Source organism: Punica granatum, chromosome 5 (genome assembly GCF_007655135.1).
Source record: "Punica granatum isolate Tunisia-2019 chromosome 5, ASM765513v2, whole genome shotgun sequence".
Taxonomy (NCBI): domain Eukaryota; kingdom Viridiplantae; phylum Streptophyta; class Magnoliopsida; order Myrtales; family Lythraceae; genus Punica; species Punica granatum.
In genome coordinates, this window is record NC_045131.1 from 30,437,479 (window position 1) to 30,577,625 (window position 140,147).

Below are 140,147 nucleotides of genomic sequence, written 5' to 3' on the forward strand. Positions count from 1 at the left end.
GGGTTAATAACATAAAAAAAAATCATCATATTTTATCAAATTCTTATTCCTAGACCTTTCATAAGTGCATGATATTTCGTTTTAGTTTCAAATCTAGCACAATATTAAATTTTTCGAACGATAATAGCTAACTTGGACTAACAGTGCCACGTGACGTAATATGATTAGATGAGTGAACTCACATATTTTTATGTAATAAAAAATTATTCTTAAAATAAAAAAGGGAGAAAGGGCCAACTAAGGAGAAAGGAGGAGGGGCCAGCGGTGGTTGCCTTGATTGCCGCCACCATCCTCCCAATCGAGGTTGGCGGCGATGATAGAGGTCAGTGGCTACCCCGATTAGGGGCGTGGTGGCTACAATTGGAACCGCACCTTCGGCCTCCTCCCCCTTTCTCCTCAGCTGACCCCCTCCCTTCCTTTTTTTATAAAAATTTTAGAATAATTTTTTATTAAATAAATTATGTGGAGTCCACTCATCCAATCATAGTGCGTTACGTTGCACCGTGAAATCCAAATCAGTCGTTACTGTTAAAATAAATGAAAAATTTAACGTTGTGCTAGATTTGAAACTAAAACAAAAGGCAATACATTTTTTGTGCTATTTTTGGAAAGTCGTATTAGAAAAAAGAATTTGACAAAAGATCATCATTTTTTACGACATTAACCCTTTATTTATTTGCTTTTCTCCTTCAATATATATGTTTTTTTTTTCTTATTGAGAAAGATTCATAAGCTAATAGATGGATAGAGTAATCATCAAAAAATAAATAAATGGATGGAGAAATGAAAATAGCGGTCAAGTTCTAATAACGAGAACCAAACCAAATAGGATGTGTTCTTATACTATACTATGCGCAAGTCCCGCGCCTAGCTGCAAGGCGAAATGACTCATCCAATCAATAATTAGTTGAAAATATTAACTTAATTTTATAATATTTGGTCTAATCCCAAAAAATTAATTGTTTGCGAATTGCACGTAATTGTCCAAGAAATAGATCATATACTATAGCATGATTGATCTCAACAATATATAAATAATCTATAACTAAAATTTTGGTATCTATTGCACGTAAATTGTGATGAACAGTAATACGTAAGCAAAGAAAGATCCTTTGGTTAAATCAAATTAGATTTCTAACTTAATTGATGTTATCATCGTTTCAAAATTTCATGTGCCTTTGCTTTAAAAATTTAAATAGTTTCATTATAATTAAAAATTACAACCGTTAATATGTATTATAAAATTTTTATTATCTTTATGATTAGTCAACTTACCACTAATTTTATTTATCTTATGTCATACTTCATATGATATGTTACATTCATATTAGTTAAGGTTCAATCAATAAATAAATAAAAATAATCATAAAATATGTTTTGATATAAATGAAAATTTTGAAATTTTTTGCCAGAAGTGTGGATCTTCCGCCTAGTAGTAAATACCCTACCGAATAGAAGTATGGTCATTCGTAATATTAAGGTTTTCTTTTTAGAATGCGAAAGAAAATTGAAGGTTGAAGGGGTTAATTTAGATAATTATTAAAGATAGACATATCATTTATAACATATAAAAATAGAAAAAAAAAGGATGATGCAGGTAACTTTTGCATGTCAACATTATAAAAGTAATTTTCTTTGGTTATTAAACAAAATTAACAAATATATTGTATTGGACATTACATCATCGTTTATATTTAGTAGATAATATATGAGTGTAGGTGGTATTTATCTAAAATTTAATCTATTTTAATTTTATATAAGTATGTAAAATATCATGCATTAAGAAAATGAAGACTGAACTGATTAAACAATGATATATCAAGCCTCTTTTTTTTTTTCGAAAGATTTGTATTTTCCTAAGAAACCTAGAGTTGACGGTATTTAATCTCTTGATACGTCATAAACTTCAATTTATGCAAGACTATCACCCAACCAGGGTCATTTCCAAGTATATGACCAACCATGACAGATGTTTGGCCTGTTTGGTTTCCCAATATTATTTTAGAATCACAATTCTAACTTAACTCTACCCACTACAAAATAAAATAACTCATACAAAGTCAAAGAGTGAGCCCCATTTATATCACTCTTTTCCACAACAAAACAACATAACTCATACAAAGTCAAAGGGTGGGTCACATTTATACCACTCAAAATCAAAATCAAAATCTAATTTTAAAATCATACTATGAAACCAAACGCAACCGTTGTCTCCATCATTTGTTGGCGACAGTGATATATTCAAGCTCGCCAATTTGAAGCCAGATTTAGCTTGGATTCGAGCCATCTAATTAAGCCAATGTCAGACAAGTATTCATTTTACGCAATTCATCTTGCATGGACTTGTACCGCCCAGGCGATGGATTAACCCCTTTATACCGCTCGGATCAATCTCAATTATACTCGAACAACAAAAGCATGATCTGGCTAGGTTGACCCGATCAGATGGATCATTTGGGAATCAAGTAGCCAAGATTTATTATATTCTTTGTTTGATGGCAAATGCGAGCGAAAAATTTGCTTCCCTTCTCTTCACCTCCTTCCCCTCTCAATCCAGATATCCTGTAATAGTAAGCAGTAACAATTTCTGTTATAGAAGGGCCAGTTGTAGAAATAAAATGAAATCGATTCTCACACTAAGTTTTTTTTTTTAAAGATTGAAATTATCATATGATCAAATTTTCAAGCAAAAAAATCCCTGAGTTGTTATTATTATAATAATTATTATTGTATGTGTATATATATATGTGGGGACAAATATCTGTTTTGCACATTTCGTTTTTGTGAACTGCTGTTGGATTGATAGACAGCTCATCATGTTGCAATTTAAAACAACGTAAATGTCCAAAGTGAATCACAGCATAACCTTATTTGTTTATTATTTATATGATGAGCAAGATATAAATCTAGATCATTATTATTGATTAATGGTAGTGGTGTCCTAAGAATCCATAATTATAGAAAATTAATGATTGTTCACTTTTGTCTGTTCGTGAGATTGCATCATATAACTCAATTTAATAATTAGATTAATTGATAAATTGCCTCTCATGAAGGACGGCTATTTGTTGAGATTTGTTGCGAAAATCACAAATAAATTAATACGTTGAGGCAATTTTAGATGAACGAGGCCACCTAATTACAACTACTAAAGCAAATGTAGACAAGACAAAACAAAAGTTAAAAGCAAGATTATTAAAACCCCGTTTACTTTTGCAATTAAATTTTTAAAATTTTAATTCAAACTTTAACTCTACTCACTACATAACAAAAATTACCATTACAATTATTACTTTTTTCTTCTTCTTTTTTCAATTTTTTTAATCATTCAATTCAATTTTTAATATTAAATTCTCTCAACTATCAATTACTTTTTCCACAATTCAACAATATAATCATTACTTTTTCTCAACTATTCATTACTTTTTCACAATTTTCTCATAATTCAATAATACAATCATTATAACCCAATTAAAATCAAAACTAAATTCTACTTAATTCTAACACCAAACACACAAAATAATATTGAAATCTATCTATCCATCCATCTATACATTAGGCTAAAGTAGAGTTTCAAAATGAAATTTCTCGAGAAGAGTATAAATTATTCTTTACTCTCACAAGTACTAGTAAAAGCACCATCGCATTGCTGCAGTTTATTATATAAAGAAATTTAAATTTCTAGTTCATAATTATGTTTTAATAATTTTCAAAATCATTATAATCATTATGTACCTTTTATTTCTTATTATATTGCAGTGAAACCTTCATTAATTTTTTTATTTATCATTATTCAGTATATGTATTAAACCATATTATTATAATAAAAAATATTATCTTAATAAATTTTAAAATTGAAAATTCAGTTAAATATAGTATTTAATAAATATAAAACTAAAAAAATAACAGGGAAATAGGGAAATGTTAAATAAATAGGGGACTTCCGGAGCCCTCATCCTTTATTAGATAAAAGTATTTCTTTTTTTTATAAATTTTATTATTATTTTTACTGAAGTGACGTGATAATGTTCGTCATATAAGCACTATTTTCTGCCTCATCAGCAAAATGATTGGAAAATGAGGCAGATATCTTATGTAATAAGGAAATCAAAATTTATGTTTTTTTTTTTACTAAAAAAATTAAATTTTGTGTATTAGTCCGAGAAAATTACGTACGGAAAACAGTCAACGACACGGTACGGGACACCCATGTGTGGGTGGGTATGAATCCCGCAACTTGCTGATATTGCCTCTTGCTTCGACTGCTTTCTCCCGTCTGATTTCAAATCGAAGGCATAGATTCCAAGTGATCATGGGGCCGACCATGACAAGATCTTAGATGAGCTGACCCAACAGTGACTCCTACCCTCCTGTAAATAGGAAAAAGCATTATTCATCTATTATAGGAGGGATTTTATATGATTCCGTATAATGTAACACGACAATAACCATTCACTCCGTGTGTGGATTTGGCGTACTACTCACAGACCCGATGGTTGTACGATCCTATGTTACTTGACATGGGATCATATAAGAATTTTCCTTATTTTTTATTTTAGTTTACAAAAGTACTCTCTTGGCATAGTAGAGTAGATAGATGTAGCAGTGTGTGTCGGTGATTAAAATGGTATATTACAGTCATGAAAAATTGAAAATTGAACTATTTCTTGATTCTTAATTTTATTTCGACAAAGAATGTTACGTCGCGTTTGGATTCAGAGTTAATTGATTTTAATTTTAACTTTAACTTTAACTCAACACACTACACAACAAAAATACACATTTCTCAATTCAAAAATTTTAAATTTAACTTTAACTCAACACACCACACAACAAAAACACACGTTTTCCAAGTCAAATTTATAATCACATCTCATTTATCTTTTTCCACAATCAAAATTAAAATCAAAATCAAAATAACTTTACTCTCAATTCAAACGATCCTTTAATATACAAAAATCAATAATTCATAAAATATATATTTTCTGTAAGATTACGAGATATTGTTCGTTTATTTTCCTGCACAATTCATTGCCACTTGCACTTCTGTAGTTACATAGGAATTGACCATGGAATCTAATAGGATTAGGTCAGGCATTAGTTTTTTTATTTTCCCTTTCTCTTATTAATTGTTTACAAGGTGATCCATAAACATAGTAAGAATAGTAGAGGTGGAGACCATGAGGTCCCCCATTCTATTGATTGAGACCCTCTCGAGCATTAGGTGATTCTGAACGCGATGTGATTCCAATGAATTTTGAAAATCTACACGACTCCGAATAATAATTGATTGAGACCCTTTCGAGCATTGGTTGAAATTGAGTACGAGATGATTCGGGGGAGTTTTGAAAATCTGCAGGACACACAATAGATAAAGTCTACCGAGCATCACACATTATTTGTAAAAATATATATTTTTAATTTAATAAATATTGCACCAAAACAACAGCTGTTTGCCTGTGACAGATAAATCAGCCACAGCTCGGTGATTTTATCGTAAAGCTCAGGCCAATCGATGCATTTCCTTCATCATCTTCTTCAGTACATCATCGTCATCATCATTAACAATCCTTCTCACTCTATCTCCACTTCTTCTTCTTCTGGTTCTTCTTCCTCGCTCTCTCCGCCATGAATTGAACCTCCATTGGAAACAGCTCGGAACTTCGATAACGCCGCTATCACATCTTCAACGCCTCCCTTCGATTTTCTCGCTTCGCAATGGTTTTTGTCGAGGATTCCCACTCCAGCTCGGCTCGCTTCCCTATGCCGCGGGGCTGCTCCTCCTCCGCCGGGAATGTCCACCGCAACGTCGGCCGGTCAATGCGGACAATCCGGTCAAACCTCTATAAGGACGAGAACAGGTCCGAGTTCGTCTCCGAGAACTTGACGGACTCCGTGGTGGACATGCGGCTTGGCGAGCTCGCGGCCCGGTACAACAAGCTCAGTGCCTCGGCCAAGTCCACCTCGTCGGAGGAGGAGTTCCTGGAGCTCTCGCAGGCATTCAGCGACTTCTCTGCATGCAGCAGCGACATCTCTGGCGAGCTGGAGCGGCTCGCGAGCCTGCCGTCGCCGGAGAACGTGCAGGATCGAGAGAACCAGGCCCACAATCCCGAGCCTGAGCCATGCGTGGGGTTTCTGCAGAGGGAGAGCTTCTCGACGGAGATTATTGAGAGCATCTCGCCAGAGGATCTTCTGCCGACGGTCAAGATCTGCATCGATGGACTGCAGTCCCCGTCCATCAACGTGAAGCGATCTGCTGCAGCCAAGATAAGGCTGCTTGCCAAGAACCGCGCCGATAATCGAGCTCTAATCGGAGGGTCCGGTGCAGTACCTGCTCTGATACCTCTTCTACGATGCAGCGATCCTTGGACACAGGTACTGGATAATATATTTTGCAAATTACCATTAACATGTACAAGCTAAGCCTTTAGCTTTGTTGTATGACCAAATATGGTCAGATTGCTAATTACAAGCTATGTATGTGCCAAAGATAGTCCTTTAAACGTGTGCTTGTGAAGAAGAAGAAGAAACGGAAAGATTATGTGATATATTGTTGAAAGATGAAGTTTTTCTATACAATTCATCTTCTGGTTGCATTGTACTGATTGTTGCATGACTGGAACTTGGACCCAAATGACAGGAACATGCTGTGACTGCACTGTTGAATCTCTCTCTGCATGAGGAAAACCGGTTCCTAATCACTAATGCAGGAGCTATAAAATCCCTTGTGTATGTGCTAAAGACTGGAACAGAGACCTCGAAGCAAAACGCGGCCTGTGCCTTATTAAGCCTTGCGCTGGTCGAAGAGAACAAGAGCTCGATCGGAGCTTGTGGTGCTATCCCGCCCCTTGTGTCTCTACTTCTCAATGGATCGAATCGCGGGAAGAAGGATGCCATAACTACCCTCTACAAGTTGTGCACGATACGCCCGAACAAGGAGAGGGTGGTGAGTGCTGGAGCCGTGAAGCCACTGGTGGACATGGTTGCTGAGCAGGGGACTGGGATGGCGGAGAAGGCCATGGTGGTGTTGAGTAGCCTGGCGGCGATCGAGGAAGGTAAGGTGGCAATTGTAGAGGAAGGCGGGATTCCTGCACTTGTTGAAGCGATCGAGGATGGATCGGTAAAAGGGAAGGAATTTGCTGTGATGACTCTGTTACAACTTTGTGCTGATAGTGTCAGAAATCGTGGATTGCTCGTGAGAGAAGGTGGGATTCCTCCGCTTGTTGCTCTTTCACAGAGTGGTAGCATCAAAGCAAAGCATAAGGTGCTGGCTCCCTTCTTTAGTCCATTTACCTTCATACAATCTGATATAAGATGTAGATGATTGCATTTTCCCTTAATAAACGACTGGAAGCAGCTGACTTGTGAACACGGGTTGAATGTGTAGTACTTGACGCTAAGGGATCCTTAAATTTACGAACTTAAGCATTCGGTGGCCTCTAACTGTTTTTGCTGTGTTGATTCGATATTAAGATTGGGAAACTTGGTTCTGGTTTTAGAAGTGAAGTCGTAGCAGTTACAGTAGTGCTCGAGTGATTCACTTTTCAGCTCGCTCTATTTCTCTTCTTGCTATTTGTTTAGTATTTTTCTGTATCTTTTGCAGGCTGAAACACTTTTGGGTTACTTGAGGGAGCCAAGGCAAGAGGCTTCCTCTTCGAGCCCTTGAGAAGGTAGTCTTTCTGCAACTACTTACAGAGTTAACAATACAGAGTTTCGTCATGTCCTTGGTTGTATATAAGGAGAGCGCTGATGGTTTGTTTGTATAGTGTGGTTGAGGATTTCGGGTGAGTGAATTGTAGAAGGAAGAGGGGAAGTTTAGATTAGTGATTGAAAAGAAAAGCAACTGACTGTTAGGTGAATTGTCTCGACGGCGGTCTTTTGGGGTTTTTGATTTCTCCGGTCTCTTTTGAGTTGTATGATGCTGGAGGTGGTTCACATGTTTCTCTTGTTGATTTTGGGTTTATGAGAGTCGGGTTTTACCGATTATCTTAAGAAATAAAGAGTTTGGGTTCTCATTTCTCTGTACACTTTGCCTGTTCCAAGTGAATGTCGTTAAGAAGAATGTTTATGCTGACGAAACTACCATATCTCCCGTCTTTCTGATCTTTTGTTCAGCCGATATTATTGTTTAGCAGCACTAATAATGCCTATCAGAGCAGAGATATGTTGACAGCAGAGAGAACCGGTGCTGCTATTTTGGATCTGACGGACCCGAGTGAAAAAGGTGGAAGGTACTATCGGAAAACAATTCCTCTAACTAAGCTCATATCATAAAATCCAGAGCGACAATTACTCTACAGTCAGGGCAATCCGTGGCCGACAGTAACTGCTTGATGCAGCAATGCATTCCACAGGTCAGAGAGGAGTGCACTAACTGTACCAACCCTAGTCAGGTTAACCGTGCGAACTCTTTGCCTGTTTCATGAAGATCTTTCGGACTCGTAGGAGCCCACTTTGGTTATCGATGTGCCTTAATTGTGAATAGTGCCTTAATTGTGAATAATTCGATGACAACGCGGCAACCAGTGGTGGTGGTTGGGAGGTTGAGTTCAGAATTATGAGATAGGTGCTAGATAGATGCATAGATATTTAAATCCAAATCCAATTGGTTCTTTGAACCCTTTGTTGCTAAGCAAGCAAGCAAATGGGGCATTCAGTCAGTCAGTCCAATGTTCATTCACACTACCAAATACCAAAACTGTGTCAATAATGCAAAAGAAAAGATAAAAAGAAAAATTTATATGTTGGAATCCCGACATCAAGTGGTCGGTGGGTCCGTCCACCCCCACCAATAGCTATTTCCTTTTTCTGTTCAATTAACTCTCTCTCTCTCTCTCTCTCTCTATATATATATATGTAAATGTAGATGTATAGATCTCCTGTGCTTCTAATTGTGGGATGGGTTTTTGGGGTGTTTCTTGTCGTTATTGTTGTTTTTGGGACATGCAGTGGCAATGGAACCTTAGCTGGCAGAGCAGGTGAATCGCTTCTGTTTTGTTCTTTGTCCCGCTGCGGGTGGGCCCGGAGGGGGCGGCAGGTAAATTCTTTCTTTCCAGTTTGCACTCATAGTTTTCTTTTTTTCCTGGGAAATTATGATTTTGCACCCTAGAGTTTGCTATGAGATGCGGGACGGTCTTGCACCCCGGCGTTTTCGTTGCTTTGATATGCAACCTGAATTTTCTTGGCTCTTTGGCGCTGGCCAACAGCCGAGCGTCATCTCAAAAAGCAGTTTATGCAAAATACGAGATGAATGACAATGAGCAGATATGTCGTGGTCTTTGCTGATGTTTTCAGTAAGAGGCAAGACAAGGGTCATGGTCGTGGTACGAAGTTAGGCAAAAGCCAGAGGTTGGGCGGCATGCAGCACTGATAACACATCAGCCTTGAAGGTGCATATTGGGGCAGGGTGCGAAAATAGTCCGATTCCCAAACTTTAGGATGCATATTGGAAAGACAGAAACTTCAGGGTGCAAAAAAAAATTGCCCTTGAAGTTATTTGGCTCACTAGGAAAATAGATAGTAGGTGATCGTGGCTGGTGCCTTATTTTAAGGCTCTTTACCATCCAACTGACATGAGCGATGTGGTCTAAAAAGATTGAAAACGGGCTATATGGCACGCGGGACTTGTGTCGTGTCCGATGGTTCGATATTGATTCAAATGTTGATTCATAGGAAAGAAACAGTCTGGAGCATAATCAACGTATGAAAATTGCCGTTAAACTATAATAGACATGCCTAAACATCCCTCCTAACATTTGAAAACAAGATGGGCTGGGTCGAAGTTGATTTCAATGGTCGAACTGAATTTGACGAGCCAACTTACCTTCTCAAACCTGGCCTATTTACGGGCATGGCCATTTAGACCCCATCCATAGATCTCATCTCAGTTTGTCTAAAGTTTACGGGATCGGAACGTGGGGGGAGCGAGACTCAAAATGAGGCTACAGATGATCGAACTTGAGATATTTTGTTAAATCTGAATCCCCTCTACCGATCAGTTACCCTATCGACGAGGCTTTCTCTTTGCGTATATGATGTTCCGGTTTTCAAACCGTGCTTTAATTGCAGGTTAAATTGTTATTGTAGCCAGCCCAAGTAGGGCATTGTCCCGAGCCGCTGCACATCCCTAAAAGATACTTTTTCACAACATTTGATCTTCTTTCAAGGTCCAAGTTGTTGCGTTAAGAAAGAGAAATAATTGGGTGATCCTATCTTATCGAGAAAACGATGATGAGGGTCGGCACATTTAAAAAGAAAAAGGAAAAAAAAACCGCTGACATTCTGAAAGTGGAGTTAATGCAGCAAAGCAATGGTCCCTCTCCATCTGTTTGACAATCAGAAACTCCCGCCACCCACTTGCTCCTGTTGCTGCTGCTGCCGCCTGTTCTTCTTCTTCGAAGTTATTGCTTATGGTCCCTTTTATATCATCGCGATCGATCCGATGCGAAGCACCGATTATCGATCTCTGCACAGTAATTTACTATTACATCGCGCATCAAAACAATTAGGCTATCAAATCAGAGTACGCCGGTCCTTCATTGCACATATCTGCTCTGTACGCAATGGACGTAAGAATTAATGTCGAGAAACATAAAATTCAACAGGAAAGAGAGATATGCCATGAGGTCAACCTGTTAGTTATCGAAATTTCGTTTGAGTCACTAAAAAATCATAACGGACGAAATGTAGCTATTCAGTGACCTGTACCGTTTGTATGGCCGAACTTTATCTCGTGAACTTGCAGGATGTTCAGCTAGTGGGACGATCCGAATAGGAGTTGTTATTAGGAAGGAAAACTTAGGGGGGCAGGGAATCGTCCGTACGAGCCCACGGGGCAATGCAAAGAACCCAATTATGTTCAGATTAACAGAGAGGCCGATCAGAAACAGATCTAAATCAGTTGAGAGAGAGCCCAAAAGATTCATTTCTTTCTCTCTTTGCCGTTTCAGCCCTTCTCTCTCTCTCTCTCTCTCTCCCTCTCTCTCTCTCTCTCTCTCTCTCTCTCTCTGTTTCTCTCTCTTCCTTCTCTCTCTCTCTCTCTCTCTCTCTCTCTCTCTCTGCGAGTGCGCTTTCGATCCTTCTCTCTCCCCTCGAAACGGAAATGCGAGCCCTAACTTCCCAGAGGAACCGTCGAATCACATGAATTCTCCTGCCCCGCAATCCATACTTTTGTCGGTGAATTGTTGAGTTGATTGCGCGGCATTGTCTTCTCTCTGCACAGCACAGGCCGGCGGTTCCGATCACAATCTGGGAAGGAAGGGGCTAGGAGGAGCTCAATCGGCACGCATCGGTATGTCATCGCTACAATTTCCTGGTAAGTCTCTGGATTACGTTCTGGTTGCTTCTTGGTTTTTGCCTGCGATTGGTTTGAGTCTGTTCAACGCAACGCCATTGGCGATTATCATCGGTTTTCTGAATTTCCGTTGCATTCGTTGCTGTATTGGGACATCAGTTGCCTCCGCGAGCGGCATCCGCTAGAAACCTTCGCGAATGCTAGAAATGAGGTCAATTGATTTTTGTATTCGGCTGTCATTGTGAATTCGCGTTGGGCATTATTTTCTGATCGATGGATCTGTCTTAGATAGTCAGAAGTCAGATAGATTGAACTGTCTTGAGTCTCTCGACCTCTTGACCTAGGCAGTAGGCTCCCCCCTTATTGAATTGCCGACTGCCAAGAGCAAGGCTTTCCAGGGATGGATGGTTTATGCTGGATATACCTTCCAAGACTGCAAATGTACTGGTGCTTTGAGGCGTATGTATGCCTTCGACTCTCAACAAGTCACTTTTTTTTATGCCCATTTTGGAGAATTTCACAGCTTTCGCTCTTTTAACTACTTCTGTCCCGAAATATTTTCGTGGAAATAAATACCTTACCAGTCAACAAATAGGGGCAAGGGCCGACTGATTGATCACTCATCAGGGTGTATCAGGCCATGCCCTGACTGCTCTTTTAGTGGTGAAAGTTTTCCAAACTTATGGAGCAGGCAGTGTGTACGTTTAAGATAAACATCTTGAATCGGCTTAAGGAATGCAAATGTTAGAACATAGTAGATGCATCGGCATTTCATTGTGACAGTCCTTAGCCGTTAGTTTCGCTATAGCTGACACCGTTTGTGGTGCTCTCTTAGTGCATAGCTGTCCCTTGGACTTATTTTCTGTCATTCCATTGATCATGCAGGGATACTGATCTTTAAAGGCTTGCTCGAGTCCAATAGCATAGCTTCTCATAGATTTGCATAATTTCAAGAAGCTTAGAGTGGGTAAGAAGTTGCAGCCCAGCATTTCTCAGGGATCAGTATTCCGTCAAATTTGTGTATGGTGCATTCAGTAATTACAGAGGTTACATTACTCATAATTGTGCCCTGGCTTCCGAGTTTCCATCTCTAGCCCACCTAAATCCGCCTGCTCTGATGTAAGTACAAATTCATCATTTTATCTTGCTTGTCCAAACTTAAATACTTTCTTTCATGAATGGTCAGACTCATAGAGGCCTTCTTGACTTTTGGTTTGTCCACTATTTTTCGCAGATTGCCGATACCTTGGTGGTACTGGTGGGAGGATGGCTATACGTTCCGAAGAGGAGCAAACTGAGGATTACCTCTTCAAGATAGTTTTGATTGGGGATTCAGCTGTTGGGAAATCGAATTTGCTCGCCAGATTCGCGCGAAATGAATTCTATCCAAATTCCAAATCTACTATCGGGGTAGAATTTCAAACTCAAAAGATGGATATTAATGGGAAGGAAATAAAGGCACAGATTTGGGACACGGCTGGTCAGGAAAGATTCAGGGCTGTCACATCTGCATATTACCGAGGAGCAGTTGGAGCGCTTTTGGTGTATGATATTAGTAGACGCCAAACTTTTGAGAGTGTTGGTAGATGGCTTAACGAACTTCATAGTAAGTCCACGAATATCTCCTTTTGGTCAATTTGATATATTACCTGTCCGTGTTTAATGCTAGTTTTCTCACAATTCTTGTATAGATACTCTTACGAGTTGAAAGTGCTGGTGCCTCTTCCCTTTTATTGTGTTGTGCAAATCTAAAGCTACATTTCTCTCTCTCTCTCTTTCTCACTGTGCGTGTAAATTATTACGAAATTGCTGTTTATCGATGTTATCTAACCCTTTACTGAAGTCGATGGTCATTTTTCTCAACGTTTCTCATCTTAGACTTCAAATGAACAATTTCGAATGTTTTCCTCTGACCATCTCATATAGAGTCATGTCTGGATCTTCCATTGCCATTGAATGGCAATGCAAAATATTACTTTCAACAGTGTGTTGCACATGTTGATGAGGGGTATCCTTTTTATTGAACAGCTCATTCTGACATGAATGTGGTAACGATTCTTGTCGGGAACAAGTCAGATCTTAAGGATGCGAGGGAGGTGACCACTGCTGAAGGAAAATCGCTGGCTGAGGCCCAGGGTCTCTTCTTCATGGAAACCTCAGCTCTCGATTCCTCAAATGTCTCTGCTGCCTTCCGAACAGTGGTTGAAGAGATCTACCACATACTGAGCCGGAAAGTTATGGCTTCTCATGAACTGAAGAAGCAGGATCCTGCATCACTGAGTAACGGAAGGACCGTTGTCATACAGGGAGAAGGAAGCAATGAAGCGGATCAGGCACAGAAGAAAGGTGGGTGTTGCTCATCCTAGTCTCCTCAAAATGCAAAGAAACTTCAACGATTATGAGTTCCTTCTGCTTGCTCTCCTATGGCGCTTCATCTGCTTGCCAGCCGCTCAAGCTTTCATTCATTTCTTCTTCGTCTTCTCCGAGTGCCCTGTATCTCAGTCGTGTTGAATTATAACGACTAAAAGCGACACTTTGTTTTATGAGATGTTGATGGGTCAAAGAGGTGGGGAGAGGGGGATACTGAAGAAGGTGGAAGGATTGTGTATCTTGTGTGGGAGGATTGAACAAAGTTTGGTATATGACAAAAAGTATTGGCAATTTCTGGTGATCTGCTCTGTTTTTTGTTTTAAGGATCCTTTGCTTGTACAGAAGTTTGTTTTGTGTCCTGAAAGTTTTGCCTGCCGACCACTTTGCACAGTGAAGTTTGCCTCTCGGTACCGATTGGCACCCTCTTCTATCGCGTTTTAACCTCATTCCAACGCTCTGCTCTGCCCTCTGAACTTATTATGACCATTCGCACCCTGAAAATATATACCGGTTTATGATTCTTTCCGGTAGTGTTTATTAGGAAAATCTTCACATTGTCTATAAATTGATCATCTTCTTGGAATAAGACAGAAAAAAGTTAATTAGTTTTGTAGGTTGGCAGCATGTGAATCACGTGCACTATCTAGATTGCAAGCAGTCGATAAAAAAATAAAATGAGTGAACAAGGAGAAAATATGTCAACCACTTATAATGCATATATAAATGGAAAAAAATATAATTAAAAAAAGGACGAATAAAAAAAGAAGAATAATAGTAGTGTCGTGATCAAATCTTCAACTGAGGCGTTTTAGTTTGATTCTTACTCATAAATTGTAATACTTTTTGTGTTCCTTAATTTATTTATAAAATTTTTATATAAGTCAACTTATACTCGTTCTATTTTCCCAATGGTGGTAGCAAATTCTTTGCAATCAATTAATTTTTTAATAATTTTATGTGTAACATTATTTTATATATATTTACTTTGACTATAATTTCATCATTCTTATTGCAATTTTCATTTATATTCAAATGAATCTTTCTTCAGTTACATATTCAAATAAATCTTAATAATCCAATTAAATATATATCTAACTTATTATACATGCGTGTAGCGCACATGGTGCATCTTGTTTTTTTATATACGTCTCTCTATTTTTACTTAGACCCACTCATAAGAGTATTGTAAAAAGTAAAAACAAACCCGCTCCTTTTTTTTTTATAAGTAAAGAAGAAAAAAGAAATTTTGGAAAAAACTAAAAAAAACTTAGGGAAAAAGGAAAGAAAAAAGGGGGACAAACAAACAATTTCGAAGACGTCAAGAAGGTTCTCAGACGGTTTGTTTTGTTGCCACGTGTCCAAAACCCATTGCACCATCGCCATTGATGTCGAGTCCAAAGAGAGAGCTCTGGTCTGGAAACCCAACTCGAAGAAGAAACGTCTTTCAATCCTCCTCGTACCCGAAGTCGATGGTCGATCCCAAAAGTCTCCACTGATTCTCCGATTCTCTCCGAGAAAAGCTCCTCCCGTTTCTGGCGATCGATCAATCGGTTTGGCTTTGCTTCACATTGGTGGGACCTTGGACCGCCGATCCCGAGCTGACCGGACGGGCGGAGCCGAAATTGGGGATTTAGGGTTGGGAGCTGCCTGGAGAAATGGGGAGACTGTACATACAGAATCTGATCGGGGAGAAGATCTTCAAATGCAAGTACTGCCGGGTTGACTCAGCTTCTCACGACGACATCATCTCCAAGGACTTCCGCGGCCGCTTCGGCCGGGCTTACCTTTTCAAAAATGCGTGAGCCCCCCACTCCCCCTCCAAATCCCCTTTTAATTAAACAGCTAATTGAATAATTTATACGATTTTCACTTGTCACTTGTTACGTTGAATTGTTATTATTTCGATTTTCTGGTGAATTTCTTCTTCTATGCTTTTCCGCCTTTTCCAATCCAATGGTATCAATGTTATGGAAAAATTGAGCCGAACCAACCGAACAGATTCTGTAAAAGGTTGTGAGATTGTTTGCAAACAAAATAAGCAATTAATCGCAGCTAATGGCAGTCCAAGTTCGGTTTTCTTGGGTTGGGAATGATGGTGTAGTCGGATGTCTCCTTAGGACTATTTCTTTAATGTGTTTTCTCCAATTCGTGTTAAAGGTTGCATTTCCTGTCTTTATCTATGTTTTCCTCTGTTATCTTCCCAATTGGAGCGTTGCTTAAGACTTAAGACACTTAGCTTGTCGTCCAAGAAAGGGGCAGAGTATGATATGATGCATCATTGCTAAGAGTGGAATCTTTTAGGGTGAACATCTCTCTTGGGCCCAGTGAAAATCGCAATCTTACAACCGGGCTCCACATCGTGAACGACATCTATTGCAGCTCTTGCCAACAGATTCTGGGCTGGAGATATGTAAGTTTCAGCTGAACCTTCACACCGTGTCTAGTGCAAAATCACTATCATTTATCGTGAACGACGGGGTTGTTATGAATCCCCAACCGCAGATGTACCTGGATAATTGTAGACTATCAAATCTCTAAATTTATGGGCTTCAGCTCGAATTTTAAAAGACTGGTGCATCCCTTTTGTCTTTCTTGTTTGGAAACACTCTTCCTTTTGCTTGATTCCAGGAAAAGAGAGATTGTTTACACTGGAAGATTGGGATTTTGCCTCTATTACATGTATATTAACCCGACAAAAAAGTCGTTGTTTAGATGAAATACCATTTCTTATGTTAAGTCATTATCACTTTTACATGTCCTTTGGGTTTTTCTGCTGGATTGTTGCAATTTCCAGGAGAAAGCCTACGAAGAAAGCGAGAAGTACAAAGAAGGGCTTTACATCCTCGAGAAGGAAAGAATGCTGAAGGATGGATGGTGACCCTGCAGGTAGATATCTCGATTGTCAGAAGTAGACTTTTTTTCCCAGCCAACAAAACCATCCTTCATAAGTTTCGATGAGGTTTGTTGGCTGTCAGGTAGAGAAGGCTATTTCCTTGGCAACTTACTACTTCAGTAAGACTAGAAAGACTTTTTGAGTATATGATTCTAAGCTTGTAACTCAAACATTTCTCATCGATTAGCTTTCGAGACACGAAACATCTTAATCGGGAGTTATTCCTTTGAACCTATGCACTTCTGTAGGTTGGTCGAATTCCAGTCTCTGTGAACTGTTAAGAAGCTGAACAAATTGGTTCGCTGTCTATTCTGAAACTTTTGATTGGGATGGCTCGTGTCGGAGTTAATGTATCATTTAGTGATGATAACCAAGCTCGACTCTCTTCTCGATTACTCCCAGTCGATCCTCTGAGGGTCCGTTTTGCAGTTGATGAGGAAGGGGACCGCTCTTGCCTGAATAGAAAGCTACTCCTATAAGTGGCAAATGGGAAGGAGACTGGTAGCCCATATGAAAGTGATATCTGGTGATGGAATTTTGGATGAGAGACTCAAATATGGCCAGAAAAAACACTTTCAAGGATGATTTGTTATTTGATCATTTACTAGTGGCTGCTATTCATGGCCAGAATCGGCTCGAATTTGAGGCACGTGGCTCAGGTCCACTTCCTTTTTGGTGCGATAAGCTAGGCCCTTGTGATTTGATTTAATCACAGTTGTAGATTTTCATGATTAATTAGTGACGAATATTCACCGGTATATACACCGTGTGGAATGACATTTTCATTTTTGTTCGATTTAATAAGGAATCGAAATTCTACTCCGTTTGCTTCTATTTGGTTCATTGTCTACGGAATTGGACTCAAATTTCAATATACAATAATTATTTGCAATACTTCAAGTGAAAAATTAACAAATATCCATGTGATTCAATATTAGTGTGATTTTAAAATAACATTTTAATTTAATTCTATCCACAACAAAACAAAATATTTCATACAAAGTCAAAGAGTAGATCCCATATATAATCATTTATATCATTCTTTTTCAAAATCAAAATTTAATTTTAAAATCATACTTTGAAACCAAACGCAGCACTAATCTTTCTATCAATTTATTGTTAAGTGACCATTTACAGGATTTTCTTTTTATTTTTTAATCAATTTTTAGTCCAAAATTAGATTAAAAAATAAAATAAATTAATTTTGACTCCCCTTCCTCATTCCCTATCCCAAGGAATGGGTGATTCCCCAATGTGAGGGAATTGATTCTCCTGTATAAGGGAATCGATTTCCTAAACCAAACACCTACAATCGGAATATTCCGTTCCAATTATTCCGATTACCCCTTATTTTTTCATGAACCAAACGGATAATCTTGGATTACATAATTCACTGCACCGATGATTGAGTCGGTCCTGCAGTGACAACGACAGGATACCATCAAATTTGACAGCAAGTCCAATTCTTCGCAAGAAAGTTCAGAACTCAGCATCTGAAGCTGAAGAAATCGCACCATTGTCTAAATCATCATCGTTAGAGCATCATAATATGAAATTTAGCGGTCATTTACATAATAAAACACATCCCGTTACCGATACATAAATCTTGTACTAAGCTGCAGTGACACAATGAGACGATTAAAATCATAAGCAGCGACATATTACAATTTACACCAATCTCATTTATCACACATAAATCAATCAGATCCTTAATGATGTTGAAATGGTACAATTTCCGTGTAAATAAAAGCGCGGTAAAGAGTGTATACACCTAGTGAGAAAACATCAGTTTTAAGAAATTTTACAGCGAAACAGAAAAGAGAAGAAACCGGAACAGGAGAATTCAAGGAATGGTCTGTGTTTTTCCTATGTATCGCCTGTATCATCGAAAGAAAAGCATGATACAATTCCATTCGCCCGGGAATCTGATTTTACATCGAAGAAGAAAACCTAATTAAGAGGTAGTTTAAAGAAAAGCTCCTATAACCCCTCGGGCTTCAATGCTGTGATTAATTAGTCCTCCAAAATAAGCGAACAAACCAATCGGCTCTATAACACCCTCACCAGACAAGAATGACGATCCTCTGCACGATTTACTGAATTCAACTCTCCTATGATTGATTACATAGACTGTCGATATCTGCATAACATTCTAGGCAGCAATCCCTGGGAAACACAAAAATAATGACCAAAGAGCGCATAAGCTTCGGCTTTTTAAAAAAAAAAAAAAAAAAAACTAATCAAGTCTTTGAGAGCAGATCACAATAAAATTTTCTTGATTCAAGTAGTAAAATAGCCGATTTTCATTTGCACATATAGAGCATGGGATAATGCTAGCAAATAAGGTAATATTCAAAGAAGCCATGGGAAAGGAAGTAAAGAAAATCGAGCATAAAGGAATTGGGTGAAGAGAACCAAACTTACCTCTACTTGACTGTTTATTAACAACGCCATAACCACCAACGTACCCAGCAGAGTTCACGTTCCTCACATCCGAAGCTGCAGTGCTGAGTCCAAAACTGAATGGACTGGAACCCACGAGATCAGAAGGTGGTGATGATTTCCATGTCGAATCGCCAAAAACTGAACTATTCTCATACAAGTCTTTGTAAGGTCCATCGTAGCTGTTTCTCTCAGGAGAGAAACCTGTAGATTTGTTTCTTCTGAAAATCCCTGCTCCTGGAGCAAAACTGTTATCAGCACTACTGAATCTAATATTATCAATGTTCGGCACAGAAATAGCTCCTCCACCTTGATTAGAGCTGGACCATATTGAACTGCCATTTCCGAAACAACCGAATCCTGGCGAACTCCCTGTCCCAGTTTCTCTAATTGAAGTGGGATTAAGACCCTCAGTTCCCCACAAACTTTGATTTGTAGGGCTCAGCATAGACCCCATTCGTCCACTGTTACCCATGTAGCTACCATTGTACCTATTCAGTGTCCAATTGTTTGAAGGATTCATAATCCCCTGGCCATAGCCGAGACTCGAGCTAAAGTTACCATTTATCCCATGGACAGGGTTGGAGACTTGATCAACACTAGGCCCCAACCCTAAAGTGGGACCTGGTTGCGGGACTCCAGCACGACCAATTGCTCTGACTCCACACCCAACTACTGAGCTCGGCCCGTATCCCTGACCGAATCCATTCAGGTTGAGGAATCCGATGCTAAATCTACCTAGATTGTTGTTGTTATAACCGGTGCTGCCCCCACCCAGTTGGCCTCGGGTGGGCCCTGGAGACAGTTCCTTAGGGATGGCCCGCTTGACCTCAACCATCTTCCCGTTGAGCTCGTGGAAGCTCTTCTGAAGGACTCTATCAACCGCTTCCTCGGAGTCATAGGTTATGAACCCGAATCCTCTAGGCCTCTGGGTGTTGTGATCGTACATCACCACCACGTCTGTGATGGTCCCGAATCTATCAAAGTACCTCTTGAACTCTCCTTCAGTCACATTCGATGCTAACCCTCCCACAAAGATCTTCCTAGTTCGGATAGGCCCCGGCCCAGGGGACCCATGGTTGCTGCTGCTGCTGCTGATACCATTCCTGCTTGGGGTGCTCTGATCATCCCTGGGAACAGCCTTCTTTGCCTCAACCTGATCATTTACGAGTAGCAATTAGTCAAAGGATCTTAATGCTACTGACTGATACAGACTAGAAATAGATTACACATTGAGTTCCTAAAATGTAATTAGATTCATTAAAATTTCAATCCATCATATGCAGAAGCTCTAATATATCTCCAAATCTCGGTATCCTATTCTATGCTAGTAATTGTCTACTTGTGCCAAGACATACCAGCACGTTTCCAAACATAAGTTCCTGTTCTATCTCCGACATAAATTCATCTAACTTGGTCAGTGAAAGACTGAGAGGAGCAGATAATCTCTCTATACTGCACCAATGGAGCTCGACATGAAGAAGGATAGCAACACCTTCTTCTTCTTCTTTACAAATCGTATCATTTCTTAAAAAAATCAAGAGTAGAAAATTGTAATGCAGCTAACCAAAGGGCTTGAAAAACCGTGTTTGACAGTCAAATTCTGCTGTAAGGAACTTACGGTTCTCCCATCTATGACATGCTTCTCGAGGACAACTCGCTCCGCAACAGAAGGATCAGCAAAGACCACGAAGCCAAACCCGCGGGCACGACCTGTCGCTCGATCTTTCATTATCACAGCCTCGATGACCTCCCCGAAACTCTCAAAATACTCCCTAAGCCGGTCCTCATTCGTGTCCCACGAAATCCCGCCAATGAACAGCTTCCCGGTCTCCATCGAGATCCTTCACCTGATCACAGCAGAGCAATCATCAATTCAATCCCACAGAAGTCAGAATTCTCCAAATCGTTCGGTTTGGCATTAATTGTTAGCTCATCAGGGAAAATAACATCATCAAACATCGGATCTATTCATCAGCAATAAAACAGGACAGTAACAGACGAAGAAACAAGAAAAAACATTGCCTACTCCTGTTCCGTAGCCATCCGATGATACAGAATTCCACACAATATCTCAGATTAATACCCGACAAGACAAATCAAAATGCAGATGAACCGACAAGAGCCTCACCCCTCAAAGAGAAATCACCAAACGCTTGGGGCTCTGAATCAATCCAAGAACAGGGGACCGCGATCGGGATTTCTGAGAATTCAGCATCAAGAACCAATATACAACATCAGACAAGCAAAGAACCGATGACCCAGAATCGGTTTTAGCTCAGATGGAAAGCAAAAGCAGCGATTTAAGAATTCCCAACACCAAAAAAAAAAAAATTACCGAATGGGAGAGGATCCAGAAGAGAGTTTTGGAAGATGAGAATCTCAAGATCTGAGAGGATGCATAATAAGAAAGAAGAGGGCAGAGACAGCCCTCCTTTTTTTCTTTTTGGCTCCTTTTTTTTTTCCCCCCCTTCTCCTTCCTCTACCTCTCTTCCTTTATGATGTCCAATGGGAGAGATTGAATTCCAAAAGCTTCGGATAAATACAGATATAGATTCCGCGTGTTACTGATTGTCAGTGAAATCCTGTGATCGGATGGAGAGGAGGAGGCGGAGGAAGGAGGAAGGTAGAGAACAAGATTTGATTGAGAGGAAGATGACGATGATGAAGAAGAAGAAAATGAGCAGAGGCAAAAAAAAAAATTTGTATATATTTATACGTGCAGGGTGTATATGCATTATATATATATATATATATATTGTCTGAAAGAGAGAGAGAGAGAGGGGTTGGGCTGTGGGCTGTCTATCCTCTCCCGTGGTGTAAGAGAGAGCTGTTAACGAAGACGATAGATGAAGATGGTGACTTCCCACAATTCATTTTCTTAAAAAAAAAAATTGATTTTTTATTATTTTTCAAAAAAAAAACTTATAACTTTACAACCAACGCTAGTTAAAACGGTCTAACGTTTATTCCTCTTAAATAGATTTCGAGTTCAAATCTTGTGAATATAAAAAATTCTTGACTGGAAAGTTTTATCTTTTTAATTGGTCAAATCAATTAAATTAGACTAGTCGAGTCCCTTAGACTTTTGAATATTATGATACATAGCGAAAAAAAAGTCACTAGGTGTTCTTAGTTTATAGTTTGTAAAAATCCTCACTTCAGCATCATATTGCAGAGGCGGACAGTGCTTTCAATTAGTTTGGATTTCTTGCACCCGAACTGCACTTAACGTTTGCAAATAGCAATGCGTCTTACTATGTAAGACACGTGGTTGTTGAAACTGATAATTTTCTTTTGGTGAGACCTATGTCGGCTTATTTTTTGAGACTATAAATTTCAAATTCCTGCATTACAGATAAATTCCGTTCATTGAGAGTTCAGTTTCTCGTAGAACATTACTCTCGGAGCTAAAATTTATGATTTTTTAATGAACGTGGATTGATTCGTCTAGGTACGCGCTTGATCCTGTTAAACAAGGTGTAGGATTCATGTATTGTGAATTGAGAAAATTTACGCTATGAGAGGTCTATCATCAGTGCGTCGAGCCAACTCGATTTGGATGGTAATGCACTCCGAAAAAATTTGTGATTTTTCATTTTGTAGATAATGAGGAAAAGGACATGGAAAAAATTACTGGGGAAACTCGTGTTGGACTTTTCTTGTCAAAAATGGCCCCTGATTTGTAGGGATACTGTAAGAAGTTAGTTTTTTTGACTTAAAAAGGAACAAATCTATCTTGTAAGGACACCCAACAAGCTAACTGTTCTCTCCTTTCCTCCTCCTTTTCAGGGAAAAAGGAAAATAAATAAATTTCATAATTATTTTCTTCTTATTTTTCTTGTCCACTAGTCTTAGTATTAACTTAGGTTTGATATTTATGCCTGTTTGTTAGACTCTAAAAAATTGAAAATAAATTTGAGGAGTTTCAAATACCATCATTATCAGACGGGTCAATCTTGTGATAACAATGTTGGTACAACCGAATCAATTTGTGTAACTTGGATATTCTTGCGAAAATTGTCGTATATATGCATAGTTCTCATATGTGCAGATTACTTAGGCTCGTCTTCGATTTGGTGCCCCGATCTAAGGTTGAAGTTGAACAATTGATCATTAAATTAAAGAATACATAAAGTTCAAATAATTATTCCTTTTACCATTAAAAAGAAAAAGGAGATTCCATCTATAGTTTTACGCTCACCATCATTTTTTTTGAATAATTTGGGCATGACTACATCTTTAATGAAAAAGGGAGGTGGCAAAGTAAATAAATGATTTCTTCAAAGGGAGGTAAGGATTGAACAAGTTTGCTCGGATGCTATACCCTTTTTCGTTTTTTTTTTCCACTTTATCTCTTTTTTGATAAATTACAATCATTACACTATTCAAATTTCTTCGTAAATCGTAATTTTCATGTTAGTTATCTCGAGCATATTCACCTTCAATTAATCTTTGATTATGGTGTTATTGGATAACTTGAACGTTGAGGAGATCGAATTAATTTTGGCTATCGACGCTCTTCGCATCATCTACCGGCTGGGAGAAAAGAAAACGAACTAGTTAATTTCTCAGGTTGAATTTTTATTTGCTCAAATGAATATTTAATATTTTTGTGTAATAATAATGAAATAATAATTAAAAATAGGCAGAGAAAAAGGGAGAATCTTGTGGCTTATATAAAATATGAGAGAAATAAATATTAATACGAAGAGATGTGAGAGACAGAAGGGAGTGTTTGTGCATCCACGAACTATAACTATATATCGCTCAAACTATAACTTAATCAGTGACTCTTTGGCTTTTTCCTTTTTTCAAATTTTATTTATATATTTGTTTCTAAAATAAAATTGACAAGCTGTTGAATCTATTATAAGTATTTCAAGTAGAGTTCTTGCGATAAGAGACTTCTACTCTTGCAAATGGAGCATGTGACATCACCATTTTTTATAAATGTCCAACTCAAGATTATAAAAAAGTCATAGTGTCCTGCACTAAAAATATTTTTTTTCTAAATATCATTATATTTATGCTTTAAAGAAAACAGAAACGGGCCCGTTTGGTTTAATTTTTTTTTAACTCTACTTAATTCTATTTCACTTATCTTCAACACAATTATTCCTTTTCTTTTTTTCTTTAATTTTTTTAACCATTCAATTCAATTTTTAATACTAAATTCTCTCAATTATTCATTACTTTTTTCACAATTTAACAACACAATAATTACCTTTTTTTAACTATTCATTAATTTTTCACACTTTTTCTCATAATTCAACAACACAATCATCACAAACTAATTAAAAGTAAAATTCAACTCTACTTAACTCTAAAATCAAACACAACCTAAAGATGTGCCACTAAGATTCAAAATTACATGAATGTACAGATAAAAAGAGAGCCAATTCATGACATCTACAACTGTCACTTCCGTAACAACATTGTATTGGGTTTGTTTAATGAAAATAATTATGAGATACCTTTATAACTTAAATGAAATCTCACGACGAAAACCTAACAGTGTATTCGATATATAAATTTAAAAAATTCAATTTGCGCGAGTCATATGACTAGTTATCATTATTTATGGCACTATAGATAATTAACCATTGTTTCTTATTTCTAATATTAACATCAAATCGTTTCTATTTGTCCTTAGCAGCTATAACAATTGCCCCAAAATGAATCGTTAATGAAGCACATGCGTATTTATAGCACTAGTTCGCAGTTAAGCCGAGGATTCTTGTTTGTGTTGAATGAATCGTACATGCGATATGTAGCCTTACATGGAAAATGTCCCCATTTATTCACCAAGTAAATATATGTTTGTTGGGCCATGTTTGACGGGAATTCTAGTGTTCATCAGCTGAACTTTCAGGTGGCTGAGTGCGTGTAAACTTTTTGCACCTGGACAACAACATTTTGTACTAGTGCAAAAATGTTTGACAAAAGTTTCATACAAATACAAAAAATTTTCGCACTTAAAGAACGATATTCCATACAAGTGCTGAAATCCAGTACTAAACTTTGTTCTATTTGTGCAAAGGTTTTGTACAAGTGCAGAAACTTTTCGCACAACTACCCTTTCATTTAGTACAAAAGAATTTCTCTTTACATAACATGTTTCTTGTATGAAATGTTATTATTCTTGAGCGAAAACCCTCGCACTTATAAAAAACTTCCTCGAAACTTTTCTGCACTTGTATGAAGTGCGAAAACTTCTTACACTTGGAGCAGCTGAACGCTTAGTCAAGGAACGCTAAAATTTCTGTATGTCTTGAATTCATAACAGATCTGGGAAGGAAAACAAAAAAGATCAAATGTACCTATCAAAAACATTATCAAGGGGAGATATTAGATAAGCGTTTGGCTAAAAAGTGGAAAAGGCATTTGAATTTCAAAATGATAAAATTAAGATATATTTTTACAGTTAAAGTGCTCATTATAATAAAAAAAGAGTATGGGACGGTGACACACATTCTTATTGATGAATTTAAAATTAATAATAATACGATGATAGAGGAAATCGATAGAGATATAATAAAGACTGTGGTGGTCATAGGCCAAGCCACAAATTTATTTCGAAGCACTCAAGAGATTACATAAAACAACTAACAACTAAACCTAGAAAACAAATGACATCAAAATATCATAGGAATCAAATCAAATCACATAAATTATACTAAATATTAACAACTCATTTTCTTTAATATGATTTTATTTTTTCAACTAGTTATTTCCTAAATAGTTAGTTCTATATCTCTAACACACCCCTTCAAGATGAACAAGAAGTGCACTGAAATGTTTATCTTGCACATAATTTTGCCTTCCATAATTTGTTGATCTGATCTATCAATCGAACAATGACTTTTATCTACAACCAAATTTTGCGATGACAAGAAAATGAGTTTCATCTATTCCAAAAGAGGCTCTGGATTCTTTTCATTATAACGGAGGCAATAAATACGTAAATCAATGCACGTAACAAAGAAGTGCTAATGTAATTGATAGTCGCAGCAATCCTGATCAGACTGCTTTGATACTGTGAAGAAATTAAATAATATTAATAATAATAATAGAAGAGATAGAGATATAAAGGTTATGGTGTCATAGCCCAAACCACGAATTAATTTTGAAGCATCAAGGGATTATATAAAACAAGATGCTTATTTATGAGCACAATGAACAACTAAATCTAGAACACAACTTATATCAAAATATCATAGTAATCAAATCAAAACATAGAAATTATTCTAAAAGATAACTACTCGTTTTATTTGATAAGATTTTATTTTTTCAACCAACTATTTCCTAATTAGTTGGATCTATATTTCAACACTTACCTCATTATCTAGAGATTTCAAGTTCGATTTCCATAAAGAGATCATTCGTGCCTCTTTATTATTTAGGTTTTACTATTTCCTTATATTAGACTTAGAGATTTCCTTTGTAACTCAAAAAAATGTTTATTTTAACTCACTAAAAAATTTCTTTTCTGAAGTAAAATAAAATTAGATAACGTTGATCAAATTTAATCTACACTACCAATTACTGTGACATGCATTATACAGTTCAGGCGATCATTATGAAATCATTTTGGCTTATGTAAAGTAGATCAATTTGTCCTTTTTTTTTCCTTTGCTAATACGGAATTTATGAGATGCAAGCAGGTTTAGTTGGTGAACTGAGATAAATACTTATTCTTGCATTAAAAAGAAAAATAAAAAGAAAAAGAATTGTATGTGGCTAGGAACAATTCAGCTGGTAATTAGTAATTTCTTAAGCAAACTATCAAATGGGTGGCTGCCACGTCCATCGTACAGACGGCTTCATGATTTTCTCACTAGATTCAAAATTTAGGTCAAATAATTCCTTACCCACATAAAACAAAAAAAATTGCAAATTTCTCGATAAGATTTTTTTTTGATAAAATGTTCATTTCATTCATGATGATTAATAAGGGTATACATAGACGGCAGTATATACACAATAAACACCCACAAGAAGCAAAAACACATAAAAGATCTACTAAAACACAATACTAAGAATCCGATCAGCTCGTGCAAGTGCCAAATCGACCGGCATAAACATAGTTAAAACTGTGGGTCGTGGATTCTGAGACATAATAAACCAATAAAGGGAAAGCCTCAATGTGAACTATAAACCACACTCGTCCTTGCCAGAGCCTCCATCCGAACTTACTACCTGTGCTTCCTTAAGATCTGTTGTCAAGCAACGAGCCTAGATCGGAATTATTTGAGCCATCAACAAAGAGACCCCCCCGCAGCCAATCGGCGACAACCTGATCGCCCCACCCTCAGATCCAACCCTCAGCTCCCGAACCTCCACCGACCTACACCTAGTTTTGAGACGTACACGAAGGGGACCCCAGGCTTTCTCGATAAGATTAAACTGTCAAACCCCTTCTGTCCAAGCATGTATAGGAAAGCCTTTACTTTTCCAAGTGATCCCAACCCATTATGTGAAGCAAGATTCAACCTTTAAAGTCTTGGAACGTTAAAATTAGCTCAACAACGCTTACATATGAATCAAGTGTCCAAAATTAGTATTTTCTTTTAATATCTTTTATATGTATATATTAATTCGTTCGAACAGAATCATATTTTTTCTTCACATTCTCACTCGAATATCGAAGGTCTCTCTATCAAAGATCTTACTCTCTAGAATCCTCTAACTGGAGCTCCTTGTTGGGGACTGAATTTTAGACCTTGACCCAATTAGGACATAGGGCCTGATGATGTCATATGAAGCCTAGCAAAGCTAGGTGAAGCCTACATGGTAGCATGCGACGCGGACGATCCACTATGTGAAGCCCATCGGTTGAATCTATATGGTTGCTTATCAGTCAAGCAATCACGAATATGTTTCCTATTGTATCGAGATATGAGTTCAGGTAAATATATCGATTATATCTTTAAATGTAGTAATATAACATATCTCTAAACTCCCTATAAATACTTATTTCGCATCTAGGGTTAGGGCTAATCAACATTATGCACTCTTTTCCTCGCACATAAGACTCATTCTGACTTGAGCGTCGTACAGAAAAATCGGGACATCGCCCTGATCTCCCATCGTGTAGGTGTTCATGACTTGTGATCTCGACCCGATTTTCTAGGTCCCAACACTCCTCATGATCATCCGACCTTTATGTCATGAACATTCAACCTCGCCAGATTGCAAACAATGTTGTCGAGGTTTGTGTTCATTAAATTTGCAGTCACTTTATTCATCGACTTGAAGGGATTTGATGTGAAATGCAATCGGTAAAGTTCAACTGCATCATAATCCTCCGAGCCAATTGGAAATTAAAAAAAATTAAAATGTAAAATGTATTCGATAAAATGAAATTTTTTAATTTTTCCTATTATATATATCTATATCTATATCTATATCTACTAAGCTAAAATAGAGTAACAAGGGAGCTCCCTAAAACCTACAAATGTCATTCATTCATGGGATGAAAGAAATATATTATTTTGATTTCTTTCAAAAAAGAAATCTTCTATATATTTTTAAAAAATAAAGATTAGGTAGAGATTTTAACAATTTAATATTTCAAAATGGTAATAGGTTTCCACTTTAAGACCTATTTGTTTAAATTCTTTAAATTTTCTAATAAGTTACTTTTTTAATTAATGACACTATTTAAAAATGTTAATTTCATATTGGACAATAAATTTAGTTATGTTTAATTTTTGAGAGATTCAACCACGTCAAAAAAAATATTTAGGAGCCCACAGAAAAAATATTAAGGAATCTAATCTAATAACTTTTTTTATTAGTAAATGTATCTAAAATAGGATTTTTTTTGCCTAAATTAAGATATCTGAAACAATAATTCAAAGAATATTTTATAAATAAAGTGATATTTCAATTTTTTTTATTTCTCTATAAATGTGTTAACTACCGTTGAGTTAATTGTTGAGTAACATATTAATTTATATTTATATATTTGTATACTGTCAACATTTAACGGTTTTGCCACTGTGACCCTTTTACCAGGGATAGATTTGAAAAAAAATTAAAATCATGTGATAAATTTGAGAAAAAAATTAAAACTGTGTAATAGATTTAGAGAAAAGTAATGTTTCATTAACGAAAAATATAATACGGGGATAGATTTGGAGAAAAATGTAAACTTTGAGATACTTTTCATAATTTTAAAAGTATATGATATATTTGAAAGAAATGTGAAATCATGAGATATATAAGGTAAAAATCCCCCTTTTTAGTAAAGTAATTAGGCACATTTTTAAAGATGATTAAGTATTTGTACTATCCATATTATCACAATTAAATATACCATATGAATTCCCAAAATAGTAAATTCTTGCATCAAATAAAGAAAAAAATAATTAAAAATCCCATTTTTAGGAGTATCAATTAACTCTTATGGGTTTATGGAGTAGTAATAAATTATTAACTAGGCACGGGCGTTTAAACTTTTTATGTGAACTTTTCAATGAATTTTTAATGTGAATTTTTAATATGAATTATATATATATATTAGAAAATCATTATAGATTATTTCGTGAATTTTTTGATGTACTATTATTATGTGAATTTTGATGTACGTATGAACAGCTCTCATCAATCTCTTCTCTCGGTCTCATTAATCTAGAAGCATTGGAAATAAATAATTTGTTTTTAACTTTTCAATTCTATAAATAATTTTTTTTTCTTGTTTCTTTTATTGCTCTAATTAATTGTTCTCGGTATCGAAAATATGATAAATGAATAGGAAATATGAAAGGACGTTGCCCGGGAAATGCCGGCGAGAGTCTACTTTAAATATATATATATAATTGATACAAATGAAAAACGTGCTTAATTTTATTTTATCTGCGCTAATTGACAGTTTGCCTACAATAATCCAAAAGCCTTTTCTTCTTCTTCCTCCTCCTCTTCCCTCCACTCCTAAAACCCTAACACCTCTCCGCTCAGAATTCTCTTAAACCCTAACTTCTCTCTCTCTCTCTCAGTTGGGCAAAAATGTTATCTATTTTGAGGATGAACTCTCTGATCTCCCCAGCTGTCTCAGCATTCTCTCCTCACATCGGCAAGCCCAATTTCTCCCTCGCCTTCCTCTCTCTGGCGTCCTCCAAATCCATCTTCTGTAGCCCTAAGTCCCTGCAATCTCACGACCTCGACCCCAACTTATGCCCCCCGAGACCCTCGGTTCGTGCCCTGCAAGCCCGAGCAGTCCAGATGAGAGGGCCCCGCTCGTCTTCCGGCGAGATTCATGTGATTGTCGGGCCGATGTTTGCGGGGAAAACAAGCTCCCTCCTCCATCGTATTGAGTCCGAGAGCAGCAATGGCAGGTGTTTACATCCTCTGATGCCATTTCTATCTTCGTGTAGTTTGAATTCAGCAGTTGAGTCTATGGCACATGAATGATGACTGTACAAGTTTCAATCTTTTGCGGAATTGACAAATTTACTCTTCATTCGTCTAAGTGAAATTCATCCAAACGAGACCTTTAGCATAGGAATGTGTTTGCCCTGTCTGTGAGCAATGAATACAAGATGATACCTTCTATTCTCATTTCGAGTTATATTGGATTTTCTGTGCTTTTCGTTTCCGATGCTACCCCACAATTTGTTTCCTCTTTCCTTCTACTTTTTTCTCTTTAGAAAAATAGGTTGTCCCGAATTGTTTCTTTGATGTGGCGACGATTGCAATTGTTACCTGTGAGATATTCCCAGCCTACAGGTTGAGCCCCAGCAGGACATCCTCCAACTGGATAGAACTTTAAGACGTCTTTGTTATTCTGGAAGATTAACAGAAGCTGTCAGACTTCTGTGGTCTGCAGGAATGCAAGTACTCCCGGGGACGTACTCACTTCTTCTGCAGGAATGTATATTCAGGAAAGCCTATAGGAAGGCCAAGATAGTCCATTCGCAAATGGTTGTTGTTGGATATGTGCCCAACGAGTATCTGAAGACCAAATTGATAATATTGTACTCAAAGCTGGGTGACATAGAAACTGCAAACTTTTTGTTTGATAAATTGTTGAATAGGAGTCTTGTTTCTTGGAATGCAATGATCGCAGGGCATGTACAGAAGGGTGATGAGTTCACGGCTTTGAATCGATACTATGAGATGCGATACAGTGGTTTGACACCGGACCAGTACACATTTGCCTCGGTGTTTAGAGCTTGTGCAGCTTTAGCCACCATAGAACATGGGAAGCGAGCACATGCTGTTCTCTTAAAGATTCAAATAAAGGAAAATGTGGTTGTTAGCAGCGCCCTCGTGGACATGTACTTCAAATGCAGCAGTCTCTCTGATGGACACCGGGCATTTGATGAATCTTTGGAAAGAAACATAGTAACATGGACAGCCTTGATATCTGGGTATGGTCTGAATGGGAGAGTTATGGAGGTCCTGGAATCCTTTCATAAGATGAAAATAGAAGGTTTCAGACCTAACAATGTTACATTTCTTGCAGTACTTTCTGCTTGCAGCCATGGAGGTTTGGTAGACCAAGGTTGGAAGTATTTTCATTCAATGACCAGAGACTATGGAATTCAGCCTAGAGGGCAACATTATGCCACCCTGATTGATCTTTTAGGGCGTGCTGGGAGGTTAAAAGAGGCTTATGAGCTTGTTTTGAATTCTCCCTGTAGGGAGCACCCGGTCATATGGGGTGCATTGCTTGGCGCTTGCAGGACTCATGGAGACATTGACATGTTAAAAGTTGCGGCAAGAAAATACTTTGAATTAGAACCAGAAAATTCAGGGAAGTATGTGGTCCTGTCTAACGCTTATGCGACCTTTGGTATGTGGGACAATGTTGCAGAGATTAGGGGTGCAATGAGGAATTGGGGAATGATGAAGGAGCCTGGTTATAGCAGGATTGAAGTAAAAGATGAAATCCATTTTTTCTGTAAAGGGGATAAATTGCACAGGCAATCTGAAGAGATATATCAGATCATTAAAGACACGATAAGAATTTTAAAGGATGCAGACTATGTTCCAGATTTGAGCGCCGATTGATTGAGCCTGTACTAGGTCCTCATATATCCATTCATAGTCTGGAAGTTGAAAAATGGAGCACCTTATTGCCCATTGCATCGGATTAGGTGGAGGTTATTTGCACCTAATATTGTCTGTTCAGGTGAATGCATCAGCATTGTTGGTTTTTTTTTTTCTTTAGGAACCTGGAATGCTTTTATAGAGAAAAAAAATCGGTATAGAGCAGAGAAGATTTTTCATTGCATGGCATGGCATGGCATGGCCTTCTATGTATAAGGATTGTATCTAAATTTTGGATGTTGTTTGTGTTAGTTTCTGTTAACCTGAAATCGGGTTTCGGACTTTGTAATTCTCAACTCCCTCAGCTTACCTTCTGAATATTTTTCCGAAATTGTGTCAAAGTTTTTAATTATTATATGTTCTGTATGATTTTGTACTGCTCTGTTTATAAGGGTACATCATGTGTTCATGTGCCTTCCATATCCTATGGTATCAGTTGTATATGATTGTAATCTCTCGAGTTTAATTTTGTGCAGAAGTGTGGCAGTAATTAAGTCCAACAAGGATACAAGATATGGGTTGGATTCCATAGTGACACATGATGGGGCGAAATTTCCATGTGTTGCTTTGGGAGATCTGTCTTCATTCAGACAAAAGTTTGGTGCTGATGCTTATGATCAGGTTTTGGAATGATAAAATGTACTTTTTGATAATGTCATTTGTTCTTGCACCAATTTGAATTATTTGAAAAAAAGGGATACTGATTTTTTTCACACTATATTCCTCTTTGTTCGTGCTGAGTTTACTGCTTAATTTACTAATGTTAGTGGGCCTGTGTTTGAATCTCTTTCTTCTCATATTATTTATTTGAAAAAAAGGATTTTGATTGTTTGACACTATATTTCTTTGTTCATGCTTAGTTTATTGATTAATTTATCGATGTTTTAGTGGGTCTATGCTTGAATCTCTTCTTCTCATTGGACATATTTATTCCTGGTCGCAGCTAGATGTGATTGGCATTGATGAGGCTCAATTTTTTGAGGACCTATATGATTTTTGCCGAGAAGCTGCTGATCAAGATGGCAAGATTGTCGTAATTGCTGGTCTTGATGGTGATTATTTACGGTAATCCTTAAATCCCTCTCCAGTAACTACTTCTCAAAGTTGACTGTGCAAATTACTTATTGCATAATGTAGTTTCACATTTCCTTTGCACCCTCAAGCTAATTTACCCAACTTTTAGAAAATCCTTGTTGAGTGCGGTTCCATTTTGTACTAAAGCTGAATACCATCCAATATCTCAACTAACCCCTAACTGGCTCCTTATGATCTGTTAGTGATTGCGCAATCAATCCTGCAAAGCCCATTTTCTTGCCCTGAGAAAAAATGATTCCAAATCTGTTCTACAATTCATGCAAGCAACATGATGGTTTCCTGTTAAGTTTTTTCTTTGATGTTACGTAAATGCTTAAAGTGGAAGGGAAATCAAAGCTGCATGGTCCAAATTGGGGCAAGAAAATAGGGTGCAAGTGGTTCGTAAATGAACTTCAGGCTGCAAATATGCGAAGCCATCGGCTGCCAAATATATATATATATATATATATATATATATGTAATTGCCCCATTTTTCCTGTCCGAATTCTTTACCTAGCTCTTAGCTTGAATCTATTAAGTTCCTTCTCAATCTGAATGATGTCATTCTGAATTGTTTCACAGGAGGAGCTTCGGTTCTGTGCTTGATATAATTCCTCTGGCCGATTCTGTCACCAAATTAACTGCTCGATGTGAACTCTGTGGCAGACGAGCTTTTTTTACCCTGAGGAAGACCAATGAGAAACAGACAGAATTGATTGGCGGGGCTGATGTTTACATGCCCGTCTGTCGCCGACACTATGTTAGTGGGCAGGCTGTCATAGAGACCACGAGAAGCTTCCTGGAAGAATCCCAACAGTCCCAGACCGTCCAGTGTGGGTGATACTACAGTCCTAAGCTTCAGGAATGCTCATCTTTGTTCTCGGATTCCTAAGCTATTGTAATTTATGTCCTAGAAGAGGCTTTCAGATGCGGTGTACTATCTTTTTTCCTGAGGAGGTCTTCTGTAAATAGGCAAGATATTACTACTTTTATTATTCACGGGTTATGCCGTTAAATCGGTGCTAGAAAGAATAGGTAGGATTAAAGTTGTGAAAAATTATGTAGTTCGAGGTTTCTGTTCAAACTTAGGTGCTATTCTTGATGATAATGAATCATTGCACCTTGTGGTCACAGTGATTCTTATCGTAATTCTATGATAATGTCTTTACATTTACTCTGAAGAACTATCTATATAATTTGAAGTTCTTATTTTGTTGAAAATGGATTTTTTCAACTTAAGACGAATTTTATTTTCTAAGCATAGTTTTGGGGCTACTTAGGGGCGCGTAACTGAGTTGAGGTCTATTTACAAGCAGTTTGAATTTGATTCGATGAAAATTTAATCGAGCTTGAGCAGGTCCTACTAGTCGAGCAAGGCAAGCTTGAGCTTGCTAGCATTCAGCTCTCGTGCTTCTACTGTTTATATTCAGGAAAAGGGACAATCTGCCCCTTGAAGATAGAATCTGGTATCTCTCTACCCGTCAAAATTTTATTTATGTTTACTATGTGCACTTGAAAGATGGCAAAACTCTACTTTGGTCGGTGAATTTTGGAAAATTATCCAGTCCCGGCCTGGACGCAGGACGGGATCTCGACCGTCAGATGAGCGTCTCACATCCGAGCCGTCTGATAAGGCAACCATCTCAACCGGTTGCCTTGCTACTTTTTAAAAACATTTAATTCTCTTGAGTATATGGACTAAATATGTAAGGAGGACAAAGGTTGAAGAAGCATTGCAATTATATAATGTGCTCATTCAGGCATTTCTGAGGAGAGGAGAGATCCAAGAAGTATTATGAGCTTTGCCAACCAAATGGTTATTCAGAGGGTGCCCTCTTGATGACATGACTAGCAACAGTCTGATCAAGGCCCTCTGCAGAGCCGGGGCTAGCTGTTGATCGAGCAATGGGATTGTCCGAAGAAATGATGAGGGAAGGGCTTAACCCCGAAATTAATCTCTTGCGATATTCTTATCAATGGGCTATGTCGAGTTGGGAGAGTAGGAGACGCCCTGGGAGTTCTTAAAGGATATACTTCACACGCCGTCTGGGTCCTGATATAGTCACCTATAACAGCCTTATGCTCAGGCTATGGCTGGGTCCACGAGACTTCAAACGTTTCTATATCAAACGTTGTATCTTATAACGACTTCAAATGTTGTACCTTTTAATGCTTTGGTCCGACGTTTCTGTATCTAATACTCATTATGAGATACAACGCATCTTTCGTTTCCGTAAATCGGTTGCGCCACTTGAATCTGTGTCGAGTTGCCAATGATAGCCTCTTTTAAGGCACCTTATAGCTCTTGGTTGTGGGAATTTCCTCAGTACTAGCAAGTATTACTTCGAACTCAGACCTTGACTGCATGATGTTAATGTCGAAATCAACTGTCATATACGGGTGTTGGATAACCAGAAGGCAAGGCAGCCCATTCATTTGAGCGAGAAAATTATGTACAGCTTTGGCATCCTCAGCTAATCTCTCTTTGTTAGTTCTGTATTAACGTTGTAGTCCCTTATAATATCGTCCGGATATTGCTCAATGCTCTGTGTTCTTGGATCAGTAAGATTTTTCGGTGTCGCCAGAAGGAAGCCTAAACTCAGTCATGGGAGTCGCATCCTTCTTCCTGGTTCTTCCGGCAAGTTGCATCTTTCTCATGCTATAACTTGATCCGGTGTGTTAGCAAATAACAATGCTTCTTCAGTCCATGCAGTCAGGCAAAAGCCACCTGATATTAGAACGATGAATTGGTTCTGCATTCGTCCGCCGTGCCATCCATGACACTGGCAGGGGTATGTGACTATTACGCATTAGGCCATCCATGACACTTGCAGGGCAGCTTCCGGCGCTTTCTCCATATTAGCAAGTCCTCCATCCAAAGAAACCTGAACTAAGTCATGCAAGATGCCTGTGCTTTTATCATTTAGCAACCCTGGCAGTGGCAGCTCTTCTGGACTTCCTTCCGTTTCCCTTGCATAAAGGTCTCTGCGATGATGACATACCCAATCCCAACTCCGATAAATGTAGCAGCTTGATCGTTCCATTCTACGCTAATGAGGTCAGCATATCTCCCGCGGCTTCCGTTGCCTGTGGAAGTTCATCTAACTTCACTCAATCAGGAACGAACGAAGCTTTCCCAATTCAACATACTGACAATATTACTGGATTTCCATTACCACAAGCTTCCGGGGGACAATCTGAATTACCGGCATTCTTTTCAGTGCCGGGATGAATCCTTCTTAAAGAGGTTCAGTCACAGTAATTTGGATTTAAGTGTGTTAATACACAGAAATTATGATTGATTGGAAAAACAAGAGAAGAATCCTAAAACATTTAACTCAATTTCCAAGGACTCATCTGCTGAAACAGCAAAGCAACTCAATATTAACCAGTCTCTGATGCTCTATCAGTGTCGGACCATTTTTTTTTTTTGCTGGGTAAAGAAATCAAGAAATCAGTGTCAGACCAATGTGGTTTCTTCTACTCATGACAGAATTCGACAACCAACCATAGATCTTTACCAATGATTTCAAGAAACGAAATTGAATATGCAGAAGTAGTTGGAATGGAAAGGGAGGCCTCAGAATTGCAGAATGACAGCAAGGCTCAATGAGCCATTCAGTCCCGAAAGATGGTATTTTTGTAATTGTCTCTCATCACAGGCCCAACAACATTCATCAAAAAAACAAAAAAAAACCAACTTTTTCCTCGCAGAAACAAAAACAGTAATAAAAAGAGTATGTATATGAGTATGTATGTCTCATGGCCAGTCCCAAATGGTAAAGGCAGCGACGCCGCTCCACAAGGCGATGGAATATGAGACCCGGCCGACATCGGAGGAGCTCCGTCCCCCCGGAAGGGGACAGACCACCTTCAACGACGGCGGCCGTCTATCTGTGACGTTAACTTCGGAATCTGCAAACATGTAGATAAGTTTGCTCCGAATCAAGTAAGGGACTTCCTCGCGGATTCCCCCGTCACACCGCTTCCGATCACGAGAGGCAACCACAAGAATTTTCCAAGAAAAAACAAACCAAAAGCAAATAATTCAGACGCAAACGAAAACAACAAGAAGGCAGAAGGCCACGGAATCCGCCATCGTCAACGATCTCAATGAAAGCTACCACGTTTCCTCCCCTAAGGCCCTAACCCTAGTCGGCGCCGTCAGCTGCAGCGGCGAAGGAGGAAGAAGAAGAGTAGCTCCTGCAGTTGGCTTTAAAACGGACAAGCTTGGGCTCTTTATATAATAATGCTGATTTAATGTGGACCGTCTGATGAAACGTCGTATGGCGGCGCAGTGATCCACGTAACGCATTGACTTCTGGCGGAATTAGGGTTAGCACCGTCATCTTCTCTTTGGGCCTGATTTTGGATTGCCTATTGGGCCGGCCCAGTTTGTGTCATGAACTGAAAGTTTAGAAAGATAAGTTGGGGGTACGGCTAAAGAATAATAGTTGAGGGACCTTTCTGCTAAGCTTAACTGATTTATGCTTGTGGTCTAGTACATTCGATTAGAATAACAGAAAGGGAGAGAGAAAACTATATAATCAGAGGCAATCATCACCTTCGTTATCCATTCTGTGAATGTGGTCATTGCTCTCAAGTTATATTCATTCCTTCTCTTGAATGCATTCCCTCTCCTTCCTCTGAGTCTGTGTGTGTTCTTCTTCTTCTTCTCTTGAGATTACTCTTTTCTGTCCTGTGTTCTGTGCGTTGTCTTTTGGACCATTACACTTGGTATCAGAGCTCGATCTTGGCATCAATGGCAGGAAACACACACCTTCAGGACCTCGAAAAATTGTCGTCAGCAATGGAGGAGCAAGACAAGGTTCTTATGGAGCTGAAGGCAGGACACTCGAATACCAATGGTCGAATTAATCAGTTAGCTGAGATGATCAGCGGCTAACGATACAGCAAACTCAGCTCATGAGTCAACTTTTAGTAGGTAAAACTGAAAACCCTACTGCATCTGTAGCCACTTCTTCGCACATGTTGAACAATATTGCGACTAGGATTGGCAAATTGGAGTTTCCTAAGTTCAATGGAGAGGAGGTGGATAATTGGTTGTACAGATGCGAGCAGTTCTTTGAGGTGGATGAAACACCTGAAGATTTTAAACTTAAACTGGTTGTCATTCATTTGGAGGGCAGAGCCCTGCAGTGGCATCAGTCTTATATGAAGTCTTTGGTTGTGGAGGGTAAGAATGTATCCTGGAGGGATTATGTAGTGGCTATTGTGTCCAGATTTGGTGATACAGGGTATGAGGACCTAATGGCTGATTTGAAGAACTTGAGATAGGTGAGAGCTCTGAAGGAGTATCTGAATGACTTCGATGCTATACTTAATAAGGTTAATATATGTGAAGCTGATGCTCTTAGTCATTTTCTTGGGGGACTCAGTGCTGAAATACAATTGCCGGTGCGCATGTTTAAACCCACCACTCTTGCTCAGGCTTACTCTTTAGCAAGGTTACAGGAGTCCACTTATTCAGCTATGAGCAATCCTGGATCCTTTATTCCAAGACTTCAAGGGTTGTCTCCCCAGTACAGTCAAACTCGTGCCAATGCTCCTATGGTTGCTTTGCCTAAAACAATGGGCGTAGCTGCAAATCATACTAAGAGCTCACCGATGACATTAAGTAAACTTGGAGGTAATGGATTACTTCCTCTACCTGCTACTGTCCCCTACAAGTACCTACAAAGCAGCCCACATGCGGCTAAACCCTTGAGGAAATTAACTTCGAAGGAAATGGATGAAAAGAGGTCTAAGAATCTGTGTTTCTGGTGCGATGAAAGGTTTACACCAGGACATAAGTGCCCAAGGAGACAATCATTCATGATAGAAGTGGAGGTGTTATCTGAAGAACAAGAAGAGGTGCTCCAGGAAGAAGTCACGACTATCGAAGAAGCTTTGCATTTGGTTTCAGTGCATGCTTTAGCAAGGACAATAATTTTTCAAACAATGAGAGTTATGGGTGTTGTAGACAGGAAATCCTTGCACATTTTAGTGGATTCTGGAAGCACTCACAATTTTTTGAATGAGAATCTGAGGAATAAGGTGGGATGGCCAACAAAGAGCATTACTCCAGTCAAGGTGTCAGTAGCTAATGGGCACGAACTCCTTTGTGATAAGATGTGCCGATGTTTCCAGTGGAGGATGCAAGGGCAAGACTACAAGGCAGACATGTTTCTCTTAGTCCTGGATAGTTATGACATGGTTTTAGGTGTGCAATGGTTATCTACTTTGGGGACATTGTATGGAACTTCAAGGATCTCCAAATGAAGTTTCAGGTAAGAGGCAAAAAGAAGATACTGAAGGGGGACCGCAAGGAAGATTTGAAGACTATTAACGAGACTCAAATGGACAAATTGCTGCAACAAGAAGGGCAACTGACGATGATGCAGCTCAGCAGTTTGCAGCTGAATAGTCCGGCTGAAGCAATTGTAGAGGAAGGCAAGGAGGGAAAATATACTCGACAACTCTCAAGCTTACTTGAGGAATTTCAAGATGTTTTTGGAGATCCTCGGACATTACCCCCAGTCCGAGACTATGATCACCGTATACCGCTTAAAGAAGGCGCCCAACCTGTTAACACAAGACCCTACAGGTATTCAGCTGCACAAAAAGACATCATTGAGGAGATGACGAAGGAAATGAGAGAAGCAGGGGTTATCCAACCCAGCCACAGTCCCTTTTCCTCTCCTGTGGTGCTGGTAAAAAAAAAGGACGGTACATGGAGGCTTTGTGTGGACTATCGTGGGCTCAACAATTTAACCGTGAAAGACAAGATTCTTATTCCTTTGGTGGAGGAGTTGTTGGATGAGTTGCACGGCTCTACAATTTTTTCCAAGATTGATCTTCGAGCAGGATATCATCAGATTCGTATGTACAACCCAGATATATACAAGACAGCCTTTCGAACACATGAAGGCCATTACGAGTTCTTAGTGATGCCTTTTGGCCTCACTAATGCCCCTTCCACCTTTCAAGGTTTAATGAACGAGGTATTTCGGCCCTTCCTTCGCAAGTTTATTTTAGTATTTTTCGACGACATTCTGGTATATAATAGGAGTTGGCAGCAGCACTTGCAGCACTTGAAGAAGGTGTTCGAGACATTGAGAAAGCACATACTCTTTGCTAAAAAGAGCAAGTGCAACTTCGGTAATACAAAAGTGGAATATCTAGGACACTTTGTTTTAGCAGCTGGGGTATCAACTGATCCTAGAAAGGTTAAAGCTGTACAAGAGTGCCTATTCCCAAAAATGTGAAGCAACTCAAGGGCTTTCTGGGTCTCACAGGATATTACAGAAGGTTTGTTAAGGGATATAGTCATATCAGCAAGCCTCTTACTAATCTCCTTAAGAAAGACTCTTTTCAATGGGGGACGGAGGCTCACGAGGCTTTTGAGACACTTAAGAAGGCTATGATTTCCATTCTAGTGCTGGCACTTCTCGATTTCTCTAAGGAATTCATAGTGGAAACTGATGCTTCGGGGGCAGGGATTGGGGTTGTCCTAACTCAAACAGGGCACCCCATTGCATATATCAGCAAGATGTTGGCACCCAAACATCAATTCCTATCAGTTTACGAAAGGGAACTCTTAGCCATCCTCTACGCTGTTAAGAAATGGCATCACTACCTTAGTGGTGCACATTTCACTATCAAGACAGACCACCAGAGTTTGAAGTATTTGTTGGAGCAAAGGCTCAATACTACCTTTCAGCATATGTGGCTTGCGAAGTTGCTGGGTTATAACTATGAAATTTGCTATAAAAAGGGAAAAGAAAACAAAGTGGCCGATGCCCTTTCAAGGGTACACTGTAACGAGTTAACCTTATTGGCCTTATCAACAGTTTCGTGGGACATTTACAACAGGATACAACAAAGCTGGGAGGATGACTCTCATATACAAAGGATCATTAGGGAGTTGTAGGATGATCCAGCGTCTCATCCTAAGTTCTCCTGGGAAAAAGAGGAACTGAGAAGAAAAGGAAGACTTGTGGTGGGCAGCAACCAAGAACTGCAAAAGGAAATTCTAGTAGTGTACCACTCTGGTACCATGGGAAGACATTCGGGAACTCAAGCTACTGCAAAGAGGATATCAAGCTTGCTGTATTGGAAAAGGGCTATGGAGACAAGTTCGACAGTTTGTTAGAGAATGTTCAGTTTGTCAAATGAGTAAGGCTGAACATATGGCTTATCCTGGGCTGTTACAACCATTACCCATGCCAAGATCCATTTTTACAGACATCATAATGGACTTCATTGAAGGCTTACCTCTCTCTCCTTTCTTTTCCCTTTGTTTCCTCCGTGCGCCACCTCATGATTATGATATTAGCAATCATGGGACTTCAAGCTTTGGGATTTTAGATATTCAAATTCTAAACAGATAAATCTATTAGTAAGGAAGCTCTATAAACTGGGAGTTTTTCTCAGGTGGAAATTGTTCCCATCAACCATGGAACGAACAAGAGGAGGGACAAAAAGAGGAATAGTTTTGGATCAAACATAATCACCCTAAGAAGATCAATCATGAACTCCAAAGAGCTCCTTGTTCTTGGAACGAAAAAGAGGCTGCTATGGCAGCCATGCTCAGAGGGTCCAACATATGCTCGAAGTTGCTAGATTAAGAATAATGAGGGGTCCATTTTTTATTTTTTAAAAAGATAATATTACATGTGTCACTTTTCTATTAGTCAACCGGGATCCACTTGATGGTGTTATCATCCACATAAGCAATTAGATAGAAAATGTGATGGAATGCAAAAGGCGTGCCATAGTTGAGATGAAAATAAAAAAAATTATTATTTTTTATGTCAAAAATGAAAAATGGTGTCAAAATTGAGACAAAAGTGAAAACTTGAAATTTTTTGTGTAATTCACCCTTCATTTAATAGTAAGTATATTATAGAGATTTGTTGTAGATGACATCCTTATGATAAATTCATCTATATTTACTTCATTATCCATTTTTTAAATATGCAAATTTTGTGACATCCTTGTTTAACTTTTTATATTATCATGAGTTCATAAATAATAATAACAATTTTAATCTTATAATAGAAATTAGGTTAACATCCAATTAAATAAATGAAATTCACATGATTAAGTCGTCTTTTTTTTAAAAAATTTGTTCACTCATGAGAGATCATTTATTAATATAGGAGTCAATTAAGTGATATGACCATAAGTTTGTAGAATTTGTGATTTGTTATCATTTTCTTAGAAAATTTTTATATGAAAAACTAATTATTTTTCAGTATTCTATCTTTATATTATACACAGATTCATCTTTTCACACACATATATTTCATTTATATAATAATTATAATTATATATATTTAAAAAATAAATTGCTTCTTAAGAATCATAAAAGTATCAAAAATAGTTTAAAATTTCACATAATAATCTTTGAATAATAACCTTCGATGAAGTGGGACTAATTAACTTATCCATTTTCTTAATTTCTCACAAATTTTATTTATGCATTTTTATACTCAATTTCATATATTTTAATTTCTCCACTAACAAATAGTTTATGGTTTTAGTCCTATATGATCGATAAAATGTTTTTAAATATAAGTTATATAATAATATCCAATTAAATATTTCACGGTTATATAATTATAAATTGACTACTTTAACCTACTAACTATAAACCTACTTAATGCAAAGTGAAGTCAATTTTACTATACATAATAATATATATGGATGGATGTTTGTATACATATACAAATGACTTTCAGTATTCATTGTATTATTCTTGCTCAAATCTCGTATACTAAGTTTCCTAAATATGAATAAATTTAGCTCAATGACACAATTACTTCTGAATGGAGATACTTAATTAAACTATTATGATTTTAGATAAAATTTTAAAAATTAATTCGAAAATTTTAAATTTATATAGTTATTATATTCTTAATTTATCTAAAACTATGAATATTTATTTACTATTGAAATAACAATAATAGTTACAATTATCGACAAAACTATAATAGCTATAATTTTAAAAAATTATTCAATAATTTTAATTTTATATAATTATAAATATTCTTAATTTTTCTAAAATTATGAATATTTATTTACTATTAAAATGTGTCACGCGGGCATGGCTTTTGAGCCTCTGTCGCCAACTTCGCTGTGTTATGTTATGAATATTTATTTGCTATTAAAATGAAAATATGTTATTTGAATTCTCCTCAATTGCTTTGAATGTTTTCTTCATTTACATATATGTTATACAATAATATATGTTATTATTTAGTTTTTTATATATAAAACTATAAATATTCGTAATTTCTGTAATTAAGTGATTTGAATTAGTAAATTCTTCATTTTCATATTTGCTATTAGTAATTGCAATAACATGAATCATTATTTAATTTTTTATATAACATATTAGTCTATGTATTAGTAAGATATTTACTATTATACAACTATGTATTACGACACATTCAAACTTATATAATATATAGATTATGAATATTTATTTACTATTGAAATAACAATAATGGCTACAATTTTAAAAATTTATTCAATAAGTTTAAATTTATATAATTATAAATATTCTTAATTTTTCTAAAATTATGAATATTTATTTACTATTAAAATGTGTCACGCGGGCATGGCTTTTGAGCCTCTGTCGCCAACTTCGCTGTGTTATGTTAGTACACGTGGCCTAAGACCCAATTCGGGATTAGAGTCGCTACCACATCATTTAATTTGGCCGTTGAGCTAGCTAAAATCATCTTATAGGGTCAGGATATTAACCGCCTAAGGATATGAGTTTGACTCGGTCTTTCTAACCAAAAAAATGAGTCTGAGAGCTTTGTTACGAGATTAGAGTTCCACAAATCAATAATTCGCCATTTCAGTATCCTCATGGACTCCTCACAGTTCGAACACTTTTTATTCGTTAAAGTCGAGTTATTTAATCCTAAGGTAAAGTCTACATTCGCGAATGTACAAGGAAATTAAAAAAAAAATAACAGACTCCGCATGATATACATGCTTGTACAATTATATAGTCCGACTCAAAATGGGCCACACACTCAAGGCAAGAAAGAATGAAAATGGTCATACATTCAGGCCGATCATACATGAGTTCTAAATTCAGGCAACATTCACACAATGGGCCTAATGATCCTAAAAATGGGCCTAAGGCCCAAAAGAGAAAAATGGGCGTAGGGCTATAACATAGAAAAATTCTAAGTTGATTTCCTATATCTACTTATTTTATTCATGGTTTTCCAATTTTATTCACGTCATGTTTACGTGAATTAGTCGATTAATCCCCAAAATTCTAAAAAAAGGTGCTTCTAATTCCTCAAGGTCAATTTGACATTCAGTTTGAATCCTAAAACTCAATTAGTGGGTTGACTACCCTTAATTCCCGCGGCACAAGTCAATGTACATGATTATTCATTTTCACACAAGAAACTGAATTATTAATTCGATTAAATCAAGTGATCAGCTTTAATCTGGTTTAGGGAACATCAGGTTCTAATGATCCGCCCTCAAGGTCACGAAGACCTTCCTAAGAGTCAAGACATCCTAATTGTATCTAATTACCCCTAAGCCCGTGTAATTAAGTCAAATATACATGATTATTACAAATTAACATGTAATTTTCACAGTTTCATCGATTTTGACTCAATTATACACACATGAGTTCGGTCGACACTCACAAAGGTAGGTATTCACATTAATCAAGCCTAAAAACACTCGATTAGACTCAATTGGATTCCAATTCAATTTCACTAATTAAGTCAATTTCACGTAAATTGATCTAACTACTTCTAATTAGACTCTAATTAAACGAAATCAGACTCAATGGACCCTAATCCACTTAGCCCTACACATCATTCATACATTCATGAGCTCCATACATCAATTGAAACACAAATTGAAAGAAATGACCACAATTGGACCTTATTACACCCAATGAATGAATAATCGACATAATTAATACCCAATTGAGTCGAATAGCCCCCTAATTCCATCAATTAAGACTCATATCAATTTGGCAAAAAAATTTCAGCATGCTTAAAAGGTCAATTTAGATCTAATTAAGATAATTAGACCCAATCAAGCAACATTACAAGCAATGGGAAGTTAATTACACGCAATTAGGCCTAATCAAGTGACAAATCGTCAACATGACTCGTCTAAGCCTATTTTACAAAAAATTTAAGAATGTTACAAAATCCAATTTCATGCTAATTTCTCCTAATTAGGCCAATTCAAGCATAATCACGCGCAGTCAAGTTCGTAATTAGTCCGATTGTACATAAATTGAGGCAAATTACTCCTAATTGCCAAAAATGGACATAATTACTACACGACCAAAATGTCAACATGAGCAATTAAGCAAGATTAAACCCAATTAGAACCTAATCAGCACATACATAGACTAACTAACACTACTTACAACTAATTGTGCACAGATTGACTCAATTAATACCAAATCAAGTCCAATTAATACGCAATTAATCTTTTTTCGAGTACAATCAAGATTTTTTTTTGGTAGAATAAGAAGTTTCATTAAAGCTTAATTGTCCATGCACGTAGTGCTTACAGATCGAGGGGACGAAAGCCCCATAAGGTCCTCATAAAGAAGTTTCCTAATAGGAGGTGCATGAAATAAAATAACAAGGCAATCCAGAAGTTCCGCTCCAAGATTGGCAAGGTGGTCGGCGCATTTGTTTGCTTCTCGGTAGGCATGCTTTGGTGAAATGATCTCAAACTGTTAGCACAGTGTCCTACAATCGCCGATCAAGTTTTTTAGCACCATATTAGTAGAGTTTCCCCACACCCAGGATAGGACTAGTGTGCCATCTAGCTCAACAATTAACTTGTTGACTCCACAGTCTTTAGCCATGATTAACCCTTGCCTAAAGGCTTTAAGCTCAGCGATAGCACTGGTGGTACGCCTAAGATTCATCATAAAACCTCTAACCCATATGCCCGTGGGATCTCGAAGAAGTACCCTCGCACCGACTGAGCCCGGATTGCCCTTGGCACAACCATCAGTGTTAAGTTTGAAGAATCCATCCGGGGGGGACTCCTAGTGGACTTGAACAATCGAGCTGGGTTTAGAAAGAGGTCTCCGTTGAGTAGCATGGAACTTCGCAGCAATTTGGATAGTATAATCTACCAGGTTGCTATGGAGGGGTTTCGAAGAAAAGGCCAAGAAGTTCCTATTCTTCTAGAGATGCCAAATAGCGAAAGGGAAGATAGAGCTGCAAGGAACACGAAAGTGTGAGGCTTGAGATGAAGCAGTGTTGTATCTAGTCCAAAGTTCGACCGGGGCAATGAAGGTGCCCAACTTTGATGTTGGGATTTCCAGATGTTGCCAAAAGGATCTAGCAATAGGGCAACTCCGAAGGATGCGGTCTACAGTTTCCTACTCTAAAGGGCATCTAGGACAGCAGGGTGAGATGAGCAAGTCGCGTTTAGCGAGGAGGGAGGCAGTAGAGATCCTATTCTTTTGCATAACCAGATGAAGTATTGAATGCGGGGAAGAGTTGGGCACTTCTATATCCAGTCCCAGTTATCATTGGGGGGGTCCTGAGGGTCACATAGGAGGAGATATGCAGATTTAGTATTATACTTGCCATCACGAGAGAGGCCCCAGATGATAGAGTCTGGCGTGTCATGTCTTAATCCGGTGGGGAGGCCCTAGATGGAATCGGTGATGGATGTTGGTACGGTGAAGGAGAGATGGGAAAAATCCCAAGTTCTGTTAGGCAGCAAGACAGAGCTAACCTAATTAAAATGAGCTATAATCCACCTAATTTACCAACCTAGTCATCTAATCTATGCATGTCTAAACTAATTAAGCACAAAATGGCCAAGATGGAAGCTAAAGAGCTCCATCCCAATTCTGGACGGAGGCGAAAGGTCATCATTCTCACTTTAGTTTGACACGATGCGGACTCAATGGAAATCATTCTCAAGCTCACCAAATCCTACTACATATGTAAGCACTTAGGTATATTTAGTGATTTCTTAGGTTATTTTAGCAGAGTTTCAGCAAATGAATGGCCAAAAAGTCCTCTTTTACCGAAAATGAATGCTTATTTATAGGCATAAAAGAGTCGATGGTCGTTTTGCAAAAATCGATTGTTCAAGAACGAAAACACAATTTATTTTTTACAATTTGAGAGCTCTGGACAAGTTTAGCTGTCCAAACCTGTCCGTTGAGATAGCTGGCCCGCGAATGCGGTTGGTCGAGCAAAAATTTCACATTTGCTCTCAAACTTTCAAAAACATTGCATATATATACATATACTTAATTGCTGCAATTATAATACAAGAGCAAAAAACTTATTTACGAAATTTATCTAAAATATTTTTTAGATATCATCATGGTAGAAAAGTTATAAGATCTTTATTTGAAGTATTTTCTTGAAAATAAAACTAAAATTGATTAAAATTTTTTAAAATATTAAATGGGTAAATAGCATTAAAAACATGATCTTTGCATGAAATTTCAAATCTAACCTGAACTTCAATTTTTAGCGTAAAAATATCAACTATTTCTTAAATTTCACATCCACCATTCGTTAATTTTTTTTGTCCATTTTTGCAGACGTGGCAATGTACGTGGCAAACGGCTCCTACGTGGAAAGCAACAAAAGTGGATGGAAAGCTAAACGTATTGTTGATGTGAAATTGAAGTAATAGTTGATGATTTTTTGTGCTAAAATTTGAAATTCGCGATAAATTTGAAATTTCATGCAAAATTTATGATTTTTAATGCAATTTACCCATATAAAATTAAGTAGTTGTATTAAAATATTTGATGTGTAATGATGTACCAATTTTCTTTTACTAAAATAATAATTTTTTTAATATAAATCCATATTGTAAATAAATATACAGTACTTCTTTGCTATAATGACTAAGAATAATTAATAAATAGTTTTTAAATGTTTTACTATTTAATTCATTTAATGCAAGAATTTTTACTTATTTCTCTTATAAATGATATTTTAGCCATAAATCTTATTTAAATATTTACATTTGTGACCCTATATATTATTGAAATTTACTTTTCAAACTTTATTTATTGCACGTGATAGACTTCTATACAACATTGTATAAATATAATATATAGATGTCAAAACAGAAAAATAAAACCTTTTGGGCCAACGTCAGAGGCCCATTTTGAAGCTTTTGGGCCTGATTCTGAGGTCCATTTTGAATATGTTGGGCCGGAACATTTCCTGCTCATATCAGAAAGCCCATTTTCATGCTCTTCTTTCAGTCTCAGCCGAACCAGTTAGCTCAGTCCGGGCAGAGAGCGAAGTAGCAGAAGCAGAAGACGACTACGAGATCGCTGCGGAGGAGGAGGAAGAGGACAGTGGTAGCGGCAGAAGAAGCTCGCATAGCCAATCGAAGATGAATACGGACATCACAGCGTCGACGAAGCCCGAGTACCCAGTCATAGATCGGAACCCTCCCTTCCCCAAAGTCGTCGGCAATTTCAGCACCCTCGATTACCTCCGCTTCACCACCATTACCGGCATCTCCGTCACCGTCGGCTACCTCTCCGGTACCCGAATTAGCTCCCTTTTATTATCAATTTCCAAGTCAATTCGTTTTCATGTTGCTGATGGTTTTTGATTATTGATATCTGTTCTAGGGATTAAGCCTGGGATAAGGGGGCCGTCGATGGTGACGGGCGGTCTCATAGGGCTGATGGGCGGGTTCATGTACGCCTACCAGAACTCCGCAGGTCGACTTATGGGTTTCTTCCCCAACGAAGATGAGGTAGCTCGTTACAAGAAATGAACTTTTTGTTATCCCCATTGTTAAGGGTTTTGCCCTTTGGTCATCGAATTGCCCCGCAAATGTTCCTTCTTCTCGGTTCGATTAGGTCGTGTTGAAATAATCCTGAAGATTGCCTCTCTCTTAGCTGTTCAAGTTTCTGACTTGTTCGGGTACCGAGTTGTACTACTGGTGAGCCGTTATTTTGTTCGAGGACTAATGCTTGGCAATTGGGATCATCCGTTCTGCTGTTTTCTTGCGTTTTCTGTGATTTAAACTTGTACTTTCATTTAATTAAGGTCTGCTGCTCCGATAATGTAGTTCTGGAGTGGCATCATATCGACTCTGCAATTCGATTGCTGCCATTTCCTTGCCCAAGCACAATACTTTTTCGTGGTGTGGAATTCTGCAACTGTTGTACTAATGGGCTGAGAATTATGAGGATGTAAATTCGGTAGTTGAGCGGATTGAAAATTATGAGGATGAAAAATCTGCAGTTTCAGAGAGTTTAGAGATGTAGGTTAATGGAATTTGCAATGCCTTTGTTTTGGATGCATCTCATTTTTGCTGCTTTCTGGTTAGTCCTTTGTTTTAAGTAGGGTGAATGGTAGAAGCGCTTCCATTGGTATGAATCAGTAGATAGCTTTATGATTTCTCGTAGAGTTTGGTATTGCAAACCATGGGAGAAAGATATGAAAGGAAGTTTATGCACTCCATTTTCTCAATTATTGCATAGGAGGTAGAGAGAATTCTAGTTGTAATGCCTATTCGTGGATTATGCTATTTGTCTAGACTGAGCTTAATGTGTTGCGAGACGGCACATGGGAAATGCAGCAACTAGAATGTGCTACTTAAAATTATGACGAACAGGTGTTGGCTAAGTTTTCAGGTATCATAAGTGCAGCATGACCATTGTGATTTCCCTTTTGATAGGACTTGCAAACTCCCTGAGAAAAGCTCGGAAGGGCTCCAAGAACTTCTCAGAAAGAATAAATCGCCGTTTATGAGCTCATCTTCTTGCGAAGTTCTTGGCATGCACTTTATTCCCTTTGTTAACCATTAAACGGACGTGGAGAATTTTCTTTCAGTTTTCCAAATTTTGCATTACTTTTCCTTTAGGTTTATGTCGAGATTGGTTAAAAGCTTTGGGTGGGAAGAGAAGTATATTTCCCAGCTATGGTCTTGTAATCGGTGATGATGTTTTAGATCCTAAGTTCATATGGTTCAAGTATACAATTGCCAGATGAATCTTGCCGACTTCTCCTGCGGGTGTCCACATTATCTTGCCTGCGAATTCATAGAAGGACAAGCAAGGTGATTCGAGAGACAGTTGCTTATGATATCAGAAAGTTCATCGGATCACTTATATATGTTGTCTGTTCTAGTCGTATTCTCCAAAAGCCCTGACTGGATTTGCATTCTGGAAGAGTATCAAGCTCTTATATTCCGAAACTCAGAATTCGAAGCATCTGAGTATCAAATAGAACAGATTTTGCCAAGCTCTTATATTCTGGAACTCAGAATGCGAAGTGTCCGATCTGATATATAAAATACAAGAATGTATGTCGTAAAAAGTACGAACTGGACATTCTGTACCTTTTTCTATGTTCTTGCTTGCCAACATAAAAAGAACCAAAGCAGAGGATAAAAGAGAAAGGAAATGGCTATGAAGCAACTAGTTAATAGCACATTAATCATGATTGATCAACAAATAAAGCAGAATCTTATGCTTTCCTCCGCCCTTCTCTTTTTTACTTCGAAACGATCCAACAGCTTCATCCACTCTGATTCGATGCTTTCTGGACGTTCAATGAAATTTCTGTGAGGTCGGCATTCTTTTGGTCGCTTTAAGGGTTCGCGAGAAAGATCGCAAAGCGACTCGGTCCCACCAAAGTTAGTGTCTTGGGGCTTTTGTTATTGGTCTCTAAGAATAAAGAAAGAGATGATTCCCCACACGTCCGTATAACATATCAATTTTAAAGATGAAGATGATATTTGCTAAGGACAATCATCAGATTTACTAAAGTAAAGATGAAGAGATTTGGACGACATATACATATACATATATATATATATATATATTTCATTATAAATTATGAATATAATTAAGAGATAATCCTTCTGCCCATTAGAGCTCTTAAATTAAAATCTGTACCAGTCAAAAGGTTTGTGACTTGACTGCCCCTACATGACGCCAAGCGGTCCTCTGTGTATGGCCAGTTTGATGTAGGCAAAGTTAGCCGAAAACGTAATCATTATCAAGATCGAGGTTGAATCAGTGAATCGCTTTTATTTTGTACCTTTCTTATTGGATTTTAGAATGTATTTAGTTTTTTAGTTGAGTTGTGTTGAGTTGTGATTTTAATGTCCCGTTTGAATTCAGAGTTAATTGATTTTAACTTTAATTTTAACTTTTAACTCAACACACTACACAACAAAAATACATATTTCCCAATTCAAAAATTTTAACTTTAACTTTAACTCAACACACTACACAACAAAAACACACGTTTTCCAAGTCAAATTTATAATCACATCTCATTTGTCTTTTTCCACAATCAAAATCAAAGTAATTTTAACTCTAAATCCAAACGGCCCCTCATTTGTAATGATTGTATTGTGAAATTATGAGAAAAAGTGTGAAAAATAATTAATAATTGAGAGAAAGTAATGATTAAGTAATAATTGTGTTGTTGAATTATGAAAAAAAAGAATAGTTGAGAGAATTTAATATTAAAAATTGAATTGAATAATTAAAAAAATTTTAAAAAAATAAAAAGTAATGATTGTGTTATTGAATTAAAAATAAGTGGAGTTGAGTTACGTAGAATTGAAAATTTTTTAAAAATCAAATACACTCTGTGTGAGTTTAAGCACATCACTTTTTTAAAATTTAAGTTGTTAGGTCATTGACTTAAATCTCATATAAATTGCAACTTGCAAGGTTTTTGTTCGTGCCACCAGAGCGTGATTGGTCTTTATCTCTCTCAAGTGGGTATAATTTTTTTATTCCCAAGAAAAGAGAAGGATTTAATTTGTGTTTACAATGATATTCTCTGAGTACAGCTTTTTTAACCAAAAACGTCACGAGTACCCTTCGTATATCCACCGTAAAAATGGATATAGGGGAAAAGGTCAAATCAAATATTACAAGAGCAAGATATAACAATTTATCCGCGGGACAATCTACAAAGATAAATATTATGAAAAACATATTAAAATAAACATAAATACAATTGAAGATTGTTATCTTGAAATTATCAGTCCCGATCACGACATGTTTGTAACATTTCACCATGGATCTCAGTGTGCACCAAGAGGGGAATCCTCGGCCTTATCCATAATCCATGACAAAAACCACTTTTGCGAGAAAAATGGAGCAGATAGGGTGTGTTAGGCCGATATTCAAGCGCAAGATCACACCAAATATAATAATTCCTAGACAATCAAATCTAAAAAGCTAGAGGAGCTAAGCAACTAGAACAAATTCTTGGACATAAGTTAGAGTAGCTAAGCAACCATTTCATCTAGATCGGTTCAAACCATGGTTGTCAATCAATCATAATCAATAAAAAAAAAACTCAATCCTAATGCAATCAAACCAAATGAGACTAGAGCGGCTAAAGCTCCTTGATTCAAACCAGTGACCGACAACGGAGAGCTGAACTTGCTCAAATCAACAACAAAAAAGCAAAGCCACAAAACATTAATTTGAGCTTGTAGGGGAAAATCAGACCGACCGAATTGCAATCCTATTAGTGGTGGCGGGAGGATGCTATCGCTGAGATGGGTGATGGAGTTGCCTAAGACAGAAAGCTACCACCAAGGGGAGGAAGAGGTTGGATTAGGATGGGGTGACGAAGGAGACGTTTTGACTATGCCATGCGCCTAGACAGACATTGTCTCGCTATGGTACTAGGTCGCTGCCAATGAAGAAAAACAGAACCCGTACTGGCTAGATTATGAGTTGCCGAAGTAGGATCAGGTGTGACCCGATGGGGAGGGCAGACCACCACCACTTACGATCCACCGGAGATCGGGATGCGGAGGGCGAGGGCCCTTACATCCGCCGAGATGCCGTCAGCACCACCTCTGCGAGTACAATTATATACACATATATATATATATATATAAACCTTCGTCGAATTTTTGTAATTTTATGGTCGTGGCAAGTTTTTGAGTTTGTCTTTGAGCAATTAAAGTCGTTGTCGAAACTTTAGGTAGTATTTCAGCATAATAGTATCATGTTAGAATCATCGACATCTTTTTTTCAATCGAGGAGTCCTTCAAAGCTTAGCTCTTTGTCCTATTCTTTTACCAAGATAACAGTTACTTTAATTCCAAGGACATTTACTTTGAATTGTCCTGCTTTAATTAAAGCGACCACTTTTAAGCTCCGTTTGGAACGGAGTTTTCATGATTTTAATTTTAACTCTATTCACTACACAATAAAGATACACGTTTTCCAAGTCAAATTTATAATACAATCTCATTTGTCCTTTTTCAGAATCAAAATCAAAATCAAACTCTGTTTTTAAACGCATCCTTAATCCCCTTCAGTAACAAAAGGGTTAATTGTAATTTGAGGCCCGCATTTAATCTAATCTAAACTTAAGAATTGTTTTTAAGTGTCTCACAAGTATATATAGTGTTAGATTTTCCCATTGGTCGACCGACTCTATACAAAATATAGTTACGGATATTGATATAGATGCAAATATAGATATGGATTTTACCGGAGGTATACGGTGCTTCGACCAACAATTAAGAATAAAAATTCATCCACCTTCAAGCTAATTCATTTGATAATCCATTTCGAAAGAGAAGTCCATAAATAAATAATAAATTATGTCATTATCTGATAAGTTTAATCTAAAACTGATTATGACAAAAAATTTATTCCTAACTATTAAACTTAAACTTGATAGTTGATAAACAAGACTAGTGTAATGACACGTCTGATTTTCAAAATTTTAAAAGTTTGAGAGCTGATTCTTTTTTATGTAATTAAACTTGATAAGGGAGACTAGTGTAGTGACATGCCTTAACATGAAAACCTAGAAGTGTTCTAGTTAATATAACTACCCATACTCATTTATTTATGTTTCTATTTTCTCATATGCACTACGAAAAAAAGAAAACCCTAAACTCACTAGCATCTCGTTAAATATATGGTCATGTTGTTGTCTTGTGATCATCTTGGTCCACCACTTCTTTTGCTGAGATATTGGTCCACCACTTAAGTATCGCCACATATAACAAGATGGTTTTTTTTTTTTTTTGCGAATATCATATTATAGCATTTTCAACGATAGTTCTAACTTCTAATGCATATAAAGGGATAAAAAGGACCAAAAAAAGAGAAAAAGAAAAAGCAATTTCAGTATAATATAATACTACTAGTTCTAGTTGCTAGTGCTAGTGCTAGTGCTAGTGCTAGTGGTAGCACTTTTGGCAAAAGCCCCGAGCTTTCACCTCATGGCGTTGATGACGTCATAAGGATGATAAAAGAGTGGCCTATCTCCCTGTCATGAGGTGGATCTCCCTCCTTTCTTTCTTGACCTTTCGATATATAAATAAGACCAAATATATACATATATGTAATATATAAAAATAATAAATAAAGCAATCTGAAAAAATAAAAGCCTCGGTGCCCGGTGGGTCCTTCGGCCTTTTTCCCTAATTCCCTTTGTTGTATCAATTCTCCCATTCACTATCGATATATGTGGGTTAGCCACTCGATCGAAAATGGGTAGGGACAAAGTTCTGCACTCCTTGTAATTTGTATCACAAAGTCGGTGGAGCGAACAGAGGAATCTCGTGGAATTTTTATTCGATTGAACTGGGACTGTTCTTCCTAGAAGTTTCTTGTGGAACCGTATCACCTAGCTCTCGGTCTAACCCGATGAGCGAACAAATAATCTCACTTTACATGGAATTAATAAACTGTGAGTTGATATACAAGTAAAATGTTGCAAAGCTGAATTAATGTACTTTCTTCTTACATGTTACTGTGTCATCATTTGTTCATTTTAATTATTAGATATTCAATCCGTGCATTGCGGCCCTTGTAATTCTCCATGTCAAATTTTGTCCGGTTGTGGAACGAAAATGACACTCCATTCCTATTTCATCACAGCAATCATGGCATAGTTTCTTGTACTTAATCGCAAGTAATTTTTTAGAATGGAATAAGCAATACTTTTTGTGAGTGAACTATAAATATCTATTAGTAAATTATTCCCCAAAAAAAAAACACTATGGAGTATGATGTATTGGTGACCAGGCTATGCCTGCTCACAGTACAATCATATAATAATTTATAAGTAATTTATAATCGGAAGAGAAAATATCATAATAACTATAAAATTTAGATATAAAACAGATTGACTGACCAGTTATGATTTGCTATTAGATTCAGTGGGAATATGATGTTCCTATAAGACATTTTTAAGGTAATACGCTGCTATCAAACTTGACATAATTAAGAAATTATATTTTCCAATCTCTTACACATTTTGTAACAACTACATTCTACATATTTACATCTGTAGCTACTCATTCAAGGATAAAACTTAATCAAGATAACTAAAAAATTGATGACGGAAAAGGAAAAACAACAAATAGAGTTCTTAAAGTAGAATAAGAAAATAAGAAAAAAATATATATAGGAGAATATATACTTATATACTTATTGTCATTATCTAATTGACTTTTAGATAACACTACGTTAATACCCGCACTTTGAGCGGATGCTCATGTTAATTATATAATAATAATAATAATAATAATAATAACAACAAAGTTCCGAGCTGAATTCTTAAGTTGCCACATATTAAAAAATATAAAACAAAACTCATGTGTTGCCACATTATCATTTATATTTATATTCTTTTATAAACATTGTTCTAATTCTACATATATGCATATTATATTGTAGCAAAAAAATAAATAATATATTTTTATGCAATTATTAAGGAAATAATTTTATACAAAGGATGTATATTCAAAAAGTTCATCGTTTGTACTAAGAAATTTTTAATACATCTGTTAAAATCTTTATATTTTTATTAAGAAAATATTCTCATTTAAATTGTCCTAATTGAATATACTCATAATATTTTTATTTAATTATTAAAGAAATAATTATATAAAGAGGTGTAAACTGATATATAGTGGAATATACATAATAAGAAGGTTTTTCAATATGCATACTTACGAGGTTCATTAGCTACACACACACACATATATATATACTGCATCCTTTGGCCTCCCGTCAGTGAAGACTTGGTTATATAGTTATTATTATATAATATATATATATATATATATATATATATAGATCCGGCATATATTAAGTAAGAGATATATTGGAATGTTAGAATAGTTAATTAGATCACGTGCACTTTTAGGACATAAATACATGGAATTTTTTTTCCTTCTTTTTGTCAAAAAATGATTTTGAAGATTTATATATTTGGGTGAATATTTTGAATATATTTTAGTATATTTAGTTTCCATTATTTAGTAAATACATATTTTATCTCGAAATTATTAAGTTTCACAATTTTAGAAGCTGAAGGTAAACTACTATTTGCTTGAGTTAGATTTTAATGCTTTATTTTATAGCAAACATGTATGAAAATTAGGTAAATTAGGTTGAATATATTCATGATAAACCGTGTATGGCTGCATATTTAATTGAAGTATATACTGGTAATTGAAAATTTGGATGGAGTATATTCTTGAATATGTTTCGAATCTATGAAAGTTGAAGGAATACAAAAGAGTTTGTTAAATTATTAATTACTTCACTCTGCTTACGTTGCGTCTCAGATAATTGTTCTCTTCTAAAAGATCAACACATATGCCTCAGATTACTTACTCAGGCCATTCGTGCTCTATATAAATATAAATATATATACACACGTTGAATTGTCACACACATTGTTATAAAACTATATATATGCACACGTTGATATATATTCATAAGTTATTTATTTTACCTTTTGTATAATATATTTAAGTTGAATGTCAATGACGACTAATTATTGTATAATATATATTATATATTATATATTTAAGTTTAATTTTATTAGGCTATAGATAATCTATAGACTGCGTAATTTATATATAATGTTTATCGTCTACTGTATATTTTGTTATCTTGCATATATTCTGTTAGGCTATATACATATATTCTACATATTTTATTGCATAATTAATGATAAAAGAATATAAAAAAATTCCTTAATCCATAAATAATGAAGTGATTACGTGAGAGAGTTTCGTTTTATATTTTTGATGATATGACAGCGTGAGAATTCAACTCGAAACTTTATTTATATATATATATAGATATAAATTGACTTAAAAAATGCAGGATACAATAAGTAAAAGATATAGGTGGAATGGATTAATTCCTATTTATATTTATCTATACCATTGTATAAAGGGAAAGATGAGGTTTTTGGTCTCCCTTTTAACTCCCAAAAATACCCTTGATAAAATAACTCTGATTAATATAAATCACAACTTACAGTATAAAATGTCGCATGTAACAAATAACTGCCATTATATACCACTGCCATATTTCTCCTTTTTCTTTTCTACTCTCTCTGCCTTCTTTTGCCGTCCACCACCTTCCTTTTTTCCCTTTCAAAAATTTATTATCCATGGATTAATGTTTTTATTTATATCTATTATAATCAAAATTTTATATTTTTATATTTTCTTTAAAAATCACCAATTTTGTAACCAAAAAGAAAAAAAGAATAACACCATTCGCACCAGCCACTCTCACTTCGCCAATATCTTCTTTTTTCTTCTTATTCCTCCAAGGGCACAAATAGAGTGCCTCTCATCTCGCACAAATAAATACAGGAAGAGGTTCCAGCGAACCACTCGTCTCGCACCACGAAGTGCACTCACGAATAAGTTCCAACACAAATATGATTGATATAGTCATGAGAAAAAGGGCTCAAGCACTACAAAAAGAATGAGTCTGAAATGGCAATGTGAAGACGCAATTAGGATGAGCAAGCAATCAGTTTCACATAACTTAATCATTTCCAATCACTTTCACATAACTTTAACAATATCCAGGTTTGAATTCCAGAGTTAATAATAGCAATCAGAATCGAATTGCTCCCAGCAACTAATCGCCTAAATATCATATAAAGACAACTTAATATATATATATATATTAACCAGATAATGTACACTAACTCCTCTAAATAAGCTGGCTCCACCCTTGTGATACAGCGGGGGACTCAGCGCTACCGATACGTTCATTGGGGAGGAGCCTGAAAAGAAATGAATGTAATTAGTGGATTAGCAGGTTTACAAAAAAATCACATGTAATGTCGTTTAAGAACTTACGGTCGTAGGGAGTCCACCCAATACGCTGCTGAACAAGATCATATACTATAATCTTGTTCTTCAGGACAAGATCTACAACACCAAGAAATCGGCTAAATTCACAAATGAGTTACAAAGTGCTATAAAATACAGTTGTTAGAAATTTCAAATATTTTCAAACCTCCAAGAATCATTTGACCGTCAGGAGCCTTCAAAAAAACTATGCAGCTCATGGAAGCCGGTGCCCGTGCATCGAGTAACTCGTATATAGTAGCCCCATTTCACTTAATATATATAATGAAGAAAATTAGGAGAGATAAACTTACAGTTGGGCCTGGCTGGACAAGATAATCTTCCGATTTCAACAACATCGACATGCCACCAATGAAGTTGATTTTGCTGAAGTGGTTGCTTATGCGGCTCCATATAAAATATATCTGCAGATTTTGCTTATGATTACCTCTGAATAAGAAAAATTAAATATAAATTTCTAGTATTGTGTAACAACTTTACTGTGTGAGCGGAGAAGATATTATTTGCTGAAATGATGATACATTATTAATGCAGCTGCAACTCTACTCCCTGATGCAAGTAGAGAAGGTAAAGATTTGGTGGGTTGCATCTGTTTCAAGTGCTCTTGTCGATGAACGTACTACTTACAGATTCGTAGCCAGCATTATAAGGCAAACACCGACCCCAATATAATGACAAACCCCTATAAATAGTAGTGAATAAAACGAGAACTAATAAGGTGACTTGCTTGGAGGGAACCAGGGGACTATACTATTATATAAAATAAAGAGAGAGATGGGGTTTTTAGTCTCACTTTTTAACTCCCCAAGATACTCTGACAAAATAACTCTAATTAATTTAAGGCACAACTTAGGGGATAAAAAGGTAAATATAATAAATAACTACCATTTTTTATCCACTGCCATGTTTTTTTATTTCTCCTTTTTCTTTTCCTCTCTCTCTGACTTCTTTTGCCGTCCATCACCTCCCTTTGTTTCCCCTTCAAAAATTTATTATCCATCAATTAATGTTTTTGTATTGATGGAAAATATTCTAAAGAAGGATACAATTGACTACACTGTAACTTTAATAATGTATGGTATTTAAAAAATTTAGAATGTACTTATAACATCACGCGTATCGCAGACGTAAACATAACTTTTAGTTTGATTATAATTGTGAGATACCTAGTATACATTGCTACCAGCCTCCCTCGTGCGCTTTCAAGATTGCTTTCTTGTTACTGCACAAAATTAACATTTATTTCGTTAGCATTTTGGCTGAAATTTAGAAGTTAAAATTTATTTTTTTCATTTTCTTTTAAATTGGTCATCATAAGGAGATCGCGGGTGATTATTCTCAAAGAGAGTAGGGTGATTTTCTATTTTTTTTTAAATGAACCACATTCTTAGGAGGCCAAATAAATTATTTTCTATTAAAAGATGGTATAACACTGTGACGCACTTCTCTTCGATGACCAAGAGATCTTAAGTTCGATATTCAGTGAGATTATTCATGCTTCTTTATTAAATATTTATGATTTTTATTTCAATATATTAGGCTCATGGACATCCATTATAACGGAAAAAAAATAAATTATTTTCTTACAATAAGCTCAAATATAGAAAACCTCTCTGACGATTACAACATGAGTATTCTCTTATGTAATATAGTAAGTGTATATATATATATATATATTGCTTGGAAGGTAATTAATAGCAAGTATAAGTTGTGGGGTGGCATAAGATTCTCCAAAATTAAACTATATATATGAAAAAACCCTGGAAATTTCCCATCATCATGGAGAATTTCGCGGAAGCGGAGGGTTGGGTCATCCACGTCCACGTGGCGCGTTAAAATTGGCTGGAGTTCTATTAATTAGTGTTTGTCCAACGCGGCATGGCCTTACATCAGCAGCAGCATCATCATCATCATCAGCTCTATTCATTAGTGTTTGTCCACCGCGGCATGGCCTTACATCAGCATCAGCATCATCATCATCACATACATTCGTACACACACACATTCCCGCGGTCTTCATGTATATCACTGAAATTTATCCAGTTCCAGAACGAAATCGGTCGAGTTGAATATAGTTAATTGAGAATGTAACATAGATAACTGCACTTTATTTCGTTCAACTATTTTCATTTTACAATCGATTATATTTAACTGGATCAGTTCCTGCTCGAAACCAAAACGTTTCCATCATCACGCGCTAAAAGTTGCATATTATTCTTTAGAAGGACCCCACCCCACTGGTTGAACTACGCACGGACCCCACATGCATTCTTTCTCTTGTGGTTCTTGTGCATCTCGGGTTTGATTGATCCATTGAACTAAATCTGAATATTAATCTCTGACGATGAAAATCTTGCTGCCGGAATTTGGCTATAAACCGTTCTTTTCTTTTGTTTGGATCTACTGGGCCCGCGCACATTCTTTATCGAGTCTTTGATAAGCTTTCAATCTCGAGAGAATTTGGAAATCTCGTCTAATCTTTAATGACTTGTTTGGTTTACAAATGTGATTTTAAAATCACAACTTTAACTTAATTCTATCAATAAAAAAACAAAATAATTCATACAAAGTCCAATAGTGAGTCCCATTTATATCACTTTTTTTCATAACAAAACAAAATAACTCATATAAAATTAAATGGTGGATTCTATTTATATCACTTTCTTTCAAAATCAAAATTTAATTTTAAAATTTTACTTTGAAACCAAACGCAGTATAAATTTGTTCCCTTGCAACTCAAGCACTATGCCACAACACACTTTGCATCCTCGTACGGTAAATTGTCATCTACAACACAATGACCGCATAATATTTTCAAAAGAAGAGCACAACGGAGTACGATATAAGTGGACTGTTTAAGCAAATCAACTGAAGTTTTTAACTCTTTTTATAATTTTTTTTTAAAAACATAGTCGGTGTTGTTTAATATCTCACGCCACCCGTATAAGAAGATATCTTGTAATGCTATTAAAATCGAACCAACTAGTGGGTTTTATAGCATATTTTTCATTTTTTTTAGGGTTTCTAGTCAAATTCAATTCTTTATCCATTATCGATCAATGATTATACAAATAACAAAAGATTTAACAGTCTATTTTTCTTTTATAAGAAATAATTACAATAATACAATAGAAGTGCATCGACCCGCACATCCATGCTGTAAGAACCCTAATCAAATCGAGATTTTCTGTTTATCATGAATTGAAAGGGATTCTTCATGCGCGGATCATTATTTTGCTAAATTGGACTGTGGTGGAAGATGCCGATTTCCACGTCATCACGTGGGTTCAACGATATTTCAATAAATATTAAAAAAAACAAAGAAAAGATTTTCCTTGTTATATAATATAATTATTGGGTTTTTTAATTAAATAAATTCAGAAGAAAAAGGCAATGTTGTTGTTGCTTGTGCATAAATAACTTGCCAAAAAAAAAATTAAAAAGCCAGCTACTTCGTTGAACGTGCGGGGGGAGCAGCATCAACCTTCTAGGCGGACACGGTTGCCAAGGATTGCCCCCAGTCTTCACTCTATTTACGGGAATGCCATTTGACTCATCTAACCAAATGCGTGTCCAATGAACAGCGCACACTGTTTTCCTCTTATTCCGGGAAGCTCACCGCATCCCTCTCTCTCTCTCTCTCTGACCACTTAACCAGCGACCGTTTTATCAGTTTTTTTTCTTATTATTTTTTTTCCTGGATGATTTTTTTTTCATTAAATAAATGTTTTTCTTTTTATTTTTTTCCCGATGCCAAATTGTTTAGATTCTTGATTGTAGTCTACCATGGTACTTCCATGAAAAAAAAAGTAGAAAAGAAAAACCTTTTTCCACATTCGATGAAATTATTCAATTACATGGCTCGATCGAAGAATAGTGGCATCAAATAGGTTATAATTATATCTGCAATCGATGTAACTCGAGATTATGTGATAACCATGAGTCCTCATGCGGGAGACACATAATTCTAGCTTGATCTTATGCTTTTCAAGAGATTTTTACCCACTAGCTGCTTTAAGTTCCATTAAGTCGATAAGAGTACGGTCTTAACTTTATTGGATTTATTATGGATGAAGAGGAAACGATCGGAAGTCATTTGACTAAGCTAATGATGGCAACTGAGGAGCAAAGTTGCCTAATTTAATGGCAAAAGGTATTACAGCTATAGGTAATGTTAATCGGGGACATCATGGATAAGGATTTAATTCCAGCTAATTAGTGTACAATGATTAGTCAACCTTGTCTCTGAAATTTCAACACTAAACGTCGCAAAGTTTCGACCAAACCAAACAATAATTGGTTTCTTGAATTTCCCGGCTCTTCCCATCGTTTTCTTGAACTTAGCTTCAATTTCTTTCTTTCTTTCTTTTTTTCTCCTTTGGAAGTCTACAAGATAAACAAAAATTCAAAAGGATAAAAGAAGTTGTCAGCAGAAGTGGCTCTAGGGTTCCATGTTTACAGCAAAACAACTCGAAAATTTCATTGGGTTTGATTAATTATTCAATCCGGTCTCCCGGATGGTCTCTAATATATTTTTCGTACTCATATTTGCATTAAAAAAGTGGAAATTAGTGCAAATATGACGATTTTAAAAGTACGGACATACCATATTGGAGGTCAAAAACTTTTGCATTTGATAGAAGGCCTGCCGTCGACACGTACGCTGGCAGTTAATCTCTCTCTCTCTCTGGCGTTCTATTAAACCAGAAGACAACAAAATCAGCAGCACACGGACAACTTGATCGCTTTGAGTGGCAGCAGTGTAATTTTCCCATAAACCAATGGCAATCATCGGGGCGTCTCCCATATAAAATAGCCAACGTCAAGCCAATGGATGAATAATTTGAGGGGAGAGAGGGGAAAGGAGGATTCAGGAAGGCATTCTTCTCTCTGCTTGCTTGAAGTTGTGGAAGAGGAGAAGTTGGACAAGAAGGAAGAAGAAACAGGGGAAAGCAAAGCTCAACATTTCTGAGGTATGCACTGTACTGTCTGTCTCTTAATTCTCTGAGCTGTCAAGTGATTGTTTTCATCTCCAAATTTGCCACTTTTAAGGTTGTCTGTTTTTTCTCTGTGGAGTTTAAGGATGATAAGTTTGCATCTGCCTAGGAGTTGAGTGATTGTTAGTTCAGCTGAATCTGATGTCTGGCTGGGAGAATTCAATATCTTAGGAACATGGATCTATTGTTGGATTAGAAGCTAAGCGGGTGGAAGTTTTAATTTGAATGTTTCGAGGAGAGCGAAATCTCGATGAGTTCCGCGTCGTCGTATTCGAATTGATTAAGGGGGAGAGGGGAGTCAGCTCTCCTGTGTCCGAGGGATCTGATGGCAAAAGGCCTATATATGGTGATTTTGATAGATTAGGTTTATTCCAAAGGAAAACTCTCTGTTTTGTTGGCTGTTCGAGGGGTATCGGGATGCTACTATGTGTGCTCGATTCGGTCTTGGTCGTAATATGTGTCACCAGTAATGTTTGGTTTGGCGATTAGTTTCATAAGTTTGATGCTTATGAATGATTTGCCCTAAAAGGATCTGTTTATTCTGTTTTAGATCTTGTGGCTCTTTTCTTATTATGGATCGAAGTTGTTTTTGGTTTTCCCGGTTTGAAACTAAAGTAAGCATAGAATCACAGTCCATCCGGATTTTCCTTGATTGTTTCGTCCTCTGTTTTGCCAAACTCATTCTGTCCAGGTGGTATGACTCTCCTGACAATTAATGTTTGATTGTTTCTACAGATCTGTGCGAGATCATTCACTACTTCGCAATTCCGAAGTTTGAAGATCGCCATGCCATTCTTGGCAAATGACTGATTAGTCAAACTCCGTTGCAAATATCTCATAGAAGGCCCTTCTCGTATCATTTGATTCATTTCGGCTGCAGTTATTTTAGCATCCCACAGAGAGAAGAAGTTTCTTGATGCAAACTTCTTAGCAACTTCAGAGTTCGGCAAGCATGCAGCGATTCTATTACCAGCCGATGCAAGGGATGGAGCCTTACTACTCACCTCCTTTCCAAGTCATACACAACGATGCGACTTCAAGCCACGAGACTGGAAGTCAAGGGACTAAGTTTTCCTCCCAGGAGCAATACTTCACCTTAGAGTCATCTCCTGCTGCTTCGGGATTTATAGGTTACGACTCCCCATCTGCTATCAGTGGCTTGACCAGTCGGAGTCCATTCTCCACGCAAGGCTCTCAGTCCTTCGTGTCAGACCCGCTTCACTCCTCCTCTGACAACCTTTATGGGTCACCGATCAGCGGATCATCGGTTGCTAATGAAGATAGCGAACAGTGGCACAAACTAAAAGAGCTGGAGAATCTCTTGCTAGGGCCCGAGTCTGATACAAGTGATAGCAGTAACTGTTGCGTGACAAGCGGGGTCAACCACCACCTTAACTCATATGGGCGGTGGAATCAGGCCCAGATGATGGAGATCATCCCAAGGTTAGACTTGAAACAATTGCTTGAGCTGTGTGCGGAGAAAATTTCAGAATCTGATACTCCAATGGCAGCGACTATGATGGAGGAGTTGGATAAGAAGGTTTCCGTCTTGGGTGGCCCAATCGAGCGCCTTGGGGCTTACCTACTGGAAGGCTTGAAGGCAAGGTTGGAATCTTCGGGGAGCTTGATATATAGAAAGCTCAAGTGTGTGGAGCCGACAAGCAATGAACTCATGTCTTATATGTCAATCCTTTACCAGATATGCCCGTACTGGAAGTTTGCTTATGAGTCCGCCAATGTCACAATTTGGGAAGCCATGAGGAATGAGCCGAGGATTCACATAATCGATTTCCAGATTGCTCAGGGGACCCAGTGGGTGTTCTTCATGGAGGGTCTCAAGGCCCGTGGAGGTCAGCTTCCTTCAATCCGAATCACGGGGGTGGATGACTCTCAGTCAGCTCACGCAAGGGGTGGTGGCCTTGATCTTGTGGGCCGGAAGCTTGTGAAGGCCGCAGAGTCATGTGGAATCCAATTTGAGTTCCACAAATCTGCCATGTCGGGTCACGAGGTCCAGTACGAGAATCTCGGGCTTCATCATGGGGAAGCCATTGCCGTGAACTTCCCCTATGTTCTCCACCATATGCCGGACGAGAGCGTGAGCGTAGAAAACCACCGGGACAGGTTGCTTCGATTGGTTAAGAGCCTGTCCCCGAAGGTAGTGACACTCGTCGAGCAAGAGTCAAATACGAATACATCACCGTTCGTTCCTAGGTTCCGTGAGATGTTAGACTATTACTTGGCGATGTTTGAGTCGATAGACGCGGGGAGTTCCCAGGAAAGTTCGCTGGATAGCAAGAAGAGGATCAGCGCCGAACAGAACTGCGTTGCACGGGACATAGTGAACATGATTGCCTGTGAGGGGCTCGATAGGGTCGAGAGGCACGAGCTCCTGGGGAAATGGAGGATGAGGTTCTCGATGGCGGGGTTCCAGCAGCTGAGGCTCAGTCCTTTTGTTACTGAAGCCATTAGAGGTCTACTGCGAGGGTACAGCAGGAACTTCAAAGTCGAAGAGAGGGACGGGGCATTATATCTCTGGTGGTTAAATAGATGTATGGTCACTTCCTCTGCTTGGAGGTGATATTCCCAAGCACGGGCTCGATAGGATCAGCTGTAAATTCTTCGTTTTTGCTTCTGCGGTAGTTCCCTTTCGTTTTCAGTTTCTCCAACAGTAGAGGTTAGCCATAGCTATAGTTTTTATAGGATCATCATCAAGTGAGGACTGTTTCAAGGCACGTTGATATAGAAAAACCTACATGAATGTGATAATGTGAGAAATCTGCTGTAAATCGTGGGATTGGAATGGAGCAGATCGGTTCGGGTCATACTGCATTCTTATTTCCGCGGTTTAATGGAAAAGCCAAACTTCGTCGAATTCATGTTTGAGTCTCGGGAACATTCATACATACAGGTAAATGTGTCATGTCCGTTGATCATGAGACGAGATCTTGTCGATTTTGCAGTTTTTGGGTGAAGTTGCCAATCAAATGAACAAATAATCAGATAGTCATCTCTATCTTGTTTGGCGAGTCGGACCCGAGGAGGCTACGATCTTGAAAAAGAGATGATTCATCGAATCAATTCAGGAGACGTGCGGGAGCAAGTCTTTGATCTCAAATTGAATTTGTCAATGAAGAAATGATGCTATGAGATTATTATTATTATTAAAATTAATGTGGTCATTGATGTACAGCCACAAGAGCATGAAACATTGACAAAGTCATGAAACCGGTGCCGAACCCTGGCAATGATCTGCAGTTTGTATGCCTCAAAACCGAATTTGTAACGGTCCTTAACACTCGCACGCCTTCTGAATATTCACACTTCTCATCTTCTTCATAATATTCATCAGCACCGATGATCGCGCTTCAAGAAACCGTACCTCACTCTTAGCCCTATCAAGGAATCAAGGCATATCCATATGAATCATGGTGTTTCACGACACCATGTCCTTTATATCATCAACTACCTCATAAGCTAACTTGATCTCCTCAACCTTCATAATTCATATGCCTGTTCACCAATACCATGCCCTGGACAAACCCGACCTGGGTTTAGTGTGATTCTGCAAACAATCTTAATGCAAAGCAGTCTAAAAGAAGAACGAAAACGGAGCTTTCCCGCATGAATGTGTGACTAATTATGTACTAATTTCCCATTCCTATCATGGATTGGTCTCTCAGGCAAACTGAATGACCAGGAAAACACTAAAACCTTTTGATTTCAATGCCATCTCGGGATTTTCGTTCTGAGAAAGAGCAGTACTCAATAGGGACTTAAGACGGTTCTCTACGAGCTCAAGAAAGCTGATTTTGTGGGGTCGAAAATGAAGGTGTCAGGGGAGGAAACAGAGTCCAGATCAAGTAAGCTCTCTTGTGGGGTGAAAAGCGAGCTCTTTGATAATCAGAATGCAAGCTTGCGCGCGGACACAATCGGGTAACAAAAACTGAAGGACGGGGTCATTGTTGAGTAGCGATTAAATATTGTGTAAATATTACAACTCAAGTCATTATGAGTGAGATTTTGAATTGGTAGGATTTTTACTTTGATTATTAGGAGGATATGGCGCTCCTCTGTCAAACTGTCATAACAGCATCAATTACAAAAGTATCCTCTAATCTAAGGTGATTGATTTTAGCATACTATAGAACCTTCTAGTTCCGATTGATTTTGCCATTATTGTATGGTCTCATTTTAAGTGGCCCTGTCAACTTTGCTTCTTTGCCTCATATTAACGTGGTCGAATGGATTCGAATGCTACTTGGAATTGACAGAATTCTGCAGATTCAAATCGAAATTCAGCACGGTCTTCTACTCCAAACAGTGGTCACATTCGATTACTTATGGCAGCTGCTCCGAAATGAATACAGAGAAAAAATGGAGCTTCTCGATCCGATTAAGGCAGCCATGGAAATCACAAGGAGACACTCGGCCTATGAGAGGGCCTGGGAAATGCGGCCCTTCGAGCTCTCTCAATCAGCAAAATCTGGTTTCCCGTGACTCAAATTCAGCTCCAATGTTGCATTCAAGGATGGGAAAGTATGGTTAGGGAGGATTGTATGCACCGACTCTTTTAGCTCATGGATCTGTGCGTGGTCCTTCGACTCTGCAACCACAGCATCTCCAGTGCAAGGGGAACTGGACGGTTTCATCAAGGCAGTCGAAATTGCACGGGACATGAACATCCAGCAGTTTCATCTCTCAAGGCAATGCCAAGGACTTGATCGATATCATCCAACCGTAGACCTTTGATAATCAACTCCAACTTGCCGAGTCGTTGTGTCTACTTTTGAGCATTCTCTCCTCTTTCAAATCTTGGAACATTGTGTACGCTCCAAGTGACTATCTATTTTTAACTCTTTTCATGGGTCCACATACATATTAAATAAAAAAAAAAAAGCTAACTGCTCCTTTTTCAAAAATCCAAACGGCTCTTTAAAAAATAATAATAATAAGGGGAGGGGGGGCTGCCTCTCTCATTTGAGAGACACCCCAGCGCGGGGTCTCTGACCCGAGCGTCTCTCTCGGCGCCATGTCAGCATTAGAGATGCCCCAGAGACTCGCGCTGGATGTAGTCATCTCTAACGGTTTGGTTTCAGGTTATAGGTGGTTATGTAGGACGATTATATAATATAATTAAGTGTGGAGCTCGTGCATTACACGATATAAAACGTGATTCTTTTTTTTTTTGTTGATTTTATATTATATTCATACTAGTTGTAGAGTCCATACGTTAAACAAGATTAAACATGATTTTTTTGGCTAATTTTATTATATAAGTTACATGTGGTAAATTGTTGAAAATAGTAATTTACGATCATTAACAGTATATTATTAGATGCATAAGACTAATGGTAATTTAATTTCATGAATAAGATAAGAAAAAAATACACTCAATATATGTCTTGAAAAATCTAACATTATAAAAAATTTGGATAAAATATTAATAAAACCATGGCAGAATGAATTTTTATCTCCAACATTATTAAGATTCATATAGTGTTATATTTTTTTCTTACATTAACACTTAATCACATACATAAAATTGGAGAATTCTAAAGTTCTACAAAAATTTATGTGTGAGAAAAAATAAAAAGTTGAAAAACTCACCTTCAAAAGTCTAAGTGTAGACGTACTAACATAAAATCGCGTGTGTATGAAAAATTTAAGAACTATATAGTAGTAACAATATTTTTCAGAGTTAGCTCGGTCACAGTTTATGCGTGGTATTTCCACTATTTATAGCATATGTCATATAAAATATGATATAGATAGTACATCACATCTCTATTTATAAAAAAGTACATTCTGATTTGTTTTTTGAAAAAAACAAATATAACAGAGCATATCTAAGAAAATATAATGTAACTTGTTTTTCAAAAGCAAACATAATCTTACTAATATGTTTTATGTGAATTTTTATCTTGTATTTTATACTTTTTTGAGTGAAATTTTAATTTTGTAACTACCACTTTATATATAGGATGTGTTTGAAAAGCCGAAAATACTTTTTTTTTTCCAGTACTTATAATTTTAAAAAAGTTTCAAAAAAATGAAAATAATAATAACTAGTATAAATCTATATATGTTGGTTTAAAATATTTTTTTTTTCTAAAAGAAGCTCAAAACCTGAGAAAAATAATGCCTTGTCCTAAAATCTATATATATCTATTTTAAAAATTTTAAAAATAAAAACAAAATTATTTTTCTAAAAGAATCTCAAAAAATTGAGAAAATGACTATCAATCTCACAAATCTATATTTATATGTTTTAAAAAATTTTAATTATAAAATCAAAATTATTATTTTCTAAAGAAAGCTAAAAATTTGAGAAAATCATTAACGGTTGCAGAATACTATATCTATATAATTTTAAAAATTCAAAAATTTATATTTTAGAAAAAAAAACTCGAAAATTTGAGAAAATTTCGTTTATCAATGGAGCATTCTGAAGCATCTAGTGGGCCCACCATGTTCTTACTTTCATATATAGGCTAGTCATACAGCTTGTGTGTTGCATGAGAAAAATAGTTATATAATTTATGTTTTTTTAAGTTGTTTAAAAATTATACTAATTTACAATCAATAAAAATATATTATTAAATATATGACTAATGGTAATTTATATGGACAGACAAGATATGAAAACTCTGTTAAAGAAGTATAAAAAAATCCTTCTAATGCGCATACAAATCAGCATTTCTTATTCTAAATTTTGACATGATATATACATCAAATTAGATAATCCAAACATTCCACAATATTCCATTTAGAAATCTTTATATAATTTAGGTTTTTTTAATTGTTTAAAAATCATACTAATTTACTATCAACAAAATATATATTATTAATCTACCTAAATATATATATATATATATTATTAAATATATGGATAGTGGTAATTTAAATGGATGAATAAGATATGAAAATCTATGTTAAAGAAGTATAAAAAAATCCTTCTAATGCGCATATTTATCAACATTTTTTATTCTGAATTTTGACGTAATATATACATAAAACTACAGAATCCAAAAATTCCACAAAATTCCATTTAGCAATCCAGAGATTCTAAAGCTATTAGTCATATATAAGTGACAAAAAGAAAAACAAATCATTGAAAAGCTAATTATCCTAAACAAATTGAAAAGCTCGCCTTCATGTCTAATGATTGACATATTTTTTTGAAAATTCACCTTCAATTTTAATATGTATCGAGAAAAATACTCAAAGCGCAACGTGTCGCATACATAGGACAAAGAATGAAATTTAATGAAAAAGAATATTTTTCATAACATAGATAGAAGTACAGAAAAAGGTAAAAGAAACAAAAATTAGATTGGTTTATTATAGTTTTCATACTTTTAAAATCGAGAATTTGAAGTGAAACAATTAAAAATAAAAAAAATTAACACGCCATGTGGTAGACGTATTCTTTGAGAGCCGAATAAGCTACTGATTATGCGAATTGTGCTTCTTATTCAATATTCATAACGTATTATATAGTATCTAGAAAAATATAATATGATTTCTTTTATGAAAATTAAATATGATTCATATATCTTCAAAATATATGATATAATATGTTTTTGAAAAGCAAATATCATCTAATTTTGTTACCGGTTAAAATGCATTACAATATTCCATTTTCAAGTATCATAATGTCAATTCATTATATATCTATTATATTTAAGGATCACTCGCAAATATCTTTATTATATATATAAAGATATTTTCATAGAGTTTCTCTGACCTTTATGTATATGCTGTGCCAAACCATAAAGATAAATATTTTTTAGAAAATATTATAGATAACAGACGACTGATGGGACAATTAGAGCTAGAAGCACTTTCTCCAGCATTGCCCTTGCCCTTTCAGCATTAAGTTCAGTTAACTCAAAATTCAGTCAACCCAAGTATAAATATTTACTCTTGTGTACAAATTTTTTTTTGTACAAGTTGTACAGATAGGTTAACCCAAAACTCTTATACAACAAGAGTAAACATTTTGTACTTGAGCAGCCAACTGAATATTCAGTGATTGGTATCAATAATTTATCCTCTCAGTAATAATGTATCTCAGCTCATTAAAAGTTTTGCAACAAAACAGCTAACGGCCAGTTTATACTTAGTATATTTTCAATATAAAGTCTTAGCTGAAAAAATATATATTAATTTGGAAAAAAAAATTTCCGATCATATAAATTTGACAATTAGTCAATTTTGATCCCATAAAATTTAAAACTACCGGATCAGTCATATATGTTTGTTCCGTAAGACGATTTCGGTCCTATAAGTTTTCAAAAAGACATTTTTGGTCATATAAATTAATATTCAATTAGAATATGGTCTTATAAATTTTGAAAAAGAATAACATTTTTTGTCATATAAGTCACGAAATGGACCAAAATTGCCCTACGAAGCTTACGTATAAGACTAATTCGGCACTTTTAAAACTTAGAGAATTAAAATTGACCAAAGCTAAATTTATAAAACCAAAAATGTCTTTTTTCTCTTATTAATTCCATAATCTCATTGTTTTAACGCTATACCTACCAAAGTATACTTCAAAACTATCGGATAAATACGTCGCGTAAATGGGTCAACCAATTAATGGAACCCCAGAGCATGGCTAAGGCTTGCTATGGCCAAAGGGTATATAAAAACCCTAGATGAAAGGCTGATGGAAACTGAAATATGGGCTTCCTAATCAACTAAATTTTTAGAGCTAACTAGCCTTACCCCTAGTTCTCACAAACAATGCCTATAAATAACATTATCATGGTTCTTAGTTACTAATATATATAATCGCAGTTCCGTATTCTAAGACGATGATGACAGAGGAGTTTAAGGCGCAAGATCGATCATACACGATGAATCTGCCTCTGTCATGTAACTGTTCAAGAGAGCTTCCATGTGGAAAATGACAGGCTGAGTGAGGACATGCCGTAGTAAAAATTCAAATGGATGCATGATATATAGATTGAATTGGAATTCGAGAAAATTGAATAATCTACAATATTTCATCCCGACATTCCTTCCTCCACTATATGTTCATCCCAATGAGTTTCCCTTCCCTGTACTTTTGATTAGTCTACACACACACACACACACACACACACACACACACACACACATATCTAAATGAGTAAATTAATCTCCTTGATTTGATAGATTTGTTTAGGTTATTACATAAGCGGACATCCTAGTTTTGCCTTTAAAATGGGAAGGATAAGCTTTTTTTACTTTAATTAACACAAAAAGCAAGTACTTAAACATTAATTAAAAGATAATTTAATATGGTAAGAAATAGTGAAAACTAAAGATCTACACATCTCGCTCATTGCGGTGAGGTACTTAGTTTATTGTTGCTCTTATATCGTCGTCCAGATCCCTTAAAATGGACAATTCTCATTCCAAATTAAGTCTTAGATCTCGGTCAAAGACCAAATGAAGTATGAGGCGACCCTCAAAAACCTAGTCTCCATGACGGGCATACCTAGTTTTGTGTGGCCCGTGAATCGTTCAAATACCCTCAAAACAAGCAATCGTCATCAATCCTAGCTTAGTCTTGGACTTGGACATTGACAGAAGGTCGAATAGAAGATGATGAAACCCTCAACTCAATGACCTTGGTCTCCTTTCCCGTTCATTTGATTATCTTTTTTTTGCTGAGCCGTTCATTTGATTATCACATACACTAGTCCTAGGCTTACAAGCATATACTTGAAGGCACAAAATTAAGGAAGAATAAATAAATAAATCCATGAGCAGATAATTTTATTTGGGTTATTATTACATAAAATGGGTAGGATAAGGCTTTTCTGTTTTTAACTTAAACCCCAAAAAGGCTATCGACGAAGATGTAATTAAAAATGAGTTGATATAGTAAAAAACAGTGAAAACCAACCAAAAATTCGCACGCCTTGTCCCTCTAACAAATGTTCAAACTTCGAAATTCTCGAAATGGAATTGCTAGTGCTGCAAAAAAGAAGCATCCAAATCTTATCACCCACTTAAGCACTATGCAGCCTTTGATATATCATTTCTGCATGCCATTCCCTTCCAAGAACTCCAAGACAAAATTACCAAAAAGAAAAGGAAGAGAAAGAGAGAGATAGAGATAGATGGAGGGAGAGAATGTTGGTCTCTTTTTTCTTTTTAATTTTGGTCCTAGAATTATTGATCAATCAAAAGCACTTATGCAACTCCTGAGATCTGCTCTTCCCTTCTTCTCCTTGTCCTCTTCTGCCCTTTACAATGGCCCCCCACCAAGTCCCTTCTTGCCCTTATAATTTCCCCAATTAAAACCAAGATATCTCACTTCACACAAGTCTAATTAAGCTTTTGATTTGAACACTACTTTCAGCTTAGAACTCTTTTATCTTATCCTATTAATTTGAGAGATATGATTTTGATGAAGTTAAGGATTAATCAACTTTGACAAGACTTTGAATAGCTTAATTTTGCAACTGATCAGATAAAGGCATAGATCATCATGATTAAGAACATAATAATTTATTTAAAAGACCAGCTAATATATCAATAAAAGGATCCGCTCAGTAAATCAAATTATTTTCAATTTGGTAGGTGATTAATCAAAAACTTACTTACTTAAACATTTTTCTTCGTCCCCCTTTATGTCTCTTCTTCGTCCCCTCTTTATGTCTCTTCTCCCTACATTAACTTTTCTTCCGGCAAACGCGTAAAGTTGTATCAACTACCATGTTGAATTTGATATATATAAGCTATTTATGTAGTTGAAGAGATTGAGAGAGAGATAACTCAACCTAAATCTAGGTATTATGATGAGTTGTTAAACAGTCAGTGGAACCACACTTGCAGGGTGCATATGTTGTTCTCAAGCTTCTCCTTGTAATGTACTTCCCAGAAAAGAAGTTCCAACAAACACCATATGGATTATAGGGAGAGAGCATTTTAATCTATTTAAAAGAGTTAACATGATGATATATAAACCCCAATTAATATATGTATGTATATATATATATATACGTGTGTGTAAAAGATTATATCTATATATATATAAAATAAAAGTCATCAAATGCCGAAAGTCCCACCAGGAAAAGCCTTCACAATCTCCAAAGCATGGAAAGTGTCCCTAGGGTTTAGCACAATGGCAGTAACTGACAAAGAGCATCACAAACCCTCCACACCCCCCTTTTATTCCTCCAAACACACCCTTCCATGTGCTAAACCTCAACATTCTCTTGGATTTTTCTTTTTAACTCTTTCCCCCTTTGCCAATTCTCTCTTCCCTCTTTTCCTTTTCACTTCCCTTTTTATGTTTTGGGCTCAAAAATTATAATTCTCTCATCGCCCGCCTCTTTTCGTACGTGAAAAATATTTCTCTAGGGATCATATCTCGCTATGTAATACAAAATATTTTATTAATCAGATCGAATTAAACAATAACTGAATAGACATTACTAATGTGAAAAAATTATCACAGATAGTTGTTAATTGCCACAAGATATTGACATAGCGTTTGGTAATGGAGTGAAACTCCACTCCACTCCAAATATTTATATATATATATATATATATTTAGTAGGATTGTAATAATGATTAAAAAAATATATATGAGATTTTATTATTAAATTGAAGAAGAAGATAAAAAAGTAATCAATATGTTGTTGAGAGCATTGACCAATTTGAAAGATCATTTGATGTAGTTGAAATAACAGAATTTTGGGTTGTTCGAACAAGTAAAGGAAATTAGTGCATAACCGCATGGATAAGCTCACACTAACCCATCAATTTTGAATTCAATTCAGGATTTTCCTTGAGAATTGTTAAAAAAGTAATGAATAGTTGAGAGAATTCAGTATTAAAAAATTGAATTGAATGAAGTTTATGACAAAATATATGAGAGAATTTATTTTTATATTGAAGAATAAGATAAAAAAGTAATAATCGTGTTGATAAAGTGAAGTAGAGCGGAGTTAAGTAAAATATTTTTCACTCCGTAAACAAACCGGCCATATTCTTTTTCTCATCAACTATGCCGTTGTGGGATAGTATATTTGAAGATTTTCTCATGCATACGGTACAATATACACAACTCCAACACAAGCACAAGCACTCCACATTAGATCGACCACTTGACCTTTTCTTCTTGGACGTTGCAAGCTTTTGCTGCTGTCCTACTGTTGTCATTCATTCCCTCCCCATCTTTTTTTAACCATTTGGAATTTCATCGAACCCCTAACTCCGTTTAAATTATTCGAAAGGACGATACTGCCCTCACGAACACCCTATATATATTAAGGTGATCATAAGCCAACTCTGAAGTTGAACCAAATTAAAAGGACTTGGATAGATAGGAAAATGGGCAGAGATGGCAGTGATCCTATTGCTGTTCATTCCTCCATTGCTCTATTGCAGGAGAGGTTCAGACAGCTGCAAAGAGTGAAGGAGATGAGAGAAGAGAAGGAGCTCCAAAGGATGCTCACTGAGCCGCCACCGAACAAGCTCTTCAACCCCGCATCATCGCCGAACTATGAGCCCTTCAAGTTCTTCTTCCAACCCGACTTCGGTCTTCCTCTCAGCACCACTTCGCCTCCTCCGCAGCTCTCTCTTTCCCTCTGGCCTTGTCCGCAGAGTAACATTAGTCCTTCGTGTTTTAGTTCAATGGATAATCCGATGTTCGTCAGTTCCCAGTTTTCTCAGACCCGATCTTTGAGGGCTAATTTGTCCGACAAGTCCGAGGATTTTGATGATGATGTTGACACTTCTCTTCATCTGTAAAGGAAAAATATTTATTAGTCTGTCCATAGTTGCCTTTCTTTTTTCTATAATGTGATAATACTAAAAATGAGTCGGTTAATATAACTCCAATTTTTTTATGAACAATCTTTTTCCTTTTCAGACAAACATAAGAAAACTACACGTACGATGCTGTTGAGATTAAGGGCCGGAACAGATAAAATGTACGGAACAGATAAAATGTACAGGACTGGATTGCTGCTCGTTGTGCAAATATATATGGGAAAAGTTCATGACAATAATGCTGCTCAGGAAGTCGTTTGGTTAGCTAATGTCGATCTTCTACAGTTAGTGCGCTAATATATTTTATCGAGGGAGGGTAAATATTTTAATCACTTGTTTGGTTTATAAATGTGATTTTAAAATTATAACTTTAATTTAATTCTACCAACAACAAAACAAAATAACTCATATAAAGTCAAAAAGTGAGTCTCATTTATACCACTTTTTTTCACAACAAAACAAAATAACTCATACAAAATCAAAAGGTGAACTCCATTTATACCGCTCTTTTTCAAAATCAAAACCTGATTTTAAAATTCTACTTTAAAACCAAACGCAGCAAAAAGATCTGAGAGGACTTTCAAACTGGGAGAATTTGCCTTTCTGCTGGTATGTTAAACCCGATATAGTTTCCCAGCCGCAAACAGATTGTTAATGTCACGATATACTTATTTTGATTATCTTTTTCACACGCACACACACATATACTAACATGACCTTTACACGTATCTCTCTATGCAGAATGTACGTACTACGTTGGCTCTTGTATGAAGAAAAAGCACGAAACCCGACTAGCTACCAGTATGGGGACAGTTGTACTATGTTCAGAGCTCATGTTCACGAGTAACTCATAAAGTTTACATGGAGGAGGCCAGAACTCGATCAACATACATTACCCAAAGTTTCAAGACCAGATCATGTTGAATTATTCTTTGACCAGCTTTTCCAGAACAAGAATATTATAGTAAACAAATTAATACATATGGATCTTGAATTCCTATCTTAAGGGCGAAGAAAAGAACAGAAAGCAGGGGAATCTGGAACTTTTTCTAAAGGGAGAAGAGAGACTGTTACGTCTTCTTGATATATTACAATCGTCAAGAATGTTAACATTCATCGATCATTTTGAGGTTTGGAGATAGTAGTGGAGAGTGGATGTCGCAATCTGCAGTTCTAACGATAATGCTCGGCATTCTGTTTCTTGTTTTGCTGCCCAAGAAACCTGGTAAGATTCCAATCAGCACGTTTTGAAGTTGGGTCAGACCGGATCACAAATCTTTGTTTTGCACAACCTTTCACCTATCATAGATATATACAGACATAGTATCGAAATCCCAATAAAATAGAGTGATCGGCAATGTAGAAACACGAATCGACGGTATAAACTTATTCATGATGGGAATTTTTTATTGGGAAAATTTTTTCAGATGGGCAATTTGTAGAATGGTGCATAGCTGATGAGCAGACCCCGGAAGAAGACCTGCAAATGGCGATGGACTGGGCTTGCGGAAAAGGAGGAGCAGATTGCAGACCCATTCAAGCGAACAAACCTTGCTATTACCCGAACACCGTGAGAGATCATGCCTCCTTCGCCTTCAACAGCTACTACCAGAAGTTCAAGAGCAGAGGTGCTACTTGCTATTTCAATTCCGCTGCACTGATCACTGATCTCGATCCCAGTAAGTGAAATAGACGCTCTTCTCTTAGAGTGGTTTGACCCCTGAGGTTGTATCCTAGGAGAAAACAACGTGACTTATCGATCGTTTTCTTGCATTATGACAGGTCATGGTTCGTGCAAGTTTGAGTATCTTCCTTGAATACATGCGTGGATGGATTGCTCCGGGGGGTCCATGTCTGGTCAAGTTGAGGCTACTATAGGAGATATCTTTTTCCGAGTGGTAAGCATTTGTTGGCGGAATCTAAGTATTACACGAAGTGCAGATCGAGGCATATTGGTCCGTCGATATGTTTTCCCATATGAGATGAGATGCTATAATCAATTTATAAGCAATCCCATTTTTATAAGTCTTCTATGTTGAATTTAAACTAAGATCTCGGCACTTACTTTCCACATGATTGATTTCCCACCTAAACATCACTGACAGCTAGAAAAGGCCATCTATATACTTCTGCGGAGAAGAAGGCACTGCCCGCACTAAAAGTATAGCAACAAATTATTAATTGAACGACGAATAATTTTGAAGAAAGAAGTTACCTAACCTCCTCCTCCTATCCTCACAAATTGCGAATACTAATTTGTGAAGAATTAATCGGATTGAAACTATAGCATCACGGGGAGCAATATGAAAAGTTATTGTTATGTGTGCTTTCGAAAAGGCTCCATCTCCACCAATGCGGGTTGGTTAATTAGTTCTAAGCGGTTTGACACTTTTTTATTTTTTAAATTTAGGTCTCAGATTGAAATGCTGTAAATGAAGAATAATCTATGATTGAAAGACTTTTACTTTCTTAATGAATCAACTCGACTTGAACTAGATTAATCTAGCACTTTCCTCAATTCTTTTATATCGTTTAACCAAGATCGCAAAGTTTGCTTAGGAAATTATAACTAAATTTGCAGAGTTTGCAGATTATTATTTTTTTTGTGAAATTTTCTGCACGTATAAGATTAAATATGACGTGGAACATGTACAATTTGAAAATTTCATTTTCAAGTTTCTTAAATTAAATGGTAGTGATGAAAATACTAACATGTGATTGCTCGGTGGGCTTTGCTAAAAACTAAATCAAGCCCAACAGCCGGCCCGTGATCAGTTCAGCCCACATATAGATAGGTATTTGGTTCGGAGGCCCATGAAACTTCTTTGAAAAGCTTGGAGTACCCTTTTTTTCATATGAAAAATTAATGGAAAAAAAAAAGATACTGGGTTCTAGGTTTATCTCAAACTAGTTTATTAGACCCATGTATTGCATGGATTTTATAAAAATATTATTATAAAGTTTAAATATGAAAACAAATTGATTTGAATTTACAATTGATATTAGTGTATAAAAAGTTATGCAGTAAATTCAAATTTGTAATAGAAAAATATATTTGATATATATATATATATCAAAAGTTCTTAAATAAGGAATTCATGTAATATATACATCATTGCAATAATCATTTAATTTCTAAGAAAAATTAATCTAAAATATGAATCATTTTTAGATAAGATCGTGAGTTTTATTTTATAAAAAAATAAGAACCTTAGAGTTTATCAAAAATTTTAAATTTTATTATTTGCTTATGCGCCATTATTAATTATAACTAATATTCCATATATTAAGTTTTATAAGTTCGAACACTTTTAGATAAAATGACCCTGCTTTGTTTGCTTTTAAAATAAAATTCTACTTGACTTCACTCTACTCTATTCTTCCCTCAATTTAATAACACAATTATTACTTTTTATTTTTTCTCCAATTTAATAACAAACTCTCTCACATAATTATTCTTAGTCATTATGACTAATTTTTTTAATAATAAATTCTCCAAACTATTTATCTTTTTTTTTGTCTTTTTGTCTAATATTTTAATAAATTCTCTCACATACTTTTTTCGTAATAATTATTACAATCAGTGTTTTAACAATAAATTTTCCCAACTATTTTGTTTTCATTTGATAGAGTGGAGTAGAGTCATAACTCTACTCCGAAATCAAACACCCACCAAGTTACTTGGATGAGAGTTTTACTAAATTAAACTTTTACAAAATTAGCCAGAATGCTTAAATTTTTTAAAAATTAATTTTAAGTTCATATAAGTATAAATGATTATTTATTTTCTTAAAATGATGAATGTATCTATTTGTTAACAATATGATAATAAATGATTGGAATATTTTGCAAACATTTTTGAATATTTTATTTAAAATGTATAGTATATCGACATATGATTTAGCAAGATTTTACCTCTTCACCCCTATATTATTTTGACATTTTCTTTTCTATCCCTATTTAACGTATATGTTATTTTATTGAAATGATTAATATATTTTTATTTTTTAACGATATGCTAACGAGTGATTGAAATACTTTTTCATACATTTTTGAATATTTTCTATATAAAATATGTAGTATATTAACATATGAATTAGTAAGGATTTTACTACTTTACCTCAATATTATAATTAATATTTTCTTTTTATCCCTATTTAATGCATTGGTTATAACTTTATATCTATATATATATAGATTCGTCCGGGATTTCATTATTGATATAGGAAAGCAACAATGTTTCATTTTCCTTTCGGATATGCCACGTTTATTGCTATTTATTTTTCAATTTTTCTAATCGTGTTGGATGTTTGTGTGGCAGAATTCGACTAGCTAAATGAACAATGACGGCCCACCTTAATGTTGAGTCATGAGTAGCCAATCCCCGTGAAATTACCCCATCGCCCATTATTCCTTTATCGATCCTTATCCCACCCACCGTTTCCGACAATTAGAAGAGGATTGGGGAGGCTTCCAAATTCGCAGTTTCTACCAAATCCTATAATTACCCAATTGATGTTATTGTTTTACAATTTCAATAAAACATTCAATTCTTGAGATGTTATTGGTATGAGACAGATTTAGTCGCTATGATGCAATCTCATAATTAGTGGCCAAAAAATGGTAATCTATGCAAAAGCAAAGTGATAAATATGACCTTATCCCTTGTCAAAGATGATGCACTTAAATTGCTTTCCCACTTTAGCTGTCGTATTGATCACGTAAAGAGGCAAAAGAGGGACATGGTTCGGCTCGGGTCAGCTCGATTTCACAATATTGAAGTCGTGTTAGAATCAAATCATATCTCACCATCAAACATCAAAGAGGAATTTGCTTATTGTAATTGGATTCAGATTTATGTTCGATTCTTGCCGATGCGGCTTTTTTCTTCGGACTTGGGGTGATATGAACTGATATAATCAAGTTCGGTTCAAGCTCGATCCCGGTTTATGGTTATTTGTTTACTTTGGCCCGCCCATTAGCTAGCAATCAGTCACACCTCTTAACATCTCCATCGTCACCAAGAATCCCCCACATGCGTCTGAAATCCCTTTTTGCCATTTTCATGCCTAGAACGATAGAAAACCTCATGAATCATTGGGAGGAATGGTCCCATACTAGGACACGTTTCTTTTCATATGATCAAGATTAAAGTTAAATGGCCTCCGATTAAGACATGTTTTGCTATCATATGATTAAAATTAAAATTAAAATATGGCTTCTAAAATGAAATGTTAGAGCCAACGTATAATGGTTCAAGTAGTTCGGCATGTTTCTTTTAAGTTAAGTTCGAGATTCAAGCCTTGTGAATGGAGAAATGCACACTGAGAGAGTTTTATCCCTTATTACATGGAGTAGTTGTTGAATTCAAACTCTACTAATCATGGATCTCATGCATTGCATGGAATAGAACGTGATCTATTTTTAATAAATTTATTATATTATACATTATATGCGCATTTTAAACTGTTATGTATATTAATATATATTTTTAATTTATATTTACTTTAATATTATTATTTATAGGATGAAATAATAACTTTATCATAAATAAAAAAATAAATATCAAGATTATTAAATATTTCTCAAATAATAAAAGCCTAAAATGTATTGAAAAATCAAAGATTCAAATTGGTTTGATAGCACACATATAAGTTATAAAACAGGCAAAAAATTGAAAAACACTTTTAAAAATTGAAGAAAATTGCAAAAAAAGAAAAGGCAAAGATCATATTAAAAAAGATACAAATCAATACATTTGTTATGAAAAAAGATAATAAAAAAAAGAAAAAGAAATCACATCCTTAAGTAAAAGACTCAAATAACCAAAGTGGAAAAAAATATGAGATAAAAAAGAAAATTTTTATATATAAATATTTAAAAAATGAAAACAATTTCATAAGAATGAAAGAAATAGTTTCAAAGCACAACATGTTGCGTACATAGGACAAAGAATAAAAATTAATGAAAAGAATTTTTTTCATAACAACATAGGTAGATATACAAAAAAGTAAAAAAAGAAAAGTTGAAATTGTTTTATTAGGTTTTCGTATTTATGAGATCGAGAATTTGAAGTTAATGAAAAAAAAAAAATATAATAATACCACCACCAATAACAACAAACAATGATAATTGCACAATTCATCTTGAGCATAGTGATAGATGTATTTCTTTGATAACTGAATAGGCTACGATTTATGTGAGTGACGTTTCTTATTAATTTATAACATATTATACAAACTCTAGAAAAAATATAAGATGATTTGTTTTTTTTTAAATTTTAAATTATATCTATAAAATATATAATGTCTTTCTTATATTACTATTTTTCTCTGTTGTTTAGACGAGCCATGTATCCCCATATTTGGGATTATCTCCCTCATAAAGATAAATACGTTGTATAACAATAAACTTAAAAATAATTATTCAGCCCGTTAGCTTACCCAAAAAATATTATTCAAGAAAATTCCATCAAAATTCATTATCTATATATATATATATATATATTCAAACTTCCTCTCACATTGCACCTAATCATTAAATATAAAGAAATTTTAGAAGATATCATAAATAAGGATATTTTAAATTTCCCTACCTAAAAAAGATATTTTATTTTATATAATTCATTAAAAATTTAAAATTTTAAAAAATTAAAAAACCGAGAAAATTTCATTAAGAAACCATGCATGGAGTCCGTGCGTTGTACGTGATTGAACATGATCTTTTTGTGCTAATTTTATTATATAAGATAGTGCTATAAATTGTTGAACATTGTAGTTAAATTTCACGAATAAGATAAGAACAAAATTACATAAAAGAAGAGAACTCAACATGTCTTGAGAAATTCTTCATTATCAAGATTATGCATAATAAATTGTAAAGAAAGGCTCTAATCATTGGCATGATGAATTTTTATCTTCAACACTATCAAACCACACATATAAAATTGGATAATCCAAAATTTTTACAAAAGTTTACATGTGAGAAGAAGCAAAAAGTTAGAGAATTCACCTGCAAAAGTCTAATTGTTAGCATGCCTGTAAACAACTCTTGTGTGCGCACAAAATTGAAGAACTATAGTGGTAGAAATATCTTTCAAAGTCAGATCTCTATCTATAAGGGGGAAAAAAAGATATGATTTGATTTGCTTTTTGAAAAACAGATATGTAACCTATCGAAAAAAATAAATAAATAACACATCATCATCATATTTATAAAAAAATAAATCTATATTTTATATGTTTTAAAAAAATTAAAATTCATTTCCAGGAAAGCTCAAAACCCGTGAAGATAATGATTGATCCAAGAAATCTATATTTATATGTTTAAAAAATAAAAATAAATTCATAATCTAAAGAAAAGCTTAAAAATTCGAGAAAACAACGACCAGTCCACAAATCTATATCTATATATTTAAAATTTTTAAAAATATATTTTAAAAAGAAAGCTAAAAAATCGAGAAAATAATGAACGGCATCACAAATCAATATCTATATTTTTAAAAAATTCAAAGAAATTATTTTTTAGAAAAAAACTCAAAAAACAGAGAAAATTCAATTCGAAGCGTTCTGAAATCATCTGATCGGGCCCGCCTTTATTCTGTTTTCGTTTACATATATATATATATATGTGTGTGTGTGTACTTATAAATGCAGGCCTAAATGTCATGATCTAAATCCGGGACATGATCAGTCGTATCGTATGATGTCACTATATAATCTTTGTGCTAATTAAATATTAAATATTTATATATTTGAGCATGAGGATGTCAATATAATTAATCATATGCAAACGATTTCTGTTCAAAAATGATCACAAGCCAGCAATTATTGATCTTATAGTAACAAAAAATTAAAAATTTAAAAGTAAAGTTGTTACAAAATTATCAATCACGATGTAAATCAAGATAAAACCACAATATATTACTAATTACCTATTTATATTATATTACAAACTTATTACTGTATACACTATTCCGAACAAAATTTGCAAAACTTTAACAAGAAAAAGTTATATAGAAAAAAAATAAACTGAAAATTGTGGGAATCTCATTTCGATGATCTCGAGCTCCGCTAAATTCTCTAGATCTTTTTAATATTAAAATCTTATTTAAATTATCATAATTAATTATGATATTAGAAGTCCAAACAGAGATAAAAAAAATTTCGAAAAAGTAACCTGAGGGTCTTTACAGGAAAAAGGTGGGAAGATGACCGAAGAATTAAGAAATAAAATTATTAGGATGTGTTTAGCAAATGAGTAATATTCATTATTCTACTTCATTTTAATTTAATTTATCTTCAATTTCACAACGCAATTATTACTTTTTCTCTTATTCTTCAATTTTTTTTTATCTTAACTACTATTTAATTCAATTTTCAATACTAAATTCTCTCAAGTATTGATTACTTTTTCCACAATTCAACAACCCAATCATTAATTTCTCTTAACTATTCATTATTTTCTCTTACTTTTTTTCATAATTCAATAACACAATTATTATAACCCCAAATAAATATAATTATTTATTATTGAAATGGAGTCCCAAACAATGCTTAAGGTCTTGTTTGGTTTTGGAGTAATTTTTTTTTACTCCACTTAACTCCATTTATTTTCAATTCAACAACATAATTACTACTTTTCTCTTTTTCTTTAATTTTTTTTATTTTAACTACCATTCAATTCAATTTTTAATACTAAATTCTCTCAATTATTTATTACTTTTTTTTTTCTACAATTCAACGGCACAATCATTAATTTTTTATTTTATCCCTCCACATTATTATAATTACTGCCCAATTAATATATATATATATATATATATATATAGTTGGAATAGAGTTAGAGTTTACCAAATAAGGCCATAGCTATTAATTTTCAAATAAATTGAAATGAGAATAATTTCAAAAAAATGAAAATTACACCATTAATGTCTTCTTCTATATATTAATAGTACGCATAGATTTTCATGTATATCACATGAATGTGTAATTGTGTATACTCCGATACACAGTCCCTTGGACTTTTTTTTCCCCCTTCATCCTTTGCAGGGATATGAAATATTTTGTGAAAAATAATCCCTTAACAAAGCAATGTTCATGCTTTCGGATAAATATAATTTCGTGTAATCATCATACAAAAGCATATGGTTTGCAAAATGTTCCACATCTAACACGTGTTTTACAAATTGCATCAAAAGGCACGTATTTTGGTGTATGTTTTTTTTTTTAAACCGAGGTGTCTAGGTTTCATCCGACTAATCTCGAGACTCCGTGAATCTCCGAGGAGACACGGAGCGAGTAATCACGCCAAAGACGAGTGATTCCAAGAGATTTTGAATCCATGATGTGTTTTGCTGTATGCTGCAGTTGGGGAACATTGATAACCCACCTCGTGTCCATGCTTGCAATGGTGGGCCAACAAAACGTGACACATCAGTATTTAACGGAAGGCTGTTGACGGATGAGTTTTTTCTTAAAATAAAATCTAACCTCCATGTAATAATATCGGGAAATACCATATAATTTCACATATTTTATGCAATTCGGTGAGTTTCGTCTTTTAATTTAAGTTTGGAAAATATTTCTCTGCAAGACTTTATGGACCGCTTTGGCCCCACGACAAAGGTTATACTATAATCATGGCATGGGATGGCATTTCTAGCTAGCCCATCACTGCAAGCAGGCCGTAGTGAGGAAGAAAATGACTTTCTCGAGGAATCAATCAATCCCATCAATTTTGATTCGGATGCTTCTGCTGCTTCCTTCCTATGAATCGATTAAGGAAATGGGTCTCGTCATAAATCCGGCTTCGATCCGATTCCTTCATTCAATGGCGAATTTAACACGTCCCTCACCTTCGCCTTATCCCTCCCCACCCCTTTCTCGGGACAAGGGACTGTCCCCTGTTTCCTAGAATTTCATGTCATCTGCATCTCATTACTGTCGGGACAGTCATCGCTTCACCACCCTTCTTCTTCCTCGTCTTCCTGATCTGAAATGGGCGCCTCCCTTCAATGCCCGACTGAGACTGGGACGTGTTAATGCATCGCCTGCAACGGCTGCTGGGTGGGGGTGAAGTGCCCTCTTTTCTTTTCCCTCCATCTCCTGTCACGTGGCAGCCTCTGCGGTTGCCTCTGCTCCGGAGCTCCACCCACCCACAAAGTGTTCGAGAAAATCCCCAACATAAAAGACAAAAACTTTCGGGAGGAGTAAATGTGAAAATCTAGCTTAAAGAGTGCTGATGGACTGGCTCTACCGGTGAATGAAAGCAATGATGTCACTACAATGCATTTATAAATTAATGCATCAGTTTTCTTTTCTGGCTTCTTGTATTGGCAAAAAAAAAAAAAAAAGCTTTTTCCTTTTTCCTATATATATATATATATATATATAAAAGAAAATGGGTTGGTGGGATGGTGCCCTTTATGAGGAGCTTATTAGTGGGTTTCGACCGGAAAGGTTTTGGCTCACTTTACAGCTTCAAGCTCTTGTGCGCCTGTGTCTAAGCTGAAGTAGAGAGGAGTTTTATCCGCACCTTCTTCTTGCTCTGGCCGTTGGGTTTCTTGGGTCAGTTCAGCTCGAGAGAGATGAGTTATCTGGGAGTGGGTGTTAGTCCTGGGAATGTTGCAGTGCATCACGAGACAAACTTGAAGGTGATTGACCGGAGAGTGAGGCTTGTGGAGCTGGTGCTGAGGTGCGTGATCTGTGGGCTTGCTGTTGTTTCAGCCGTTCTTGTGGGGACAGACAGTCAGGTCAGGGAAATCTTCACAATTCGGAAGAGGGCCAAATTCACTGACATGAAAGCTCTTGTGTAAGTCAGTCTCACATTTTCCTAATCATCAGTTCTCCCCCGTTTAGAAAGATTGAAATTTGGAGCCTTTTTCGTTGCCTGATATGCTTTTTTTTTTTATGCTCTTCTTCCCCCTTTGAAGCTTCTTAGTGATTGCCAATGGGATAGCTGCTTCCTACTCTCTGATCCAAGCATTGAGGTGTGCTGCGAGCATGATCGGGGGATATGTTCTGTTCAGCAAGCCTTTAGCTTGGGCCATCTTCTCGGGTGATCAGGTAAAGAACTTGAGATCTAGAAAGCCAAAATTTTGCATGAAGTTTCTCATTCAGTTTCCCAAATTTTAGTTTTAAAGATTTCTCCTTTGGCTCTCATCCGGAAAGATCTTAATAAATAGTTTTAGCTCAAGAAGAAGCCACTTTTCTTTATTCCCATTTAACTAAGAAAATATTTGATGGTTGTTAGTAAGCCCCATAACACACCAAGTAAGCATGAGCAATGAAATGAGCAATGAAAGAGACAAGTTTATAAATTCCGAGTGACAATGTATTGGAAGTCGTATCGAATAGTTCGTGAGTGACAACCATCTAATATTTTCTTCCTTTTATTAAATGCTGCAATTTCATTTCGTGTTTCCTAGTGTGATGCTTTCTTTTTTCTTAAACAATAAATGTTCCGGTGAGGGTAATTAGGAGCTGCGACAGTGAATTTCATTCGGATTATTGAAGCCTCTCTGATTGCATGTTTGCCGCGTGGTTTTCTTTATTGAGCATCATCCAAGGTTTATTTAATGCTTTATGGGACCAGGGCTCCAAACTGGGAATAGTTTGTGGTGTAGGAGAGAGTTGGAGTAATACTATGCTGAATAATGTTAGGAAGAACACTTGTGGTGTCCAACCAATTTGACAGCCCTTCATTACTTCAATCAATAGGATCTCTGAGGTCCGTCAGACATTCGGTTTCATGCATTGACTGTTTCGGGGTTCAAGGAAATTCCTTTAACAAATAGTTTTGGCAGCGAATGATTGTTAAGATCACCGGAGATAATTCTGAAGCCTGATTAAACATCTTGAAATCAATGGTATATTTACGTCTTCAATCGGGAAGGCCCGTCCTGGGTGTCATGGGTGAAGGATTTTCTAAGTTTTGCAACCAAGTCATCGTGTTGTTTTTGTTGGTGTTGGTGTTATTGCCTCTCTTTCGTAATCTACAAGCCATATTTTGCTGTGGTAAATTGGTACCTATAGATACATTCCGGGCAATTCTACTCGTCAACACGTCTATGATTATATTGATGCATTACCGACTAATTTCCTTTAACAGGCAATGGCTTACGTAACATTAGCTGCCGTCGCTTCAGCAGCTCAATCTGCGGTCTTTGCAAAAGTGGGACAACCAGAGCTTCAGTGGATGAAGATATGTGATATGTATGGGGAGTTCTGCAATCAAGTCGGGGAAGGGATTGCGACTGCCCTGCTCGTGAGCCTTAGTATGGTTGTGATTGCTGCAATTTCCGCCTTCAGCCTCTTTCGGTTGTATGGAGGAGGCAGCAAGGGCAAGAGCAGCGGCTCGGGTTGGTGAACCAGACCAGAGATCTCTGTTATGTCTTTGAAACTTGGGTTTAGTTTCCGTTTCTGTCACATAGTTTTTGTAAAATCTTAGGTGAGTTCTGTCCGGTGGGTGTAGGCATTTAGATGTTCCGGCATAAATAAGCCGATCCCGAGCTCTCAGTTTTCACGCGATCTCCGGGTTAAAGTCTTGTTGACTTGTGGACTCGTTTTCTAGGGCAGAAGCGATTTATGCTTTGGCCAATTACCTGACCATAGTAAGGCGGTTGTAAACTTGTAATGAATCGCAGTATGCGTTCTATTAATGACGATGGGTGAAATGAAGCTGCTAATGTTCAGTCTCTGAGAGACCCGACATTGATGTCGGTGTACGCCCCATTAATCCCGACATTGTAGTAATATCATCGAAATGTAATAAGCTATGGGTTTGTGTGAGGTACGGTATATATGCATCTTCCAAGACGAGAGTTCTCGGGACGAGAAATTGTTGGATAAAATTAGATAATCACACCACGTATGCATCTTATCTAGGATAAAGACGTTTTATGTCAGAATTAAAAGAAAAGGTTATCTTTGAATAGTAAAAAGCATTAAACAACAAACAATGGTTGCAAATGACATAGTCGATGAGATCATGATATTCAAAAAAAATATATTCCGTGAGTCTTATTTGATTTGCAAATCTGATTTTAAAATCACAATTTTAATCTAATTTTACCCATAACAAAACAAAATAATTCATACGAAGTCAAAGAGTACGTTTCATTTATACCTTTTTTTTTATAAAAAAATAAAATAACTCATACAAAATTAAAGAGTCAACTTCATTTATATAACTCTTTTTTAAAATTAAAAATTAATTTTAAAATTATATTTTGAAACGAAACGGTGCATAAATAGATAGCTGTCTGTGGTCGGCACGTGCCATAGAATTATGGAATGTCAGTGACAGTTCCACGGTCACCAAACAATCAGACAATCCCCGACCAGCGTTCCATCCAGTTTCTTCCACAAGACCCTCAAATCTCATTGGTCCGTCTCATCCATCCATCACAATCAGGTGACACTCGCGCCAATATTCTAACTTTCCGGTGAGGTCACCGCCATATGAGCAAAGTCACCGTCTCTCCCTCCATCTCTGTCTCCGTTGATAAAACCCTAAAAACGAATCTTTTCTGCTGTCTAGCGAACCAGTTCGATCTCTCCGTTCGAAAGTCATCGTTGATTGATCCTCGTAGTGGGAATTGAGCTGCTGATTCGCCGCCTCGCCGTCCGGTGAAGTAGAAGAGAGATGTCGGAGAAGTTTTCCGCGACGCTTCGGATTGGAGATCTCAACGATTTCATTGCGCCGTCTCAGTCCTGTATCGTCTCTGTTAAGGGCCTCAAGTCCGCTCCGGCGAAGAAAACCGATACGCCGCAGGTAGGTCTCGCAACTCTTATTCCCTATTGCTCTGTCCAAAGTTGAGCTTGCTGGGGGGAGATGTCGCAGCTCTGATTGAAAATTCTGAAATTCTTTCGAAATTACCTGTTTTTTCGAGCTTGATTCCTAGTTTTAGGTTTAGCTGCATGCAGAGATTGCTGATAACAGCTTCTCTTGTTGTCTTGATGTTGAGCTTGCTATGGGAGATGCTGGAGCTCTGGTTTCAATTCTGCAATTCTTTGAAAATTACGTGTTTTTTTTGGAGTTTCCTCACTAGGTTTAGCTGAATGCAGAGATTGCTAATTTTGGAACTTAGCAGCTTGTCTTGTATGTTTCTTATATTGCAGACAGATATAGTGTGGTGATCTTATTCATTTCTAGATTGGGCTATTAGTTCTTTTTTCCTATGAATGTTTAATTTCATTTGATCGGTGAAGGTATCAATTGCCAACAAGCAAGTACGAGAGGAACCGGTAAAAATTTCGCTCAAGGACTGCTTAGCATGCAGTGGCTGTATCACTTCAGCGGAGACTGTTATGCTTGAGAAGCAAAGCTTGGACGAGTTCCTGTCTAATATTGACAAGGGAAAGGCTGTTATTGTCTCGGTGTCTCCCCAATCTCGAGCTTCACTTGCAGTTCATTTTGGCATCTCCCCTCTTCAGGTGAATCTAAATCCTTGAAATTGGGTTCCGCTTTTTTCAAAATTCATTTATTCCTTGTTAAATGGGGGCTTCAATCAATTAGTGGCATGGGATAGTCGGTATTCTCATTTTCCTAATGAACAGAGACGTCAGATCTGTTCAAAATTGTCAGATCTCATGTGATACAGTGGTTTTTCATGTACTTTTTCTTCCGTGTGCTCATAACCAAATCTAATTTTCCCTTGCTTCAGGTTTTAAGGAAGCTGACAACATTTTTCAAGTCTATGGGAGTGAAGGCAGTCTTTGATACTAGTAGTAGCAAAGATATAACTCTTACAGAGTCTTGTAAAGAATTTGTTATGCGTTATGAGCAAAGGGAACTAAAAGGTGGAGAAAATGGCGAGCTTTCCCTTCCCATGCTTGCTTCTGCATGCCCAGGTATGTTAGTGCATAATTTTGTCTATTTTTAAGCTTTTTATTATTTGAACTACAACGTCTTTGTTAGCCATACTAATAAAGTAGGATGATAATGGTGTAATGTGCCCTGTAGTCTCCTCTTTTCTTGTTTTGGAAATGGGGATTCAGCATGAAGGGAATAAGTTTTTCTAGTTGATATTTTACATCTCTCAGTTTTGCAGGTTGGATATGCTATGCTGAAAAAACACTTGGATCTTTTGTTCTGCCCTATATTTCGACTGTAAAGAGTCCCCAGCAGGCCATGGGAGCTATTGTCAAAAATCACCTGTGCCAGGAAGTGGGTCTCAGGTAAAGTATCATATCTTAGCCTCTTTATTTTTCCTTTCGTGTTATCATGCCCTTAAGGTGAAGCAAGCCGATCTCAAAGGCTGTTTGAATGGAAATGAAAATGTTAGTGAAAATCAAATATCAATATAAAGAGAAAGGGGAATCTTTTTATATTATCAATTGAAAAAAAAATTATTGAATTAGAGAATCGAAATCAAGAAGAAAAAGAATCTGCAGGACGAGGTAATTTTGAATCAGATGCACAAAACCAAGTGTTCTTATTAATTATTAGGGACATGTTTCATGTCAATTACGGAATACTTGGTTTGTTGTAACACTCCCGAAAAAACTCAAAAAAGGGGGGTTTCTATTGATAAGAATGGGAAGGAAGAAAGCGAATTGGTATACTAATTCCTCATCCTCAAATCTATCCTTCCTGGGGGTTAGTGTCTCAACGAATAAGTAATTGTAGGAGCGAAATATTGATAGAATTCGAAAAAGCAAGTCCTCGGAAGAAGGGAGAAAAAAACAAAAACGTGTTGACGAAATTATCTCTGCCATTAATGAGGGAAAAAATGCATGATGAGCTTCTGTTGTGAGCATCATGATTTCATGCCATTACTAGTTTTCTGTATGACTTGAAGCAATACTGGACAGTTGAATCGCTACTCTTTATTATGTATTTTTCTGGGAGGAATGAAGTGGCTAAAATTTATCTCCGATTATGCCAAGAGTGAAATTACAAGGTGCCCGGATTTGTAAGAGAGATCATTATGTTGACTGTTTTGAAGTATTTTCTAATTTTATGGATCAATATATGTTTTAGTTTCTACTTTTTTCTTGATGGGTTTATTGCTGTTTTGTCATATACTACTGGAGATGGCTGGTACCATGGTTGTACCTTGATGATTCGATTGCTTAAGCAAATTTTTCGACAGGCCAGAGGAGATCTATCATGTGACTGTCATGCCTTGCTATGATAAGAAGCTTGAGGCTGTTAGAGATGACTTTGCTTATGAATTGGAATCTCAAAACAAGGCCGAGGGGAAAGAGGTTCACCGAATTAGTGAAGTAGATTCTGTTTTGACTTCTGGAGAAGTTCTAGATTTGATACGGGTTAGCATCTTATCCAGAGTGTTTCTTTTTGGATTCTACTTCATGTTCTGCTCTTTTAACAAGCTTTTCTGCTTAATTTGCAGATCAAAGCCACGAACTTTAAAGCTCTGGAAGAGTCACCACTGGACAATCTGTAAGAAGAATAGAATCTATTGCATTTCCTTTTCGGTCTCTTTGCAGGGTAAAAAAGCTTTAATATATGTTTTAAAAAACTTAATACGGGTATTATGCAGGATGACGAATGTTAATGAACATGGAGAACTTTATGGGGTCCGCGGGAGCTCGGGAGGTTACGCAGAGACAGTTTTTAGATATGCTGCCAAGGCACTGTTTGGAAGAGATGTTGAAGGCCCTTTGGATTTTAAAGTTATAAGAAATTCAGATTTTCAGGAAGTAACCCTGGAGGTGAGTTGGATACTTCCTTTGTTAATTTGCTTATTTTCAAATATACCGTTTTCTTTACAGCTCTTTTACCTTATGTTGTGTGGTGTGTTATTTGTTTTCTATTAATCGCTTGTGTTTTGCTTGCTTGTTTTTATCTCTTTTGATTCCTCATGTATGTAATAGTTCCTCTTTGGGTGCAGGTGAAGGGTGAAACCAAATTGAAATTTGCACTATGTTATGGCTTTCGGAACCTACAGAATGTTGTCAGAAAAATAAAGAGCAAGAAGTGTGATTATGATTTTGTTGAAGTCATGGCGTGTCCTTCAGGTAATATAACTTTCGTGTCTACTTACCCTTGAGCTCTCGTAACAACAAAACAATGAATTTACCAGTGTAGCACGGCTATTTTTTTTTCCCTGTAGTTGATGTTGGAAGGCCAGCTGTCTTGTCTCTATTTGGTGCCTTTTTGTATTTCCCTTTTTTTGGTGTGTGTATGTTACAAAGAGCAAAAATATTTGCTGACAGGTTGCTTAAATGGTGGAGGTCAAATTAAGCCTGACCCAGATCAAACGGCCAAGGATTTGATTCAGGCATTGGAAGCTGTTTATGCACAAGACGTGAGTATTTTGGGTTCCAAATTTATTATCAAAAATAACTTGCTGAAAGTTTGATTAATGATGAGCTCATAAATGGCTGCAATATCCTCTAGTGTGGTGATATGACCGCCATTGGTATGAATGCTCTTATCACTGGCCTTAGGTAGAAAACAGCAAAATCAATTGTCGGCTTTGTTTTTGACAAGTGAAAATTATGCCTTGATTTTGTGCTCCACCGATTGTTCTACTGACTGCTTATTACTTAACATAGGTTTTGGGAGCTGATCCGTTTGAGAGTCCCCTTGTGAGAAAGATGTATAATGAATGGCTTGAGCAGCCTGGCTCAAAGAAAGCGAAGAAATACATGCACACAGAGTACCACCCGGTGGTCAAAAGTGTTACTTCGCAGTTGCATAATTGGTGAATTGTTTGCGCCCAACGGATGGATAGGACCTCAACTAGGGATTGCAGATATTCTTCAGCTCTCTCCGACACGACTCCTCCGATATCTTCAATCTTCATTGATGGGACCTAGAGAGTCCCTCCAATTTTGATACGACAGGTAGTGAATTGCTTGTTCTGCTCGTGTATAGTTTTCTGTATTTATTCTCGAGAATAATTAATGTTCCTCCATGTATATTGAATTTTTAATTTTTCACATCTCTATACAGCAGGGAAGCACAATTAATATCTGTTTGTTTGTTGCCATACTTGATCTTTATGCCGATTATGTATACACCTTTTACTGGTTGAGGCGAATCCGCACCCTTGTATATAACCACTAAGGGGTGATAAAATAGAGCTCGCAGAAGATTTTTTAATGTGCATGGGTTTAAGCTTCTGTGATGAATGAGTTCAGAAACTAATAATTTTCCTTCCTTCAGAAAGAAGAGTATCCGGTTCTGATTCTAGCACGGGTAAATTATCTTCATCTTTTCTAACATAGATGCGTTTTGGAATGCTTTTTGAGATCTGAGATAATGGAATCCCGAGAACCGCTTTAAGCTTCAGCACCAGTTGAAGGGTAAAGCAAGCACAGAATGCCAGCCAAGGTGAGTGAAGGTTTTCTTTGCAGGGCTAAACTTTAACGAAGGTACTATGAAATTGACAGGCTTGTGATCAGGAAGGTTTTGAAGTCATGGTCCACTTCTTGACCGCCCATTGAAATTATTGAGTGTCTGCTAAACCAAATTAATCTACCGAGCAATTGCAAGGTCTTGGTAGCTCGACTCGTCGAGACAATGGTAGCCAAACTATATAGGAGCCTAAAGTTGAATTTGTTCACTCGACGACCAGTTAATAAAAACCATCCTTGGTTGGTAGTGAAATATGTTGTCAGTCAGTTGTTGAGGATAACCTAGAGATGGAGATAAAATGACGTTATAACGGTTGGTAGCAAAAGAACAACCCTCACAGTTATGTTTTTTTTTAGTATTGGATCTCCTTACATAAAATCTTGAAGTACACGTCTTATATTTTTTAGTTTAAGATTCACTCCTGATATCTATCAATATTTTTGGTCATATATCTTCTCATCGACGATCGATCTCACCCGAGAATAAGCCGGATTCTCTTCGATATTAACCGAACCAATACACACCGGTTCAACCAAATAAAAAACAATTTAATTACTTGCAAAATTAAAAAACATGAAAACGAAATAACAAAGAAATATCAAACAAACTTTTTTTAATGTTCTGCAATTGATCAAGGACCAATTGAAGTCTCGAATAATTCCTAGAATCGGCCAAAAAATTTCAATCTCGTCGATGCTCGGCACCGACCTTCGAGTGCCCGCCCTTCCTTGGCTCTTCTTGCAGCTCCGAACCCGACTCCTCCCCTTCCTTCCTCTTTCTTTCTCGAGTGATTATTAGACAAAAAAAATGACACCCGGGAACTAATTATTCAAGTCGGCCATGGACACACGCACATATATTCATCCATTTCATCAAATTTACACCCTAATTCTGACATGGCCGTGTCTAACACTACTGTACAAACTTGATTATTCCATTCTCAAGGCCAAGTAGGACAATTAATCAATTTGGACAGACATTCCTAAGGAGCCGAGAGCTGTACAACCGGATTCAAGCAATTTTGGGCTAATCAACACTTAAGACCTTCTCAGCTCTCCCCTAATTACAAGGCCCGAGAGCTAATCCTACAGATTCAAGCAAATTCGACTGGATCTAAGCAATCTATTCGGCCAAGACTATACCTACATCACCGAATGCAATTTTCAATTTTAGAGCCCACGTCAACAATTAATCCACTTTAGAGTAATTAATGCATTTTTTTTATTTGGTCGAATTGGTGCGTTTTAGTTCAGTTCAATATTGAAGAGGATTCCGCTCGTTCTCTGACGAGACCGATCATCGATGAAAAGATGCATGTCCGAAAATATTGATAGATAAACTATAAGGATTGAATCTTAAACTAAAAAAATATAGGACATGTGGACGGCCATGATCTTATGTAAGGAGATCCGGTGACAAAAAAGAAAACAACCATGGTGGTTGTTTTTTGATACCAACCACTATAGCATCTCTAAAATATTTAACTTGGTCACTCCAATTTCCCAGGGAAATGGTGACACAAAATTTAACATTATGACCCCAATTTCCTATTGAGAGTCAATATATATAAAAGATAAAAATAATCATACACCGGTTTGAGAGTATATATTAATCCATGGATTTTTTTACTTTTTAACGGATGTGGAGTTGTATTTATCTTTTATACTATCGACTCTCAACATTTACCGGCAAAATCAGGGACGAGAGGGTTGCTAGAGATAGCAAAACGATGCATTTAAGTTCGGGATTCAGTGTGGTGCAGCTTCCCCATCGACGAGGTAATTCGACATGCATTGGGAGACTTTTTGGTTCTTCAACAGAAACTTAATAAGGGGGCTATTTACGAGCTACCGATGAGGTAATTCAACATGTCTCGGGCGATTTCTTGGATCTTTTAAAAGAACTTAATCAATGGGAGCAAACAAACGACTTTGTTTTTCGAGGTGGAGTTTTGAAATGAAAATAGAATATGCAAGGCGATAAAATACATTATTTAAACTAATTGGAGTGATCTCTATAAAATGTTATTAACATATCGACTATTCCATAGAGTAAATCGATGTAGTGCCTCTCTATAGTATAATATATTTTTATTGGTCTTATCAGTATCATTCGTGTTAACATATATGGAGTGTCCCAAATGTCTGCCCCGTTTGGATTTCAAACAATTGATTTTAACTTTAACTTTAACTTTAACTCAATACACTATACAACAAAAACACACATTTTCCAATTCAAAAATTTTAACTTTAACTTTAACTTTAACTCAACACACTATACAACAAAAACACACGTTTCCCAAGTCAAATTTATAATCACATCTCATTTGTCCTTTTTCACAATCAAAATCAAAATCAAAATTACTTTAACTCTGAATCCAAACGTACCGTCAAATTTTCACCACTTTATTAGTGATGATATCTTTTGGATTGGTACTACTTTGATCACAATACGACCACTTCTTAACATTATATAGGGATTCTAATATAGGCCCCTCCGTAATCTTTACTCTCCCAAAAATTTTAAAAGCAGAACATGGATCACGAAATTCTATTGTGACGTAGGACGAAATGGCATGGCATGCCACCGAGTCTTTCCAATTTCAAATATATGCAAAAGCTGCGGTCAAACCAAGCAATGCAATATTAGCTAGTGATTGCCATCTCCAATTTTTTGGTAAAAAAAAAAAACCCTGGCATGAGAACTGTATATGTCATTTACATAATGATCGTGCACACAAATTTGGAAAGACAAGCAATGGGTTTCTTTTCTTTCCTTTCTTTTTTTATAATCTTTTGTCATCATATGTTAATAAAAATACATAATTTGTCTTGGTTACATTTTAATTGAATCCTTGCATGGAAACAGAAGATACAATTCCCTCTCGCAATAAGGAAAGGATTAATATTATATGCCCAGATTTGTTATAAATTTTAGAGATATTTACCTAAAATGTCCCATGATTTGTCCATTTTGTCTTATCTATATTATACTTTTTTTTGTCAAATCTATCCCATGGTTTACTTTTTGCATCAAATTTATCCCGGCGTTATCTTTTCCATCGACATTTAACGGCCGTGCTGGCGTGGCGCCTACGTGGCAAGTGTGGCCCACTATCTCTCTACGTGCCACGTCAGTACGACCGTTAGATGTCGACGAAAAAGATAACGCCGGGATAGGTTTGATGCAAAAAGTAAATCATTGAATAGATTTGACAAAAAAAGTATATGATAGATTTGACAAAATGAACAAATCATAGGCCATTTTAAGTAAAAATCCCTAAATTTTATTATTATTATTATTATTATTATAAAAAAAGGTTATATTTATTTGAATAAGTTTCAGACATCAAGCGAATATAAGGGGCAAGCCAAGGGCTTTTTGTCTGTCGGACCGACCGTCCATCCTCCCGTCCGAACTCCGAGCATCGTTTGTTTGGTCCCTCAAAATCCGCCACGTGGGGTCTGTCTTTCGTTCAGTCAGAACGTCCGAATTCCTTCGACGAGACGACAGCGCTAATCTGGAAATCCTCCCTTCTGTTTCTTGCCCGGCGACAATCTCCGCCGCTTCTTTTAGTAATCATGGTATAATCCTTCCTTCCTTCCATCAATTTTTTTGTTTCTATCTTGGCGGTTCTTTTGGTGCTTTCAGCGGATTCGGGCATTTTCTTGATCGTCGATGGCGAACTCTCTATCAAGTATTACGATCTGCCTTGACTGTCCGAAAGTTTCCGGGTTCCTCTTCTGGGCCCTTCTTCCCGTGTCTTGTCTTACGTTGTTTCTTGCGGTGGTCCTTTCCCGTATGTTTTGAGTTTGGGGGTTCCTTTTCTGGTTGTTTTTCTTGCACGAAATGATTTTATCATATCCTACCAAACTTTCCCGAGGGCTTCGGTTCTTGATAAATTTTTTTTATGATGATGCTTCTGCTGCGATTTTGCTCGGCTTTTTAATGCCCTCGTAGATTCGCAACCTACTGGTGGAGTTCCCGTCGGATTCAAATTGTTGGGCTTATAGGCTGTTGTGGACATTGCGGATGAATTGCTTAAATTCTATCTGCGATCCCATAATTGAACGAAATGATCATCCTGATCGTTGAAAATGATTAATATTTGTCGGAGCATCAGCTTTAATGGTGCTGTTCTCGGGACGTCTTTAAAGCACTCGTTAAATAATGTTCGATGGGCTTGCATACTGCATATTTTTCTTTCACACAAATATTTGTGTCCGTCGGTCTTAGCTGTTTTTGGCTTAGAAGACAGTGTAGATATGTAGGTTCTATTGACGTGGCTTCAAATCTTAAAATGGCCTCCGATGTTTTTGAGTTGTATGAGATGGGATTGTCTGCAATTTACATCTTCAATGGTGTCTTGACAGACGAAATCCAAGCGCCTTGCAGAGAGGAAAATATCCAGGTTCGAGAAGAACATTACGAAGAGGGGATCTGTTCCAGAAACCACCACCAAGAAAGGAAATGATTACCCAGTCGGACCCATTTTGCTCGGCTTCTTCATCTTCGTGGTGGTCGGGTCATGTATGTCTTCTCCCATGCTCTATACAAGTGTACATACTATTACTCATGACATGACACCATGTTCTATCCATGAGAGCGTTTGTTTTCTTCCATTTATCGTACAATTCAGCGTAGTCATTAAATGAAATGGTGCCAACTGCTGCTGCTTGATTTTGATTCTTGTTTCGGGTGGTTGCAGCTCTGTTTCAGATAATCAGGACTGCAATGAGCCGTGGGATGGTTTGATGAGGATGCAGTCAGGGAGGCCCGAGATTACTAGGCTTGATATATGGTTCGCATTAGGCTTAGTATAATTTGCGAAAAGTGCTCTGTTTTATATGCATTTTGGCCAGTGAAAGTGCCGTGTTGAACAAGTATCTATTATAGTGCTTCATATTTCTTTTCTGTTTCCTTTCTCTTGGCGATGCACTCATTCGCTTATAATTCATTAGCTTAGTGGGCCGAACCCTGAACCCCGCAGCCTCACCCGGTAACACTATTTAACTACCAGCTAAAATTGCTTATGAGATAATAAACATGCAAATATTCCATACATTGACCAGAGGTTTCATCAGATCCCCCAGGCCATTTACACAGGTGAAAACCTAGAGAGATTGAGAACTCGCTCGCCGTACAGCATAACATACAACCAAAATCTCAGAACATTCTGTGGCGCATCGGCTTTCGATATGTGTATTTACTCTCATCTGATCTCTGACCGTTTCGAGACATAGTGCTGCTTGTATCAGAGTTCTGGCAACAGTCGGAACTCTTTGATAACTTCTTACTGTATGACTTGAAACCGGTTCCATGAAATGTTTGGCTCTTCTTATTAGACATGTCATCATCATCATAACTTGGAGAATCGTAGTTTAGTGCTTCAAATTCCTGCACAGTTCGAGTTTTGTCGGATCAGCTGATAATACTGACTCGAAGACGGATGACAATGCATATAAGTTGCCCGGGCGTAAAGTGTTGAAACTTTTTAAGTTAATATCTAAAACCGACTCTAAATTCATAGCTCTAGATATCTGAGTTCAGCAACAACTGCAGCAATCTTTACCTTGGATTTTATCTTTGTACTATGTGGAGTCAAACAAGGATTCAAGTCCTTCAAGAACAAGTCATCCGGGCTACCAGGTGCTGTTGCATCTGCCGAGCTGAACTCCTGAAATATGATATTCAAAAGTCTTCTTCAGTATTGTATGATGAAAATCAGAAGAATATTCAAACAAAACACAAAAATACAGAGAATATCCATAAAAATAGAGAAAAAAGTACATGGGAGACATAATGAAATTTGACACATCCGTTGAAGGCTATAACTTTTAATAGACTGAAAATACTAAGTAAGTTGTCCCATGCTAGAAACCTAATAATTAATTTAATCGGTCACTTAGTAAGAATAAAACCATATCCAAAAACCAGAATCCGTCATATTTTCATATTTGTTACTTCTTCATGAAGGGTAGTTTCCTGAGAAGTTCCAATAGAACTCAACTGATTATTCTGAAATGGGCCAAGTTTCAACAGCATATCATAAAATCACCCTGGATTAAACATAAAAAAAAAGTCCATCATAAGTCCCTCACCACCCTTTTGTGCAGAATAATCCCACCTCTCAAGCTAACTAGCAGTTCCAAGCTTACAACTTTTTGATACAATCCCAATAAGTTGCGGCAATGTACTTGGACATTATACCACATAGTACTATTGATTGTCAGAGAAGTGCTACTCATTAACCTACCAAAGAATTAGCAGCCTCCTCATGGTCAAACACCGGTGTCCTTGGAGAGCTGCTATGGTGTTGAAATGGAGTCCCAGCAGAATTTTTATCAGCCTTCACCTGTTCAAAGCAAAGTTGTAATTGATATCAAAGTCTTAGTGAAACATCCGAATCATACGAGGAAGAGTTGGCTAATTTAATCTGGTGTCTTTCAAAGAGCAGCAGCAGCTAATATCAGAGTGAATTCTGTTCCGCAGCTTCCCATCTATGCCTACCCTAGAAATAAATCTTCAAATGGAGAGGAACTTCGAAGCACTTGTTTTGCCCGCTTATGTATTAACTAGCTAGTGTGTTCATGTGTCATTACTCGATGTGTCTAGCTTAAAAAGGTGATTGAAATTGTTTATCCTTTCCTCCAATCAGATATAGTTGTTAAAAAATGAGTGCTTTCTATTGCCAAAAACATTACAAACAAACCCGAAATCTCAGGGGGGGCAGAAATGCATAGCAAAATAAAAATTGGAAGACACTTGCAAGTGATTAAGGCATGGTTGCTTTAAGCTTCGATAGAGAATCTCCAAAAGCAAGATCGTCAACGGCACAATGCGACTTCCCAAAGAAAATTGGCTCGGCCTAATAGTACATTAACTCATAAATTGCAACTACACACTACCGTTCGTGAAGTATGTACCTCAGCAAGATCCTCTGCGATACATTGGAGCTGACCCGTGAGAGAAGTGACCTGTCTCTGGAGGGCAGGGATGATTTGCTTTGCTTGCTTAAGCTCCAATCCCTGCCTTTCTAATAGCTCCTGAACCTGATTGTTCATCACATCCGGGAAAAGGACCGCATTCTTTAACGACTTGATTTCTTCCCTCTGGCTCAAGCACAGATCTTTCAACTTCTCAACCTGCAAAATCCAAAAGAAAACAATCTTCCCTTAATAGTCAAAATTAACCCGAGAGAATTTAAAGAGAAACAAACGGATTCCGGCGGATCAACCAACCTCCTTGTTCTTCTGCTCAAGCATCAACTTGAACTCGGCGATCTCCATCTCCAGCTCCTTATTGGAGCTCAGAAGCTCTCTCTCGCTCCTCAGGACCATCGCCAAGGTCCTTGCGTTCCCGTTTCCATTCCCCTTCAGATCAGTCAACGCCTTAACATCCTTGTTCTTCTTATTCTCCTTCTTGTCAACCCCAAACAGCTTCCTTGGCAGCTCATTGAACCCCATCCCTAACCCCTGCTTCCTCGCCGTCTTCTTCAGGTCCTGCGCGATCGTATCCTGAGGTATGACCAGCCTCATCGCCTTGTTGGACGATCCACTGCCGGACTTGGTCTTGGACATGAGGTTCTTCACCATCGCGGTCAGGTTCTGAGGCTTGGCCCGGGAGATGTCGGAGGGCTTGGGCTTGGCGAGGGCACGGGAGGCCGCGGTTGAAGCCAGCACGGGGCATTTGAGCTCCGCGGAAGATGACGGGTCCGAGAAGTGGGAGGAGGTGGAGGATCGCGAGTCGTAGGAGCTGTACCTCGACGATGGCTTCACCGAGAGCGCCATTCTCGGCCAATTGCTACCACTGCTTCAGAAATGAGAGAGGGGAGAGGGAGAGGACCGAGAGCTTCCGTGGAACATTACCATTTCTAGGGTTTGCAGAAGATGAAGAAGAGGAAGAAGGAGAGGGAAGAGTGAAGGAAGAGGAGGGACGGACACGTGGCATGATCTGGGGATCTTGGCGCTGTCCGAAATTCAAATTCTTGTCCGAAAGCGTGATTGCCGTGGACAGCTTTTGGTCGGACGTAGTGACCTGCCGAATATGCCCCTGAAATGTTCTGGTAATTGCAGAGGCACCCTGTGGCGGGAGGATTTTGAATTAATTGAGGCATGAATTAATGATTCGCATGCGCAAACCCCACCTTCTCCAATGATTGTTCCACCGTCTCGGGGGTAAAAATGGCAACACATTTCATTGTGCACGTGAGTTCAAATTCTGACCTGAGAATTTGAACTGATATTCACTCATAATATACTCCGTGGTACTAACAAAAGTATTAGCTGACTGATAAGCAGTTCAACCCCGTAAAAAGGAGAACACAAGTTCGAATTTTGAGAAGCGCACTTATTGGGAGAAAGAATAACCTTTAATTCTCGATCTTCTGATTTAATTAATCAGACTTCATTAGGTTTTTGAATACCAGAATATATACCGAAAAAATATGCTTCCGTGACAAAAATGGAATGGTACAGTGGCTTCACTCTCGATTTAGAATCAATGGGATTCTAATCATTAATGGAGTACTACGCTTGATAGCATTGAGGGTTATTTGTCGTGCATATTCCGTTAAAAGTTGGGCATTGAAGTATTAGGGACCGTTTGGATTCAGAGTTAAAGTTACTTTGATTTTGATTGTGGAAAAGAACAAATGAGATGTGATTATAAATTTGACTTGGGAAACGTGTGTTTTTGTTGTGTAGTATGTTGAATTAACGTTAAAGTTAAAATTTTTGAATTAGGAAATATGTATTTTTGTTGTGTAGTATATTGAATTAAAGTTAAAGTTAAAATCAATTATTTTTGAATCCAAACGGGGTTTAAACTTTGGCGCATGTTATAGCCTTTGCCGTTTTCAAATATCGACCGGCAGTAAGATGTTTCGGAACTCGGATGCGAGTAAGCCTTACAGTCCGCTATTGCTATAGTTGTTCGGGCCATACCAGTGTTAGTTCAAGGCCCATCTACTGAGCCCAATCCACTCATTCCTCAATGCTCAGCAGATGATAAGGTAAGGTTTTCACTTCCTTTCTCAACCAACCAACCACACCTCGAAGGTCCTCAACCTCCATTTTAGCAGAGCATCGCCATAGCCACTGCAGCTTCGTTTGCAGAGAAATATGAAGACATTATCCCTGCAACATTCCCCCTTCAGCCTCCCAAGGCACACCAACTCCTCCTCCAAATCCTCTGCCCCAACAGCTTTTCTTAGAATCATATGGTCGCCGTCTCAGAATTCCAACACCTTCCCAAGAACCGCCTTGTCGGGCCTGTCCTCCCCGGTAACACTCGGCCGACCAGTCAAGTATGCACCGCCAGAGGAGGAGAACCTGAATGTGAACGTCCCTCGGGAATGCTCAAATGGGTATTCGAGGGCGGTGGTCATCGGGATGGTAACAGTTGGGGTCGCTGTCTTCCTTCTTGGAGTTGGGGCTGATGAACATCACGGCAGGGCCCTGGCTCTGGGCCCTGAAGGGCCGCTGGTGGAGGAGTTCTGGGACAACGTGAGGAGATACGCGCTGTACGCCCTCACCGTGAGCACCGGCGCGATCTACACGATTCTGCAGCCGATCATCGAGTTGCTGAAGAATCCCATCTCTGCAATCCTCATCCTGCTGATCCTAGGGGGCGGCTTCTATATCATCACCCAGGTCCTTTCCGCAATGATTGGGATCACCGAGTTCTCTTACGATTACAGTTACTAAAAAATTCACATGGTGGGTTTTTTTGCTAGTTAGTTCTCTTGTTCATGATCTTCTCTTTATTGGAATTCTCTTCAGCTGGGAAAGGATAGTTTCGTCATGAGGAAGACACTATTAATTACTTGAAGATATTGACGGGTCAAAATTACTTGAAGTGATCAAATCTAAGGGCGATGATCATTTTCAGTTGATCCAATAGTCGATAACATTACGAGGAACGCAACCACTAGGGATGAACCAGAACACCAAATTAAAAGTACCTGCTCCCGCTCAACATATACCGGTTGATATATATGTTACATCAAAGTATTTTGTTTTCCTATATCACATTTTTTATAATCAAATAACTATAATTTCGGTGAGATTACTCAAGATGTGCTTAACCTATCATAGTATAATTTCCAATTCCAAGGTCCAAACATGGATATATTGCAGTACTGGACCATATTGGGAACATTTCAAAGGGTAGAGATCTAACCTGTATCATAATTAACCCTCGCCTGGTAACCTAAATGTTTCAGATTCGATTATCATAAGTGAAACTACCCGTGCCCATTTTATCTAGATTTCCTTTTAATTTTCTTATACTAGGCCATGAGCCTCCTATTGTAACAAAAAAAGCATGTGTATCAATTTGAAATGAATAAATACTTTTTTTTTCCAATGTGAATCATGGTATCCGAAATTCCAATTGAATCCCGACTAATTCAGTCAAACCGGGTCGGCCCACTAAGGAGTAAAACTCTCGCAGCTTTAATTGTTAAAATTTTGATTAATTCACGTGCAAATTAAGAAATTATTTATTTATAAGATTTCCATTACCTTGAAGTGTAGGGTACAAAACCTTCTAAAATTCTACTAATCGAAAAGATTGTACTAATTCTTAGTTTCGGATTGAGAGCGAGTATCAATTTCATTTAAATCGTTGCTTTCAATTCTCCATTCAAACGAAAGAAGACGTTTTCCTCCTTCAAGAATTTCTTCTATGATCTCAAGAACAGAAACGCAGAAAGGCAACTCCTAGAATATCTTCAAAGAGCAAAAGCTCAAATTCGGAGGACGATATATACTGCTAATAGTAGGATAAAAGTACATTATTAATTATTAAGACGTTCGATCATAATTTGACTAATTACAAGGTGCGCGCATAATGTTTTCTAATTCTGTAGGTGTCAATTTTCAAAGCTTCATATGTTCTATGCTGTCACTGTTTTGCACATCCATTCTTGTGGTTACATATCATGGTTACATATTGATATGTAACTCAATCTGTTAACTTGTTCTCCATTATTAATGTGTCAACGTTAATCCATACTAGGAAACTCTTGCAGTGTTATACAGCTAGATTTTCAATTACAACTAAAACAACAAATATAATATAAACCCCAAGAAATATCAAACCAATACGAGTTGGTTCAAACAATTCAACATTGATTTTCATTTAACAAAGTCTCATATTAAAGTCTTGTGAATGGAAAAAAAAATCTATGTTGGACTCGGGATAACTTTAATCCCTCAGTAGTAAACCGACCATGTTCAAATTAGATTAGTCAGAACTATACACCGTAAACAAATCCCACCAAATTATCAGATCATCTTATCTGGCAATTTCATGGCCGTGAAGAATCAATAGAATTCGTACAAAAATTTGAAGAAAATAAGGCATTCATTACTCGTTGGTGACTAACATCCAATCATCCATTCATCGGAATCATACATGTGCTTTCTTGCATTAAATGGTTGAGCGGAAGTTAAGTGGGATAAAAAAAGAACTTATTTAAAGTAGGGATTTTTGGGTAATAACATAAGTCTCTGTCCGAAACTACAAGGTCGTAAGTTCGATCTTCATTAGTGAAGTTTTTGTGCCCTTTTATTTATTTTTTTCTATTTTTATTATTATATTAGGTCATAAATTCCCTTATAACTGAAAATAATAATAATTAAATGAGTTGCTTTCATTTGATTCCAATTATATATAACTTACCCCATCCCATCTTTTTCTTTATAAATGCAAAAATCATAAGGAAAATTCTATGGCATATCGAAGAACGACCCAAATTATAACGAGGGTAAAAATTGCATAATATTGTTCCAAGAACGTCCAAACGAAATTAGAATCACGAGAAATCGAAAAACAATGACACTAAATATACCTGGTAATATCCTCAAACGAAGGGAAACATCCACAGACAGAGCATGAGGATTCACTAGATCGAAAAATCGGAGATTACAATTGAGATATCACTTGTGTTTTTCAAGCCCCTTACTAACTCGAACCTCACCGAGAAGAGTCTTTCTCGACCTCTTTCTCTCACCTTTCTCACTCTAAAATCTTAGAGTTACAGAGAAAATATTTCCGAGATAATTCCGAAAGATCTCACCCAACATTCATTGTCTCTCGCATCATTATACCGTTGAGTACAAGACCCCCCATATCTCAAAGATATCTCAAATCTCTCTAGAATAATCTTCTCTTTAAGATATAAATATTTTTCCTTTTAATTAATTTAAAGATATCATAGGAATATCCATAATATCTCATATGAATATTTTACTCTTCAAATATTCAAAAGATATAATGAAATCTCTAGAAAATAGGAAATCTCGTCACCGTCTATTGGGTCTTCAATTCTTCGGGTCTTTCAGGCTTAATGTAAGACATTTCCAAAAAATCTCCATCTTGGCTCACATTCAGCCAAGCATGCTCAACCTCCCACTTGACTGCTCTGTCACAGCCCCTACCGGGCTTCAACTCACCTTGCACGCTTGTCGCTCCAGTCCAAGCCACCCTTGGACTCTTTAGAGGTGTCAGGCTTCCTCAACTTTCCTTTTGTGCATACTCCAAAGCCGACTCGTCTATAAGTCGTATCCCAAACTTCAGCATTACCTGAGACCACTAACTCTACAAGCCCGAAGCAATCCCACGGTCTCAAATGCTCCCTCTGTCAGTCCCTTGTTCACGGACTATTCCATAGAGATTGTTGCTTCCCCTCAAACTTTCCTATATGAACATCCTCTACCACCGCATGCTAAGTCTCAGGAGTCTCCGAGTCTTCCATCACGAACTCCACCTTCTTCACAGGTTTCGCCACTTGTCATTGGCTCTCGCTCTTATATTGCTCCACTATAAAAAATAATAACTCGATTGACAAGGAATTTCGAGGACTTACTGATCGAGTGCAATGACCTGCACCCATCCACCTTGTCAAGGCTAAGATCATCCGAGTACTTTTCTTCTGAATGACCTTTAGAAAGCTATCGTAGTACCGGCTTACCTTGCTAAACATAGATCTCGTCCCGTAACACCCCCTTCATCACCACGAGAACTCCCTCAAGACTTTCAAAACTCCACCTTGGCCCATGTACTTGTAACCAAGAGCATCAAGACTTCCTAACGAGATCAAATTTTTTCTTATACGTGGGGCATGATTAACATCTGCCAGTATTGTCTCACTACCATCATACATCTTAATTCTAACTCTACCAAACCCAATAATATTACATGTCTGACAATCTGCCATGGGAATTCTACCTCCCTTTGTAGATCGATAAGCGATAAACAACTCTTTATCATGACAAATATGGTAAGAACTACCCGAATCGAGAACCCACGGTTTACCTAACCGACCTGATGTAGTGAGAGGCCTTGTTTCCCTACCCGCTGCAACTGCGATAATGTCTCCTTCTCCTTTGCTTCGCTCCGTCATCCCTATATTCGTCAATGCCTTGAATTTTTGCCTTTGACAGTCTCGCTTGAGATGGCATTCCTCATCGTAAATCCAACAAATCCTTTTTCCGGATCCTTAACTTGCTCCTACTACGAGACCTTTTCTTAGTTGATCCGCCTATTGCAATAAGTCCCTCACCATCGCTCTCCTGGTTATCGGTCACCTTCTTCTAACTCCTTTGAATTCAACACCACCTTGATGTCTTCCAAGGTGATGTTCGTCCTCCTGTAGAGTATGGTGTCGACGAAGCTCTCATAGAACTCTGACATAGAACATAACAAAAACAAAGCTTGATCCTCGTCTTCTATCTTTACAACCACGTTGGCGAGATCCATCACGATCTGATTAAACAAATCCATGTGATCACCTACAAAGGTTCATGGACTCAATCTCAGCTTGTACAATCACTGCTTCAAGTACAACCTGTTCGCCAGCGAATTCTACATATATAGCGATTCTAATTTCTTCTAAACTTCCAGTGTCGAACCCAAATCGCACACCTCCCGTAGGACTTTGTTTGATGAGCTCAGTTGGATTATCCTAAAGGCCTTAGCCATGACCTACTTCTTATGGTCTGCCGTCAGGGTCAGATCCAGCTTGTCCTTTCCTCCAAGTCGTGCTGAACGAACAAAGCCTTTATCTTTATTTGCCACAATCCAAAGTCATTCGCCCCATCGAATTTTTTCACATCGAATCTCACGCCTAACATCTTTAATAGCTCCATAACCTATGCTCTGATACCAATTATTGTTCCTAAGACCAAACGAGATTAGAATCATGAGAAATCAAAAAATACCGACACCAAATATAGGTGGTAAAGCCCTCAAACGGAGGGAAACATTCACGGACAGAGCATGAGTATTCAATAGATTGAAAAATCGGATATTACAACCGAGATATCACTCGAGTTTTACAAGCCCCCTTAATGACCCGAAACTCATCAAGTAGAGTCTTTCCCAACCTTTCAATTCTCTCACCGTTCTCACTTTAAAATTCTAGAGTTACAGAGAAAATATTCTCGAGAAAATTCCTAAAAGATCTCACCCAACACTCTCGGTCCCTCGCAACGTTGTACGCTTGAGTACAAGATTCACTCCTTATATATAGATACAATATGCTCTATATCTCAAAAATATCCCAAATTCCTCTAGAATAATCTTCTCTTTGAAATATAAATATTTTCCCTTCTAAATAATCTAAAGATGTCCTAGAAATATCCCTAATATCTTATAAGAATATTTTCACTCTTCAATTATTCAAAAGGTACAACGAAATCTCTAGAAAATAGGAAATATATCGCCCATTCCTTTTTTCAACTGATTTTGTCGTTGCGTACCGAGTCTTCAATTCTTTGGGTTTTTCAGGTTTAATGCGAGACATCTCTAACACATAATATATATATATATATGTTACTCAAATTAGTGTGTCAACATCCTCACTATGAATACTTTACTTCGGCCGCAAGAAATCGTCGTTTATGCATATGCTTTCTTTGGCCATTACATGTATGTAACCAATAATGAGTCCAGAAATATCTACAACTCTTGCCAATTATTCCGATCGATTGATTGATTTGTGATACTCAACAAGTTATAGTCCATAATTATTTTTAATTTTGAACTGACAATTTTCATTCTCAATCTTTGATGTTTTTGTTACAAAATCTTTTTTTGGTCATTTTTAGACTATTGCCGGCGGGAGTCTCTCCCGCTCGCGAGAGACACCACGTGGCTTCTCCATCCTGCGGACGGGGAGACACACCAGTTGGCGCAATCAGCTGCTGTCGTTGGGTGACAACAACTGTTTCCTTTATAACTTTTTTTTTAAATATGTCCGTTTGGTGATATAAATAAGTGTTTGAGACCCTTTAAGATATTCAAAATCAAATACTGTAACTGGAGTGGCGAGTCTCTCTTATTGTTGAGTTTGTTTCTATCTGACGTTGCATTTATGTGGTAGTGTGGAGCCCAGTTTAAAGACTTAATTAAGAGACTAGGGATGGTTGTAGTCTTACGCTCAACTTAGCATCTTTGTCACTTTAATTTATAACATATTGGTTTCTCCATGTGATGATGATGCTATTCGATGCGTTTTTGTTCCCTCCTTTTATGCTTAACTTTTAGCATTCTTTGTCATTTTAATCTATAACACATTGATTTATGCTCAACTTTAATCTATAACACATCGATTTCTCCATGTGATGATGATGCTATTCAATGCCTTTCTCCTCCCTCCCATCATGTCCAATTTTCCTCAAATTCAACAATATAATCGATACTATTTTTTATATTTAATAAAAAATTCTCACACATATTTTTTCATAATCATTATTACAATCAATCTTTTAATATAAATTTTCTCACTTCACTTCATTCTTCCATCAATTCAACAACATAATCATTACTTTTTCTTATTTTTCTTCTATTTAATAACAAATTCTCACACATATTTTTTTTATTATCATCATTACAATTCCACTTAAATATATACATTAATTTTTGGAATGGTAATGAATTTAAACTACACTCTACTACCAAACACCACATAAGTATTTCTCAATTGGAATTGTACGTAAGTCCTCCATATAATTATCCATACTATTTGATTATTCATAATTGCAGTTTCTTCACATGCATTGTAATTATTTCTCTATATTATTGTGACAAGATGCTTATAATACAAAATGAATTAACAGAAAACATTAGATAAAATACCAAATATACGTGGTAAAACCTTCCGGAAAAGAGGGAAACATTCACAACATAGAATAGGAGAATTCACTAGATAAAAAGTGGATATTACACCTCTCGTATTTGTCTCTTAATTCCAATCCCCTTTACAAACCCACTAGAGTTACAGAGGCTTCCCTGAAAATATTACAAAAGATCCACCGATACTATTCTCATGATTATAGACTCTCTCAATAGGTCTCAAGGGGCCAGGGCTTCAAAGTAAATAAGGCTTATTTTACAACTAGTACAAGACCCTATTTATAACATCTCTCCAAGAATATTTCCCCTATTGAATAAATGTTATAAGAAATCCCAAATTATAGGAACAATTTTCTCTCGATTTCTCCCTCGTTTATCGGGTTTTCGAGATTCTGATTAATGCAAGACGTACCCAACACATCAAAATAATATCTAAGCCGCCAAGTCTAGCAAATACCCGATGCATGTGACTACCATGATACATACATGTATATCTTCCAGCAAAAAAAAAAAACATGTATATCATAGTTATACGGATTCAGGTTCAAAAAATAAATGCATATCATAGATAGAACCCATATATATATGTGATATATATGTTGCTCTAGGGTTATGATTCTACCGTATAGAAACTCGAAAAGCTCGAGCTGTAGAACATCAAGTCAAGTTCAAGTTTTTGTCGAGTCGAACTCAATTTGTTTGCGGACAGGATCGGCTTCGCTGCATCCCCACTAATCCCCAAAGCTATGCTAAAGAAGTCCTCTTAAGCTGAACACGATCCATTCCAGCAGCAGGGCCTGTTTGTTTTCACAATCAAAATCACTTTGATTTTAACTTTAACTTTAACATACTACACAACAAAAATACACGTTTTTCAAGTCTAATTTATAATTCCAACTTATTTGTCATTTTCCACAATCAAAATCAAAGTTACTTTTAACTCTAAATTCAAACGCATCGTTATAGTTCTTCAAAGCAAAACTAAAGGCATTGTCATAATATTCCAATCAGAATCAATGTAATTGCAAACTTGCAATGTACCATTATCATCAAGATTCAAGAATGTAGAATAGTACCTAAGTTTGAGAAGAAACCTCTAACTACAAAATATGCTCACAACCTTGATCCTCCCTATTCTTGCCGGCACCGATTTAAAGGCATAACCCGTGATATTTGCCTATTTACAGAAGGCCTCCCTACGGCAATAATAGTACACCAAAGCATCTGAAACACCTCAGACATAAATTGCAATAGCTGAGGAATCCGAGAATAAAGATGAGCAGTCCCGAAGCTTAATTCTGTAATATCATCCACAATGGACCATCTGGGACTGCTGAGATTCTTAAAGGGAGCTTCTCGTGGTCTACGCCTGTCCACCTACTTAGTGAACACCGGCCCTGCCGATCAGTTCTTTCTGCATCTCATTGCTCTTTCTCAGGGTGAAAATAGCTTGTTTACCACAGAGTTCGCAGCGGGAATTTAATTTAGTGAGGAAATCAGCTGGAGGCATTACATAAAGCGCAGAACTGAAGCTACTCCTGAGAAACGATTCAGAACTGCATTTGTTCAAATTGAGAAGGAACCTAGATAGATTGAGCGTAAGAGTTAAGAGAAGAATTCAACTAGAAAAATATGGGGTCAATTGTAACTAGCAAGGGTTTATGGGCTCCCTTAAATAGTCACACCATCAAGACCAGCAATTACAATGATCTTGCCATCTTGATCAGCATCTTCTCGGCAAAAATCATATGGCACACCTCAAAGGAATTGAGCCTTGTTGATGCCAATCGCATCTAGCTGCGACCGGGAATCTATATGTTCAATGAGAAGAAGAAATTCAAGCCACCATCTCGCGAGATGAAAGCATGAAGAGAGAGGGATATTGTGAAAACAATCAGTATACTCTTTTTCAAAAAGTAAAAAGAGCAAGAAAGATGACATGGTCTAACAGTACATGCTTATCAGTTCAAAACCTGATCATAAGCATCAGCACAGGGCTTTTCTCTGAATGAACGCAGATCTGTCAAAACCACACGTGAAAATTTTGCCCTGTCAAGAGGTCACTATGGAACCCAACCCATATCTTGTATCCTTGTTGGACTCACCACTGCCATACTTCTGCACAAAGATAAACGGATTACAATCATATGCCACTGATATCATAGAATATAGAAGGCTCATGAACATATACGAACAAACATACAATAACTGAAAGTTTAATGCAATTTAGGCAAAGATAGAACATTAGATATGATGAAAAAGATTTAAGCAGTGTCCCTGCAAGAATGGAGAGCGTCTCAATTCAACGAATTTGTTCTCCAATTGAAGAGTAAATTTGCCAATTCAGCACAAAACTGAAACCACGAAACTACCTCGAGGAAAATACCCAGATGAATTAGTCCTAACATCACATTAAACTAAGCATGTGTTTGATTACCAAAAAATAAGTCCATAAAAGTATTACCTCTCACATCAAATCAGAGCAGCATCAATGGCAACGGAGATTCTAATAAGGAAGCAATTCTAATAAAGAAGCACTATTTGCTACACCCCGTAACATATGCTATACCAAGCATGAAATTATAGGATGAGAAAGATGCAACTTACCGGAAGAACCAGGACGGATACAACTCCAATGATGAGTTCAGATTCATCCTAACGACATTGATAAATCTTACTGATCCAAGAACAGAGAGCAAAAGTATAATGCCAGAAAGACTGGCGAAGCCCTGATATCCAGCCAACATTATCAGTGACTAACATGAAAAGAAGATAACAGCAAGTATGCTCACTGAAATTAAAATTAGATATCTCGAGCTTATTTGACGTTAATATGATAATTTGGAGAGATATAAGATATAACTTCGAAAATATGTAAAAGCACGACAAAAGCTGTGTTGCCACAGGGTCGGAGATATGTACCCAAAAGCATTCCAAGGTAGCTTATCTGAAATGTTTGGTGGAAAAAGAGACACATAAATAAAACTTAAGGATAACCACAAGACTGACAAAAAGAAAACCTATGGACAAAGACAACTGACCAGTCGGTTTTGTTATTATTAGAGAAAATGGACTCACCAATACACTTATGGCATCAGCAGTACTCTCTTATTCGAGTTCCTCTTCAATGGATCAATGCATCCATTTGCCATCTGAAATTCTTGGACAAGATAGATGCACCTGACTCGTATGCTTCCTAGACAATTGCTTTGAAAACTGTTCGAACAAAGCTACCCACCGTTGCTGTCAACTACTGCAACATCTGTGGACAAATGGCTCAACTGACTATCTGCTTTCAATAACCAAAGCTTCTACAAGAACTTGCTCACGGAATGTTGTGATTCTCCTCTTACTCTCTCTATGGAACTTGCCCACCAAAATATGCCAAGTTAACTCATTAGGCACGAATCCATTCTCTACTCCAGTTTTGAACAGAGAACAGGCATCCTCAAATTTTTCCTCCTTGCAATAGCAACTAATCAGAGTGTTATAAGTAACCACATCTGGGCAAATTCCTTCAAGCTTGAGTCTTTCAAAGAGATTTGAAGCCTCATGGACCCTGCCATTCTTGCATAGTCCGTTTATAAGGCTGTTATAGGTGACTATATCAGGAACCAGACCACGGTGGATTATATCCCTTAAGAACTCCAGGGCATCTCCTACTCTCCCGACTCGACATAGCCCATTGATAAGAATATTGCAAGGGATAATTTTGGGCTTAAGCCCTTTCCTCATCATTTCTTCAAACAATCCCAATGCTCGGTCAACAGCCCCAGCTCTGCAGAGGGCCTTGATTAGACTGTTGTAAGTTATGTCATCAAGAGAGCATCCTCTGAATAACATTTGGTTCACAAGCTTAAGAGCTTCTTGGATCTCTCCTCTCCTCAGAAAAGCCTGAATCAGCACATTATAGGTTACAGTATTAGCAGTCACACCTTCTAGTAACATATCACGATATAATTTTAATGCTTCTTCAATCTCGTCCTCCTTACATAATCCAAATATTAGAGAATTAAATGTGTAAATATCAGGCTTTGATCCTCTGCTCAACATCTCACTGTACAATTTCAGGGCTTCTTGAATATTCCGCTCTCTGCAAAAAGCACATATCAGGCAATTGTATCCCACTGTATTCAGACTAATTCCCTTAGATCTCATCCTACAAAGAAGATCATCGACCTCATCTAATCGGCCTCCCTTGCACAGGCCATCAATCAAAATCGTGTATGTGACCATGTTGGGCTCACAGCCTTTCTTCATCATGTCACTAAACAGTTCATGAGCTGAAGATAAATGGCCCTTCTTGCAAAGACCACTGATCATAATGTTAAAAGTGAATACATCGGGCTTGCAGCTAGTGTATGACAAGGTCCGATACAGAGCATTGGCTTCATTAAATAGTCCGCTCATCACATACCCATTTAACATGGTGTTGAAAATAACTAAATTGGGGCTGGGAACTTTATCCCATAGCTCTCTTGCCTCTTGAACTCTGCCGACTCTGCATAACCCGTGAATCAAGACTCCATAAGTGGTATCATCGGGGGTAAATCCACGACTGAGCATTCGATCAAACAACTTCAATGCCTCACGAATTCGGTCGACCTTAGAGAGGCCGTGTATCACATCATTAAATGTCTGAACATCGGGGGTGCATCCCATCAGAAACATCTCCTCAAAAAATATCAAAGCTTCATCAATTCTATTGCTCTTGTAAAGTGCGTGAATTAGGGTCTGGTAGATTACCGAATTGGGCACACATCCGTGTTTTGTCATATCCTTCAAGAGGGAGCATGCGGAATCAACTTCATTAATCATGCAGAAGGCCTTCATCACAATCCCAAAAGAGTAAACAGTAGGGGAAACTCCTAAATTGAGCATCTCGTAGAATACGTTAGGTGCAACCCTCGGGCAATTTCCTGTGACCAAAATCTCCAGCACAACATTGTAAGACTTAAAAGTTGGCTCACAAGCATAAACACTCCTCATATCCAAGAGCAACCTAGTTGCTTGCCCAGGAAGATTTGCTCGCCCATAATGTTTCATGATCATCAAGAAGAGGGACTCTCTGAAAACAATCCCTTCCTCCTTCATTCGTAACAAGAAGCTATCAATGACCTTAAACTCCTGCGAGGCACCGAGCTTATCGATCAAAACATAATACACATCGTACGTGTGGCAGTAACCTTTTTGGGTGCCGGCCCATTCAAACAGCTCCAGCGCGACAGTCACATCAACTGGGAGCAGAAGCAGCTTACAGAGCTGATACGGGGAAAGCTTAACTGGCGACTCCTGCAGTACTTCGAGGTCGAAAGGTTTGAGTAACTTTTCCCACTCGGACTCTCTCTCAGACTCAGAATCACCATTGCTTGAGTTCTTGGAGTCAATGATCACTCCTCCGTGAGACCCAATTGTGCAAAGAGAGTAACACGGGAGCCTGGCGATCAATTGGAGGGCTCTGCTCGCATGGGCAGTGAATAGTATCCTCCTCAGCATCATACTCCCAAAGGGTAGTTCGCATATCTTTTGAAGCTACATCAATATCAAAAGCCACTCAATATTTTCAGAATTGAGCTATGCTGCACGCACTGAAACTGTCGAAACCAGCAGGGGAGCTGGAGCTTACAATTCTAAGTCCCAAAAATTAATACAGAAAGCGGCCATGAATCAGGATCAGACCTGTCCAATGATGATACAGCAGCAACAAGGAGCAAACGGTTGGGGAGGGAGCTGAGAGACCCACAGGCTGCCGGAGAGGGAGCAGGTGCGGGCGCAGCACGGGCTCGGGTATAGAAGAGGGAGCAGCAGGAATCCGGTCGCTCGGAATGGGAACACAAACGCCCCTGCTCAGGTGCCGGGTGTCAGTCGGCAGCGGCAAGGGGCCAGGACCGAGACGACCGTGAGCTGAGCAGCCGTGGGGTAGCGGCCGCCAGCTCAGGGAGCTGCAGCAGAGCGCCGGGCGGCCACGGGGAATGGCAGCCGGCTGGTCGGGGTCGGGGTCGGGGTCGGAGTCGGCGATGAGAGTAATTGGGCATGGATGGGCTTATAGTACAATGGACTTGGGCCTAAAAGTGGGAAGACGAGTTGGGCTTGTGGTATATGGATCTCTGTAAGAAGACATAAAAGAAAGCAATTTATTATCATTGTTCCTTATTTTCTTTCTTTTACAAGGGAGATCCATGAATATAGTATTGTGATGTGATGATGGTTTATTCTTCCCTCTCTCCATATCTAGGTTAAGTTGTGTCACCAACTTGTAATTTTCGCATTCGTACCCATCAAGTTTTTTCTTAGGAGAAAAGAGAACAAGTATAAGAAATGACTAGAAATGAAATGAAATATCCCCTTGGGACGAAAAGTTATTGGGTGATTCTACCTCGTCACGTGGCATGAGGAAACACCAATCAAATTACATGAACTAGGGACTTGGTGCTACTCACTCGAATAATTGTCATAATTATTTTTCATTAAAGAATTCTTATTGATTTTTTCTTACCACGTCATTTGAGGTAGGATCATTTAAAATTTTCTTCCTTAGGATAGAGTGAGAGCATGAATGGAATAATTAATCTACAAGGAAAGAAGTCGAGAATGTGTTAGTAATTAGTACTTATGCATAATGGTATATATCTTTCCTTTTCGTGCATTCCTATATATATGTACCTATTTTGGGTGGAGAGTTTCCTATATATGTAATAAATATTTTTCCACAAAGATATACATAACATAAGGCTTATATTTACTCTATTAGATTACATTTTATTTTATTTTACCATTCTGCTGCTATTAGTAAGACGGAGTCAAATATATAGAGGATGTGTATATATATATATATATATATAGATAACTTCACTAGTCATTGCTCTATTCTTACTCAAATCTCATTTATTGAGTTTCATGAATTTATATAATTTTAGCTAAGTGTCAATTACTGCCGTGAGAGATTACTTATTATAAGTTTAGCTACACTTTTTAAAAATTTATTCAATAAATTTAAATTTATATAATTTTCTAAAATTATAAATATTTATTTACTATTGAAATAACAATAATAGCTATAATTCTAAAAATTAATCAACAAGTTAAATTTTATAAAATTATAAATATTTTTAATATATCTAAAATTATGAATATTTATTTGCTATTGAAATAACAATTTGTGATTTGACTTCTTCTTAATACTACTTTGAAGATTTTCTTCATTTTCATATATGCTATTACTATTTACAATAATATGTGTTATTGTTTATTTTTTATTTATAAAATTATAAATATTCATAATTTTCTTAATTAATTTATTAGAATTATTGTTTATTTTTTATTTGTATAATTACAAATATTCAAAATTTTCGCAGTTAATTTATTTAATTAGTAGTTTCTTCATTTTCATATTTGCTATTATTAATTACAATTATATGTATTATTATTTAATTTTTATATAACTTGTTAATCTATGTATTAGTAAGATATTTACTACTGTACCCTATTTATTATGGCGTAATCAAGTTTATAAATATATAGGTTATGCTATTTGCTCTTTAGTTTTACTGATGAGGGCTGACTTTCTTCATAATTTTACAATGTTGTATATTACCGGCACTGCTAACATGATAAAACCGTTATATAGAAAAATTAAGATCGTGACCATTTGGTGCACTGGTTTAGCTAAATACTATTTCCTCCTTTATGAATATTCTATGTGAATATTTTATCACACTAGAGCTTGCCAGATGCCATGAATTTTTTTCATTGTATATAGGTCGTTTTAAAGGCCCAAGCAATCCTTTTTTATTTTCTCAATTATAAGAAGGTTCAAAGATCTTATAAGACAAAAACAATTCCCTTTTACTGCCCTATGTGTTAATATCTCTCTTTTGTTAATTTTCATGCCAAATATAATCAAATTTTCTTTAGGCAGGAATTGGGAAATGGCATACTGCAATCCAAAGTTTCAATTTAAAAAGGAATTAATCAATAAAGTGTTGGTTAAGTGGTAAGTAACTTTAACTCCATAAGGAGGATAACACAAGTTTGAATCTCGAGAAGCACACTTTTTGAAAGAGAGAATAAATTTTAATACTCGATCTCTCGAATTGCGAAAATAATATCTCCCATAATTTTATTGACAGAAAAAAATATAAGGGACATAAGCGTGGTAAGAAAAAATCTGCAATATCTCAAAAGATCAAAGAAGCAAAGCTCTCGGGAGGACACAATTCTAGCCTGTGAATGCCGATTGATTGCCTCAAGTTTTGGTTCACGAGCCAGTCCGCATAATTATTCCCTCTAAATACACGTGTCGAATAATCACTTATCAGTTTAGATCATATCACAAATGAATATGTTTGCTCCTCCTAGAATTTTTTTTTCTATGATCAGAAGGAAATCATGGACATGTATATTAAAGAGATTGAAAGTAACACATAACCAATGAGTGTCCTATGCTCTAATGTCCTATGTGCCAACTTTCAACAGCTCCAAATGTACTACGTCTCTCTTGTCTACGCATCCCCATCCTTGTTTGTAATTCATCATATGATAAATAAATTAACTTGTTCTTATTAATTATTACAATCGGAGCAATCATGCAAACTCCCCGTAAGATGAAAAAGACCCAACAATTTCATAGCTTCCAAGTAATTTAATTATTGTTTTCCCTTTTTTTTTTGTTTCCTTTCATAAGTATATTATCGGAACTTCTTCCGACGAAAAATATATATTTACTGAATTTGAATTTGATGTCAACATCATCATAATTATGACCAATTCTTATGCCCGCAAGTAACCATTAATTGTTAATCAATCATATTCTTTGGTCATTACATGTACGTAATTGAAAATGAGTCCCAGAATATCCGCAACTCTTGCCCGCTTCATTAATACATTTTCTAATAATGAAATTAATGTTTAGAATTATTCTAAATTAATTAACAAGAGAATAAAACAATTTAGGAAAGACTAGGTTTTCAGAAGAAGTCGAAACCGCGAAGCTTTTTTCCTCCCTCTATGTATAGCCAGGCTGTGAGTCTTGATGCCTAGTCAATTCATACAACTGTAAAAATAGTTTCTGAAACACTATCCTCGATCGTAATTTAAGTCCTCGAGGAAAAGATGCTCTCCCGATTATTCATAAGTAGTGACACACATGTCACCATTAATATGCTACGTACTTGGATTCTGGGAAGTTCGTGCCGATACGTTTGGTGTCAAAGAAGGAGGAGGCAGGTTACATTGTAAGGAAAGACAACGTGATATGTTCTTTGATATGAGCTTATTATCATTATGCTTGTTAATTAGTGAAACTGGAAGCTTGAGTTTTTCATTATTAAGATCATGTACATATATTGCTGGTGTACAAAGTAAAAGAGGAAAGCTAATATTTATTGCTTAATATATGAGTAACTAATAAGGCTAGCTATAAATATATGATACAAATATCTCCGCTAATCTTGGTAATATAGATATATCCTGTAATACTCCCCTCAAGTTGGAACATGAGGATCAGGAATGCCCAACTTGCCCAAGAGAAAGTGGAATCGATTTCGCCCTAAAGCCTTCGTAAAGATATATGCAAGTTGCAGCCTTGTCGAAACATGCGAAGTCTTAATCACGCGAGACCGAATGTATTAACGAGCAAAGTGGTAATCTATCTCTATATGTTTCGTCAGCTCGTGAAACACCAAGCTAATTGCAATATGTAGAGCAGCTTGATTGTCACAGAACAACCGAGTAGTTTCACTATAATCTATCCCAAGAGAACGAAGCAGACTCCGGAGCCATAGGACTTCACTGACTGCTCCTGCCATGGCTCGATATTCCGCTTTAGTTGAAGAACGAGACACCGTGGATTGCTTCTTTGTCTTCCAGGAGATGGAACACCCTCCTAATGTAACAAAATATCATGTGGTCGAGCGACGCGTCATTGGGCAACTAGCCCAATCTGAATCGCAATAGACTTCAAGTTCCAATGACCTTGGCCGTAGAAAAGTTCCCTGTCCCGGAGACTGCTTTAAATACCGAAGTACCCGCATCGCGGCATCCCAGTATTCCTGACGTGGCTCTTGCATAAATTGAGACAATATATGCACGGGATAGCTAAGTTCCGGCAGCGTAATCGTCAGATAAATCAGACGACCAACTAGCTGTCTATACTGGCTAGGATTATTGATAGGAGCCCCCGATTTTGATGAAAGCTGATGATGTTGCTCCATTGGAAAGGGGGATGGTCAAGCACCAAGTATCCTGCATTCTGTGAGTATATCGAGCACATACTTCCTTTGATTGAGAAAAAGCCCAGATTCCATCCTGCTTACTTCAATCCCAAGAAAATATCGTACTAGTCCTAGATCCTTTATGTGAAAACACTTATCAAGGTACCGCTTGAAGCATGTGCACTGCTCATGATTATTGCCCACTACAAGAATGTCATCGACATATACCAAGGCCGCAAGAAAAATATCACCATGATTAAATACGAAGAGCGAATGATCCGCTCCAGATTGCCGAAATCCATAATGCTGCATAGATTCTGCAAGTTTAGCTTACCAGTTGCGCAAAGCCTGCCTCAACCCGTAGAGTGATTTCCGGAGTCGACAAACTACTCCCTGTCCTCGATAAGAATATCCAGGTGGTAATCGCATATAAACTTCTTCGTCAAGATCTCCATGCAGAAATGCATTGTTAACATCCATCTGATGTATCTCCTACCCCTTTGCCACTGCCACAGCTAATAGACATCTGACGGTGACCAACTTTGCTACTGGTGCGAAAGTCTCATTAAAATCCACTCCTTCAACCTGAGTGAATCCTTTTGCAACAAGTCGTGCCTTGTATCTCTCTATACTCCCATCGGCTCGACGTTTAATCTTGTACACCTACTTGCAAGCAATTGGTCACTTCCCTAGAGGTAAATCCTCGATGGTCCATGTCCCATTGGACTCTAGTGCTTTGATTTCTTCTGCCATAGCCTGTCTCCATCAAGGATTAGCCGCTGCATTCTGATGAGACGTAGGTTCTACCTCCGAGTCCCAAGCACTCACATACGCCAGATATCGATTAGATGTACCATAATAAGATAAATATTGCTGAATAGAATGAACCATACCTGAGGATTTCGATGAAGTAGATGAGCCGGGGAGGGGGGTGTGTAAGGCAGTGTGAATACGGACTTCAAAATCTTTCAAATACTTGGGTGCAGACTTAATCCTATCAGAACATCGTAACGTTTGTTCCGCAACCTCCACTTCAGTTCCAGATCTATCAGGAAAAATCGTGCCTTCCACTTCCTCTGTCGATGGTTCATCGTTCATTCTAGACTGCCCATCTGCTAGAATGACATGTTCTAGCTCATCACTTTCTTCCCTCTCGTAACCCATTGGGCCTAAAGGATTCGTAAGCCCATTTTCTCATTCTCCTTCAGCTGAAACCTTTAATCTCGACTCCCCCTGACTCCTTATTTGATGAACATGCTTCTCAGTGTTAATAAAGAAATGACCCCTATCTTCCTTGCCCGCATCAACCATCTGCAAAAAATGAAACTCCCTATCACAAAATCGAACATCTCGAGTCACAAATATCTCGTTCTTCTCAAGATCATAAACTCTCCAACCCTTCTTGCCGTACGGATAACCGACAAACATGCAATGACGAGAGCGAGGTTTGAACTTATCCTTATCTCTGGGCCTGTCATGAGAGTAGCACAAGCATCCAAATATCCTCAAGTTAAAATAATTCGGTGGCCTTCCAAACAGAACTTCATATGAGCTCTTACCTTCCAAAAGTGATGTGGGAGTTACATTAATCAGATGCGCCGCCGTGGTGACACATTCTCCCCAGAACTCAGTCGATAGTCCTGCTTGGAAAAGTAGTGAACACACAACATTTAATATGTGCTTATGCTTTATCTCGACACGTTCATTTTGTTGGGGCGTGTTTGTGCAGGATGTTTGATGAATGATACCTTTGATGGAAAAATAATTCTGCAAATCCCGCGAAATAAACTCCTTCCCATTGTCACTTTGCACTATTTTCACAGTGCGATCAAACTGATTCTTCACCAATTTGCAGAAATTAATTAGATGACGTTGTGTCTCCGATTTTTCCTGCAAAAAATACAACCAAATTGCACGACTATAATCATCCACAATTGTCAAAAAATAACGAGCCCCAGAGATAGATGCCACCTTATAAGGTCCCCACAAATCACAATGAATCAATTGAAATGGAAATTCAGCTTTTTCATGCTTAAGTCAAAGCTTGACCGAGTCTGTTTTGCTCGAAAACAAACATCACACTCCTTATTTGTAGCTGCAATTGATTCTAAATTGATACCATTAAGTTTGATTCGTCGTGATGGATGTCCAAGTCGCATGTGCCACAAATCACTCGTCTCATCACTGATGACCCGATTAGCCTGCTCCTTGATGCCCACACGCCGAAGATAATACACACCCCCTTGGAGCTCACCCACTCCAATCGTCCTCCTCGTGATACGGGCATGTATTAGACAATAATCGGTGTACAATATTATACAACAATCCAAATCTCTAGACAGTTGAGATGCAGAAATAAGATTGCAATTGAATTTTGGAACCAATAGAACGTCCGAGAGGACGAGAGGGCCTATATGTATGCGACCAATCCCGCAAGCATCAGAAATTCCTCCATTCGGTATATGGATCTTCAGCCTCTTGGTGAGTATTCGTGATTCAACAAATAAATCTGCACATCCTGTCATATTCTAGAGGCTCCACTATCAATTATCCAATCATGCCCAAAATTCACTAGAATAAAATTTTTACCAGTATTAGGTTGCATATTATCATCATCGGGCCTGAGAAAATCAAGTAACTTCTGGAAGGCCGAATCTGAAATACGAGAAAACTTGTTCAAATCGCTGCTACTAGGCTGTCCAATGTGCGACTGGTGGGCCGACAGCCCAGCGAATTGATTCCGGCCCAGGTGTGAATGCCCTAACTGAGCCTGATGGGCCTGCAGCCCAGCGAACTGATTTGGGCCCAAACCGGCCCCGCGCTTCTGTCCCTGATGGGCCTGTAGCCCAGCGAACTGATTCGGGCCCAGACCGGCCTCACGCTTCTGCCCGCCCATTCCTCCTGTCGCTCCTCCCGTCTTTCTCCCTTGACTCGAAAACACTAATTTCCCTCTTTCTGTCGCTCCCTTCGGCTCCCAGTTCATCAGGTAGCCATGCAACAGCCAACAAACGTTCTTGACATGGCCCGGACGACCGCAATGGCAACAAGTCTTGGCCGCGTTCGTTGCTCCTCTGCCTCCTCCCTGTCCTCCGTAAGTTGAATTGCCACCTCCCTGCATCTCTAATTTCTTTTCTCCCATTCTGCCCAGGAACGCCGCTCCATCCGGTGCGGTGTTTTCGTGCGATAAGGCCACCAAATTTTCTCTTTCTTCGTGCAGAATCATCGCTAGCACTTTATTGAGGGAGTGGGCAGGCTCATGGCTCAGGATATTCGACCTCACCGTGCTGAATTCCGAGCCCAATCCCATCAAAAATTGATAGGTCTTCTCCCATTCCTTCTGTGCAGTGTACACCTTAAACGTCGAGCACGAACATGTTGGTGTCTCCAGGTAATTTTCTAGCTCATCCCAAAGGGTTTTTAGCTGAGAATAATATCTCGAAACTAACATCCCTTCCTGTTTCAAACTCTCTATTTCAGCCTTTAACTGATAAACTCTTGTTTCGTTTCCTTGCGAGTATCTTTCACGCATATCTTCCCACAAGGTCTGTGCTACTGTAGCACAGGCCACACTGGACTGAAGTTCAGGATCCAATGTGTTGAAAATCCACGATATCACCAGGGCATTGCCCATGTCCCATTGTGCACAATTAGAGTCGCCTTCTGGTGGTCTTGGCACCGACCCATCCACCATTCCAACCTTGTTCTTGGTGATCAAGGCTGTTGTCATGGCTCTCGACCATGTCAGGTAATTTGAGTCATTTAACTTGCAGTTAATTAAACTTACCCCGGTATAATTTGATGGGTTGACAGTATAAATAGATGATTGATCAACCCCGACAGCCTCAATGCTGCCCTTTTTCGATGATTCTTCATTCCTCTCCATTCCTGCCAACACTCAGACAACAACAACAGCTCTAGGCAAGGTATAATCTGAACCCAGCACCACACTGCTCTGATACCATGTTAATTAGTGAAACTGGAAGCTTGAGTTTTTCATTATTCAGATCATGTACATATATTGCTAGTGTACAAAGTAAAAGAGGAAAGCTCATATCTATTGCCTAATATATGAGTAACTAATAAGGCTAACTATAAATATATGATACAAATATCACCGCTAATCTTAGTAATATGGATATATCCTGTAATAATACTCGTACCAAATTGTAGATATCTTAATGTTACATATTCATGGTATTCCAAACAGGGCAGTAATCAGCTCCATATTAATTCCGATTAGAAATTTACAATGATTCGGGAAATTCTGGCCCCGAAAAATCAACACTATTAAAGAACATCGTACGTATCAATAATTGGAGAAATTAATTGAATTGAAAAGTGTTTGCCCCTCGCACAAGTAATCACACTCATACCCAACTGTTCCTTAAATTACGAATATTTATTGCATAATTCAGGGAATACGGAACTCTCTTCGATCACTTCACGCATTGCATTATATATAAATTATTCCATGCAGGCCAACCCATATAAATACCCCATCACCCCTTCGATTCACACAATTTGCTCAATTTGAGAAAGAGAGAAATGGCACTAAGTTGGGTCCTTCACTCAGCTTGCCATGTCTTGGGGTACCCTACAAGGTCAGAAGATCATCAAATGACCTTGCAGACCCCAGAAAATATCAAGATGAAGAAGAGGTCGATGACAAATATGAAGGACGGTTCGTGTCGTGATGATCAGTTGGGGAGCTTCCAGATGCCGCTGCACTACCCGAGGTACTCGAAGGCTGAGTATGAGAAGATGGAGGAGTGGAAGGTGGACCGACTCCTTCAGCAATATGGGATTAGCTTTAGTGGCAGTCTCGATGAGAAGAGGGAATTCGCCATTGGAACGTTCCTTTGGCCCGACCAATTTTAAGCTCGATATATATATGTATGTATAACCTCCATACACTTTATGGTACTTATGGAGAGAGGGGGGAGAGAGACGTTGCTCAAGTTAGAAATAATAATATATATACAATATATATATATATATATATATATGACGAAAGCAGATGCACTTAAAAGTGCACGCACGAGTGGGGTTTGTACGTAAAATAAATGTTGAAATAATTAGTTTGGTGATTAAAGATGAGTAGTCTTTTGAGTTATGTGCAATTATATGTGTCATGCTTTTTTTGGATCATGATTTCAGGTTTTCAGTGTTGTGTTTTTATTTTTATTGACATCACAAACTTTAAAAAAGCTAGTAAAATCTTGAACGAACAACAGTTATATCATTGTCATGGCATACAGAACAGGGATCGAGCGATGATTATTTCCCTTGTGGCATCGCTCGTCCTATACTTGCTCAAATTTCTAGATCTGCCTTGAACAAAGTTCGTCGCACGCACGTAAGTCCTGAGATTAGAAGGTCAGCTATGAACATGTCAGATGAGATTCTTATTTAGTCGAGATAGTTGATGGAGTCAGATGTGTGTATATATATATATATATATATATATGTATGTATATATATAAAATAATTTCTGTAATCAACTGGTAAGTTAATCTGGAATGTTGATGGAGCACAAGAATAAGAAATGACTAGAAACATGGAATATATGCCCTTCTATATATACTTACGATGAGATACTTACAATAATAAAAGGAGGGATGACGCGAGTGGAATCTACATAGCTGTGTTAGTTGAGTGTAAGCAGGAGAAGTTATTGAGTGATATTATTTCATCACTTGACATGAGAAAATATTAATTAAATTACATAAAATAAAAAAATTTGTATCAATCACTCGAATAATTATTATAATTATTTTTTATTTGTTCTTGTCATATCAGTGTCAGGTAAGATTATTAAATTATTTTTTTTGCAAGGAGTTTCAATTTTCATAGGAGAAAGCAAGTTTAAATCACATTTGTTGAGAGATGAATAATTTTTTACACGATGTTTGATTTGTAAAAAAAAAAAAAAACGAAACGGGTAGGGGAGGGGGGCATTTTTCCATGTTTGGATATGCTAATTTTAAGAAAGGGGATGGGACATATTAATCAATCTATCCCAGTTTATTTTCCTTTCCCTTCTTTCCTTCCATTATTAGTCTATCCAAACAATGAGAACCTAATCCCTCCATTTCCCGTCTCTTCCTTCTCCTTCCCTCCCCCTCTTTCCCTTGCAAAGTGACATCCAAATAGTGTTCCCTTGCAAAGTGATATCTAAATAGTGTTATCGTTCGATCTCTCGAAATTATAAGAGTAATGTATTCCATAAATTTTTAATTTTAAAAAAAGAGTCAAGAGAATGTGAGATAGTAAGTGGTTATTTATGCATAATTATCTTTTATTTTATTGCATTATTACTATCTATTACTTCACCAATTATAGTAGCTAAAGAAAAAAAAGTATCTAAATTTGATAAATAAAACTTAAAGCTCTTATTTAAAGAATAAATCAGGCAAATTAATTTTTTATTATATTTTTGTGAAGTAAGTACTCACAGAAGCTCAAAGGGTGAATACCAAATCAAGATGAAGTACATAAACGAGGCGCGGAAGCCCTATATCGTCTCCATTAGCAAGAGATCAAGCTCAGGGGGGCTTACAAGTCTTTGAATTCCTAGAGGAGAAAACACAAAATTCAACTACTAATTTGTAAAGATATGGATCTTCATGATAATTATGTTGCGTTTGGTTTCATAGTAGGATTTTAAAATCAGATTTTGATTTTGAAAAAAAGTGGTATAAATGGGACTCACTCTTTGACTTTGTATGAATTATATTGTTTTATTGTAGAAAAAAGTGGTATAAATGAGACTCACTCTTTGACTGTGTATGAATTATTTTATTTTGTAGTGGGTAGAGTTAAATTAGAATTGTGATTCTAAAATAATATCATGAAACCAAACAGGGCTTTAGTGTTGCGGAGTGCCATAGGTTATAATGAAAGTTCATGAGAGTAATATAAAGAAATGAAAAGCTAAATAAATAGACATAGGTAGTAATTTCTAGAGTCAGAATCGAACATAAAACCCTTTATTAGTTTTTAGGCGAGATTAGAGCAAGTTTCCTAGAAATTATTCTTCTTTATTCCGGTGGATAGAAATTATTCTATTTTTAGGTGTGTACCTGGTATTCAAAAATTCAACGAGCTCTTATTAATCTAGTTTGTGTCGGGTCGGCATATTATGGATAAAACTATCCGAAGCAAGGATTTTCTCTATTTTTAATACTAAAATTCAAGACATTGGTTAAGAGAAATAAGCGTCGGACAGCTTGAACTTAAACTTATTTTAATTTTTAATACATATAATTATTTTTCTTTGATTAAGTACTGTATATATGCTATTAAGAACAGATTACTCATATTATTTTAAATAGCTAGCGTTCTTATGTGAACCTTGTTTTGGCTGCTTCCTGGACGCTACAAAAATATTTGAAATATAAAAAAAAAATTGAAATTTTGGATGCGGTGGACAAGATGACACCAAGGTTAGCCACACATTACTTCAAGAAAACAGTACTACAACTGCTGAAATGGAGCCAAGTGAGCAGCAATAATAAAACTTCGTGTGCTCCACACTGTATTATGCAGACACGTATACAAATATATATATATATATATATATGCTAGCTTCAAAGTAGGGTTTAGGTATACAGATAGACACGATCCCATGTATGAATATAATGAATTGTTCTCTGCCATATGTTTCGGATTTTTGGTCTGTGTGCAGTGCGTCTGCAGAGAAAGCATTCTGCAAACATAATTATTGCCACTGCAAATTGACAGGACCTAGAAGCTTCAAAAGCTGCTTGATCTCTCCCCCTTCATCACCCAACTTTTGTTCCATGAATGGCGAATTGAATCGTTTCGATATTTATCGTACCTCTATGATTGTTTCGCCCCCGCGTGTGGAGACTCTCGACGGGACGGGTCGAAACAATCATAGAATGTGTACTCTCCATGATTAATGTTTGATGAAGAACAAAACTCGTACATAATATATGGTACAGCGATATACATTTCCGCGAAATACTCTCGTCCAAGCAGCTTTCTGCATGTTCTACCTTTATCTTTTTTATTCTTGTATTATTTTTCTAGTCTTTTCTTACAAGAAAAAAATTATGAAAATACACTCCGTGCCTTCTTCGTCTCTAGCCAAAGTACGTACTATGAGATAATAAGATGTTTTGAAAGCTTTTTAACGTATATGCAACTTAATTTCTATTAGAAGAGGAGTTAAGATCCCTATAGCTGCGTGATGTGGGAAAAATTATTTGAATGATACAAAACCTTTTAAGTTGTAACGCGAAAGGTACAAAAAATTTTTTTTGTAACAATTTGATGCAAAACGTATCAAATTGTTTCAATCAAGTACAATCCGTCAATTTCCGTGACGCCTTTAAGAATTTATGACGTGGTACGTGACGTGACAAGCCTTATGACACGTGATTTGATGCCGTTAATAATATTTGACGTGGCACGTGACGTGGCAAGTTTTATGACACGTGGCTGAAAAATTTTAGCATAATATAATAAATGGGTACAAAATCTTATTAAGATGTAACAAATTGGTACAAAAACTTTATTAAGATATAACGAAATGGTACAAAACGTTTTGTATAATGTAACAAATTGATACAAATAGCGGAACAAAAAACAACTACACCTAATTAAAATAATAAATGGGAGATCCGTATTGAATGGTATTGCATGATTTATACATATCCAAAGATGGGAAGACCGATATTACGATAATAGGGAGTTATATTACCATGAGCGAAAAAAATATCTAGTAGTATGAATTTGCATTATAAATTTTGGTCTCTCTGAATTTCGAGAGAAGTACATGAGTTCGAAAGAAAATATTGGATGAAAAAATAAAGAGGAGATCTTTCATTCCAAAAATTTCTGACGTGTCACATAACGATCTCATCGCTTGACAATTTTGCCATTTTTCATGACAGGTCGAGTTAACCCAATTAACGTCACAATTATGGACAAGACTAAGGGATGTCCCGTTCCTTGAAGAAATGCGGATCACCATTTATTATGGATGTTCCCGCAGCACCATTCAATATGAATCTCCCCTTTTATTATTTTAATTAGGTGTATTTGTCCTTGTTTCCACTATTTGTATCAATTTGTTACATCATACAAAACGTTTTGTACCATTTCGTCACATCTTAATAAAGTTTTGTATCAATTTGTTACATCTTAATAATGTTTTGTACTCATTTGTTACATCATGCTAAAAGTTTTCAGTCACGTGTCATAAGACTTGCCACGTCAGATATTCTTAACGATATTCAGTTACGTGTCATAAGGCTTGTCACGTTGCGTGTCACGTCAAAATTCTTAACGGCGTCGACAGAAATTGACGGATTGTACTTGATTGAAATAATTTGATAAGTTTTGTATCAAATTGTTACAAAAAAAAAGATTTTATACCGTCCGCATTACAACTTAAAAGATTTTGTATTGTTCAAGTAATTTTCTCCGCGTGATGCGCTTAGACCTATGCATGAATCAAAATAGTTCGCATGCGTAGGTTCAACAGATTACACATATGCATCTGATAGAGCTAGCTAGTACCCTGATTCGGAGTAGCCCGATAATCTAATATCAGGCGGGATTTTTGTGCTACTATCAAACAAACAATTACTGTTCCTGTAATTGATAGATGGGGAGAGATACCAAAATTCAAAGCAAATAGTAGATGGGCATTACTTATTTATTTAGATGTGTAATACTCAATTAAATGCCTGAAAGTAAAAAATTGATCCCACAATGAGTCTATTGATTTTCACCAATAAATATTTTAATTGATTTTTATTTATTCATTATGAATAAATAATATTGGTCGAATATTTAGTCATAAATTGCTGGTTGGGAGGATCCCCTTGCCTATAATTGTATGGAAAGTTCCATCGCCACCTGGTGGTGGTACAATCACCAGGGGCAAATCTGTAATTTGGCATGATGATCCCATTGCAGGAAACCCCTACAATAAATAGGAGAGGAAGAACTACAACTACGGTCAGCCCAGGTGGACACATAACATAAACATCTATCGATATTCCAACATTCCATTCCAAACTGACCCTTAGCTAGCTCATCCAATATGGACCAAATCATTGTCACTACTGATCATGATGATCATCAGATCATGAGTCAGATCCAGAAGGTTCATCAACAACTTGTTCATGTCCTTCTGATTAAGAAGCTCCTGTGCTTCCTCGGAATCCGGACTACCCTTCAGTTCCTATTGGTAGCCTCCTTCTCGTTGGTTTCGATATTGTTGGCTATTTTCTTGTGCTGTTATCGTTACTACTCCTCAGGCCACCTTCCTCTCTTCCCGGACAACGACTTCTTCTACTTCTCGACGGTCATCTTCTCGCTCTTCACCCACGCCCTCGAGCGGAAGTACATGTTCCTCCTTTGCAATGGCATCCTTGCTTTCCTTGCCAAGAGCCTCCGCTTGAGCAGCAGCAGCACATCTGACCCTGACCCTGTAGTCGTTGACATGAAAGCTCTGCCGGCCACTGATGGGATCATTGAATTGCCCGAGGCCGTTGGAGTTGCTGTGTCAGCTGAGGAGGAGGAAGATAATGCAGCAGCTATTGTAGCTGATGAAGAAGGAGAGCGAGAACGAGAAGAAAAAGAGGAAGAAGGAGACGATGGAGCTGATGATCGAGACATGGCCGGTGATTCTTCATTCTTGGAAGCAGCCCATGAAGGGGGGAGTGAAGCTTTGGTAACGGAGTTTGATGATGATGACGGAGTAGAAGGGGATTATTGTTTGGAGGATGAGGAAGCTGCAGCAGCAGCCACGGAAGGTGTGACGATGGCTAACGGTACTAGCAGTGAGGAGCTGATGAGCACGGATGAGTTGAATAAGAAGATCGAGGAGTTCATCAGGAAGATGAAGGAGGAGATCAGGATCGAAGCGCAGAGTCAGTTGATTGCGGTTTGATGTTCTCATGCATTTCGTCGCTTGTTACTCGTATAACTTTCGTTGCAGATTAGCGAGAAGAACATTTTCTATTTTTCTTTTTAGTGCTAAATTATGCGTAGTTATCTCGTTTAAGTCAAGTCTCATGAGAAGGTTTTCATCTAGTGCAAGACTTTTAAACTACGATAGAATTTTACTGCTTTTCTTATCACAGCGCAACATCTTGATCACATTCATAATCGAGTTATTTTAATTTATGATATTAAGGGAATTAATATGTACGTACACAATTGAGCAACATGCTCACGTACATGCATGAGTCAACGCAGTCGATCTTGTTCGAAATTTCTGAAGTGAATTCAGTGGAAGAAGGGGACATTAATCATGAATAAAATATAAGGAAGAAGAAAGAAAGATTCTTTCAATTAGAAGGTTGACTTTATTGACGAGTTGTGTGGAAAATACTAGAGGCGACAAGAATTTCCACGGACCTTTCCATGATATCGTGATATCTTCAAACTTTGGACTCAATTCTATAAATTGTATCATATATATCATATATATATATATATTATAAACTCAATTTTATAAATTATATCATATAATACATGTACTATAATAATGGATACATAGTATACAATACATGAAATATATATTAGATTTTTATTTCTTATTATTGAGCTGACATACGAATTATTACTAATTGCATTTATCGTAACTTCTTTTCTAGAAAACGCTTTCCAATTCATTCCAACATTATAGTAAAGTCTAGTCAATTAGAGAGGCCGCACTGACGTGCAACTTTTGTGTGTTTGCCTCGCTCTCATTCTGCTCATGTGCCCAAGTTTGCATCCATGGGCGCGTGTGAACTTAATTGCATCGAGGTTCATTAGCAATGATTGATGAGTGATCAACATTAGAAATAATAGCCAGAGATAACAAGAGTCGGATAAATATCATGTCTCCTCTCCTAACTAAATAGAAAAGCTTTTGTGAGAGCAAATATATTGTAGGAAAATTATGAGACATATTGCTTTTGTAATTCTAGAAGATTGAGCATTAAGAGTTATTCATTCTCTTAACAAGTATGCTTTTCGGGCCTTTTTGGTCTCAAATTTGTATTCTCTTCTTTACGGAAGTTGAAACTACTTACCACTAGATCAATACTTTGTTGGTTGTGACGAGCAAATATTTTGTTGTTGATTATGGTAGCTAACGGATTAGTCATCCGCTAGCTACCATCAAATATTAAAGAGTCCAGATGATCTCGACTAATCCAAGTTCGAACCAATAAATTCTCCCAATCATGAATTTTCTCCATTTACAAAACTTGAATTCAAGAACCTATTTAAGAAGAATAAGTGTTGAAATACATGAACCAATCCACATGTAGGTTGGTAAGTCTCTCTTTCTTTCTGTTTTTAGTGTGTACCTTGGTATTCGAAAATTCAACAGATTGACTTATCCAGTTCAAACTGGGTCGGCCTACTAAGGAGTAAAACTTTTTCAATTAAGGATTTTCTCAATTTACAATACTCGAATTCAAGATTTTATTTAAGAGAAATACGTATCGAACTACTTGAATCAATCCTTATTGATGGGCAAATTGCATTTTTAGTTGCACATGATCAATATATAGAGGGTTCATGCATAATTTTCGGGTTAATAATAATAAAAAATACAAACTTTTCACATTTAAACAATTTTAACACAAACTTTTTCTCCTTAATCTAAAAATGCACAAACTTTCGATTTGATAATAATTTTAGCACGATGTCAAATTTTCCGATAATTTAAATGGAATTGAGGCCACAGAGAGGCGTCGACGACCCAAGGAAGGGCATCGGCAACCCCAATCAAGGGGATGGTGGCCAAAATCGAGGCCCCCATCCCTGGAATTGAGAGAACTCTCAAATTGGATATTCTCTCGAGATGGGTGGAGCCACTACCTCCCATCACCCCCCTTGATTGGGGTTGTCGACACCCTCCCACCCGATTAGAGTCACCGATGCCCCTCTGTGGCTGGATTCCGTCTAAATTAATGAAAAATTTGACGCCATGTTAGAATTATTATCAAATCGGAAGTTTGTGCATTTTTAGATTAAGGAAAAAAGTTCGTGATAAAATTGTTAAAATATGAAAAGATTTTTTTATTTTTTTTTTTTTTGGTTAAGGCTAAAACTCGAGCATATGGTAAGGATTTGCTTTTAACAAATCTGCTTTCACTAAATAATTGTATGCGACCCGCAAAATCATATTATATTATTTTCTCTCTCAAATCGCAAGTTTGAATCTCATCATGAATGAGAAGTGATTCGCCTGAATCAGCGAAAACTTGACTTTGACTGACCTTTTTTAATTAGAGCATGCTGGCAAGGGTTATTGTCCGGTTAATTAGCCAAAGAAGACGACGCACCATGAAAATGAGAATGATACACATAAACTCACAGAGTAAATTTGTTAATATCTTTGACCTTTTCGATATGCATCTTGGTGTCTGGAAATTTAATGAATCTTGACTAATCTAATTCGAATCAAATTGACTCACCTTACGATAAAATTCTATCAGTGTGAATTTTTTTTCTATATACTTTAATCTAAGACTTTATTTAAGAGAAAAGTATTGAATTAATTCAACTAACAATGGGAGTAAACATTTTTAACTTTTAGCATGATCATTAGGGCCAAAAGTTCTTGCATGATTTTGATAAAGACTAGACACACAATGATTTGGTGAACTCAGCCCCCTCGAGATGCCAAGACAAATTTCAGATCCCCAATTTCGTTCTTTCTGTCTTTTTGATGAAAAAAGATCCCAATTCCCTATTTCAGATTTTTAGGGAAGATGAGGATGAGAGCCTCCAAAAATATTGAGATATAATTTTTTAATAACAGTTGCAATAATATACAAGAAAATACAAAATATGTATGGTACATAAAATATTAAAAAAAGAAAATGCACTCATTTTCGTTGAGATTTGAAAAAATAACATTTAATCTTATTTATTGAGAAAATATGTATTTAATCTCCTTTGATTTATTTGATATTTTTGAAAAAAGTACCACTGAGATCATAACATTTGGATTTCTTTCCTTTTAAAATCATATATTTATTTTTTCTGAATAAGGTCTATATTACACGAAATTCTTATTTTTAATATATTTTCTTTATTTGAAAATTAAAAATAAAAAAGAAACTAAAAACTGTAAACAAAGAGGAGAAGTAAGGAGAACAGAGGGCGGTTGAGGTGTCACTGGCCACAGCTACCGTAGGTAATGTCATTGGACGATGATAAAGACCCTGTCTTGCCTGGTGGTGGCTAGAGGTGAGCCACCAATGATGGAAATGGTATAATAATAAATATATATATATATATATCCACAGATAAAGCACTACATTTTGACTGCATAATCGTATTAAATGGTTTTAGGATGATGTCGTGAGGGACCACAACTCGAAGCAACATTGCCGGAGGCCTTCCTCCTCTCTCTTTGTCAGCCTCCCTTTTTTTTTTTTCTAATACTTTGTTTGATTTCTCATTATTTTATTTCTAAAATTAAAGAACGTATTTTAAAAATAATAAAGCATTTGTAGGAACATTTTATGTGACACGATGATCAAATAGTAAATGTGAGGTCTTTAAAAAAATTCAAAAGTTATGGCCTAAATATGTTTTTTTTTAAAAAAATTAATGATTAGTAAAAAAAAGTTAAATGCGATTAAGTGTCTATTTTTTAAACAAATGGGGCCATGTGCAATTTCTTCAAATCTCAATGGAGGCGAATGCATTTTAGCCATGATAATCATTTCATTCCGCATCTCATTCCACTCTATTTGATCATATGTTGGAAACTAACCTTATAAGTTGATATAATGGAGGAATTAATATTCTTATACACCCTGAATTTTCTAATTTTATTTTTTCAGTATGCGATTTCTCAGCCTCAACTCTCAATACAGCCCCTTCATGCCTCAACTCTCAATACAACCCCTTCATGTAGTAACATAGCACTCTCCCTTCACGTGTCACGTGTACTTGATATTGGCTGTCAATAATTCACCACAGGATAGGAAAATTTTTAACTTTTGAGTTGCGGGGCACAATATATTACGGATCTCAACTCTGAGTCTACAGCGATATGCAGCCACGCAAAAAATTAATCCATGCTCGGCCACCCACATAACATTTTTTTGCTAATGAACAAGATATAAATATAAGCAAATGGCGCATATCTGACCGAAAATTTTTTTCGATGAAATCACGGGTGTCCTCGATCTATTTACAAAAATTGATTACTTTCAAACATTTAATATTGACAACGAAGTGACCACTACCATATGTGTTTTTCAACTCTTTGGTGCGGAATGAAATGCGCCAACAAAGATATTTAACATTAGCCATTCCACGTTATTTGAAGGGACAGATACAATAATTCAATATGAGCCCAGGATCGGGCCTAATCTTCAAATAATTGAAACGATCAGTACCTGTCCTTCATGTTCCACATCGTCACTAGGAAACGATCCATACAAGTATATGTCGGCTTTCAAATAATTGAGAACGTAAACAAGTCGGCTTTCAAATAATTGATAACGTAAACAAACCATTTTACAATGCCAATCATGACCGTATAGCGCGTTCATTTTCTGATCTGGGCATACAATCAGTCATGTATTACAACTCGGTATTCTTGTAAGCTTCCCCCTCGAAAGTAAAGCCAAGGCACAAAAGCCCCGAGAGCTCACAGACAAGGAAGGAAGGAAGGGCCATGTATTATTTACCACAGATGAGTGTATTTCATTCACAGAGCTGAGTTCCAATGGAAGGGATGATGGTTGAGGAGAGCTGCAGACAAAGGACTAAGGGACGACAAGGGATTGAGTCTATTACTGTTGCATGAAAACCGACAGCTCCATGAGAGTCGCACACTTATGATGTGGCTCCGAGGAATTCTACTTTTTCACCAGTTCTTCCATCACTTCTGCTGCTGAAGAAAAATATCATGGGGGCAAAATGCAACTCCTCAGATGGGGTTGGGCCCCTTTTCCCTTCTGGGCAAACGATTTTCAGATTTGACGGAATGAAATGAATGATTGGCACAACTTCACCTGCAGATGCATGCTGTCCCATGAACAGATATTTGAGCTCTAAATCAAGATGTTACTGTTGCAGTGGAGGCATCTAGAATCACCTCAACAGAGACAAAAGGAACTATTCAGAAATTACTATTGAAGTTTGAGAGAGAACGGAATTTGCAATTGCAATCGGGTTTTGCGGTCATTATGGGACCGGTCAGATTTCAGTTTTTCAGAATCCGGGGAAAGGGTTCCTCTACAGTCGAGGATCTCGCTGGTCCTATCCACAGGTGGCTGTCGGTAATGGCTTTTTGATATTGATATGCATGGAGGTTGATCCGATTTGCCAAACAAGAACCAAGATCAACCCGGGTAGGTTATAGAACTTGTGGGAACCGAGACTAACATGCGCCTCTCGTAAATTGTTAATGCAAGTCTGCATCAATATTGACTATCCTGTCTCTGGAGTCCATGCACACGCGTCACGCGTGGACGGCAGAGGAGAAATTAGTTTCCCCTTGCTATCAGGTGGGGATGGGCCAGACACTAGTGATGATAAAAACTTTTGCGATGTCCTACTAACAATGATTTATACCGCAGCAGACAGGGATCGAATCACGCACCTCAATAATTGAAGAATATATGTACACGTGAGTACAACTCTGGCGCTTCTTCAGAGCTATCCGAGGGAGGCATGTGAACATGGCCTCATGAAGATCCAATTTACAGCAGAATCCATCAAATCTGATTTGAGCCCTGGCCTTACTGTTCAGAAATGTGGATTGTAGAGGAATACCACTTGCAACTCTCCAGTTCATCCTGCAAAGTAACTTTAAATCAGACGCTTACTAGCAGGAGAATGGACTATTAAAAAGTAAATGAAATGAGAGCAAAAGTACTGCAAAGAGCAACCAAATGAACTAAGTCAGAAACTTAAAACCAAATGAAAAGGAGGGGGGGGGGGGGGAAAGAACTTAATAAAACGGATATGACCATAGTTTTGAAAATGAGAATGGACATCATATTTTACGAGGCTTAACCAAGGGTCTGACAATCCAATTAGATTCTTCAATGTTAAAAAAAAAGTGAATTTGACAAACTTAAGGTATTAAAAGCACGAAAATGATATGATTAACCCACAAGGGTTAGCGCAAGTAGTTAGGACGTGCGTACGCTTTGTGAGTAGTTCACAAGGTCGTAGGTTTGAATCCCCTTGCGCACGTAGCCCTTGGTAAGGCCACCCACGCATGTGCTTGCACATGAACTTACCTGGATCCATAGACTTATGGGGTGTTTATGGGCTGAGGAGAATAAACTCCTCGTTATCAAAAAAAAAAAATGATACGGTTCCATTTACTAGCACATTGGGCTTTACAAGAACTGGACTGACCGTGCTTCAGCCTCGGTCTGACTATTTCAGTTCTGATCCAGATTACTTTCACCATAAGATCCATATTTCATAGCTCAGATAAGCCTCCAAGAAGGGTTTCTTTAGAAGGTTCCCATAAGGGAGGGCACTGTGAAGGGGGTCTTTGACTCTGCTGCAATTTATCATAGGAAAAGGTTATAAATTCAATAATTGCCGAAAGGAGAGCATGATAATGAGTATGAACCTAAGATGCAACGTGATTCACTGTAGGAATTAAATTTACTAGGGCAAGATATCATTGACAAGCTTAATTGATGGGATAGAGAGGTTATGTCACCAAACTTAAGTGGGGTAAGGGGGGAAAGAATTTACAAATCCACTGACTAGATACCCAGATCAATCTCGAAACTCCAAACTTCATTTGAAAAACCTGAAAGATCAAAGTTTCCGCAGAGAATGATTATCTTGTCCATTCTGGAAACATGTCTTCCTATTCTATCTTTTCTCGAATCTTCTTTAACAGAAGATATAGAAGCTCAAGAAGGAATACCAAAACCTATTTTTTTCGCTAAATAGGAATACCAAAACCTAGTTTACTCAGCAGAGTCTCTTTGCATCCATGGCTGAATGCTAAAGCTCCCAATCTATACCAACCTAGTGCGCTGCATTTTATAGACATCTCGATCTTTGCATCCAGACCCCCCTTATTTGAGCGTGAACAAAGAATGTAATACAGCATCAATGAGGTAAACAAAGAGGAAAGACAAAAAGAACCAGCAATTGAGGCTAACTGACAAAAACTACCTGATCTTATAACCCCAACATGGATATTTCCCAAATTTTGTGATTTCCAATTCACTTTCTTCTGCTATTAGACACAGAATGAGGCAGTGTGCCAGTAAACATATTGTTGAATGGCAACTAGTCCAGTCCAAGAAACAAGTCTTCTATCTCCTCTCCTCAGCTCATCTTCATTTCTCATCTTGTAGCAGTTTTATCTTTAGGTTTAAATCAACAGAGTCCACCATCTTTCACAGACTATCCCACTTGGAAGCCACACATTAGAAGAACTCTTAGACTCTTCAGGCCTTAACCACATTCCTGGCATTTGATATCATCTTTCTAGTTTTTCACCTTGAAGGACTAGATCCCGTAGACAATATCAACCAGTGGGAGATAGACTCAGTTCCACTGCTATACCGTCACTATCAGGCATATGCCTCACTTCATTGAGAAGCCTCTGGAGTTCTTTCATTAACTCTCCACGGACATAATCAGAGCGCTCCCTCGTAATTGATGACTCAGCAAAGAGAGTTTCTGTGAGAGACTGATACTCTCCAAACCACTCATCGTCATTATGCTGAGCAGGCTGATCATCATAAAACATAAGAGAGCTCTCCTTCCTCCATCTGCTGAGAAAGTACTTATCAGGCAGCTGAAAATAATTCTTCACTATGAAAACTCGAAGTGCATGCCTGCACAAGATTCCTGAAGATTCAAATTCTTTACAGGGACAGCAGAGCTGTTCTTCTTCTGGTACCCACACAACAAGACGCTCACTGTCCATCTTCTTATAATGGCGTAGAAGGTATGACCCGTTGGCCATATCAGACAAGGCATATTGCATGGAGAACACTAACTCATGCTGCAAAGCATTGAAAGCGAACGGAGTAAGAACTGTACGAGCATGATCTTCAATTGGTAGACATGTTCTTGAATGCAAATACTGCATCACATTGTGTGACTGGTTTTGAAAATTAGCTGAGACACCGACCTGTGGAAAAGCAACAGAATTTAAATCAGGAAATAGGAAAATAAACTAATATCACACAGATTTCAAGCAAAAAATTATATTGTCATCTGATATTACAAAAGCTAAACACTGAACCTGGTCAAAAAAGCTCCTCAGACATGTTTGTGCACCAAAGATTCCTTTTAGGAAAGTATCCACTGACTTTAAGAACACTGGGCTTGTAATTCGAGCGAGCAAGTAACCCCTCGTATGCGAGGGAGCCCAAGAAACC

At 37.0% G+C, this 140,147-nt stretch overlaps 18 protein-coding genes, 2 long non-coding RNA genes and 1 other non-coding gene across 36 annotated transcripts in view; 14 read left to right on the forward strand and 7 right to left on the reverse strand.

Moving 5' to 3' along the window:
* Positions 1-5,547: 5,547 nt before the first annotated feature.
* On the forward strand, positions 5,548-8,027 carry LOC116207484 (U-box domain-containing protein 4). Its single transcript, XM_031540443.1, has 3 exons — positions 5,548-6,375; positions 6,641-7,264; positions 7,604-8,027. Exons 1-3 carry the CDS (start codon positions 5,719-5,721, stop codon positions 7,664-7,666), a joined length of 1,344 nt encoding a protein of 447 aa, XP_031396303.1. The 5' UTR covers positions 5,548-5,718; the 3' UTR covers positions 7,667-8,027.
* A 2,939-nt stretch (positions 8,028-10,966) lies between these two features.
* Positions 10,967-14,007, forward strand: LOC116207485 (ras-related protein RABA5a). The gene is made up of 4 exons (XM_031540444.1): positions 10,967-11,314; positions 12,179-12,412; positions 12,528-12,899; positions 13,322-14,007. Exons 3-4 carry the CDS (start codon positions 12,560-12,562, stop codon positions 13,657-13,659), a joined length of 678 nt encoding a protein of 225 aa, XP_031396304.1. The 5' UTR covers positions 10,967-11,314; positions 12,179-12,412; positions 12,528-12,559; the 3' UTR covers positions 13,660-14,007.
* A 1,032-nt stretch (positions 14,008-15,039) lies between these two features.
* LOC116209441 (putative yippee-like protein Os10g0369500) lies at positions 15,040-17,314 on the forward strand. 3 transcript variants are annotated; one of them, XM_031543080.1, is made up of 5 exons: positions 15,040-15,461; positions 15,965-16,073; positions 16,292-16,342; positions 16,458-16,549; positions 16,805-17,314. In XM_031543080.1, the coding sequence occupies exons 1-4, from the start codon at positions 15,319-15,321 to the stop codon at positions 16,539-16,541; spliced, it is 387 nt and encodes a 128-aa protein (XP_031398940.1). In that variant the 5' UTR covers positions 15,040-15,318; the 3' UTR covers positions 16,542-16,549; positions 16,805-17,314. The 3 variants fall into 3 exon arrangements, with proteins under 3 accessions (XP_031398940.1, XP_031398939.1, XP_031398941.1); XM_031543079.1 differs by lacking the exon at positions 16,805-17,314 and having other exon boundaries at positions 16,458-16,791; XM_031543081.1 differs by lacking the exon at positions 16,292-16,342 and having other exon boundaries at positions 15,044-15,461.
* Positions 17,315-18,194: 880 nt separating this feature from the next.
* LOC116208464 (heterogeneous nuclear ribonucleoprotein 1-like) lies at positions 18,195-21,728 on the reverse strand. Of its 2 annotated transcripts, XM_031541931.1 has the most exons (6): positions 21,337-21,728; positions 21,130-21,201; positions 20,620-20,848; positions 19,308-20,154; positions 18,981-19,235; positions 18,195-18,722 (listed from the first exon to the last, which is right to left on the reverse strand). In XM_031541931.1, the coding sequence occupies exons 3-6, from the start codon at positions 20,833-20,835 to the stop codon at positions 18,709-18,711; spliced, it is 1,332 nt and encodes a 443-aa protein (XP_031397791.1). In that variant the 5' UTR covers positions 20,836-20,848; positions 21,130-21,201; positions 21,337-21,728; the 3' UTR covers positions 18,195-18,708. The 2 variants fall into 2 exon arrangements, with proteins under 2 accessions (XP_031397791.1, XP_031397790.1); XM_031541930.1 differs by having other exon boundaries at positions 18,981-20,154.
* An 8,147-nt stretch (positions 21,729-29,875) lies between these two features.
* LOC116208009 (thymidine kinase a-like) lies at positions 29,876-34,312 on the forward strand. Its single transcript, XM_031541176.1, has 4 exons — positions 29,876-30,340; positions 32,534-32,678; positions 33,001-33,122; positions 33,714-34,312. Exons 1-4 carry the CDS (start codon positions 30,012-30,014, stop codon positions 33,970-33,972), a joined length of 855 nt encoding a protein of 284 aa, XP_031397036.1. The 5' UTR covers positions 29,876-30,011; the 3' UTR covers positions 33,973-34,312.
* Positions 30,409-32,658, forward strand: LOC116206772 (pentatricopeptide repeat-containing protein At4g16470). Its single transcript, XM_031539577.1, has 3 exons — positions 30,409-30,421; positions 30,715-32,139; positions 32,534-32,658. The coding sequence occupies exons 1-2, from the start codon at positions 30,409-30,411 to the stop codon at positions 32,016-32,018; spliced, it is 1,317 nt and encodes a 438-aa protein (XP_031395437.1). The 3' UTR covers positions 32,019-32,139; positions 32,534-32,658.
* Positions 34,313-34,756: 444 nt separating the features above from the next.
* LOC116208010 lies at positions 34,757-36,741 on the reverse strand. Its single transcript, XR_004157002.1, has 2 exons — positions 36,308-36,741; positions 34,757-36,218 (listed from the first exon to the last, which is right to left on the reverse strand). It is a non-coding gene; the product is annotated as an uncharacterized LOC116208010 (long non-coding RNA).
* Positions 36,707-36,797, reverse strand: LOC116209720. The gene has a single exon (XR_004157313.1). It is a non-coding gene; the product is annotated as a small nucleolar RNA SNORD96 family (small nucleolar RNA).
* Positions 36,798-48,414: 11,617 nt separating this feature from the next.
* On the forward strand, positions 48,415-49,259 carry LOC116209529 (NADH-ubiquinone oxidoreductase 20.9 kDa subunit). The gene is made up of 2 exons (XM_031543186.1): positions 48,415-48,693; positions 48,784-49,259. Exons 1-2 carry the CDS (start codon positions 48,540-48,542, stop codon positions 48,930-48,932), a joined length of 303 nt encoding a protein of 100 aa, XP_031399046.1. The 5' UTR covers positions 48,415-48,539; the 3' UTR covers positions 48,933-49,259.
* Positions 49,260-58,014: 8,755 nt separating this feature from the next.
* Positions 58,015-59,037, reverse strand: LOC116209351. Its single transcript, XR_004157197.1, has 3 exons — positions 58,595-59,037; positions 58,290-58,361; positions 58,015-58,213 (listed from the first exon to the last, which is right to left on the reverse strand). It is a non-coding gene; the product is annotated as an uncharacterized LOC116209351 (long non-coding RNA).
* A 4,077-nt stretch (positions 59,038-63,114) lies between these two features.
* Positions 63,115-66,174, forward strand: LOC116207917 (scarecrow-like protein 13). Its single transcript, XM_031541038.1, has 2 exons — positions 63,115-63,274; positions 64,034-66,174. Exon 2 carries the CDS (start codon positions 64,251-64,253, stop codon positions 65,874-65,876), a length of 1,626 nt encoding a protein of 541 aa, XP_031396898.1. The 5' UTR covers positions 63,115-63,274; positions 64,034-64,250; the 3' UTR covers positions 65,877-66,174.
* A 9,466-nt stretch (positions 66,175-75,640) lies between these two features.
* LOC116209155 lies at positions 75,641-76,060 on the forward strand. The gene has a single exon (XM_031542710.1). The coding sequence runs from the start codon at positions 75,641-75,643 to the stop codon at positions 76,058-76,060; it is 420 nt and encodes a 139-aa protein (XP_031398570.1).
* Positions 76,061-76,741: 681 nt separating this feature from the next.
* Positions 76,742-78,152, forward strand: LOC116207064 (PLASMODESMATA CALLOSE-BINDING PROTEIN 5-like). Its single transcript, XM_031539923.1, has 3 exons — positions 76,742-77,306; positions 77,509-77,760; positions 77,864-78,152. The coding sequence occupies exons 1-3, from the start codon at positions 77,237-77,239 to the stop codon at positions 77,896-77,898; spliced, it is 357 nt and encodes a 118-aa protein (XP_031395783.1). The 5' UTR covers positions 76,742-77,236; the 3' UTR covers positions 77,899-78,152.
* An 8,329-nt stretch (positions 78,153-86,481) lies between these two features.
* On the forward strand, positions 86,482-88,780 carry LOC116209162 (CASP-like protein 2B1). Its single transcript, XM_031542721.1, has 3 exons — positions 86,482-86,893; positions 87,015-87,147; positions 88,193-88,780. Exons 1-3 carry the CDS (start codon positions 86,670-86,672, stop codon positions 88,448-88,450), a joined length of 615 nt encoding a protein of 204 aa, XP_031398581.1. The 5' UTR covers positions 86,482-86,669; the 3' UTR covers positions 88,451-88,780.
* A 767-nt stretch (positions 88,781-89,547) lies between these two features.
* LOC116208730 (protein NAR1) lies at positions 89,548-94,159 on the forward strand. The gene is made up of 10 exons (XM_031542280.1): positions 89,548-89,857; positions 90,295-90,519; positions 90,750-90,936; positions 91,137-91,263; positions 92,181-92,358; positions 92,442-92,491; positions 92,592-92,763; positions 92,943-93,069; positions 93,268-93,359; positions 93,610-94,159. Exons 1-10 carry the CDS (start codon positions 89,729-89,731, stop codon positions 93,760-93,762), a joined length of 1,440 nt encoding a protein of 479 aa, XP_031398140.1. The 5' UTR covers positions 89,548-89,728; the 3' UTR covers positions 93,763-94,159.
* A 1,984-nt stretch (positions 94,160-96,143) lies between these two features.
* On the forward strand, positions 96,144-99,328 carry LOC116209156. Its single transcript, XM_031542711.1, has 4 exons — positions 96,144-96,192; positions 97,778-97,998; positions 98,788-98,944; positions 99,123-99,328. Exons 1-4 carry the CDS (start codon positions 96,144-96,146, stop codon positions 99,167-99,169), a joined length of 474 nt encoding a protein of 157 aa, XP_031398571.1. The 3' UTR covers positions 99,170-99,328.
* A 100-nt stretch (positions 99,329-99,428) lies between these two features.
* Positions 99,429-102,361, reverse strand: LOC116209591. The gene is made up of 5 exons (XM_031543279.1): positions 101,656-102,361; positions 101,341-101,559; positions 100,671-100,769; positions 99,987-100,091; positions 99,429-99,811 (listed from the first exon to the last, which is right to left on the reverse strand). Exons 1-5 carry the CDS (start codon positions 102,202-102,204, stop codon positions 99,581-99,583), a joined length of 1,203 nt encoding a protein of 400 aa, XP_031399139.1. The 5' UTR covers positions 102,205-102,361; the 3' UTR covers positions 99,429-99,580.
* A 1,070-nt stretch (positions 102,362-103,431) lies between these two features.
* On the forward strand, positions 103,432-104,482 carry LOC116206771. The gene has a single exon (XM_031539576.1). It carries the CDS (start codon positions 103,537-103,539, stop codon positions 104,119-104,121), a length of 585 nt encoding a protein of 194 aa, XP_031395436.1. The 5' UTR covers positions 103,432-103,536; the 3' UTR covers positions 104,122-104,482.
* Positions 104,483-111,100: 6,618 nt separating this feature from the next.
* Positions 111,101-116,614, reverse strand: LOC116208227 (pentatricopeptide repeat-containing protein At5g64320, mitochondrial). 6 transcript variants are annotated; one of them, XM_031541567.1, is made up of 6 exons: positions 116,237-116,614; positions 115,304-116,089; positions 113,636-115,195; positions 113,165-113,286; positions 111,634-112,675; positions 111,101-111,354 (listed from the first exon to the last, which is right to left on the reverse strand). In XM_031541567.1, exons 2-3 carry the CDS (start codon positions 116,054-116,056, stop codon positions 113,843-113,845), a joined length of 2,106 nt encoding a protein of 701 aa, XP_031397427.1. In that variant the 5' UTR covers positions 116,057-116,089; positions 116,237-116,614; the 3' UTR covers positions 111,101-111,354; positions 111,634-112,675; positions 113,165-113,286; positions 113,636-113,842. The 6 variants fall into 6 exon arrangements, with proteins under 6 accessions (XP_031397427.1, XP_031397424.1, XP_031397426.1 ...); XM_031541564.1 differs by having other exon boundaries at positions 111,634-112,368; positions 112,531-112,675; positions 113,636-116,089; positions 116,237-116,611; XM_031541566.1 differs by adding an exon at positions 113,480-113,504 and having other exon boundaries at positions 111,634-112,672; positions 113,636-116,089; positions 116,237-116,611.
* Positions 116,615-130,747: 14,133 nt separating this feature from the next.
* LOC116206795 lies at positions 130,748-131,890 on the forward strand. Its single transcript, XM_031539600.1, has one exon. It carries the CDS (start codon positions 130,847-130,849, stop codon positions 131,696-131,698), a length of 852 nt encoding a protein of 283 aa, XP_031395460.1. The 5' UTR covers positions 130,748-130,846; the 3' UTR covers positions 131,699-131,890.
* Positions 131,891-136,108: 4,218 nt separating this feature from the next.
* LOC116207455 (putative protein FAR1-RELATED SEQUENCE 10) overlaps positions 136,109-140,147 on the reverse strand; it is a 5,806-nt gene continuing 1,767 nt past the window's right edge. For 2 of the 8 annotated variants that reach the window (XR_004156925.1, XR_004156926.1), the window contains exons 3-7: positions 140,012-140,147; positions 138,928-139,897; positions 138,145-138,295; positions 137,378-137,573; positions 136,234-136,800 (exon numbers count right to left, since the gene is read on the reverse strand). The exon at positions 140,012-140,147 is cut by the window's right edge and continues 308 nt beyond it. Coding sequence is in view for 1 of the 8 variants with exons in the window: in XM_031540402.1 (XP_031396262.1) it covers positions 139,286-139,897; positions 140,012-140,147 (748 nt within the window). In the remaining 7 variants the exon portion in view is untranslated. Of the gene's footprint in view, positions 136,861-137,377; positions 137,574-138,144; positions 138,296-138,418; positions 138,554-138,790; positions 139,898-140,011 lie in introns of those variants that run through there. The other 6 variants (XR_004156929.1, XR_004156927.1, XR_004156928.1 and 3 more) reach the window with 6 other exon arrangements.

Bases quoted from the DNA above. Each gene is read 5' to 3' on its own strand.
- LOC116206771 (XM_031539576.1), top strand. From the start codon at position 103,537: ATGAAGACATTATCCCTGCAACATTCCCCCTTCAGCCTCCCAAGGCAC.
- LOC116207917 (XM_031541038.1), top strand. From the start codon at position 64,251: ATGCAGCGATTCTATTACCAGCCGATGCAAGGGATGGAGCCTTACTAC.
- LOC116207485 (XM_031540444.1), top strand. From the start codon at position 12,560: ATGGCTATACGTTCCGAAGAGGAGCAAACTGAGGATTACCTCTTCAAG. The intron at 12,900-13,321 runs GTAAGTCCACGA...TTTATTGAACAG, and splicing joins ATGGCTTAACGAACTTCATA to CTCATTCTGACATGAATGTG.
- LOC116208730 (XM_031542280.1), top strand. From the start codon at position 89,729: ATGTCGGAGAAGTTTTCCGCGACGCTTCGGATTGGAGATCTCAACGAT. The intron at 91,264-92,180 runs GTAAAGTATCAT...ATTTTTCGACAG, and splicing joins TGCCAGGAAGTGGGTCTCAG to GCCAGAGGAGATCTATCATG. The intron at 92,359-92,441 runs GTTAGCATCTTA...CTTAATTTGCAG, and splicing joins AAGTTCTAGATTTGATACGG to ATCAAAGCCACGAACTTTAA.
- LOC116209155 (XM_031542710.1), top strand. From the start codon at position 75,641: ATGGGCAGAGATGGCAGTGATCCTATTGCTGTTCATTCCTCCATTGCT.
- LOC116209441 (XM_031543080.1), top strand. From the start codon at position 15,319: ATGGGGAGACTGTACATACAGAATCTGATCGGGGAGAAGATCTTCAAA. The intron at 16,074-16,291 runs GTAAGTTTCAGC...GCTTGATTCCAG, and splicing joins AGATTCTGGGCTGGAGATAT to GAAAAGAGAGATTGTTTACA. The intron at 16,343-16,457 runs GTATATTAACCC...TGCAATTTCCAG, and splicing joins GGATTTTGCCTCTATTACAT to GAGAAAGCCTACGAAGAAAG.
- LOC116208227 (XM_031541565.1), bottom strand. From the start codon at position 116,056: ATGATGCTGAGGAGGATACTATTCACTGCCCATGCGAGCAGAGCCCTC.
- LOC116209162 (XM_031542721.1), top strand. From the start codon at position 86,670: ATGAGTTATCTGGGAGTGGGTGTTAGTCCTGGGAATGTTGCAGTGCAT. The intron at 86,894-87,014 runs GTAAGTCAGTCT...CCCCCTTTGAAG, and splicing joins ACTGACATGAAAGCTCTTGT to CTTCTTAGTGATTGCCAATG. The intron at 87,148-88,192 runs GTAAAGAACTTG...TTCCTTTAACAG, and splicing joins CCATCTTCTCGGGTGATCAG to GCAATGGCTTACGTAACATT.
- LOC116207064 (XM_031539923.1), top strand. From the start codon at position 77,237: ATGTCGCAATCTGCAGTTCTAACGATAATGCTCGGCATTCTGTTTCTT. The intron at 77,307-77,508 runs GTAAGATTCCAA...AAATTTTTTCAG, and splicing joins TTTGCTGCCCAAGAAACCTG to ATGGGCAATTTGTAGAATGG. The intron at 77,761-77,863 runs GTAAGTGAAATA...GCATTATGACAG, and splicing joins GATCACTGATCTCGATCCCA to GTCATGGTTCGTGCAAGTTT.
- LOC116207484 (XM_031540443.1), top strand. From the start codon at position 5,719: ATGGTTTTTGTCGAGGATTCCCACTCCAGCTCGGCTCGCTTCCCTATG. The intron at 6,376-6,640 runs GTACTGGATAAT...CCCAAATGACAG, and splicing joins GCAGCGATCCTTGGACACAG to GAACATGCTGTGACTGCACT. The intron at 7,265-7,603 runs GTGCTGGCTCCC...TATCTTTTGCAG, and splicing joins GCATCAAAGCAAAGCATAAG to GCTGAAACACTTTTGGGTTA.
- LOC116209529 (XM_031543186.1), top strand. From the start codon at position 48,540: ATGAATACGGACATCACAGCGTCGACGAAGCCCGAGTACCCAGTCATA. The intron at 48,694-48,783 runs GTACCCGAATTA...TATCTGTTCTAG, and splicing joins CACCGTCGGCTACCTCTCCG to GGATTAAGCCTGGGATAAGG.
- LOC116208464 (XM_031541930.1), bottom strand. From the start codon at position 20,835: ATGGAGACCGGGAAGCTGTTCATTGGCGGGATTTCGTGGGACACGAAT. The intron at 20,155-20,619 runs GTAAGTTCCTTA...GTAAATGATCAG, and splicing joins ATGTCATAGATGGGAGAACC to GTTGAGGCAAAGAAGGCTGT.
- LOC116206795 (XM_031539600.1), top strand. From the start codon at position 130,847: ATGGACCAAATCATTGTCACTACTGATCATGATGATCATCAGATCATG.
- LOC116209156 (XM_031542711.1), top strand. From the start codon at position 96,144: ATGCATTTAAGTTCGGGATTCAGTGTGGTGCAGCTTCCCCATCGACGA. The intron at 96,193-97,777 runs GTAATTCGACAT...AGCGAATATAAG, and splicing joins GCAGCTTCCCCATCGACGAG to GGGCAAGCCAAGGGCTTTTT. The intron at 98,945-99,122 runs GTATGTCTTCTC...GGGTGGTTGCAG, and splicing joins CTTCGTGGTGGTCGGGTCAT to CTCTGTTTCAGATAATCAGG.
- LOC116208009 (XM_031541176.1), top strand. From the start codon at position 30,012: ATGTTATCTATTTTGAGGATGAACTCTCTGATCTCCCCAGCTGTCTCA. The intron at 32,679-33,000 runs GTTTTGGAATGA...TCCTGGTCGCAG, and splicing joins GTGCTGATGCTTATGATCAG to CTAGATGTGATTGGCATTGA. The intron at 33,123-33,713 runs GTAATCCTTAAA...ATTGTTTCACAG, and splicing joins CTTGATGGTGATTATTTACG to GAGGAGCTTCGGTTCTGTGC.
- LOC116209591 (XM_031543279.1), bottom strand. From the start codon at position 102,204: ATGGCGCTCTCGGTGAAGCCATCGTCGAGGTACAGCTCCTACGACTCG. The intron at 101,560-101,655 runs GTTGGTTGATCC...TGGATTTTGCAG, and splicing joins TTGAGCAGAAGAACAAGGAG to GTTGAGAAGTTGAAAGATCT. The intron at 100,770-101,340 runs GTACATACTTCA...TGCTTTGAACAG, and splicing joins TCGCAGAGGATCTTGCTGAG to GTGAAGGCTGATAAAAATTC.